We start from the raw sequence: 144,179 nt of genomic DNA, 5'->3' as shown, positions 1-144,179 counted from the left end.
TATGGGAATTATTCTCACTCAAACCACCACACACACCTTTATAAACAAGAAATGATGGGTGGGTGCTGTTTCTGTTGCCTTCTAATAGTCATTTGGCTCTTTGTAGTAAATTTCATGGCCCATTTCCTTTTATTTACTATTATGATAAGATCTCCCACATTTAGGTATAAAATAGTAAGGTTTGGAACTAAGTTGTTTTACCATATGATCTTATTTCTGGAATGTTAATTTTGGTAGATATTTTAGGCATTTAGTTAAAACTGAAATAATTAAAGCCACCACCTACACTCTACTACAGTTATATTTTTACTTAATGTTGGTGCTTTAAATTGACTAGACATTATTTTAACAAAATTTTATTTTTCTCTTATCCTATTGTTTCTTCATTGAATTAATTTCTGAAATTGGTATTAAAAAATCAGTTCTTGGATAGTGAGCCCAGCAGCTGAGCCTGTTTTAACTACAGGGGAGAAAATGAATATCAAGATAGGAGGTCAAACCTCACGTTTTATAAAGGCATCATTCAGTAGGCATGCATTTCAGACTATTCAGCTGTCTGCCAATTAGTGTCATGGTCATTGGTGTGAAGAGAAAGTTAAAAAAAAAACCCACATATTACAGTTCATGTGCATACTAGGCATAATTTTAACTTTGCAGACTGAATTTTTTTTTGCATTGAAATTATCCTCTCCTTTTGATAGGGAAATAGAGTTCACTAAAAATTATGATCATTGTGGGCTGAAAAGATGGCTCCGAGGTTAATAAGATGTAACATTTTTTTCAAAAGACACAAGTTCAATTCCGAGCACCCATGACTGGCAGTTTACCATTACCTGCAACTCTAGCTCCAGGGAATTCCAATGCCTCTGGCCTCTACAGGCACCTACATGACACACAATCAAGAATAAAACAAAACATCTAGAGAGTTTGGGGCTAGAGAGATGGGGCCATGGTTCAGAGCACTTGTTATTCTTGAGAACCAGATCTGGTTCTCAGCACCCATATGGCAGCTCACCTTAGTCATCTGAAACTCCAGTTCCAGAGGATACGATCTTCTGATCTTCTGATCATCTTTGCCAATACTGCATGCATGTAGTACCAAGATATACATTCAGGTCGTACATCCACAAAAACAAACAAACAAATTTATTTAAGTAAATACATATTTGAAAGTATGTGGTGAGTTGTGTATTAGAGAAAAGCTATATCTGAGAATTTAGGGAAAAATTTTTTTCTCACAAAATACAAAAACATTGTACTGGATAGTTTCACACAAACACAAGCTAAAGTCATTTGAGGAGAGGGAATCTCAATTAAGAAAATGCCTCCAGAGACCACCCACAAGACAGCCCCAAGCCAGGTACCACATGGCCTGGACTTGCAGAGCAAGTATAAGACAGCCCCCAGACAGGTGGCATGCAGGCCCAGGCAGGCAGACCATGCCCGAGACAACCCCGACCCTGTGCCACATGACACAGCTGGAAATATCATTCCTGAGACACTTCCTAAATGACCCCAGACACCCAGAGGCCTCAGGTGCTACCAAGATGAGCAAGTAAATAGTGGAGAGATGGAAGAGAAATTGAAGTTGGGCAGAACTGGAAACTCGTGGGTAATAAGGAACAGCCTGATGTGAGTAGCCAGAAATGCCACCTAAAGCCATGGTGATGTCCTGGCCCATGCTGCCACAGAGGTCCATATCTGGGTCCGTGGCTCTCCAGCAGAGGGTGTCTGTTACCACCAAAAGACAAGTGGGTGGCCCTGGTCCGGGCTGCCATCTAGGGCCATGTTGATGAGGGCTGTGCAGAGCTGGCCTCATCCCTTGCCTGGGCATCATGAGAGACCTGTCCCCAAGGACATGAGATGAAGAACAGGTGTCCCTGTCACTCATGTGCTGGGCAGTGAAATGGGCAAGGGAGAGATGCCTTCCACTCCCCTTTCCCCTTGCTACCTTTGGCAGGTGGGGCAGCTGGCCCTGGGGTCATGATTGCAGGATAGACAGCCCTATCTCTCACCAGCTGCAGCAATTAGAAGATCAGGCCCTGCACATGGCCTGACAGCACAGTAGAGCCGGCCCTGGTCTCGGGGTTTGTGGGTGAGCTATCCGCAAAGGTGTGAGAGTGGAAGAGCTGGCCCACCCACTCTCCTGCTGCAGTGCAGTACTCAGGACAGTGGGCTCTGCTTGCCCAAGGCAAGTGCCCTTGCGTGGGCAGTACAACAGAGCTGACCATGGTGGCAGGGGCACAGGTGAACCAGCCTGAGGACATGAGAGCAGGAGAGCTGGCCCTGCCCCTTGCTGATGCAGCGTTGGGTAAGCTAGCTGGGGCAGGACTAGAGAGTTCACCCTAGTGGTGTGAATTCGGGAGAGCTGGCAAGTTGATCAGATCAGATACCACCGGGCCCAGATAGGCTCTGAGATGTCCCACCCTAACATCTACCCATTGATGAACTGCTGAAACATGAGAAGGGGCCAGTCCTACAGATCCAAAGCTGCAGGATCTCCATGACACAGAGCAACAACAGGATATCTGAGAGGAGTCCTAGTGAGGATCCAGTATTGAAAGTGTAGCAGAAGCCAGAGGCCTTGAACCAGACCAGTGACTCATTGCAGTGAACATTTGCAAGTAACTAAATGTGAACGAAAGGGCAAACTGTGGGACACATTGTGACACACTACAGCTTCTACAACAAGATTTTTTTTCTTTTGTGGGGGAGGTTGCAAGGGTGGAGAGCAGGTATGAAGGGGCAGGAGATGAGTGGGACTAGGGTGCATGATGTGAAATTCCCAAAGAATAGATAAAAAGTTAAATAAGAAAAAAAGAAATGTGTCCATAAGATTGGACTGCGGGCAAGGCTATAGGACAATTTCTTAATTAGTGATCCATGGGGGAGGACCCAGTCCATTGTGGGTGGAGTCACCCCTGGGCTGGTGCTCCTGGGTTCTATAAGAAAGCATGCTGAGCAAGCCAAGGGGAGCAAACCATAAGGAACACTCCTCCATGGCCTCTGCAACAGCTTCTGCTTTCAGGTCTTTCCCCATTGGAGTTCCTGCCCTGGCTTCTTTCAGTGGTAAACTGCAATGCAGAAGTGTAAGCCAAATAAACTCTTTCCTCCCCAAGTTGCTTTTGGTCGAGGTGTTTCATCACAGCAACAGTAACCCTAAGATGGATATGTACACCATATTTTTTTTCATAAGCCTTCCTATACATATTTCGGTATGCTTCCCCTCTGTCATCTGTGTGGGAAATCACTTACAATAAAGGATATTGCAGCCTCACATCCCCATTGGCACATGCCATCCACAGAAGCACACCTCTCACATAAGTGATGCGACTTTCACAGTTTGGGTGCCATTTTCCCTTCCTTAAATATGTATGTGCAAATGAGAATTTTAGTGTGATGATATCATGGGAAGTTTAAATTTACAACAGTCAGGAAATACCCAACGTAGATAAAGAGCCTCTAAACATCACATGTGCACAAGACCGCTAAGTATTAAAAATAGTAGTTGGTTCTAACCCTTGATTTTCCTTGTCTTCAAAGGCATCTAAGTCACCTCACAAATTAAACTGGATCCTTTTCGTGTTGACTCTTCTAATTTTAATTATTTAGGACCAAAACATTCTAAAATGCAATAAACAAGGTAAATATAACATTTTGAGAAGAATTCAACATGGATCCTAACCACAAGAGAAAAATATAAGGCAGAAGATAAAGGATAAACAGGAATAGAAGATGGCATAGCCATCTGTCAGCCTCCCAGAGGACATGTTGGTTTTCATGTCAGTGTTTGCTTTCTTTTTCAGTGCTTTACTGGGCAGCATGTTGCGCAGATAGATAGCATCATTCAGGTACAGGATTAGGACATCAACTGATAATAGTTATGTGCCTTTAGACATCTCTTTTATATAACGTCTCTCATCTACTAACAGATTTTTGAACAGTGTTTTTTAAAGCATGGGTGTTACAATGGGAATCTTAACATAATGAAATATAGATGTTTTCCTTTTATAATGTTTACTGTTCAGAAGCCAGGTAAAAGCTTCTGCAGGCCATGGCCCTAGAGGGAGGAAAAAAACCTTTTGGTTCTAGCAGGCAACATACAGGATGGCTTTTAACTTGTCCACGGTAAATTACCAGATAATCCACATCAAATAGAGCAAGATGCACTCTTTAATAGAGTTGATGGCAGTCCCTTTGAGAGATGGCAATCTGCAGGTGCTGGAAATAAAGGAGGGAACTGAGAACCTGCGAAGTGTGGACTACAAGAGAAGCTGTTCTTGAAAAAGTTACCCAGCGCAGTAACTTAAGCCCCTGAGTGGCCTTCTTCCTTTGGTTTTGACTTGACACTCTGCAAGTTTTTATTCAGAATAACAAATCTGATGTGTGTAGAACTTACACATTTAATTTAATGAGTTTCCAAATAATGCAGGTAAAACTTATATGTCATGGGCGCAAGAATTTTCAGTGATGACGTTAGGGCTGTTGTTGAAATTATAGTCATTGGGGAAGACGGGATGTCAATAGAGAAAAATGTCTCCATCAGCTTGGGCTTGAGTGAGCAAGCCTGTGGGGTATTATTATTATTATTATTATTATTATTATTGAGTGATATGTGAGAGCCCAGTCCACTGTGGCAGTGCCACCCCTGTGCAGGTGATCCTGGGTTGTATGAGAAAGCAGGCTGAGTGAGGCATGGGGAGCAAGCCAACAAATAGTGTTCCTTTAACATCTTTTACTTCCTGCCTTGGCTTCCTCTGATAACAGACTGTACCATATAAGTCAAATAAACCCATTCCACCACATGTTGCTTTCGGTCATGGTTTTTAATCATAGCAACAAAAATCTAAGACAGATGGTCTACATAAGAAAATAGATGGGAAAGTTTGTAAGTTCTAGAAACTTAGTTCTCACAGTCCTGGAGAAAATGCAAGATCAAGCTTATACCCAATAGGCTCATTGTCTGGGGAGGCATCAGTCTCTGCTCTATAAATGATGTCTTTTTCTGCACCCTCCCAGCTAGGATGTTCATTCTGAGTCTTTCGAAAGAACATTAAACATAAGTATGAGGGTGGAACCTTCGTCACCTCCCACTGGCCTTAACTTTGGAAGCACACCATTATTCAGGGAATAGTAGAGAAGGAAGTTCTGCATTCAGCTCTGACTAGGCCTAAAAGCATTTGTTAATTTTGGGAAAGTTTAAAGATAGTAGTGAAGTTTTTTGTTTGTTTGTTTGTTTGTTTTTTAAATGAGAACCCAGAATCAAGAAAAAAAAAAAAACTGGTACCAGCTTCACTTTCTGCTTCATTACAAACTATCAGTAACCCATCATTGGTTGGATGAGTGATAGTAGTTATATTGGTTTCATCTTCATGGTGCAAATCATCACTGCCTTTTGTGCTTAAGTCTCATTTCTTTTTTTTCCTCCAGGCATCAAGATTTGGTCTGTTGGCATGTATTTATTTAAATGCTATCTTCAAACACCACATTTTGCTTGCTAGCAGCTTTCTTTATATCTGGGGATGTCATAGACTTCATCCCACTCTCCTGAAACAAAGAGATGAAGAGACTTGAACTTCCATTTTCTTTGTAAAATTCTTTGTCCTAAAATAATTTCTTTGCAATAAGTTGCGGTTTTTCTTCCACAACTTCTATTTAATTGATTTATTTTCAAAGCTGTGTGATTTATCACAGATGGTAGGAAACAGAGGCATGCTGTGAAAGGAAACAAAGAGATGGTTTTTCTCTTATATTCTAGAAATGACATTTCTTTTACTTTCCAAATATGAGAATGTATGAATGAATGAATGAATGAATGAGCAAATAAAAACAAATTAGCCATCTGAGAAAAGCTATGGTACCCAAGCATCATGTTCCTGTCTTCAAGAGTTTGATGTTTGGCTGAGTGTGAGTGTTTGGGGATCAATAGATGACACAGTTTTATGGTTACCACTAAAGCTCACCGTGAGCTTGCATCTCTTCTGAGGAGTCAAAGTTCAGGTGTAATTTCTTTTATTGTATTGGGGAGTGAAACCAAGGCATTATACATACCAGGCAAGGGGCCTACCACTGAGTTATATTCACAGCCAGCATCAAGTGTGGCATTTCAAGGCGATTAATGAGTGTTCTCTTATTGTATGGGTTCATCTGTTTGTGGATGATCAGTTAGTTGATTTAGGAGTAAATGAGGTAACCCATAAGAAGCAGAAAGACACACATGGTATATACTCACCCATAAATTGGTATTAGCCATATAAGATGGGACAAACATACTAAAATCTGTACTCCTAAAGAACCCTAAACGACAACGAAGACCCTAGGGAAGATGCTTAATCCCTGTTCAGAAGAACAAACATGATAGACATCAGAAGCAGGAGAAGACAGGGAACAGGACAGAAGCCTACCACAGATGGCCTCTGAAAGATTCAACTGATCAAGGTATTGAAGCAGATGCTGAGACTCATAGCCAAACTTTGGGCAGAGAGCAGAGAATCTTAGGAAAGAAAGGGGAGAAAGACCTGGAGGGGACAGGAGCTCCAAAAGGAGACCAACAGAGCCATAAAAACTGAGCCATGGGGGTCCTTAAGAAAATGACACCCCAACCACAGACCATGCATGGAGAGGACCTAAAACCACAGCTCAGATGTAACCCATAGACTCAGTCTCCAAGTGAGCTCCCTAGTAAGGAGAGCAGGGACTCTCTCTTTCATGAACTCAGTGGCTAGCTCTCTGATCACCTCCCCCTGGGGGGAAGCAGCCTTGCCAGGCCACAGAGGAAGACAATGCATCCAGTCCTGATGAGACCTGATAGGATAGGGTCCAATAGAAGGGATCTCCTCCATGAGTGAACTAGGGGAGGAGCATAGGGGGAGGAGGATGGGATTGGGAAGAGATGAGGGAGGGGGCCATAGCCAGGATATAAATAGAATAAATTGCAATAAATGATAATAATTCAAAAATTTTTTAAATGCAAAAAAGGGAGGAAATGAGTTACTCTAAGATTGGGATTGCTATAAAATCCAGTTTGTGTCCATCTCTTGCGTATGATGCCTCATTCCAATTTCAGAATCTACAGAGTTCTCACCAGCAAGAAGACCCTCACCAAACACCTCAGATTTCTCAGCCTCAAGACTGCAAGACAATTGCATTCTGTGGTGTCATTCAGTTACAGCAACAGAAAATTGTCCAAGACACTAGGAGCCAAGTGAGGTCAACCCTGAGCAACATATAACGCTGCAGACAACACCCAGCAGGTGCTCTGAAACAGGAATGTAATGGGTTATCTGCCCCTGAAGAGGTGTTAACTGGGGTCTCGTTAAGCATCTAAGACTTGGAGAAAAGAAAGGTGAGAAGGGCCAGAGCAGGGAGATGGAAAAGATGCAAAGCACCAAGGAAGTCTTGATCTGCTCCTGTAGCAGGGATCTGATCAGGCCTGTGTCTACCTCCCTCCTGAGAAGACCAGAGACCTCATCCAAAGAGCCTCCCTGCAGCCCTCCACTCTCCAGTCATGGAATTCCAGACTAGTGTTGTCTTCCAGGGCACTGCCACGGCAGCTAAGTTTGTTGATGCTGGGGCCTCCTCAATTGCTGCGGCTAGATCAGGGGCTGGCACTGCAGTGGGTGCTTGGTGGCTTGATTATCAGCTATGCCAGGAGCTAGTCTCACAAACAGCATCTTTTCTATGCCATTTTGGGCTTTGCCCTGTCTGAGGCCATGGGCTCTTCTGTCTGATGGTTACCCTCCTTGTTTTCTTTACCATTAGACACTGTAAGGTCACCCAGCCATGCCTGCTTCTTCAGCTCTGTGCCAGTCTCAGTGCTGGCATGTGCAAGGATTTATCATCAAACATAATATTTTTCTATAAACAAAAACCAACCAACTGAAACAAAACAAGACAAAAAGAAATGCTGGTGAAAACATTTTGGGAAGCGGGCCACCACCCCAAGCAGGACGCCTCAGGTTTTGAGCTTTTGGTCAGTCCTCTCCACATCTAAATGTCTTTTCCATGTGGGTACAACCTGCTCTTCTCTCAGTGGTCAAATATTGGTTGTATAAGTTAGCCTTCAGGGGCTTCAAGGAGGGTTAGTCACAGCGGCTTAGGGCTGAAAGAGCTCTTAAAGGTCTGTGTTGAGACAGGGAATAGCAGTGCATTTCAAAGTCAGCATCTGTCATAGCCAGGTAGGTCTATGTAAGTTCGAGGCCAGTCAGGATTACATAGGGAGACCTTGTCTCATTAACAACAAATGCAAAAAAAAAAAAAAGTCTGGTTCAAGCCAAGTCTGCTGGGATAAGACTTTGTCATTTTTACTCTAAAATCCCACTGGACACCTATTCTGCAATACATATGAAAAAAGAAAAGATTTCATTCGGAAGGGGGAAGAGACGAGAAATAGCGGGTTGTCCCATTTTGGAATGGATGAGCACAGCTTCATGAGGGAGAATAGGGTGACTGAAGACAAAGAGGGGCTTGGGTTAGCTCTGGGGTGGGCAGTGAGAAGCTGAAAACCCTATGCTTGGGGTGTACGCAGAGTACTGGTGACAACTAGTAGATTGGAACCCCCCCAAAAGAGTCTGGGTCACAAAGCAGAAGTAGGAGAGGCCTTTGAGTAGTCAGAACCCCGCAAGCACCACCTTAATAGGAGGCAGCCGCTGTGCAGACGCACGCGGTTCATCTTGGCTGGTGGCAGTCACATCTGAGCCATGAGTCAGCACTGGGCAGTCATTCATCCTTTTCTGATGCCAAGTCTCTAGTCATTTCTCAAACCATCAAGAAGGAGGAACTGGGTTTTCTCCCCCTTTAGAACTCGTGTGGACGAACCCGTTATTTGTGTCATTAATGCAGCAGCCACATTCTCAGTGCACTGTGGGCGGGGTGTGCTCATTTACTTAACAAGTGTTGCCCTGTCAGTGCTGTGGTCACCAGTGAGGGCAGAGGGCAGCTATGGCTCCCCTGGTGGCGATGTCAGCATCCTCTGCCCACTGAAAATCCGTTCTCAGAAGCCAAGTGAGCGTGTTCGTGTATCTAAGACGCCAGAGGAAGCCACCTCACCCACCAAGCATGCCTGTGACAGAGAAACATGCTTCTAGGTCACGTGTTGTCACAGGAGTCCCCTTTCCACACTCCTAGAGCTGACATGTGGCTCTTGTACAAAATTATACACACCAGTCACCATGTCCAGTCTACACCTTTCAGGGAATGATCACAATGTGGGAACCATTCCCAGTGTGAGCTCTGTGCTCAACCATCCTGTTCTAAGGCTAGCTCTGCTGTTTGTTGGTTATGGTTATTGTGTAATTAAACCCTGACATGTTTCATCACACTTAAACTTTGTCATTTGTATGACAGGTGTCATCACAGGGTCATGAGACTCTTGTGAAAATCAACTGTGATCATCTGTGTGAGACACAGGCCACAGTATGCAAGAATGCAGAAGAGGTTAGTAAATAGCATCCCTATCACCACCATGTCCACCACCACTACCATCATTTCATCCACCACTCCCATCACCATAACATACATGATCATCATCATCGCCATCATCATTTCTGGTCTTTCCTCACTCAAAATATACCTATTTGACGTATTCTTCGTTCCAGATACTGTTCTCGAGTACTGGTCTGCAAATTGTTCCGCTCACAAGCAGATTTGGATATTGTCAGGGCTAAAAAGAAATATCCAGCCCTTTGAGGACATTTCGAATTTCAACAAACTAACATAAGGACAGTACATATGGATTCCACAGTTGTTTGGTCCCAATGCAAGGTATGATGTAGGACAAGGAAATGTTGAATTTTGTTTGTAATATTTATTTCTTTTCTTTTCTTTTTGACAAATAAAGGGTTTATAGAACTTTTCTGATTGGAAAACCAAGCCATATACTTCTTCTTCATATAAGGTGGTTTCTAATCTGTTTGAATCATGAAACAGGACAGCTACTCTAGTGTTGAATTATTTCATTCTAGTGCAGAGACAAGAACATCCAGCTACCCATAGAACCCTGTGGTGATGCTAACATCTAGACATGGATATGAGTGTGTGTGTAGGGGGAGAGCTTGCTTCACACCAATTGATTCTCACATCTGAACATACATAGTCTTTAGAGCAATACCAGAATTTTTTTTTATGCTGGTTGTACAGAAGAGGAAGCTAAATCATTAACTTAGTCATTGTTCTATTGCTAAGAAGAGACACCATGATCAAGGCAATTCTTTAACTGAGGGCTTGTCTACAGTTTCAGAGCTTTAGTGCATTTTCCTCTTCAGAACACAGTTCAGGAATGGAGTCCTGAACTGAGAATTCTGAGTGCTTGTGAAAAACTTCTGGGAAAACAAGATGAAAGTCTTGTGATCTCAGTTTTTTTTCAAAACCACAGAATTGTTCTTGAAATATGCTTTCATGCCCCTCGCAGGTGTCACGGATAGGAAAGAGCTCACTTTAGATTGTTCATTACACCTGGATCTTGTTATTTGTTTATATGCCTCTATGGAAAAACATGTTTTTGCCACGTGTGGTTTGTCTTTACTCGTCTGATTCTTTTTTTACCCTCAGGGTATAAATTGGCTGATACTCTGAATAAAGTTGGTTATTGCATGAGATTTTAGTGTGTCTTATTTTTAGGCCCCATTCTCCCAGAGTTATATCACCAGCTACAGCATTAAACAATTATCCTGGTGGAGGGCATGGGAGTATGCAGGCAGACACTGTAATAGTAGCTGCATCCTGATCCAAACACAGAGAGAGTAAGGTGCTGGGCCTGGTGCTGCCTTTTGAAACCTTAAACCCCACCTCCAATAACACACTTCCTCTGACAAGGTCACATCTCCTAATCCTTCTAATCCAGTGTTTTTTAACCTTCCTCATGTTGTAGTAAACCCCGACCATAAAATTATTCTATTGCTACTTCCTAACTCTAAGTTTGCTACTGTCATGAGTCATAATGTAAACATATGATAGGCAGGCTATATAACATGTGACCCCTGTGAAGGGTCGTTTGACCCCCACAAGGGTCATGGCCAGTAGGTTGAGAACTGCTGTTCTAATTCTTCTCAAATAGTGCCACTTCCTGATGACTAAGAATTCAAATATCTGAGGTGATCAGGACAACTCTTATTCAAAGAACACCGCAAGCAGTACTGCTAAACCAAAGGTCACTTCCCCAGGTAGGTGAATGGCTTTAGCTTCTTGTCATTTGACCTGATCAAAAAAAACTTAATCAAAAAAAAAAAAAAAAAAAAAAAAAAAGAAAGAAAGAAGGAAAGAGAGAGAACTTAATCCACACATAGTGGCTGAGGCTAAGAGAGGTGGAGTTGTGAGAGACTATTCCTGGGAGAGCTGAACAAACATCCACCCACTCCAGGTAGGGAACTGACACCACACCAAAGTCAGGATCCCACCAGTCCAAGTTGGTGAAGCAATGCATTTTACTGTCACTACATTAAAGGAATGTGGATAAAAAGTTATAACTCGTGGAAGCAGAAATGACTCAAAGACAGATGCACGAGCCAATGCTCATCCCAGCATGGGTGACAGCTTATGAAAGCTGGGAACCTGAAACACATCGCACAGCCTTCAGGCAACTAACTCAACAGGTTTCAGAATATCCTTACTGGCATTTCAGCTTGTCTGAGACTCTCCTTTATACTTATAAGGCCTAGTTAATCTGGTCAGTTTCAGGTACTTCCTGAAGTAATTGAGTTGTTTGCTGGATTTAGCTAACTTCCTTGCAGGATGGAATGGATTTTGCCTTAGAGCAGTGATTCTGTGGGTTGCAAGTCCTTTTACAGTTATGAAGTAGCAACGAAAACAACTTTATGGATGGGAGCCACCACAACATGAAGACCTGAATTAAAGGGTCACAGTATTAGGAAGGTTGAGAACCACTGCCTGAGAAAAATCTTGTTTCTTAACTCTATTGTGGGAAGCTTTTAATCTGGAGGAAACAGTAACATAACAGATGTCCATGAGAAACACAGTGAAGCAATGACAGAATTTGTGAGGCAAGAGGTGATGGTAGTGTCACAGAACTGAAGCTGACCTTGTAGGTTAAGGAATTTTCCAGGCCAGCAGAAACATTTTTTTTTTTTTTTTTAGCAAGAAAAGCCACATGTGAGCACACCACTACTTGTATTGGGAGAACATGGATAAAATGGCTCATGACAGACTATAAGCAATTAAGGTGGGGCCAGCAGCGTTCAGCTCTACTCCAGCATCACGTCTCAGCACCAGGGCCACCATCACCTCATTCATAGTCCTTGGTGTGTAGGACACTGCTTTCCCCTCCCTGACATCATGTTCTGTCTGGTTTCGCTCTGACATGATGCCACTTGACATTTTGCGTTGCCTACTGGGACCAACTCTTGGCACTTTTCCTGGTCCTCAATGATGCCTGCACAGTCTGTCCCTGAACCTAGGAACAATCAGCTCATTCAGCCTTGCTTGAGACCTAGGGCACTGTCCATGTGTTAAGCAACATAGTCCCAGAATGGCAGTGGACTTTTGTCTCTAGGTTATGCGTCCTTGGCTAAGAAAACAAGCATGGATAGATCCTACTGAACCATCAGCGTTCTCATGGGAATAGCACTGCTGACTTTTTAAAATAAAATGAATCTTTCATGGTATATTCTCTAGAAGAGAGTTAGGGCTTTCCTGAAAGGTTAACGTGTTGTCTAACCGTGTATGTAACACTAGCAGCGTGCAGACACTTACATTTTCTGTACTTAAATTCAAGTTTGCTCTTGCAGTCTCACCAGCCACATTTCGGATGCGCGTGTGGACATGGGGTGGCACACAGAGAACATTTGCATCTTTGCCAGGTTTTCCTGAGTACGAGTGCTGGACAGTGAGAGTCACTGAGCATTCTCTAGAGAAGAATGATACAGTCGGACACGTGATTTAAAAGACTGACTCCTGTAGTAAAGCAGAGGGCAGTCCCAGGGAAGGAAGCATGTTGAGCCAGCTGATCTTTGGGGAATACCAAAAAAGTCATGAGTTTGATAAACAACTCGGAACATTCAGAGAAAGACTAGACTATGGGATATTGTCAGGAAAAAATAAATAAATAAATAAATAAATAAATGACACCTCTCAGCTTGCGTATTTGTCCAGTTCTCTGGCCTCCTCTCCGGCTGCTATTTCCTAGATTCCCTTGGACACCCTGTGACGGGTCTTGAATCAGAACGTCTGTACTGCCGCCCCCTCCCAGCATATTCTTCTTTTCCCTCCTTTAGTGCTTGCTCCTTCCCTCAGCAGCACAGGCAACTGATCAGGAGATGGGACAGTGACTAACAGAAGCCAGTGTCGAGGGCATGCTTGTGCTGAATAGCTTCAGGCACCTGTTACTGGTGATAAAATGGGTGTGGTGCTAAATAATGTTTATTATTATTTGCCCTCTAATTATTATGGTGGCATTATTTAAGCCACTACCACAATCAAATAAGACACAGACACCTGTTAGATTTTATAATTGCCTTATTTACCTTGGGCTGGGCAGATACTCTACCTATGCTGTCTCAATAACCTTACCATCCATCTCCCAGCCCGCCTCCAATGCCATCCATCATAGCTATTCATATCTGGGCTACCTTCCATCCATAAGCCCAAGATAGTTGCTTATATTTTTTATCTTGGTATTTTCTCCATTCATACCATCCTCAGAGTCCTTCCTCCCAGCCCACACGATTCCTTCTCCACACCAACCCATCATGGTGTCCTCCTGCCTCTCTTCCCATCTTTCTGTTTCCCACGACTCTTTTGAACACAAAGCCCGGGAACCTTAGACACACTGACCCTAATGTTTATCCAGGAAGTAACCAGATCTTGACGGCCAGTAGTTACCATCAGATACAAGCATCAGACCAACCCCCAACAGTCACCTCAACATAAACTAGACCTGGGAAGAAGGAATCTCAGCGGAGAAGTTGCTTCCAGTCAGAGTGACTTGTGGGCAGCTCTGTTAGGATGTTTTCTTGATTGCTAACTGATGGAGAAGGGCCCAGGACACAGCAGGCAAGGCTACTTCCAGGCAGGTGGACCTGAACTATTTAAGACAGATGGCTGGATATGAGCTTGGAAGCAGCAGTGAGGACCATTTCTCTGTGGTCTCCTTCAGTTCCTACCTTGGCTTCCCTTCGTGATGGAAGGGAAACAAACAAACACTCTCCAGGTTGCTTTTGGTCAGTGTTTTATCACAGCAATAGAAAACTAAACGAAAATGATGCCATCGGTTGACTCTCTAGCGGTAAGTTTTTACATCATCTACTATGAGTTGAGAGGTCTGCTGTATTGCTCCAGCTCCCAATAACTAATAATCTTAGGAGGTGACCAGAGTGATCAAGGAAATTCTTGGTGACTGGATCTAAGTTACTCAGAAAATTAAGTAGATGGAACATCTTGTCCTTTCACCCTCTGGTTTGTAATCGTAATGCTACTGTATAATGTGAAAATTCTCAAATAGAACTAAACCAAGGTCTATAAATACACACAATTAAGACTTCAAACATAGCACTGCTTTCTTTTCATGGGGGCTATTTCTGTGTGGTGATTGCCTGGCTGATCTGCAATTTCTGAATACAAATGGCTTTTCTCTATAACTAATGGGGAAGCTGGCAGGGCGCTGCACACCCAGGCCCCCTCTGAGAGGAAGTCTGTTAAACCATGCCGAGTTCTCGAGTTCTCCTCTGAATTGTATAAGCAGAGTGGACCAGAGACACCGGTGAGACCGCACATCCCATTAGGATGAAATAGTGTCTGTTTGGTTAGTTTCTGGTTCTAGAAGGATAATGGCCCTTCTGGTCATAAATCACACAATGGTCAGCCACAAAGCATGAGCCCGGGGCCTATTGCATTCTAAATTAAATACACTGCAGTGTAAATTAGGAATAAATGCCAACAGAGATCTCTCTGATTTTAGATTCACAAGCACTTTAAGATACAGTTTAAATAAGAATGATGTAGCTTCTTTTGTAACTACAGTGCTGAAAACATAAACGGAATGGCTTCAATGGAACCATTGACACTATGAGCCTGTAATGGCTGTTGACAACCGTGGTATAAGGCAGTTAACACCAGAAGCTTTAAGTAGGGGCTACAAAGATAAAAGATGAGGGTTGCTTTTTAATGATTCATTTCATATGTTAGATCGCCTGGAGCTGGAGTTACAGGTGGCTGTGAGCTCACCAGCTTGGGTGCTAAGAACCAAATCTGGGTTCTCTGAAAGAGTAAGTACTCTTAACTGCTGAGTCGTCTCTCAAGACTCCAAATTTTAATTTTTTAAAACCAATAATTTATTCTGTTTTACTTCTTTGGGCGTGGAGGCTAGAGAGCTTTTGGCAGTTGGTTCTCTCCTTCGACCATGAAGGTCTTGGGTGGTCCAGGTAGTCAGGCTTGGCAGCAAGTGCCTTCATCCTCTGAGCCAGCTCATTGGCTCTCACAGCTGAAGTTTGAAGCTGTCACAATTCTCAGGAGTTGTAGAGCTGAAATGTTAGGGTGCGTAAAAGCGTGAATCTATGAGCCCAGCCTCAGCATGTTTTCTTCTAGTTGCTACTGATTAAATATGAGACAAAGATTTAGAGATTCAGCGGATAAAGAATGAAAAGGGAAAGAGGGGTTCTGGCCGTGCCATAATGTGACAGAGACCGACCACGTTCAACTTTCCAAGGGGCTCTGGTTCAAGGCCTTAGTTAAGTTCAAGGCACTAATCTGTGAGCTTGAGGGGGCTGCAGCTCAGGAAGGAGGTTGCACGAAGGCTAAAGTGGCCTTCTCCAAGACTGTGAGCCAGCCTAAGCTGCTCAGCCTTGGGCAGAAGGAAAGAGAAAAGGGTTCACTTATGTTTCCACATACTGAAAAAATAGAATGGACAGAGTAGAAACACTGACAGGATGTCCAGATTCCCGAAATGCCAAGATAATTTGTGAAAATAGCTGACAAGGTAAGAGTTTCATCCAAGAATTAAAGTTTGAAAAAGAAAAGGAAAGAAAGAAACAACAACAAAAACCAGAATGGTAGTTACGGAGAAAGAAGAACTACACCACATAGAATATGTGTGTACCAGGATAGGGTACCAGTGTGTGTAAGATAAGCAGGTGAAGATGAGCAGCCAGCCAAGGCAGACTGAATCTATAAGGAGCAATGGAAAACTGAAAGACAACTTTTCCAAAGAGTGACAGAGATAAGGGATAAGAAATTGTTCAGAATTCTAGACACAGTAAAAACACCTTTCAAAGTCAAAGTCAAAATAAAGGCATCTCCAGAAAAAAAACAAAACCAGACAGCACCAGGAGTATGCTTGTACTGACAGAAATAATGAAAGGATTTAATTCCTCATATAGGAAGAAAATTATCTCAACCAGGAGCACAGAAAGTATAGGAAGAAAAGAAGAACAAGGAACGTGGCAAATTCATGCTAGGGAAATGAATATTAATTCAGAAGACAATAATAACATTACACTTTACTTACAAGATGGAGAGCTTCTACAGCAATTTTTGTAGGGATAAATTTACATGAAGAGTAAGGAAGGTGGGACCAAAATAGTCAGGGTCACAAGAACTTAGCATTATCTGAGAATGGAATGGGGTTAATTCTTCAGGTCAGAGTAAGTCCAGAATGCCTGTGGTAGTCTTTGGGATAACTAAAAGTGAGGTAAGGAAATGGGGAAAATGAAAAAGTATTTTGTGTATACAACGGGATCAAGAAAGAGAACAACCAGGGAACAATGAAATATTGAAAATATCTAAATATAGTAAATTATTTACAGTTACTTGACCTAACCTATTTGAAATATAAGCACTGTCTGATTACACAGACTGCTTGCAGGAGAAAATAAAAACAAACTTAAACATAAGATTTTCTCTTACAAGGAGAAGAGAAAAGCTATGCCAGTGAGAATCTAAGCAAGAGAAAACTGGTAGTTATATTGGCATATAGCAGAGTACAGTCGGAGGCAAGAAACACTGCAAGAGTTAAGTCCATTTCCTGATTATAAAGCCTTTCTAATCTCGAAGGATTTATAATTAAAAATCTGTATGCATGCATAACAACATACCCTCAAAATAGGGATAGCAAAAAAATGACAAAATTATGATGAGAAATAGGTACCCTCATGACCAAAGAGGACCTTTGTATGCTTGCACTACCAACTCCCCAATGTGTGTTTGTGTGCATGTGTGTGTGTGTGCGTGTGTGACAGAAGGCTGCTCTCCACCCAGGCAATTCTCAAGAGGGCTGTATTTGCAGCAGGAAACCTGGAGGGATGAGAAAATGCCTCCCTCTGGGACAGAGAGCAGACAGACTTGCTGCTGTGCTGTAAGAGGAAAGAGATTTCCCCGTTTCTCACGATCCACTGTCTTCATTACTGCGGGATTAGGGAGTGAGAACTGACTCAAGCACTGATGTCACACTGCTGTGCTGTCAATGACACAGATAACTTTGCTGGTCACTTGGGAGTCTTCAGCCTTCTGCCAGAAACCCACTGTTTATTAGCTTAATAAGGGTAAAAAAAATCACTCCCCATGCTCAACAATATGCTATGCATGACAGAAGAAACCCCAAGAAAAGGCCATTGGAGGTCTATCAAGAGAGTAGGGGCAAAGCAAACATGGTGTGAACTTATAAATATATGACCTTAAGGCAAGAAACACTGTTTAAATTAAGGGCAGAGTACAAAATAGCAAAAGGAGCCTATCCATTAGGATGATACGATAATTTTATAGTTATGCGCCTTCTCTCTCTCTCTTTTCCAAGAAAGGGTCTCTCTGTGTAGCTCTGTAGCTCTGGACTCACTTTGCAGACCAGGCTGGCCTCGAACTCACAGAGATCCTTCTGCCTCTGCCTCCTAAGTGCTGGGACTACAGGCATGAGCCACCATACCCGGCTTAGTTCTATGCTTTCAATAAGAGCTTTAAAATGCTCAACATGAAATCTTGTAGGACTGAAATCATTGGTGAACAAATCTATAATCATCCTGGGATTTTAAAATATATACATACTTTTTAGGAAAGGGAGATGGCTCAGTTGGTAAATACCCTGCAGCATGAGGAACTGAGTGACTTTAAAAGCTGCGCTTGACAGCATAACCCTGTAATCCCAGCATTAGAGACTGAGACAGGAGGATCGAGTGGCTTGCTCACAAACCAGTTTAGCCTAACTGGCAGGCTCCAGATTCCGTAAGAAACCAAAGTGAATACAGAGGAGGCCTAGAGAGATGGCTCAGTGGTTAAGAGCACTTGCCATTCTCCCAAAAGATCTGAGTTCAGTTCCCAGCATGTCAGGTGGCTCCCAACTACCTGCAACTCCAGCTCTCAGGGACCTGACACACCCTCTTCTGGACTCTGTGGGCACTTGTACACATGTGGCATACACACACACACACACACACACAGATAAAAATAAATCCTATAAATAGGAGGTAAGAGTGGTGGAAGATACCTTGATGTTGACGTCTGGCCACCTGTATGAACACCCGAGCATACATGTGCACACACATGCATATATGCTAATAGAACAAGTAGATAACAGAAGACGTAAGAGGTTTGAACACAGCTACACAAAAATACTACGGAGCACACAATCTTCACATGCACGGAAAACACAAAAACCATCATAAATTCCGAGAGACTATCACTATTCAGAACATGCCCTCTGTGATGAAGGGAGGCAGAAGGGAGTAATAAAATGCCAAGACACCTTAAATTGAATCACAGTAAAACTTCTTAAAACAGTAAAGATGTTTGAAGGAAAACCTACATAACACAAAACTAACCATCTGAAAGGGGCTTGTGCACAGCTGACTTGGGGGCTGGGAGACAGCTTGGCTGGTAAAATGTTTGCTGCAGAGGCTGGAGGTACTGAGCTTGATCCACAGCACCCACGTCAACAGCTGGGAGGGTTGGCATGTGCCTGCAACCTTAGCTGTGGGAACTGGGAACAGGAGAACTCCTGAGAGCAGCTGGTCAGCCCGTCTAGCTGAACTTGGGACCCTCTCCCACCACGTTCAGTAAAAGACCCTGTTTCAGAAAATTAGAAGTGGGGAGGGGTAGAGGAAAGATATCAAACACCAACCTCTGGCCTCTAGTCTTAGTTACTTTTTGAGGTCTGTCAAGAAGACACCATGACAAAGGCAACTTATAGCAGAAAGAGATATTATGGGCTTAGGGTTTCAGAAGCTGGGGATCACCATGTGGGGGAGCATGGCAGCCGGTGGGAGAATAGCTGAGAGCTTACATGTTGAGACAACAGCCATGAGGCAGAAAGAGCTTGCTGGGAACAGTGTGGACTTTTGACACCTCAAGGCTCAGCGTCACTGACGTACCTCCTCCAACAGGGCCACAAACCATCAGCCTTCCCAAACTGTTCCATAAACTGTGGTACCTAGCCTTCAAACATATGAGCCTGAGGGCCATTATCCCTCAAACCATTACAGCACTACAGGCACGAATATACATGAACATTCCCCCATGAATATGTACACATACACACACGCACACACACATCTTAAAGCGTTACCCATAAACCATTTGCTGCAATTGCTGGAATTGATACATAGGAGTTTTATCTGTTATGTATTTCTTATATGCACAGTGACACATGAAAATCATTACATTGAAATGTAAAGGACAGTGTCTAGAATTTTCAATTTTCTTCTGAATTCTTTAAAAAAAATACATGTATTATTTTTATGTATGTGTGTGTGACTGTATGAGTTCATGTGCAGATGTACATGCAGGAGCCCCTGGACGCCAGAAGAGGGCATCAGATGCCCTGTAGCTGAAGTTCTAGGAACTTGTGAGCTGCCATGTGATCTGCAAGAGCAGGAAGCACTCTTAACTGCTGAGCCATCTCTGCAGCTCCTGAATTCTTTTTAAATGAGTTTATTTTGACCATCTATTTTCAGCACTCAAAGTCAGAATTTGGTCCTTTTCCTTCGAGAAATGATCCAAAAACTACAGAGAAAACAGAAGACGAAAACACAGATGCCATTTTCAGCAACACCAGGGAAGAGCTAACATCTGTAGACTCCAAAATAGGCAAGAGGAGCTGTCGGAAGCTGGGATCTAGCACAGGGCAGCAGGCACTGTAAGTCAGGAGACAGGGTTAGGACACAGAGACAAGATGTCAAGGTGCTCATGGAGTCAAACATCAGAAGAGCCAGCAAACACACGCTTGCTGCAAATGTGGGCTGCCTACCAGGTGTGTAGCCACGTCCCTCTTCAGGGATGCCGAAAACTAAACGGAGCCACACAGGAGTAAGTCATGTGTTCAGGAAATTGTGGTCACAAAGGTCTTTATCTAGTGTCTTCTACAGTTACCCTCCAGGAACTATCTAGGAAGAGCCAATCTCCTCCAAGGTTGAGATTCAAAAAGAAAGACATTGGGTTGGAGACAGATTGTCCACAGAAACCTCAGAACTTCTTTCTGTAGATGAGGAAGATCATCTTGCTATAAACTGTTTTAAAAACAGACTCAGGCTCCTGGGAACTTGAAGGCACACAGACACGCTTTTCAGCTAGCACACACAGGAGCTGGGTTCAAGACTGAACCAGTAAATGTAAAGGTAATTTAAACACTAGATCTTGGTAAACCACTCTCTGCCTCCTTCCTCGAACTCACATTCTGTTTGTTTTTAACCTGCTCTGCCACTATTTAAATAGAACATGACTTTTTCATAATTAATTAGCACTTTGGGAGCACAGAGGACTGCTTAGTAGGGTTTCTGCCTGTGACGTGCTTCTCATGTCTGTTTTAAACCAAAACAAACAGTAATTTGGCTTTCACCTATTCATATAAACACTATTAATATCAGACCATCTTTTCTACAGACAATTTATTTCATTCTTTCTTTGTAGCCCAGGCTCCTCTGGTGTGCTAACTGTGACAGCAAATCTTTAGTCTTTGTCTCCTCAGGTGCAAAGCTTGGGTACTGCTCTTTCTAAATGAACTGTCTCAAGCAAGGGCATGCACAGTGGGGCATTTGCCTAGGTCTCTGTTCAATTAATTGTGGTGTCCTAAACAAACCACTCAAGGCCTTGGAGTTCTTATTTACAAACCACTGGGGTTGCTTCTGGCACTGTTGCCTGACACACTCAGGCAGCTCCCAAAGAGAAACTCCTACCATATTAGCTTAGACCGCAAGACAAAGGAAGTATGGAACAAGTTAAGCCAGACGGAGAGGGAGAGGATCATTGGAACAGTTATCAACCAGGAGACTTCAACACGCCGTGCTGTATGAAGCGAAATTATAGTCATCTCCCTTAATTTTCTTAAGGCTAACCCCTACTATTTGAGTAATTAATTCTTTTCTTTTTGGAATTTTAACATTTTTAGGATAAAGCAATGAAGTTGGCAATGTGAGCTCTTACTGTACAGTGGGAATGAGGAGGAAAGAGTTGGTGTGAAAATTTGGAGCTCCAAATTAAAATGTAAACAGACTGCTCAGTGACCTTCTCTTGGAAGACTCACATGAAGGAATGTCATGGTACATTGGCCAATTCTTCATTACATTTGCATATTCAGTATGTTGCTAGTAATGCCGCATGACACTCAATGATACTAGATAACATTTTATACAAACCATTTCACCTCAAGCTTCCTCATTGAGAAAGAAATTTGGGCTTTATTATCTAATGGGAGAGTACAAGTTCTTACTGCTGTGGAGATGATGGCTCCCAAACCATAGACTGAGGAAACAGCTAAAATAAGGCAGTTTATTAAACAAACAAAAGCAAAAGTCCTTTGAAATGCTAGGTTAGAAGAAGTTAAATATGATTCTTTATAGCAGGCCTTTTCTGAACCTATAATTGGCTACTACTACTGTGATTCTGTAAAAGGAGAATTTTGATGCCCACGTGAATTTGACCATGGAACACACTGTACACAGTATTTTGTAAGGGTAGCCTGTAACATATGCTGAGAAATAGTGGACTCGGGTATCGGATATATGGGCAAAACTGTTTAAATCGCCACAGAAGTAAGCATAGCTACACAGTAGCGAGCAAAGTGAGTAAAGCTGACACCCCAGTGGCTGTCACCACGTGTGATCTGAGGCATGTTCTGGGGGACTGAACTAGGGTTTGCTCTGAGGGAGGAAAACTAGAACATCCAAAGCTCCTGGATCCCATTTAATTAAAACCCTTCTGGGATGCTAACGAGCACCAGTGGATGAAGAGAAAAGTCTCACATGTCTTCATTTCCATCCTCGGCTCAGCACAGCTCCAGTTCCATTATCCTTAAACATCTATTAACATGATTGCTTCATAATTACCAAGGCTAACCGCCAAGCACTTTGCCAGGAAGCAAGACACTGCTTATCTTCAAGTGCTCTTCTGGCTTGTGTATTATTATTTTTTTTAAATCTTTTGTATGCTCTTAATTGAAGAAACATCTCTAAAAATACTATCTGGATGACTACAAGATAAGAAGAAAATAGCATGTGAAAGGCACAAATCAAAGCAGATGAAAAATAAATCTGCTCTAAGGGTGGATAGTGGACTCAGAACCTACAGGATTAACCAGACCAGAAGTTCCATGTATCAGAAGCATGGTGGGACCTACTGACTTCTTTCCGGTCACCACACTGTGCTGCTAGAATTTTAATTCCAGTACAGTCTATCCTGCATGTTATGATGGACTCACATAGTGGCATTTAGTCAGCAGACTCGTCTCTGATAAGGCTCCGAGGGTAGCTATTGCCACGTGTCCGCCTTACCATCCATCCTAGTGCTATGCTCTGTGGACTCGTTTAAGTGCTGCAGTCTGGGCTTACGGAATAAACCCCCACTTTCCAAGCATGTACGGTAGCAGATATTTTCATATTCAGTACATAAAGACGAACAGAAACTCCTAAAAACCTATTCATGGTTTTGTAGATAAAGAAAATCAGGGCCTAGAGAGATTATATTTGCCTAAGGTCAGGTCAATGTCTAATAAGCAATTATGTAAAATCTGTGTCTGTTCTCAGTGAGTCCAGTCTGTCTTACACTTACTTACCTATGCTTGCTCTAATCATAAACTACCTGCTTTTCATAGATCAGAAATGAGCCATTTATAGTTTTTCAGTATCGAGTGAAACATCTCAACTTTTATCATCACACTGACTTAGAAGTCCTGGTAATATTTAGATCTTTTCAGCTATCTGACCAAATCCATGTAGGCTTTTATTCTCTGCTGTTGTAAGGAATTTTCATAACCCAGCATTTGGAGAGGAAAAAAAACCCTACTACATTAACTGTCTCATTTCATGCTCACTCTCTGGGCACACATATTTCTGGTCTCTTTTTAAAAAACAGATTTCCCAGCTATGACATATTCAAATATGAAAAGCAGTTTGGACAGCTGGGGAAACACTGATCTTTTGGCTTCAGCACCTGTCTCCCAAACTCCAAACCAAATGGGAAACTCCAGAGTTCATTCAGTTTAGAACACAAGCAAAACACATCCTTACAACTTTGAATTTGGATCTTATGCACTCCCTCCACGTTAGCCACCACTCTATTCTGTTTCCTCATTATTAGAGAGATAAAGATTGGGGCGGAGACAAATTTCTTTCAATTGTTGTTAAAGTTCCCAGTGAGCATCTGTTAGAATTCTCACTGGCCTTCACAGTGAATGAATAATTAAAAATTTAAACCCCAGTATCATCATCATTTTTTATTTCCTTTGACTAAATACTTAGCCAGTGTCCACTTTAATTTGGTTTTAGCGTCACAGAAAAAGCCAGCCAACAAACAAGCCAACAAATGGCAGTCGCCTAGGCAGGCAGTGACACACAATCCAGACGAAGCTTGCTTTCGTGGCTGGCATCTTTATTCCTATGTACTAACAGGTGGAGGAGAACAATCTTTTCCAGGAAACACCGTAATGCAGCAAAGCTGCTTTCCCTACTGCATAGCCTGCTACTGTATATTCAAAATGAAAATAATTCCAGGAGTGCTGTTCCCAACACACATGCCCACAACACCTGTTTTCAAACTCTTGTTTCAGAGAAATTATGTAACTGACTTTCTGGCTTGACCCTTACTCTGATAACAAAATAGGTCAGGATGTTTTTTTTTTTTTCTAGGTATTTCCATCCCTTCATCCTCTCCTCACATTCATCCCCTTGCCTCACTCAACATTTACACAAGTGTTCCAGAGCAATAGCACACTGGAAGCTGTGAGTGTGGATCATGTAGCCTGGTAGTTGAACACACACTTGTCACTCAAACTTGTAATTGACTTGACTTTCTGGGTTATTTCTCAGCATTTCTTTGCACTGCCAGGGTTAGAGGGATGGCAGTGGTTCTTTCTTTACAGGTTCCTTGAATACGGTCAAATATTTAGGGAGGGTAGAGGGGAGCCACTATGTAAGCGTTCCCCTTGGTAATGCTAGCAGATCAAGATGGAGAAAAGAGAACCAGTGCTTCTCATGTACACACCTGCAGCCCCATCTTCTGCTCCCGCCACCAAGCCCAGCGTCCTTATCGGAAGAGGTCACTTGTCACAATACATTAGTTCCATTCATTGTTAATACAAGCACCACAGCTTCATTCACAAGGACAGACAGTAATTTGTGCAGCGCGCCTCTCAAGCCACAAAGCACACAGAGTCACCAGGGGCCCTGGCTGAAATGCAGATTTTGATGAACAGAGAGCCTGAACATCTACATCTGTAACCAACCTCAGCACACCACCACCACAGCTGGCCGGAGGACCACACTTCGGTAACAAAGTCATACCAAGCCTGCCCAGGCCCCATTCGGAGTACATCTGACCAAGAATGTTCAACAGGATACAGACCTCAGAGCTGCTGCAGCAGGAGGACTACACTCTGCACACAGGCTAAGTTTGCACTCTTACTGCCCAGCCTCGGGTCCTGCAGCAGTCCTCCTCTTCTGCTGGATGATGAACCCTGGCTCTGCTGTACTAGTTTTATCTGATGCCACTGTGGTATGGAAAACCTGCCCTGTGTCTAAGGTTCCAATTCTGAAGTAGGGTCTAAACTAGGCCCATTAAAAAAACTCCAGCGGACAACCAGGCATGTCCAACTTTTGACACCGCACCAGGTTCATGCTTAAGAACAGCACAATTGGGCTGGAGAGATGGCCTGGGGATTACGGGTTCTGGTGACCGGAGCTCAGCCCCCAGCACCTCCATCCGTAACTCCAGTTCCAGGGAATCTGATACCTGCTTCTGACTACCATGCACATAGTATACACAGACATAAATGCAATCAAAACACCCATATACATACAAAATAAAAATAAATTAAAAAAAATCACATAATTTCTAAAATACTATGAAACACTTGAAAGTTTTAAGTAGGTTTATGATTTTTGCATTGAGCTGCATCAATAGCTCTCTTTGGCTTTATGCTGATCTTGGGCCACACGGACTTGGGTAATTCTAAATAATTTTCAGATCCAGGGAAGAACATATAGGCACGTTCTGTGATAGATTACAAAGACTTTTGCCCCGTGGCTGTTTACATCCTTACAGAAAGAAGGGTGAGAGAAAAGGCCACTCAGCTCTGACGGTGTGGCCAGAGAATTGCCGTGCTCCCCACCTGGACTCTGTACACAGCGCCGAAGTTTGAGAGAAGTTTACTAAACATGTGAGGTATAGGCTGGACGGGGCCTAGCTGATAGGGTGCTGCTCTAGCATCTACAGGGCCCTGGGTTTGATCTGCAGCAGGGCATACAATAAAGTTTAGCAGCGTGCACTCAATCCCAGCCCTAGGGAGGCAGGAGCAGGAGGACCAGGAGCTTGAGGTCATTCTGAGCTGCACAGAGAGTTAAGGCCAGTCTGAGCAACATGAGACCCTGAACGATGCCTTACATACTATACAGAAAATTATTTTAATGTATTACCAGATACATTCAGCAATCAAATTATTTTTTCTTCTGAACTAACAAGTGAAACTAGAGTTGTTTATGTATTTACAAATAAAAAAATATACAAAACAAGGAACCAGCTAAAGTAAGGATTGGTGTCATTAATGTCACATAGCAAGTAAGAAATTCAAAAAGGTAACTTTACTTAGACTTTAAAAATGGAATGTCCCAGCTCAGCTGCAGATAGGCTATTTGGTCTCTGCAGGGACAGAAGCAGCTTCTTGTGGGGTGACAGCTTCTGCGGCTGCAGCAACAGGCTTGGCTGCCATAGCAACATCACACAGGGCAGAGATGTCCTCCATCTCAATGGAGGCAGCCTCAGGCTGACTGGAACTCTCAGGCTGAGACCCTGGGGTCTCTTGAATCATGGTGGCATCTGTTGGACTAGGTACGAGGTTAGCTTGAGCAGATGTGGCTTCGTCTTCTGTTTCCATTTCTGTTTCTTGACCCTGAACTTCCTCACCTTCCTCTACCATGGCAGGTGGTAGTTGTAAGAAAGTCTAATAAAAAAAAAAAATACCATATGAATTTGAGTGTCAAGAACACTGGCTTATAAAGCTGAGCAAGGTCTCATATTAAACCACTTCTTAGTACACTGCTCCTGGGACAACTCTTCAAACATGGCTAGCCATTTGATATGAAGAATCTGACACCTTTCAAACAATGTCTTTGGTTCTGCTAATGCCCAAGAATATGCCTACACGTCATAAATCAATAAAAACCAACATGAAAAGTTATGAGAGGTTTAACCAAAGGGAGTTCTAATAATGCTTCTAAGAAAGCGCAGTGGTTGATTAGGACTAACTGCCACACTGACTCAAGGGTCACATCACTCAAGGTGCCTGTGAGGAGAGCCAAGCCAAGCCAAGGACAAGGTGGGGAGCAAGGGGTAGAGCTCAAGCCTCTAGTTTCATTCCTCTGGCAGGGCCCAACAGCCATCCATGCCTAGCCTTTTCTCAATGCCTTGGCAGCCTGGAGCGAAGCCATAGCTTCTTTCCTTCTAGATTTTGTTAGTCAGAAATTTGAAAACATTTTAAAAGTATTACTCAGAATTGCAATGGGCACTTAGAGTAGAACTAAGAGAGGAGAGACAGACTTGAAACAATTTCACTCCTGGAGACATTCTATTTCAATTACAGTGGGCTTTTTTAAGACTAGAAACTTGGCCAGCTGAGTCTAGGTAGAATAGGTCATTTTTAAAAAGGAATGGAACTTAAACATTCATTTCCTTTAATTTTAAGACCTCTTTATTCTAAGCTACTGTAATCCAGGCAGCATGGTGATGGTGAGGGGATGACAGGTACACTGAATAGTAGAAGAAAGTGGAGTCCAGACAGAATGTTTATGTAGACAGTCAATGGTTTTTTGTTTGTTTGTTTGTTTTTGTTTTGACTAAGGTCACAAATAGTCAAAAGAGAACAAAATACTCTACTGAGGAAATGGCAGTAAAACTACAGAATATCCACATCTAGATGAATAAATAAAATGCTGCATGGAACCTTACCAGAAATGAACTCAAAATCTCTTTTAAAACTGTAACTGGTAGAGGGCAGTCTTTGTCAACTGTGCTAAAGTGTTTTGAGAACATACAAAAATGAAATATAGGAATGTAATCTTATATATCAGACAGTAAAATTCAAAATTCTATTAAAAGCTGCTTTAAAAAGAAAAAAAAACATAATTTTCAATCTAGGAAGAAAAATTTGTAAAACACGCTTGATAAATGACTTATGGCCGGAATACAGAAAACCTCTCAGAGCTCATTAGAGTAACAGGCATGAATAGATTCTTACCCAAAGAGGATATAAGGGAGGCAAGAACAGTACAAAATGGTGTTCAAGTGAGGAAAAATGAACTCAAAGCAACCACCACCACGAAAGTAAGCCATACTGAGCTCACTACATTCCTGTAGTCCCTGCTAAGATAAAAATGCTTACTGAGTCAAGTGCGGGTCAGGGTGCAGTGACCACACTCCCATAGTCCTGAAGAGAATAAGTTCTACTTGAAAAACTATTTGAAAAACTGGCGCCCACTTTAAAAAGTTAAGCCTGCATGTAACAGATCAGCCAGCCACTCTCCTCAGAGGTAAAAGTGCAGACTTTCCCAACAGTTACTTTGTAATATATCTCAATAGAAACAATCAAAATGTCTACCAACAGGTGAAAGTAAAAAGGAAGGGACCACTCCTAGCATGCAACAACACGAATGGCTTAAAAAAAAAGTGCATATTGTGTGCTTGTACTGGTGTAAATAAGCAGAGCCCAGTCTGTGACGGCAGAAATCACACTCTCGTGGTCTTAGAGAGTGTCAAGTACAAGTGACACAAGAAAACTGGGGACAATGACTACATTCATTATCCAGACTAATGTGATAGTTTTCAGAGTACATACATACATGATAAACACAGAATGCATCAAACTGCATATTTTGAGTAGGTGTACTGGGTGGGTGCTGGATGACAATTTGTATCTCTGAAAAGGCATTAAATATGAATGCTACATGAATAATAATATCTTACTGTAGACTCTCCAAAACAAATTAGTGTTAAAACTCACTCTATAAAGGACGCTCTTCCCGCAGCTAGTCAGTCTGAGCAAACTCACCTGATGATAATGATGGGTAGTCTGTATCAAATGCATGTACATGTTGTACACAAAGTTCGCCATCTGGGGCATATTCTTTATTACCTGGACTTCATGAGGTGGTCTTTCTCCATTCTACATGAAATTAAAAAACAAAAAACAAAAAACAGAGTGAAGTATCTAGTGAGAAAACCTAGAAAACCTCATTTCAAGTAAGTCCGTTTCTGAATCCGTAAACACCACTAGGACATGAAACTCCAATGACAGTCTAGAAAGTATTTCCTGAGATTCAGAAAAATCAAAGAGAACACATATCAGTCATTACGTTTTAATACAACTTTGAGCTGGTAAGTAAAATAAGAATTTTAGTTTGTGAACTAACATAAAAAATTAATAAGATAAAACCTCATAAGCATAGGAAATAAATCAGCATGTTCTAAGGCAATAATTTTCATCACTGTCTGGAATAGAGAGAGTCTACAGTTGTTTCAGAATGAAAATACAAGAGCTATTTTTCCTATTTATGTTTTTCTGAAGCCTAAGATGTTAACAGTCATTATTGTTAACATGTAGCTATCATCCAGGGAAGTAATAGCCAAATTCCCACGTTAAGCTCTACAGCATCTGTAGGGCTCTGCTCAGACGCCGTGGCTGTGTAGACCCTTCACCTGCAGTACCCTGAGAGCGGGAGGCTGCAGGTCTGCGGCAGCATGAAGCGACTTCACGGCAGTTTCTAAGATCTCTCTAGCCGTAAAGCAGTGAAGCAACTGAAATAAACACAGATTGCTCCTCCTTCAGCCTCCTCAGAAGACTGATGACTTTCCTACTGTACTCTGATCACATGCAAAGCCTTACCCTTTCTTACTGTGGGGATCAATGTAGACATCTATCAATGTAAAAACAAGTTTTCCAGGACAGAAGGATCCTGTCTTATGGCAGGGAGCACATGATAGGGAGTATAAAAGAGCCAGTGTAGAGCAGCAGGGAGGCTATCTAAGCGGCATCAGGGCATTCCCCGCAACCCTCCCACCCTTCCCTGTTTTCTCATGGCAGCATTTCATAAAAACAAAATAAAGGAGCAGAAATATCTTTAAAGACTAGGTAAAATTGCCATTAAACAAACACATGAAACTTACTTTTTTGTCCTAGAGGAGCAAAAAGTAAGCTTTCTGAGTATATTTAAAGTACTTTTCTTTAAAATTTAATAGACTGCTGGGATATATTTCATCAAGTGAAAAAACCAAAGCCCTACAGTCTGCAGCATGCTGTAAGAGTATAAAAAGTATAATCAAGTGTCTATGCCTTTGTATGAGACAATATAAGAATAAACTGCATTATAGTTGATCCTACAGAGAGGAGTGAAAGGAAGAGCAGCCAAGGAGGGAAGAGCTGGCAAGAGGAAGAGTGGTGAGCATGAGGAACAGGGGCGACAGTGAGCGCCACATCTGAGTGGGTAAGTTGTATGTGCTTCCCCGGCTCTGCAGAATGCAAGCTTTGCGAGAAAGAACTGAACTAGATTACTCTGTTAAGTTACAAGGCGACAGGTGAGAGGAGGTGCTGTGGGTGATCAGAACATGGACTCTGACTCAGACTGCTTGCTTTCAAATTCTGTCTCCTCCACCTACCTACCTGATGTATGGCAAATTATTTAACTTCTCTTACCCACAGAAAGCCTCCTGAACTAGCTGCTGCTGAGATGAAATGAGACACTGAATGTGTGGAGTTGATTGCTGAGATGTAGTACGTTTTAGAAAGCGTTAGCAGGTACTATTTCTATGTAAGTCAGTTCTTTGGTGTAATGGACATTTCATATCCATGACTGGGTAGTCTCACTACAGCTGTCAACTATAAGAATACCCACTGGCCCACTCGGGGCATAGCGCTCTACACAGTCATCAAAGGCCTACCTTTCTGGAGGTTGGGAAGGGTTCTGTAGGAATGATATGCAAATGCAGTGGGCGAGCAGTGAGCTGGCTAAAAGCAGGAGTCAGCTCAAAACAATTTTGGAAGAGGGATACTCTAGCGAAGATATAAAGGCCAAGTCTGGCTCTCGACATGGCTACCACCAAGCGACGGACATCTCTATAGGAAACAAAATAATTAGCATTGTTTGAAATTAATAATGTACATATGCAGCCCCCTTTTCTTGTTTTACATGATCCACTGAACAGTCTCATTCAGCTATTGCAGTAACATCCTTAAGGATTTAACAAGCACAAAGCAAATCAATGTATGTGATCAAATAAGCAAGTGAGTTGTTCATTGCTGATATCTTGTTAGTCATTGTGTGTGCATGCACACATATGAGGCAATGCACTGCCCAAGTAGCCCTCCCAGAATCACTGCAGTTCAGGCGACAGTCACCAATTACTGTATTATCATCACTATGACAATCACCTTCTTTCACTTTTCTGCCTAGCAAATTCCCAGGCTCTATCAAGATAAAGCTTTCTTTCCTAGAAAATTTCGTTCTGGATTAGAGTAGTAATTTCTTTTGCTCCTCTTCATATTCCTAACATAGAGTTTCAAAGATCCAAACTGGCAGTGTGCTAGCTTCTGGATATATAGGAATATGTGTGTGTGTTCCTATATATATTACTAGCTCATAACTGCCAGGACTCCTTAGCATGAGTTCTTTCAAAGAAACAGAAAAGAAAATGCAAACAATGCTGTCTAGGGAGAAATGGAGTGTTGGAGGAAGAGGCTTACGTTAAGCAGCTTTTGAGGAATCACTGTTCTACTGTGTTTGGTTTCCTTGTCACATCCCAGAGCCTCCAGCCCTGGGTATAAGCAAATACACAGCGCTGCCCTGGTCCTTCTGGGAAAACACAGTCTTAGGTACTGTAGCAGCTAAGAGGCTTTTACAAGTGTCATCTCCATAGCACGTGAGAAGAATGGAGTTGAAATTTTGGGCATATTCAAGTAAAGGCAGCTTCCCAAGTTATCTGAATGGGTCCCACTATGCGCTCCAAACTCTCCAAGGGTGGAGAAGATCATGGAAGCTAAATCTATTCCTATATATCCAGAAGCTAGCACACTGCCAAATAACAGAAGGATAAAGGTGTTTATAATTAGAAAATCTAGAGAGATGCATGGAAATGCTGAAATCATCTTCTTAATCACCCGCCATTCATAACCATTTTTGGTTTTCAGAAAATTAGATAGAGATCACTAGAGAACTCATTACTAAACGAAAAGAAAAAGGATTATTTCTATTGTATGTGTATGGGTGCTTTGTTTGAATGTATCTAAGTGTAGGCCTGGAAATTGCAGAAGGGGGCATAGCATTCATACATTCACACTTGAAGCTGAGGGGTCTTAGGTCAAAATGATGGCCATTGAGACAGTAGTTATGTCAGTTAGGAAAATAAACTGTTTTTAGAAAAGAACTAACACTATGCTTGACATTTCAAGAAGCAAAAATAAGCTAAGTTTAATGCTATCATTTTGTAACAATTTTTTAAAACACTGTTGCCTTTGCTTACTTTTACATAAAGTCTATTAGAATCTGACCCAAGCTCCAAAGAGATGTGGACTTAAGGACAATTTATGGGAGCTTGGAGAACTTTCTCTTTATACTCATTGAATAAATTAAGACAATGAACTCTAGCTCTCCCGAGTTTTGCTAGTAAGTCACATGAGATAAAGATTTACATAAAACCAAACGGCTGCTCTGTAGTAAGAAGATATTAGTCCCATAAATCTCTAGTACATAAATACATCACAAAAATGATAAAAATAGGTTACTGTTTGTTTGGACCATACTTAATCCTGGGGAACAAATGGCTCCTTTATCCTCTCATGAAGCTGAAAGACAGTAGGGAGAGAAAAACCAGAAGCCTTATGAACTGGAAAAAAAAAAAAAAAAAAAAGCCTCGGGGGTGGCTTGATTCCTGACACTGTTTCTAACAGATCCAAGACTATTAAGATCCTATGGTAAAAAAAGTTCTCTCCGTGTGTCACTGAATGGTGAAGCCACAGCATTATGAGTTAAAACATTCAGTAGTAACAGCACTGATCAACTACACAGGGATCTAACATTATTCTGACAAAAACCACTACAAGCTGCCATAATAATTAATTACAGCAATTAACTGAACAAATCAAGAACTGCTTTGTCACTGAAGCTCACAACTGAAATAGACAGTAACCTTTAGTAAGAGTGTAACTGTACCCCACGCACCTCAAATGGCCCACAGCCCTGGTCCGCACTAGAGAAAGGAGGATGTAATCATTCTGCTGACCTTGGAATCTATCAACAGTTGTCACCTAGGAAGAAAAGGTGGGCAATGTGGCATATTTTCAAAAGCACAGTAAGGCATTATCTATACAAAGTGCTAGAAACAAGCTTCTTACCTTTAAAACGATCTCAGAAGAAATGTAATCATACCAATTCTAACGAGTCAGTGAGCGCCACTAAAGCACGGTAAGCACCCTGGACCGCATCCTCCAGCTACTCATACGCCTGTCTACAGCACTTGCCTACAATTAAATTGTTAGCACTTGCTAACAATTAAAGAACTGTCCATGGGATGTACAGCCTTCCTTCACTGGGCTGCCAAGCTTCAGAAGGCAGGCTATGTTCAGCTTATTAAGTGGAGTCCCAAATACTAAAAAATACAGCTGCGTATACTCACTTATTATTCAACGTTTGCTCCTAGCATTTGTCCATAGCATTCTCATAAAAAAAAAAAAAAAAAAAGCTCATAATACCTTTACTCAGTTGGATATGAATAGGAAAGGCAGGTTTATCAAGATTCTAGCCACTAATTTTAACTCTGAGGCTTTCATCCCTGCTCTACGCATCCAAAGCTTACTGCTTCCCATACATAAATCACCATTTATAGTCCCTCTGATTTTAGGAAGTCTGTAAAATATTTCTTTGTAAGTAGACTTCACAGAGGCATAATTTATGTACAATGAGTTTTGACAACATTTACTCTCACACAACCACCACTACCACCACCAAGCCCAGTACCTCCCCGCCCCCCCAACACACACACACTATAGACAAACAGGCAACTTCCCAGCTCCTGGCAGTGCCTGATCTACTCTTATTTTCTGCAGTCTCTGGACAAGCAGAACCATGAAGTCTTAAACCCAGTGTCTATCAACAGCAAAAGGCCTCTGTGGCTTTTCCTTGTATGCAGAGATGCTCATTCTGTCTTGCTGCTGAGCAGCCACCCTCCCATTAATGAATGGGCCTGCTAATGGACACTAATTTTCCTTTTACTCTAGGGCTATTTAAAATAAAGCTGCATTGAATATTCAAATATTTTTGGTGGACATATTTTCATTGCAGGAAGCAGAACTTCAGGGCTATGTTAAGTGTAAGCGTAACTTCATAAACTGTCAAACTACTTTCCAAAGCTTCTGAATCAATTTATACACTCAACAGTGATGTCCCAGGCCCCAAATTCCAGCTCTATCACTATCAACTTTTACAATTTTACCTATTCTATTGATGTGTGAAGTATAATATTGTTTTTTTTTTAAATTTAATTTTATTCAGGGTCTCATGTAGCTCAAGCTGCATCAAACTTAATATATACCTGGGGATGGTCTTGAACTTCTGATCCTCTTGCCTCTACCTGACCAGAGTTCGGATCACAGCCATGCACTGCACTGCTGAATTTATGTGGTGCTGAGGATGGAACCCAGGGCTTCAAGAATGTGAAGCAAAAAGAGACTGAACTGCACTCTCTGCTCCCTCACTGTGTTTTTATTTATATCTTCTGACAGCTAATAATGGCTAAAGACAACTAATTACAGAGAAGGGATGCCTTATTGACTTCTTGTGTGTCATGAATGAAATGCATCTGGTTCACTTGCCCATTTTATATGAGTCTGTCTCATTTAAAATAACTCTTAAAAACCTGACATTCTGAAGTCTTTGTTCTCATGTGTAGACACTACATGTGAAAATTCTGCCACCATCCCGACCTTCTAGAAAGTTCGTCTGTGAGACAAAGTGGAGCAATATAAACAATTTTAATAAATGCAAACCTTCCCTTGACAAACAGACGACTACTACATTGATAAAACTACCTTGTTTGGCCTTCCAATCAATGGGTTATTCCCACAGCGTCTGTTGATGATGTCCCGAATCAGGTGCTTCTGTCCATTGTAGGTTGTTAGAATACTGATCTTGTCCGCAGGGTAACCAAGCAAGCACATGTACATGAAGAGTGCCACTACATACTCCGCCTCTCCAAGGTTCTGTAATGCAAGCACAGCCACATCATACATTAATGTCCCCTTGTTTCTACTTCACCTACTTATTTTGAGCACATCTTAAGTGGAAAGTTAACTGCGTGGAGAGATAAGTGGATATTTTTCATAAGTTGAAGGACAGCCTTATTCAGGGGTTAATGATGATAAAACCTTGATGTTTGTAATGTATCTGTAACACAGGACAGAGAGTCATCAACTTAGAAGTTAATATTCCTGGTGGCACAATAATCATGATGTATAGTCTGTACAATGTGCTATAACTGCAGCTGTGAAAACAAACATTAACATAAAGGGGTAGATTATCCGAGAAGCCTGTACAATATCCAGTCTAAGTGGGTGGACATCTATCTAGCAGTTACAGCTGACTGCACTGTATAGTGCTCTCCTAGCCTCTCATGATTCCTGGTGCTTCCTGGAGTTTGTTTCTACTGTCTTCCTGTTGCCGCCCGAACTGCTCATCTAGTGAGAAGACATGCTCTCAGACTAGTAGTCTAGCTAACTGTTAAATTAGAGATTCTCCTTAAAGATGGGTGACATAAAGTTAAAAGCAAGGGCTTTAGTGAACTTCAAAGTGAGAAACCTGATCTAGAGCTATTTAATCCAGTTCAGTAAAGACTAAGTTCAAGCATGATGAGAAAGTAAAGCAAGAACATAAGCATGTCATGATAAGTAAAATACAAAGATAAGAAGCTAGATTCCATGCACAGGCAAGAGGAAAATTACTGGAAGAACTTCAGAGACACCATTTATATCCAGGTTCCTGGTGACAGACAGTCTCAATTATCTCTTTCATTTAAATTCTCCAGTTCTTTGGAAGACAGGAGACAAAAGAAGCCACATGACTGTGTAAATCTCCATTTTCTATATTGGTAGCAAAACACATTTATCTAAGGATCAGCTCCAATATAGATAAAAGAACAAACCAGGGACCATGAAAATGACCTTATGTAATAAATGCTAAGGCTGAATTAAATCCAGTTTTGAGGATTCAGGTATTTCTGGCAAGATTAATGCACTGAGTTCTCAGCAAACATAACCTAATTCTTTACTTATGTGAGCAATGAAGACTGCTTAATTCAAAGCTCTGCCTGAGTCAGATGTGAAGTTTAACAGGAAAACAAGTATATTTTGATAAACATAAAGGTTGCTTTAACTTCAGGTTTTTTATTCATTTCCATCTGTTTTCCTCTCAGACACTAATTTTTAAAAATGTATTGTTTAAATGCACACTGATCATATTTGGGGGATAAGATACTTCAGAAATACACTTAGTACTAACAATCATCGTTTGATAACACCCTTATTTCTTGATATACAGAAAACTCACCCCAAGACACCATTAACAAGTAAGGAAACAGATGAGTAATTGGGATAATGTTTTAGATCAATACCATCACATGGCTCAGACTAGGACTCAGAAACATTGTGTAATGAAGCCATCAGGAGACACCAAACAGCTCCCCAACCACCTTCAAAGGCAGATATCAGGAAGCAGGTTTCTATTGTGAATAAGGCTCTAAGTGAGTTATCATTTAAAGGTCACATTTGTTCCTAGGCTGTAAGTAGATGAGAGTAACTTTAGTCTTTCATGTAGAACAGGAAAAATTTAATCTGGTAGCTATTTAAATTATTTATTTACAAAGTAATTTGTGGTGAAAACATTTCTGTATGCTGTCTTTATAAAGTCATCCAACTTCTTGTTTAGAATTATTATGAGTGAGGATAGTGCTTTTAATAATATGACAATTCATGTACCAAATTATTTTCCTACTAGAACTACAAGAGTCCAGGAGTCTATACTCCCCATGTCTGCTCCAGCATCAAGTACTGGATGACTCAGTCATTTATTACTGTTAGGAATTTACTCATTTTTCCCTAGGTGAAATACTTTCCTTTATTGCATTTTTCTGCTGGGGTAATAGTTTTAATTTACATTTAAAGGTTCATTTTGTTTATATGTACTGTGTGTGTGTATTTAAACACAGAGGCCAGAAGCAGGCACCAAATCCCCTGGCACTGGCGTGATGGGCCACTGTTAAGCTGCCCTCTGGGTGACCTGGTACTCTGCAAGATTAGCAAGTGCCTCTAATGGCTGAGCCATCTCTCCAGTTTCTTGACTATTCTTTTACTTTCTTTTCTTTTTTTTTTTTAAGCAACTGAGTTCTTTATATAGATTTTAGTCACAATTTTCAATATATTGTTTTTATTTACATTCTTTTTCTCCAATTAAGATTTTATTTTGATTTGTTAACAAAAAAGCCATTTCTTAACACATCATTGTACCATACTTGTCAATATTTGCTTTTTGTACTTTCTACTGTGTTTACAGTTATTCTTTGTGCATCTTTGACCCATCTAAAATTGACTGCTTTTGTGCCTTAGGAAAGGCTGCAACCTCTCTTTTACTCAGCATAGCTCAGTGTTGCTGAATTTCACAGTATGTTAGCCAGGTGAATGCAAGATGAACTCCAAAGTCACATGCTCTGTCTTACGTGACCAAAGTCAGGGTCAGACAGACTGCAAAGGCTCGCTGACTTACCTGGTAGAAGTACGGGTTTGGCTCTGACTCCCCCACCCCCTGAAAGTCTTCCACGTTGATGAGCTGGAAGTCGTACAGCAGGCCAGCATTGGCTGTGCTGAACTCTGGCAGGAGCTGCACGTGGGGCAAGTTTCCTAGGTTCTTGTAACGCCAGTTGTAGAGGTTACACAAGCTGTCCCGAGACAAAGCCCCACCGAACACAAAAGATTAGCAAGGTGGGACCTTGCAGCACACAAAAGCACATTCTAAGCACATTTTTCTAGTTTTTGTAACTGAGTTTGCTCATCTTTTTAGCAACACTACTTTGGCAATTTTTAGACTCCTTGTTCCAAGTAACCAAGAGTGAGGGGATTGAAGATGTTACAAAGATGGCAGCTCTCCTGTGTAAACTTACTGTGGTTACATCATAAACCATAAGCCAGGGAAGGCCTGTAAGCTGGGGCACTAGGAGAACCTGTGAAGTAGCTGGCATTCCTTATGAAGTAAAGAACCAGTGTTTTCCTCTTGTTCACCTTTGCTTAGGATTTATAATTACATGAAGGTCATATCTTTGGCAGACAAGATGAAGTGAAGCCTTTTTAGTCACTATCAATTTAATGAAGAAAACAACTCCTTTGGTCAATATGCATCTTAAATAAGAGGCAGTAAACATGGTTTCAGATTTGGAGAGGGCAGGTCCTAGATCCTAAAGGAAGCTAAAATTTTACGTATAAGATCTTTCAGGGAACTCGTATCCTTAACTCAAAGTGAATTTTCACCTTGCTCTGGCTCTCCCTTGAGCATCGAGGTCCACAGTAGGAACTCCAATTCGGACAAAGCGTGTGAAAAGAGACTGCTCCATATTGGAATACTTCTGAAAGGCCATGTTCTTAATGACTGGAGGTAACTGGTGATGATCACCAATCATGATCCATCGTTTCAATCGGCTGAATCCATCCTGAGGATTCTAGAAATGCAAAGTAAAGAAACACCAAAAAAAAAAAAAAAAAAAAAAAAAGTCAACATATTACTACAGATTTCTGGCTTACCACATACAAGATGACTTCATTAACTTAAAAATTCTCAACCTTCACCAGCTCTATAAAGGAACCCAGAGATTTACAAATGAGTTGGCACCGAAGCAATAATGTTAGGTAGTACTTTTGACTGAAGTAAGCAAGATGGGTGAAGGTCTGAGAAGGCCTTTAACAGGATAATCAGAAGACATCTTGAAGGTTAAGGTCAGCATTAAACAAAATGTCAGTAAGAAAAAACATGCCCAGGAAAGAAGTGGAAAGATGTCAAAGTGAACACCAGGGTCAGAAGTACACCAAGAAGTTCTTAAGGCCTCAAGAGTAAAAACCATTCCATTAACAGCTTCATAGTCTCAATTTCTGACTCTACATGTCCCTCTGTTCCTGGAAATATATCCTATACTGCATTGGATACATTGAACATTAGGTTTTATTTAATAGCATATAAAAGCAATTTTGATAACTGAATTTATCTGTAAATTAAGTTGTCTCTAGTCTTTTTGTTTTCTGGGACAGAGTTTTTCTCTGTAGCCTTCCTTGGCTGTCATGGGCTTGTCATGGGCTGGCCTGGAACTCACAGAGATCCTCGCTGAGTGCTGGGATTACAGGCCTGCACCACTGCACCCGGCAGGCTCTCGTCTTCTACAGGTAGTTCCACATTTTGTTTGTCATGCCTCATTAGTAAAGAATATTGTATAAGAAGAAACACTCTTAAAATAACTCTACTTGGCTTTAAAATTAAGGCACACAATTAAGAAAAGCAACATATGCAGGGAACATCAGAAGCAATTGTAGAAACAACTCTAACAAAAAGATGAAATAACTCATCTTCCCCCCCCAAATTATGTAATAATATAATTTTCTTGATTAAAATTCATCTTTTAAAGCTATGTTGTAAATACAAACCATGGATATCTTTTATTTTTGTTTTTGAGACAAGGTATCACTATGTAGTTCTGATCACTCTGGAACTCACTCTGCAGACCAAGCCGCCTTTAACTCAGAGATCCACCTACTTCTGTCTCCTGAGTGCTGGGATTAAAGCCACTATGCTTGACTTATTCCACAGACTTTTAAATAGTTCTCCCAGAGAAAATACAAAGCAATGGATAGATTAGAGGAAGAGTTTACAGGCTGCAAACAGAACAGTGAAGAGTGCAATCAGGGAGAGCACGGTACTGTGACAATCAGTACCCTACCTGCAGCTAGGATATCCATGAATTCTTATCTGTCTATGACCTTTATTTCTTACCTGTAGAAGAAGCGGTATAAAGGTTTCTATCTCCAGAATCTGAGCAGCCTCTTCCATTAAAATGTTGTCATACTAAAAAAAGAAAATCTTGTCAAAAAGTAGCTGAAAAGCCAATTACCACCATAAGCATAACAATGGTCAAAGATCCTTAGTAACTGCATATTAAAACAGCAACACATAAACTATGCAATCAAGTTGAAGCCTGATTAATCTCCAATCATGTCCTTAATTTCAGAAGTCCCAAGATGTCTATGCTCAGAGGAGGAGGACATGAGGGTGAGACTGGGAGGAGAGAAGGGAGGGAGCTCCAATCAGGCTGTAAAGTGATTAAATAAATTAACGGAGAAAAATTTGATAAGCAATATTTTTAGATCTCATACAAAGCTATACAGAAAATAAAATAAAAATTCTAGTATTGACTGTACTGCCACCCTTTGTTATTAAACTTATGTAATTTAATATCAAATTTTATATACACAGATATATAGTAGTCCCAAGAAGAAAACACTGAAGTGAAAAATCCTCACAAATATTTTGCAAAAGACCAAGTTTACACCACCTGTTAGTAAGGTATTGTATTTGCCCTGCCCTTTCCTCTAAGACAACAATTCTATCACTTCGAGCTTACTATCTTTCAGTGATGTCACATATCTTAAAATTGTTAGCTTCTGTCCTCAACAAGTGAACTACTGCCATTGCATTCAAACCTGTACACAACTCTCCCAAACAACAGACTACCAGTACAGGAGGGTTAAAGGTCTGTATTCAAGTGAGAGTTTTGGTTAGTACTGGCCAGTAGCGACAAAGACTCTGAAAATTCAAATTTATTACTCAATTGCTATGTTCCACTTTAATCGAGTCATAAACATCAATCCTCTTCGTCAGACAGTAGTTATTTTAATAGCTCACTTGATGGTATAGATGAAATCATTCTACTACGGACAGACAATGAAGCCTGGATGCATGTTTATTACGTGAATAATGTTTATAGATAACTGTCTTGAGTGAAAAGGATGGCAAAATACTACTTTCATAGCTCTTATATCTGCTTAAACTTTTTTTTTTTAAACAAATGATACTCAGTAAAAATGAAACCTTAACTATGGCGATCTGGTTAGACAAATGACTGATGTTAATTGGTAGACATATCACTAAAAAAATTAAATCATACTTAACTTCATTAATCATATAAATGTTCTATTATCACCTACTTTTAAGAGACCTTTAAAGCAATTATAAATGAGACCTTTCACAATAAGTGAACCAATTTTCAAGGAGAAAGCCCAGATCATTACAAAAAGAAAGAAAAGAGAAACCCAGTGAGAAGATGAAATAATTTGTCTTTACCTTGAAACCCAACTTGACCAAGTCATGTCGTTTCAAGGCGGCATGAGTACATGTCATAGCAATGATTTTGGCTTCTTTCACCAAGAGGTATTTAGATCTGTCCAGCCCACTGCGAAGCAGTTCCGACGCTCTGAATTCCTATGGAGATAGCACGAGCAAGACAACTTTAGGATAGTAACGGCTCATGTGTATATAGCCACAATCCATGCAGTCAGACAATTCTTGAGACGTTATTAATATAGTACAGAAATATGTTAAAACCAAGCTTAATGAACCATAACAATCAATAAGCCTAATGACTTATAATTCTTTTTGTTTTTTTGGTTGCCATCTGAGTTCAAATAAGAGCCAATACTCAAGCTATAATCTGGATCTTTTGTGTATGTGTGTATAAACTATTTACATTATGAAAAAGTACTGAGTAAAATACCAACTACCAATGTACTTACACTATGCAAATTCCCTCTAAGAAAATAAAATTTACTTAATGTATTCCTATCAAATAGCAAAGAACTGGTCATACAAATGACAGAGGATGAAAAAACCAGGCAGGGGAATGAATCAGTGTACACTGGCAACAGGAACTCTCTGTCACCTGTACACAAGGAAGGCGTAAAAAGGAGAAGCGGTGCTGTCAGAGCGCACCAGCTGGAACTGCGGTGGGCCAGTCTAACTACAGCTGGAGTAATAGAGGCGATAAAGCAACACCTCTCTCAGGGTATGCTGAACCTAGCTAGGAGCCAGCGGACACAGAATACAGGGTCATTAAAGCTGCAGGGCTCAGTCTGCAGCTCAGCTGTGGGAGAGGGCGGGCAGGTGCAGCAGGGCCAGCTTTCCCCACACTCCAACACTACACACACCTTCTTCCATTTCTTTTAGCATCTGCTTTGTTTTCAAATAATTCAAGCATTACTGATGCAGGTGAGACACTGCATTCCCCAAGAAGGCAGGTGCTACTGCGCATTGAGTCTATCTTTAGATTTCCAAGTTTAATTTTCGTGTATAAATAACCACTATGCTATATATTTAATACTTACTAAACAACAACTATGCGGCAGATACTAAGAAATGGGAGGGAGGCATATTCAGAAGACAGAAAAGACACAAAGTCCCTCTTCTTTGCACCTGGAGTCACACCTTCTACATGTTCTTACTAAGGAACCAAGCCTGAAGATGACCGTTGCCCTGGGGCTCCCTCCTGGGTCTCAGGCAGAGTCTTCCCTATCTCTGTGTATAGTGATGGTCCTTACTTCATTTTCATATCAGGATCAAGCATCCTGGCTAATACAGAAACCTTATTTTGTGTCTCATGATCAAGAAGCAAGAGGAACTAAGAAATGCTATGCCTCAAATTTCCATTCAGAAAACTATTGCTGTCTTCTCATAGAGGGCTGGTGATGTCGATGAGCTGGCACAGTGCTTGCTGACGGTGCACAAAGCCTGGGGATTTGAGCCTTATTGTGATATGAACTAGGTCTGGTTGTGCACATCTGCAATTCCATTACTGAAGAGGTAAAGGAGTGCAGGAGCTTAAGGTCATGCTCAGCTACACAGTGAATTTGAGATAAAAAAGAAAAAGAAATTCTGATGGAATCATTACTTTCTTAAATACTAGTATCTTAAGACTAAAAAAGGCAGATCATAGAGATAGAATTCATTTTAATTCTTGCTTATTTCTTAAGTAAAATCTATCTGGCTGAGTGTGGTGGTGCATGCAGAAGCAGGAAGATTTCTTTTAATTTAAGCTTGCCGGGCTTTACATAGAAAGTTCCATGCCAGCCAGGGCCAACACAGTGACACTATGCATTCTGTCTGTCTGTCCGTCCGTCTGCCTGCCTGTCTCACACATCCATACAGTAAATGTTTTCAAAACTTTTTCTAATACTAACAATTTGATTTGTAATATCTGACTAATTTACCTCATTAAAAAGATTAGCCACAAACTCTTAAAGAAACATTAAGACAAGTTGAGTAAGCGCACCTCCAGCTGAGTGAAAATTTTCTTAATATGTCTGAAGCACCCTTCAGCAATTTCCATGTCTTCTTCATAAGACCTGCCCTTGAAGATGGGTTGAGGAGCATTGGCAAAGTACTCATGGAACGGGAAGAGTGTGGCCACCTCTGCAGCGTCTGGGGAGGTGCTCCCTGTGGCTTTCACTCTGCTGATGTATTCTTCCCAACGGGACATTACCTGTAGGAAAACCCAAGTTGTACTTTGTTGGCTGGGTTATGCTTTAAAGAAAGCTAGAGGGAATCTAGTGAAAATGAACTGCATAGTCTGAATCTAAAGCAGACTACTTTGCAAGACAGCGAGTATCCTGTTTGCTCCACAAAACCTGTAAGATCTCACTTTGAATACATTCAAGCGGTTTGTGCAGCCACTGATAAGTCTATTCTCTCATATATATTAAAACTTCCATTGTTAGATCATGTCTCAAAAACACAAACAGCATTATTACAATGAGAAAAAAATTACATAAAGTCTGCACTATTTGATTTTATTTTAATTCACTTGTAATTATTAGTAATGCAAAGGACTTACTGTTTATTCATTTATGAGGTTTCATATTTCTCAATGGTTTTTATGCTCAGAAAATTAATTTTAACAAAGTCACAGCCTTAAATTGAAATCAGTTAATTCTAAGAGATACTTTATTTCTGGGTACAGAAATAGAAAGAACACTACACTTTCTCTTGTTAGTTAATAAATGACATAATATAATTAGGTCTTTGTACTTAGTTACACTTTTATAATAAAGCAGAGAGAGAGAATGAAATAGCAAGAAAAATATTACTTTAAAGGTGGCAATGCATCAGCTTTAATTCAGAGTTGTTTATAAAGAAAACTGAACCATAAAACAAAAACACAGGGCCTGGTAAGATGGCTCAGGGTAAAAATGCTTTCCACCAAACCTATGACCTTAGCTTGATCTGTGGAGCCCACAGTGTGAAAGGAGAGATCCAACTTCACAAAACAAACAATTAAATGCTAAAAACTGAAGTAACAAGAAAAACATAGTATTCATAATAGTTTTGGAAATGCCATATATCCTGAAGTGCTAAGACAAAATAACCTTTCAAGAGCAATTTCTAGAACAAGTACTATGAAGTCTGACTTGACAGCCCTCCAGTTTACCTGATACAAGAAGAAATAGCCTGCAGTTTCACAGGTATATGAAGCATCTCCTGGAACCCCCAGACTCTTCTGTAATCGCTTGACTTCTTCTAAAAGTTCTATTCTTCGAGCCAGGACATAATTCACTCTTCCATACCTAGAATTGTCATACAGGTAAGAAAACAAAACCCACTGAAATGAAGAACTTTGATGAAATCTACCAAGGGAATTCAAGAAAACATACTAGAAACTATAAATGATCAGAGAAAGAAAAAAGTAGAAAGCTCAATCTAGTTTATACTTAATTATGAGTAGTTGATAAATTAAACTATAACTGGTGTATCTTGGGCTGTACCACAAGGACGTTATTTACAGTGTAATGGACGGGCTAGGGCTTATACACAAACCTGTTAACGTTCTGAGTGGAGAGAACATCAATCAAGCAAGCTATCTTTTTTTGTACCTGTAAAACTTCCCCATGTGTCACCATGTAATCTGGAGCAGAGCAATAGGCTAGGAGCACACAGTGGACAGACTGGGAACTTTGAACAGCTATGTGCTACTTCAGTAACAGAAAAGTACAAGGTTCCAGAGGCTTTGGAACAAATGTGAACATGCATTCTATGTCATCTGCATTTTCTAGTGTATATTTTAGCATTCAGACCTAGCAGAATCATAAATAGCGCTGAAAGAGTGAGAACGGAAGTTTGGGAGTACCTTGTCCAAAAACTAGTGAAAGCAGAATTAGACCAAGTCTGAACACACCCTTTTCCTAAGAGTGACGTCTGCCATAACACCTCCATGAGTGTGCAGTCCGATCAGGGCTACGGACATGCTGACGGGCTGGACTAAGAAACAGTCCCGCTTCTGAATGTCTAGGTCCTCCTGTGCAGAGGCTCACCAAAGCAGCAGGGAACAGGAACTGGTCTGTATTTGTATTTCCCTTTCCTTTTTCCTCCCTCTTCTCCCCCAAGAGTGTTTTAGTCCAGGATGGGTAGAAATCTCTTCTTATCTTTCTATGCCTCTCCAGCGTTCCATCATTATATCAAGCAAGACAGGGTGTGTGCTCTGAGTAACTTTTCAATCATTATGACAGATAATGTTTTTCTATTTGCCTGTCTATATAGTTTAAAATTTTTCTATAATAGATACTTTGGTCATTACAAGGAAGGAAGGAGGGAGGGAGGGAGGGAGGAAGGGAGGGAGGGAGGGTGGGAAGAAGGAAAGAAAGAGAAAAAAAAGGAATGGCTTTCTTTAAAATTGTAAATTCCACTGGATTGCAATTTTGAGCATTTTATTAGCATTTTTATGGTCACTAAACACTAGATTTAGCGTTTAACTCATTTTCATTCATAAACTTATCGTTATTACTATTGTGTGTGTGCACAGGTGACTTCATGTACATGTGCATAAGGCAAAGGGCAACTCTTATGGAACCCTTTCTCCTTCTACCAACATGTGGCCCCTGGGGATCTAACTCAGGCTTGCACCTGCAGGTAGGAGTCACCTTACGTGACATCTGAACTGCTCCTACTCTGTTTGCATCAGTGGCCTTAACAGGAGAAAATACCTACGAGAAGATTTCACAAGTACCAGCTGATCTAACCCAAGAAGCTAGAGCCTCACTGGCTTACACTGTGCTGCTCTCTCTGTAACAAACTACCATTTTATACACTAAGTATTTGGCGATCTCTGTAGTGAACTCTGAATAAACATAACACAGTGATAGAACATTCTTCTGATGTCTATTACCACTTTAGTCAATGGTCACAGTCATCAAACAAACAAAAAAAAATTACGTTAAGTATGTCCACTATTAATTGTCCTTATTACCAGAATTTCTACAGAAATGAAATGTTGTTATAATTTTGAAGAACTATGAATGGTATGAGAAATAGGTTTGTACACTTTTATGCCAGTTACAACACGCAGTGTTGAACACAGGGGTAACCACATAGAAGTGAGGTTAAAGTGCTCTGTACCTATATTCTCAGTTCACAGATTAAGTAGGTGACACTAGACTCTTTAAAATTAAATTTGATGTTCCATACCTGTGCTCTTGGTATTCTTTTTTTTAAATAAGAGGTAAAAGGTTAAAAATTCTTTTGTGTGTCTTTCATTCTCCATCCCCATCATCTCACCTGCTAAAATCTTTCTCTGTCTCTAGCTCTTCTTCTCCATGACCCAGACGGAGGAGGTGGCGTTCATCAATGTCTAAAGCCATGATTTTCTCAAACAACTGGTTCAAAGCCTGGTCAGTAAGGCAAATGGATGGAAGTGAGTTTAAAAGACTTGTTAAGTTTTTTGAAGTAAAACCAAGACTAGTTACTAGAAGGGTAGAGCAATGTATAGTTATACAGGAATCGAAATTCAAACTAAAGGAAGTAGATTAAATATTAGTTCATTTAGAAACTTTAACAAGATTACATTTCATACTGAATATGCATTATGTACATTGGCGAAATGACTAACTGGAAACTCTAAAAACCACCTATAGCTTAAACCTATTTATGAAAAGAGAATGCAGGGCATTAGTTCAAGGGTTAGTTTTTATGAGTGGTGACGGTTCCTAGAATAATAAACCACACTGAGTTTCATTTCACCTGACAGTATTCCAGTGGTTAGAGAGAATGGAAAATAACTCAGCAATTGGAAATGGGCAATGAGATGGCAGAGTATAGAATGCACGAGGGTAGATCCACCAAGACAGACAAAGAGAAAGTGCTTCACTCAACTGTCAGGCCAAACACCCAGTTCTCGCTATACAATCAGCAGAGAGCACTTGCTGCCACAAACAGCTCTGATGAAAACCATTTAGAATTCACTTCTTTCTACCTTTGAAATGTTCAGATTAAGGGTTCTCTCAAGTCCTAACACTTATTTTCCAACCTCTGTGGTTAGGAAAAAGCTTTGTAGAAAGGCTACAATTTTGAAGAAAGGTAAAAGTCTCAATTTGGGAAGATCCACTAAATGAAGGCATCATTTATAATACTGGCCACTGGTCAGCATCCACTCTCACTTATCACTAGTCTAACCCTGCCCCTCCAGCTAACATCCATACTCAGACTCCATGTCACATGACTCCTTTGCTGCCAAAATTACATTTTTTAAATTTAAATTTCTCATTCTTTTTTTTTTATATTCATTCATTCACTCATTTATCTATTATTTATTTATTTATTTATTTATTTATTTATTTATTACAGTTTATTCAGTTTTTTTTCCCTCTGCAGTCCCCTCCCTTGTCTCCTCCCAGTCCTACCCACCTTCCCTCTTCTCCCCCTATGCTCTTTCCCTAGTCCCCTGAAAGGGGAGGACCTCTTCCCCTTCCATCTGACCCTAGCCTATCAGGTCTCATCAGGACTGGCTGCAGTTTTCCTCTGTGGCCTGGCAAGGCTGCACCCCTAGTGGGAGGTGACCACTGAGTTCATGTCAGAGACAGCCCCTGTACCACTGACTAGGGAACCCACTTAGAGACTGAGTTGCCATGGGCTACATCTGTGCAGGGTGTCTAGGTCATCTCCATGCATGGTCCTTGGTTGGAGTATTGGTATCTGCAGGGCCCCCTGGGCCCAGGTATTTTGGTTCTGCTGTTCTCCTTGTGGAATTCCTGTCCCCTCCAGGTCTTTCAACCTCCCTCTTCTTCCCATTCATTAGCTTTTCATACTATTCAAAACTTAGGATGCAATCACTCAAACTACACAGTATTATTTACTATCTGTACTAAAGATGAGACAAAAAAATCACCCACTATAAAATCAGAAAAATGTTAAGATTTTCTGTTGAGATAGAAAGCATGCTTCAACGAGACAGTAAAGTGAAGACTGGCAAACAGAGGAGTTGACAAGTCAAAATGAGAATCAGCTATCTGACAGACAATCAAGGGTGATCTGAATTTCAAAGGACACCACAGGCAGCAAGGCCTTCAATGCTATTTCTGCAATAGAGCTTCTCTAGGACTGCGACCCAAGCCCATCCTAAGTGACATGCACTGAACAGGTTCTATCACAGCATGAGACCAAACTCAGATACCATGGTGAGGTAACACATGGCTTACTGTTTGTACAGTAAACTTTCTTAAACAGAAAGAAGAAAAAGTCCCAGCACTTTATTTTATTGTATTTATTCAGAGAAAGAAAACATTAATTCTTTCTTCTCAAATCAACAGGTCACCAAAAAACTGACAAGCTACCACTATTTTTAATTCTAAAACTGTTGCAGATGAATAAACTGTAGTATTATAATAAAAACCATAAATAAAACAAACAGCAGAAAGACAAATAATCCAAAAAGTGTAGTTTGTTGTAACCCAAAATTTCTTTTAAAAAAATTTATAATTTATATAATTTATTACAATTTATTCACTTTGTATCCTGGCTATGGCCCCCTCCCTCCTCTCCTTCTTCTCCTCCTAATGCCCTCTCCTAGTCTAAAGATACATCAAACTGTAGTCATTGCTGGACCCTGAGAATAAGTTTCTCTAGGTTTAGAGGAAAGCGCTTTGACCACAGGTTGGGGTGTTCTGAGTGTTCTTGGTCACATTTTGTACCAGAGCTAGTAAAGTATACTCTTTCTTCAGTGTTTCTGACACCCTCAGAAGGGTGAACAGAGCACATAATGATCCTTTATGTAATAGGCTCACAGGCACCCTCACTGGTGTTTACACTCAACTGACTACTCTGTGTATGAGGAGCACCCCTTTCTACTAAATAAAGGCAGACACTACCTTAGTTAATGCTTCAATCTCAAAATAAAAAGTCCTGAGTATGGTCATGTACACATATACACTGGCAGACAGACAGTCAAACAAACAGACACACAGATAGTCAATTACCTGATTGGAATGAGTAACAATTAAAGTCCTCTGTTCTGGAAAATTGTGGTAAATGTTGGATATGATCTGGACTGCAACATCTGTTTTTCCTGTACCAGGTGGGCCCACAACCTATAAAATGACAAACACATATCAAACCGTAAGTTATTATGTTATTAGAAAATAGAAATAAAAATTAAAAAAAATAAAAAACTTCAGTGGGTGGCTCAATAATATAATGAACAGGACCCAACCTCAGAAACTTATACATCTACAGAAGAAAACAAAAAGTCATGCCACTGACCTGCTAGGACAAAAAAAAATGTATACAGAAAAAAGTGTTTGGTTAATGGCTAAAACCGGTAAGTCCAAAAAATCCTGTTCAGAAAATACTCACTTCAAACAAAGTAAAACCAAACCAAACCAAACCAAAAACAAAAGAAAACAAACAAACAAACAAAAACCAAGCAGAAGTGAAATGGCGAAAAGGAAGTATCACATCAACACACATACTCTAGGATTAAAACAGATTTAGACTAAAAGACAACAAGTGAAAGCTAAGAGAAAAATTTGTACATAGTTGGAAATTTAACATAGTCAGTGCAGACCTTTCTCTGTAAAGGGATAGAAGTAAACATTATAGGCTGGCCAAAAATCTGCTGCAAATACTTGTGCGACACAACAGAGATAGCCATATCCCAGCAAGTGAGTCTGTGAACACTGAGACAAGCAACAACATCTCCTCACGCACACGAGATGCACGCACACGTAGGAACCCTGTCAAAATCAGCAGGTTTTGCTCACCATAGTCAGCCCAGGCTGCATTCCAGCCCGGATGGCCTCTATCTGTGTATGAGTGAACTGGATTGTATTACTGCAAATAGACGAGTAAATACAAGATGATTAGAAATGCAGTGAACGGTGTTTGGTGCCCACTCACATAACCATGACCAGAGGCTCAAACATCTACTTGTCCTTGTTCCCTGACCTGTTACTCCCATCCACACCTCAAACACAGAGTAAGTCTTCCGGATAGAGCAGCTATTCTGGCTTATTCTAGGCCTCATCTGGCCGGCAGAACTCTTCCAAATGCACTGCCCCTGCAGTCCCAACACATACTCCCAGAGGCCACTGTCACCCAGGAGGTCCACACTCACGTGCCAGTGGCTGTGTAATGCTGACTTTTCAGTACCAGGCAACATTTCCTTTTGAAACGCAACTACATAATGATCTAAAATTTCCCTGTTATTCAGACAATTGATGGAACTGAAGGGAAAAAGCCCTAACATTGGAAACAAAAGTATCCCAAGGCTTTAAAAGGCTAAGAATTTAAAAACAAGTTTGTAACAAGGGAGGCAGTCAAATTACCGTTTGGGCTGGTTGTAAGGATAAGGACCTCTATTGGGAATAACATGAGGCTCCACAATTAAGGTCTTTGCTTCTTCCGTGTCATCTTCTTCTCCATCTGTATCTTTCCTTTTCTTCCCTTTGGCACTTCTTACTGGGAAAGTTATTCTACAAAAGCAAAACCCCCATTCACTTAAAATAAAAAATGTGCAAGCCAGGTGGGGTTCCAGACTGAGATAAGGAGTGGACATGAGCCCCCATCCCTAACCCAGAAGCTATGTTCAACTGTCAGCCATATGAAAAGGAAAAATTAGTTTTTTCCAATGGAATCTCACCAGGTACACAAACCTCACTAAAGGGCAGGGCTCATGCCCAGCACTAGATGGCCTCCACTAGATAAATTCAATGATCTTTCTAGTTTTTCTCATAATGCTTTATTTGGGCTTAAAAAAAGTATTTGTCTTTTGCTTTTATATATGGTTTCTGACTTTGTTTTTATGTGGGTTTTTACACACATGTGTCTGCATGTGTGTTTTTCATGCTTCTTCATTGTTTGTTTTTCTGGTTTTAGTCTTTTTTGCCTTTTGTCTGTTTTTTTTCCAAAACTGGGGAGGGGACACTGGAGTTGGAAGGTAAGGAGGCAAGAATGTTTTGGGAGGACATGAGGGATCAGAATATATTGCATAAATTTATTTTTAACAAAAAAGAAGTAACTACTATCTCATGCATGACATTCCATGGAAAATAAACAAAAGTACAGGAAAGACTTGTGATTTCTACATAAACTTTGAAATAAAAGAAGATCTACAATTACTAAAATGAGTGTTAAGTCTTCCATTTGGGGAAAAAGTCATCCAATTAATGGAAAATCAAAGAGGCATTAACTATCTGTCATATGCACTGTAAAGGACTTCATTCATGTTCATTTATTCAGACAACTTAAAGAGACTGGTTTCAAAGAACACAGACTCTCAGAGACTTACAGCCAGAAAAGAGATTTCCCTAAAGAAAGAAGGACCAGCAGAGGCCAATACAAATAGCCAAGCTTTGCCAGAGCACAGAGAACAGCAGAGAAAAGGAAGACAGACAACCTGGAGTCTTATGTGGCACCTCTGGAACACCAGGCTTTAGGCAAGAGGTTCTTAGTCTTGGGTGAGAAGCCAATGCTTTTAATTGAACCAAAAAAAATTTAATCCTTTATGTATGTACATATGTATGTATGTACTTTTTCTAAGCTTTCTATTTCTTAAAGTACAGAGAGTCAAAAGTTGTCTAGAACTTAAGTAGCAAAGAAATTACCTTACTGACAGGAGGAAGCACTCACTTCTCAAGTAAGGGAGTGAATGGCTCTATCTAGCAAAAGGCATCTAAGAGTTCAAGAGAGAAAGGATGGAAGTATTACATCATGCACATCTAAGGGCCTAGAGAAGCAGAAGTTGGGAGGCAAGGGACAGAGACTGTTCTTAACACAGAGTCTACGCTTCAGCAAGAGCTATGAGAATATACAGGTAAATAAATAAAAACCCGGGGACAAGAACGTTTTTTGTAATAAACAAAATTTAGGGACAAAAGGAGGAAGCCTAGGTATCACTATTATGAAAGACATGTTGTACATATGCTGGTTACTGTATTTATGTTTAATAGGTATGTGGAAGTTGTGTGCACTGGTTTCCAGCTAAAGAAGCAGGATCTGAATACTACCAAAGGGCATCTTGGTATACAGCTTCTGATGTTTATGAACAAACTTGGGCAACAACCAATGGCTCCACACACCTCAGTCTATTCCTACTCAAGAGCTAAAGCCACTTGACATTAACATAACTCCATTTTGAGTACATATTTAATATCCATGAAAACATGAAATGGAATATGCTCCAGAATTGTAAACATTTGGGGTACTCAGACAAAACTCACAACGTTTTGAATTTTGGAACATTTTGGCTTTTGGACTTTCAGATTAGGAAGGTCCAATTGGTGATATCTATGAAAATATTTCAAAATCTAAAAAGGTCCCAAACCCAAAATATATCTGGCTACAAATACTTCAAATAAAGGACACTCTACCTGTACTTAAAAGCTGCAAAAGGCAGGCAGAGTTGAAAGAAAACTTTAGCTTCTTAAAGTTAAATGAAATTCAGCATCACAGGAGTTAGGGGGACACACGAGGCTACTTGTGAGAGGTACACAGACTTCTTCAGTCAGCTACTATATTCACATAGTTCTTTTCAAATCACAGACACTTACTGATCTCTTTTAGACATGAAGCTACTTTTAATGTCCTCTTAAAATAGCGTCTGTACTAAGGGTCAGGAATAGATTCAAATAGAACAGTCTTATCCCAGTGATTATTACAGCAAAGGTAAGGACTGCCAAAACGAAAGCCAGACACAATGCTCAAAACTCACTTAGTCACCAGTGCTGATGCTAGGGCAGACACACTGCAGAATCACTGCTAAGAGCATAGCCATTGGACTTTACCTGAAAGGAGGTATTTGTAGAGCTGGGTCATTCACAGTCACTTTGACATTATGACCAGGAAAGCTGGCTTTTAGATGGTCAATGGAGAGAAAAGTATCATTGAAATCCAGGGTAGCAATCTGATTGGGCATTTTTGAATAATGGGCACTACTTGGGTCCCCATAACCTAAAATGATGTCATGCAGCCAGTCTGGTACCACACAGTCGGTATTCATCAGATTCCGAATAGTCTCCAACACAGCCTGTCAGTAAAGGGACAGAAAAGTAACATGTCAGTTGACATCTCAAACATTTGCACTTCACTGGAATGCAGAGCTGACGGCACCGATCCGGAATGCCCATGTGTTTCAAGGCAAGAAGCTATTTTCTGCTGACAGGTGCTTGGCAAGACTGAATCAACAGCTATATTTTCAGCTGATACCATACACTGAGTCAAACAAAAGAACTAAGTTAGCATGAACAGTTTATCCACCAAGAATTCGTTTAGACAGAATGACATAAATGAGCTTGCCACTTAACTCCTATTGAGTGGGATGAAAATAAGATTCATGTCAATCCCATACCAAAAAAAAAAAAGGTACAGAAAACTACAGAACAAGCCTTTAAAAACAAGTGCTTCCTTATGAACTTGACTTTTCCCCTCTTGATAGTGCAAAGACCTTCAGTGAAATGCACCCCAATTTGTATACACTAAAATTAGCACTGGAAGAAATAACTACAAAAGCAAACATAACAGAAATGTCACAAACCATGAAGAATTAAAGAACCTGGGCTACAATAAAAGGGTATTAGAGCACTTAGCATATATTCATCAAGAGGAGTTAATAGAGCCAAGAACATTTTTAGCCTATTCAAACCCATTCTGATAAAGTAACATATCCCAATATGTAAATCAGGAGGCAAGGCCTAATTTCAAAGGACACAGCAAGTAAACCAACTATTTTTTTTTTTTTTTTTTTAATTCAGGGACATAGCACAGTTTCAATAAGGGACAGTTAAGTGATGGACAGGCAAATGAGTAATTCATGCAACACTGCCATCTAAGGAAATTCTAAATCTAATAGAGATGAAGGAAGACAGGGACCATGACAAAGAGCAGTGGATCTGACAATCAGTAAAGGATTGTACAAAATACAAAGGAACGCACCACAGCAGATGAAAGAACTCAAGAAGTTAAACAGCAATAAACCAAATAATCCAATTAAAAAATGGGGTACAGAGCTAAACAGAGAATTCTCTATAGAATATCGAATGGCAGAGAAACACTTAAAGAAATGCTCAACATCCTTAGTCATCAGGGAAATGAAAATCAAAACGACTCTGAGATTTTACCTTTCATCCATCAGAATGGTTAAGATCAAAAACTCAAGTGACAACACATTTTGTAGAGGATGTGGAGAAAGGGGAACCCTCCTCCAGTGCTGGTGGTAATGTAAACTTGTACAACCATTTTGGATATCAATCTGGCACTTTCTCAGACAATTAGGAATAGCGCTTCCTCAAGATCCAGCTATACCACTCCTAGGCATGTATCCATAACATGCTCAAGTACACAACAAGGACATTTGCTCAATCAACCGTGTTCATAGCAGCTTTATTTGTAATAGCCAGAAGCTGGAAACAACCCATATGTCCTTCAACTGAGGAATGGATACAGAAATTGTGGTACATTTACACAATGAAATATTACTCAGCAATTAAAAACAAGGAAATCGTGAAATTAGCAGGAAAATGGTGGGAACTAGAAAAGATCATCCCAGAAGCAGAAGAACACATATGGTATGTACTCACTGATAAGTGGATATTAGACATATAATATAGGATAATCATACTAAAATCTGTACACCTAAAGAAGCTAAGCAAGAAGGAGGACCCTGGGTAAGACGATCAATCCTCATCCAGAAAGGCAAACAGGATGGACACTGGAAGACGCAGAAAACAGGAAACAGGGCAGAAGCCTACCACAGAGGGCCTCTGAAAGACTCTACCCAGCAGGGTATTAAAACAGATACTGAGACTCATAGCCAAACTTTGGGCAGAGTGCAGGGAATCTTATGAAAGAAGGGAGAGATTAGAAAGACCTGAAGGGAAGAGAAGCTCTATAAGGAGAGCAACAGAACCAAAATATCTGGTCACAGGGGTGTTTTCTGAGACTGATACTTGAACCAAGAACCATTCATGGAGATAACCTAGAACCCCTCTACAGATGTCATGGTGGTTCAGATTCCAAGTTAGGTCCCTAATAAGGGGAAAGGGGCTGTCTCTGACATGAACTCAGTGGCTGGCTCTTTGATCACCTCCCCCTGAATTGGGGCAGCCTTACCAGACCATAGAGGAAGACAATGAAGACAATCCTGAGGAGACTAGAGTCAGATGGAAGGGGAGGAGGACCTCCCCTATCAGTGGACCAGGAGAGGGGGCATGGGAGAAGAGGAAGGGAAGGCAGGATTGGGAGGGGACGAGGGAAGGGGTTAAAGCTGGGATACAAATTGAATAAATTGTAATAAATTTTAAAAAGATATTAAAATAAACAAAAGAAAGAAAGAAGGAAAGAAAGGAAGGAAGGAAGGAAGGAAGGAAGGAAGGAAGGAAGGAAGAAAGAAAGAAGGAAAGAAAGAAAGAGATCTATCTAGTAAATGGATGAACAATGAATGAACAGTTTTCCTCACCTCATTCTGGGCATAAACAGCACCTCCTTTAAAAAGCCAGAAGGAAACTGACCTTCAGAGCAAAACCTGAATTCATCTATAAATTTCCAATTTCTCCAAAAGCCAGAACAGATTTAGCAGACGGATTTCCTTAAATGTCATATTTAATTAATATGCTATGAATTTAAGACTGAAGTTAATATCTGCTTGAAGCCCTCTACCCAACATGTATGTGTTCCTATCTTTAGATTACATTACTAGGATGTAAGGACTTTTAGCTACAGAACTGACATTACCTTAAAGTTATTCTCTTTTGGTTTCCTCCTCATTATGACATTGAAAGTGTCATACACATCTTCTGCTCCATTTTGTATAGTATTGGTCATATCCTGTTGATACTGGTTTGGATCCAAAAACACTCGAAATGTCCTTGACTCCCCTCTAAGATTGGGTCTGGGTTCAGGTCCTAGATATTTTTAAGAATGTTAAATGAAATATGTGTTTCTTTTATAGAAATAATAAGCCACCAAACAAACTTGCAATATCCACCTCCGTGACCAATTACACATTTCAGATTTACAGTTAAAAGTATACTCCCCCTTTCCTAAGCTCTTGTCATTTCTTACAACTCTTATCATATGCTGATGAAATTCCATGGAATGTAACTTTGTGAAGATAATCCTAACTAAAACAGGAGAGCTTAGAGGTCATAGATCTTTGGTAATAGTCCTCACCTATTAGGGACTCACATGGGAGCTCAGATCAAGTATTTTCAGAATAAGTACACACACAGTTAGATGCCTTCAGATTTGTGTGTGTTAGATTTTAGGAATTAAGAAATAGCCTTTCTATTTTTTAATTTGACCGTAGGTTTACTACTTTTCTCAACTTTCCACATTCTACCTAATATCACCATTTGGAAAGAAATTTACATACATATTTCATATTTCATAGATATATGAAAAATGAATATTTGAAAGCGCAGAGGCTTCTGCCTGGGCCTCGGCTTCCTCTCTTTTTCTGGGGCCTAACTTTGGTCTCAGTTTGTGGCACAATATCCTACCTACATTTCATTCCCTTCTGTCTCCTTTAAGTCTAGAATTGGATAGCCTAAGCATCAGAAATCTAACAGTAGCCTGATCTCAGAATTACAGGTCAGGTGAATTCAAGGTTTGAGGAAGGTTAGCTACCAAACTGTGAAGGATACATGGCCACCCATAGAGCTGTAACTTAGTAGTGTGTACTCTGGAAAGGAGTCTGGACAACATCAAGAATTTCAGACATCACAAGTAATACCCAAGAGGAGCAAACTGACCCCATGAAACAGCTTTTAAAGCTACTCATTTGTTTGTGTGTTGTACTGTTTTCATATTTGTGTGCATGCCTGTATGTGTGTGTAGAGGCCAGAGCGATTACAAATGTGTGCTACTATACCTGGCATGCTTAGAAATATTAAAAATCTTATATTTTCCATTATCTATTAGAGAAATTTTTGAAAAGCACAAAGTAGTTGTACATACTTATAAAGTACATTGGAAAATTCAATACATCTAACTGTTTTTTTTTTTTTCCTCACAGTGCTGCGGATCAAACCTAGGGCATACACAGCACATGCTAAGCAAGTGCCCTCTCACCAGAAATTACCTATCTAAAGTTGTGAAGTAAGTACTAAGTACTTTACACAGTCTTTTGTGTTTACTAGATAAAACAACTAAATTTTACCAAGAAGGATAGGTCAGAAATGTATCATTCTCTCTCTCACACTCAGATGACCATACCGTCTTCGATGACTCGCCCTTTGTCATCCAGCATGCCCTGGATTTCACAGCCTCTGACGTATACCAGGCCAACTTGCTCAATAAAAGGTCTCCTCCTGTCAAACTTAGTGCCATAAGGTTTTGTGGGACGCACAGTAATTAAAAAGCACACGTCGTGTTTGCGAAGACCTAATAAAACAGAAAGGCACTTTTACTTTATTAGAATTAGATTGCTTTTGGTCTTTCATTGGTGAATTCTTAACCTTTTTAAAAGAGAGGAGATTTTAAAATATTAAAAATAAAAGGGATGACCAATAATGTATTTCATAATATAACACAAATATGTTTCTTATAGTTTTTAATATTCAATATTTCATAACAGTAATTAAGAGGAAGATCTTTTAAGAATTAAAATTAGAAATGTCTGTGTCATGAATTAATTACAGAGTAAGACTTCCAAGTCAGGTTACAGATCCAAAATTGGACATTCATCACCATTTTTATTTTTAATTCTTATTAAGTAACTGAAAATATGGCTAGCATATAATTCATAGACATCAAGTTTCTACCGTCAGCTTTAGTGATCCATCAGTGTCATTCCAACAGCATAAGTGAACCACCCTAAAACAGGTTAACTCAAGAATAACTTGTCCAGGATAACTGACCCAGGAGTGCCAGCCACAGAATATGGTTCAAAGTACATTTCAGTCAGCACACAGGGCAATCTTTTCATGTAAATGTCAAGAGACAAGAGATTGGTGTCAAAGTCCAACGCTTCCCTCTGGTTTCCAGGCTGCATCAATGACGCCAACACGGGAAGAACAGGGGCACAAAGTGTTACACCTTGCCATGGAATGTCATCACTCCATCTTTGTTTCTTTCAGATCTATTAGTTTTAGCCATTAATGAGAGGAATGAAAAGTTACCTGCTTGTAAGTGTCTGCTTATAACTGTGGGAAGAGGACACTTGGCTACAATGTGACTGTGGCTCATAGGCCTTTTGTAGTGTTTGAGTATAAGAAAGCCAAAAGTAACTCAAATCTGAAGAACAAAAGTAGATGAAAGGGCAGAATGGGCAATGAGAACCATGAAGAATGACACCCTGCCAAGTTGTGTTGCCATACAACTTCCAGTCTTTACAACTCAATTGTCTACACTTTACAGACAAAGAAGAGGTCCTGAGAAGACCCCATTAATGCAGGAGACTTTTTGAAACCAATATGGATGGCTGCCTGCACAGCCCTCCAAGATCAGACGATTACACAGGGGACACCTTAGGTCTACACTTAAGAAGGCTGCACTATGAACTAAACGTGGTGGCACACACCTGTGATCCCAGCACTCAGGGAGGCAGAGGCAAGGACATCTCTGTGAGTTTGAGGGCAGCTTGTGTACAAAGTGAGTCCAGTACAGCCAGGGCTACACAGAGAAACCCTGTCTCAAAAAACAAAAAGTCTGTACTACAATGAGCTTGCCTTTCTTCTCAGCATTTGTAACCATCTACCTTCTTTGTGTGTGTGTGTGTTTGTTTTAGGTGTTTTTAGAAGCAAAATCCAATGTTGTTTCCACATATGGTTATAATAAAGATAAGGATCCAAGCTTCAAGTTTGGAGGGAACGAAGAATTCTGTAATTTTTAGTTGAAACATTTCAAAGCCATTGTGTTTGAAAGACAACATTCGTTATTATTTACAGTCCTCCTCTCACTGTCTGCTATAGTCTCTAATCAACAGAGGGCTCAACTTGGACCGTGCCTTTCAGAAGAGCACTTCGCTTTTAATATGTGCCAGACTATAAGTCATTGAACCCCAAGTACTCACAGCACCCTGTCTTGTCCATCAAATTCTAATCATTCTACTTTTCATTCTGTCTGAGGCCTATGACAACAGAGGGAGGGAGAGGAAGAAAAGGAATGTAAAAGGGTCCAGGGATAGGGACAAAGGGAAAGAAAGCAATTAAGAAATATATTTAAAAAAAAAAATCTCCCTCAGGTATTTCAAGTAGCAATCCTCAGGACAATGGAGGGAGAGTGTCTTCTCTCCCCTTAACCTTATAAGGAAGACCTGTCATCTCCTGTAAAACATCTTTAAAAATCTCCAACCATTACTATTTCAGAGAGTGCCAATAAATTAGTTCATTTTATTGTCCCATATGTAAAATAGTGCTAGATAACTCATTAAATTTCAAGGGGTAATAAATACAAGACTATCTCTTGTAACTAATGATTCCTCAAGGCCCAGAATTCACAAAGGAGCACAATGTTCTACACCTATAATGCAACAGACTGGAGCTCACAGAAAGATGAAAGACTCCAAACAATCCATTACAAAAGATACCCACCAAAGCAGCCATTTGTCAAACATTTGGCCAACTTCATTGCTGTGTTCCTTTAGAATTCCTTTTTAAGTCTAACATATGCTCCTCACAATTACTGCTATGCTGGGAGCTATAATTTCTGAAAACCAATCCATTATAGGGCTATCCCTTTCCTTCTGGCATCTGAACAAGGTAGCAGGAGACTAAATCTCCTGGCTGCTATCTCTCACCACAGGGCAAGTGGGAGCTGCTAGACAGCTGGGTATGTGTGTATGTGAGTGTGTGTGCAGTGATACAAAAGTGCCCTCTTCCGTCAGTTCAGGAGCCACTGCTTACACGGGTGTTTAAGAAAGTTTGAACTCGTTTTACTTAGTGTTTTGGAAGATAGCTCTCAAAAAGCTAATGATGTACAACTAGCACTGCTAAAACATTAGGTAGTAAGAAAAAATAAAATAAATAACTAGTTTACTTTCTTGTCAGTTATCACACAGCCTCAAGTAAACCTAGCATCACTGATCCTATCCATCTTTCTTCTTCTGGTAAAATAAACCATTTTCTTCTGACCTGCCTCATTCCACGTCTCCTCCCCAGATTCCTCTCCTGATCTCGTCGTTCTCAGTAAGGTACGCATCTCTTTTCTGTTCCGGCTGCTTTCATCTTTTCAAAATATTCCTATCTCTGCTTACACTGCAAATGTGTATAGTTATATGCGTCTCCTTTTTAGGACACACCAGTGCCTTTATATCCACTCTACAGCAAACACTGTACTAAATTTACAGTTTCTGCTCAGCTTCTTTATAGACTGCAATCTTTAGAATACTCTGACAGCTATATTTTGTTATTAAAATATTGAAATACTAAAAATACTCTTGTATGACTCTTCATATTTTACTACTAATTACAAAGACAACTACAATGGTTTAAATCAAATTTTAAGAATAAAACTGAATCAAAGTATAAAAGGCAACATTAGTAAAAAATACTCTACCAATGTTTAAATGAAAAGGTATACACCAAAGAGACAAAAGATAGAGTCACTTGTTAAAGTGCCAAGTTACCTTCCCATTCATCCTTGATGTGGTCTCTGACATTCAGATTGATGGTGACATCTGCGCGAACTCGGGTTGGCCAGTTCTCGCCAATGTTAGGTTTGGCAACCTCGACTACAGTGAAAGCCACAATGGGCTGAGCCATTCGAGCCCAACCACCAAACACCACACCACCATACTCAGATTGCCTGAAAATCCAAAGCAGTGGTTGATTACACAAACAAGAACTTTACAACTTTACACGAGTACAGTGTGGAAGAATGCACGTTTACTCGTAGTTAATTGGTAGCTAGCTCTGGTTACTTATGGTAAGGGCCCTTTCTTCTTAAAGGCTGAATAGTATGCTAGATTGTGTAAGTGGATACACACTGCCTTTACTTGTTTATTTCTACACAGACACAGATTGTTTCCTTGTCTTGACTGTTGACAATGGTGCTGCAATGAGCATGAAGTACAGGTATCTCTTCAAGACAGTGATTTTATTTCCTATTAACATATGTCCACAAGTAGGAATATTCCATCATATGGTTCCATTTTAATTTGGAGAAATGTCTGTACTGTATAACAGCTGTACAATTATATACCCAACACCAATGCATAAGGCTTTCATTTTCTTTCTCTCTCTTCTTTTTTCCTTTCCTTTCCCCTCTCCTCCCCTCTCCTCTTCTCTCCTTTCCTTTTCTTTCTTTCTCTACACCAGGATGGCCTCGAACTCAGAGATCCATCTGTTTCTGCCTGCCTGAGTTCTGGGATTACAGGCGTGTACCACTGCATCGCATCCACATGGCTTTCATTTTCTTAATAACCTAGACAACAGTTATCTTCCTTCTTAACAAGATGAGTGACTATCCAGTGGCTGGATCTTCATTTCCCTGATGATTACAGGCCTGAGCACCACTTGTTTATAGCTGCTGGCTAACTTTACATCTTCATTGTAAGCATGTTCATTTAGGATTTTTGACATTCTTTCTGTTTTATAAAATTAACTTTTTGTGTTGAGTTTTTTATGTTCCTTACACTTCTGACATTAATCCATAATTAGATAAGAGCTGCAAGTATTTCCTCGAATTCCGTAGGTTTCCCTCTCATTGCCCCTTTGTTGTACAGAGGCTCTTTTGTTGGATGCACTCTACTCACTGTTGTTACATTTTTGCTTTTGCTTCTCCTTATTTTGGTGTAATACCCAAAGACAAAAACCAAAGCAAAACAAAAAATGTTAAGTGCAATGTTATGGAAACCTTTTCTCTGTTTTCTTCCAGGAAGTGCACGTTCTTAAGACTTAATTTTAACCTATTGGAATTCATGTGCTACTATAAGGCAGTGATTTGTTTTTTTCTGCTTGTTTTTTTTTTTCATGCAGATCTAGTTTTCTCTATTGAAAAACACTTACTTCACTGTATATTCTCAATACAAGTGTTTTATATATGTAATATGTATTTATACATATATAAATTACATATATAAATAGGTGTAAATATATATGTAAACAGGTATAAATATATAAAATGTTATATATACACACAAACAAGAATATATATATTCATTCTTGGGCTTTCTACTGCTGTCTATTTGTGTAAGTCCTAAGGTTTTTCGTTTTTTTTGTTTGTTTGTTTGTTTGTTTTGAAGACAGAGTTCTTTGTGTAGCCTTGGCTGTTCTAGAACACACTCTGTAGTAGACCAGGCTGGCCTTGACCTCAGAGAACCAAGTGACTCTGCCTCCCAAGGCTGGGATTAAAGGTGTATACCTCCACTGCTATATGTTTCGAAGGGTTTGCTCATATGGCATCTCCTTTCTTTCAAAGGACAGTTTTACTTAGATTTACTTTACCCTTTTCCTCTCTGAAAATAATTTCAATTATTCACATTTTATCTTTTGTTCTTTACGTTCTCATACAATGCTTAAAATACACTTTTAGAACAAACTATTACTTAAAAACTTAAAAACATCCAAGAATCTTCGTTGGGATATACTACCTTAAATCTCTTAAAGTATCTAATCACCTACAAAAGATCACAGGGGGAAATTGTTATCAGCTAGCAGCAGTGATACCCAAATATTCATTCCTAGGTATATTACTTTAACTTTCATTAAAAATTAACTTAAATTTTTATATTAAATGGTGTATTTGGAACAGACTAAGGTAACACTTTGAAACAAAGTTAATCCCAAAAATGACATTCCAAAAAATTTAAATTACAGCTACTATGAAGATTCTGTGCTGTAACAAACACTATACAACCTCATAACATCAAAGAGAAACTAAGAATAAAAGTTCTGCAATGGAGGACATGTCAGCACCGGGACAGCTTCTTGGGGGCACAAGTGGGCTTAAACCCTTGTAAGAGTCCCTGCCACTTCCTCCGCTTTTCAGCACTTTACCCCAGGACAGTCAGCACCGTCTTGTAGAACTCATCACCGTAAATGTACAATTTCGGAGTTTTAGTAAATATACCAATGCAACTACTACCACAATCCAGCTTTAGAGCATTTGTATTGTCCCTGAAGAACGATTCTTTTGTCCAAAAGCAGTCAACCTCCATCTACCCCAGGCAACCTCTTATCTGTTCCTTAATTCTTTGTTTTTTTTCACTTACAGAACTGAAACACAAAACATTAAGGACAGACTTCTACCAGTTGGAAGCATATATCTTTTACTGCTGGCCCAGTGGCTTTAGCTGTGTGCAAATACAACCTGAAACATGTAATATGTAAGAGGGCCTGGGCTTCTTTCTCACCCTTGCGGTGCAGACCAGCTCCTGCAGCAATCCCTTCATGGGCATCAGTAGCAAAACTTTAGAAGCATTTATTATTTCAAATGTGAAGAAATTAACTCCAAAAGTTAGTATTTTCTTTCATCTACCAAAAAAGTAATTTTTAAAAATCCTCTATTAATAGAGAATAAAAACCATGAGTAATTGTTTGTTTTCTTTGTGTGTGTCTGACATTTAAATTAAATATACAAGTGAATTCTATTTACTTAAGTGCTAGTTAATAAATTCCTATTTTGCAAAATGGCCAAAATTAGGCTCTAAATCTTGGCAAATAAATGCAAGGTACCCATAAATTGTAAAGAAATTTCTGGACCAACTGTTCCCACAGGGTCTGAACAATGGGCAATAATTTCAGCAAAGCTGTGGGCAGGGATGAGCAGCCAATGGATATACAAATCTCATAAAACTAGCCTACTTACTGACTCAACTGATTATTAAGTCAAAAATACTTTGTGTTGGATTTTATAGTCTCATCCAGAATAACTTCTCACATAATAATTAAAAAAGTAGAACTGTGTATAAAATAAAATATGGAAGTAAAAAATAGATAATAATCGCAGTGCCTGGCAGTTGCTCTCTATGGTTAGGAAAGACTGGAAGATACCTAAGGAGGTTCCCACTCCAGAAATTGTTGGGCTTTTCATACAAAGTCAACATCACTGTGTGTGTATAGCTGCTACGCTATTGCTTATTTGCAATCACTTGTAATGTACATAACCATTTACATAGAGTGAATGAAAAGGATTTACCCCAAATCACTCATAGGTAAAATCCCAAAATGAACCTCTATAAATCTCATGATGCAACTGTCTACCATAGCTAGAACAAAAGTCTTTTGTTAAAGAAACTCTCAAGGTAAAGCCAGAAGGTGGAGAGTCAAGTTTAAAGAGAAGAAGCCCTCAAGTAACTAGAGCTGTAAATGAATCCTGCCAATCTAGCTGAGTTCCATTGTGCTACTCAGAATGTTCTGCAACTCCCTCAGCCCTAGACAGTCCTCTGGGCACCAACTCACATTTTTAGTTACAGTCAAGGGAGCAACTGTGGTAGAGGAGCACTCCTTCATTATAAGTGTCACCCAAGACTAACAGAGCCTACTCTGGCCTACTACAGGACCACTGGCCAGCCCATGCCCTCCCCTCTTTACCCTGTTATTAATGTCTAAGCTAATCTCTACATTTCTCCCCGTCCCTGCCTAAAATGACCTCTTCTCCCTTCTCTTCAGCCCCTAGCCACACTCCCAAGATGCTGATATTGATTTTATATTTCAGCACTTCTGAAGTAAGTCCACATTATAAAAATTCTCAAATAGTGGCTATCTTTGGCAGAAATCTGATTTTCCTACGATGGTCTATCGGTTACTACACACACATTTCAAATGGCGTCACTTTACTGACCATGGCTTCATTCTGCTGACACTGTCCTCGATGTCCTGTCTAATCTCGTAGGTCGACTCTAAGCGGAAGAGATTAAAGTTCCTCAGAAGGTAGTCATGCAGAGTTAAAAACTGCAGATTCAACTTGGGGAGAGCAAGACAGCCTGGAAAGAACCAGCATTGATGATTGCATTATTCTTTTAATCAACCATCTGGTCTATAGACAGAAACCATACCAGCAACTGGAGAAGCAGCTACTGATGTTTGTGGAACAGACACATCCCCACATTTACATTTGCACACACAGTGAAGCCAGACTAGCACAGGCTGTCTTCGAGAACTGAGGGTAAAGACACAACTATTCATTCAAGTAATCTACATATCAGCATTTTACATGCAAATAGGGCTTCTTAAATGTTTCCATAGATACTTAACACTAGTACAGACTTTAGTAGCTTAAAAACTCCTTCCTCTTCACCCAGTTCAAGCCATCCAAATCCTGAAGTGCATAACATTAGCATAAACTCACCCTTCGACAAAACTTAACTCACAGGTGTAACTATAATGATGTTACTTTGGCTAATGTGACCTCCAAACATGCCTTTGGCTAGACTTAGGGTCATAGCGTTGTCTCGATGTTGTGTTAGCCCTTCTCTTATGTTACTGAACAAAGTCTTACCATTCTTTAGAGATCAAGCACTCACAGCATCATCAAAGCCCAATACATTCAACTAAAAAATCACATTAAAAAATATATCGATAGTACCACAGCAGTAATAAGAGAACTTAAAAGACAAAAAAAAAAAAAAAAAAAAAGATATGCAAGATACTCATGTTGCTTTTATTCGTAGACACTGACTTGTAATGATTCAGTGTCTCTCAGGCATAGCCTGAAGGAAAAGTGTGTCATTTTCATTAAAACAAAACAAAACAAAAAACCCAAAAAACACTATGAGCTGGAGAGATGGCTCAGGAGTTAAGAACACTGTCTGCTCTTCCATATGTCTTGAGTTCAATCCTCACCAACCACATGGTGGCTCACAACTATCTATAATGTGATCTGATACCCTCTTCTGGCATATAGGTGTACATGCAGACAGAGGACTCATTTACATAAGATAAATAAATCTTAAACAACAACAAACAACTAAATAAAAACCTGTTTGTTTGCACCTTGCAACCCTCCCTGTATGACTACAGAGAGAGGCAGAGGTCCCTCATGGGATCTTTGTGGGTGTGTGTGACAGCTTGTTTTCATTTGGTGCTCTCCCTTTGTCTTCCCAGTAGTTCTTCCTGGATCCACTGGTTTTCCTTCCCTAGTTAGTCCAGCCTCTGCTTTATTACATGGATTCCATTACTCTGTTTCTCACCTTCCCTAAAATCTCTTCCCCCTCTCATGATCTCTGTTCTCCTGTCTTGTCCTATACACAAAGATATACCCACACATAGATGCATACACAATGTACATACACACACATCTACGTATAATTTCATTTTCATGTTCTACTTATACGAAAGAACAAGCCTTGCTTGTCTTTCTGATTCTGGCTCATGTTGTTTAACATAATCATTTCAATTGAACACAATTTCTGAGGGAGGATTTCAGCAGAAATTCCAGGAAATCTTTGGAAGAGTAGTCGTCAAAATAATTGTGACTACTTTAAAGATGTCTCTAATACCATACTATGGTGCATTTAGGCCAAGTTGTCATCCTCAGGGGATTAACAGGAAAATTTATATTAAATAGTATATATTCTTGGGAGGTGGAGGCAGGAGTTCAAGGCCAGCCTCAGCTACACCAAGAACATTTCAGGTTAGTCTGGACAGCATGAAACCTTGGCTCAAAACAATGAGAACATAAGTAAAAAATAAACTCCCAAGCAATTGCCACCAACTGCTACTGATGTCTTTTTTGGTTGCCATTACTTGGCTTCATAAAGAGCTTTAAAAAGGCTCTAACAGAGCTTTTGAAGGGCATGTCTATCCAACAGCCTATCGTAGTCATCAATGAAAGCTGTACTGTCTACACTCTTAAGCCTCCTCAAAAACAACATGTGGTTTAATAATCATATTTTATAAAGGGCAACACATTCTAGGATATACTTAATTTAATATAAATCCTTTGGCTAAGCATTCAAAATCCTCACTCTTTTCTAGCTCTAAAATTAATTTCGGAACACACAGGAGTATCCTACTGGATAGAGAAGACAGGCATGCATTTCAGCTATAGATATGATTAACTTAAGTTCACATCACATGTAAGCTCTGTGTGGCCTGACCTACCTTCCCCAGAATAGTATTCAGTAGGGACAATGTTTTCATCCCATATAATTTTCTCAGTTGGATACAAAGGCATCTGATTCAGCTGCTGAATTTGAGAGATGCGACGTTCATGGCGAGATACCTAAAGGAAGGAAACATGTTCACGTATAACATGAGTGACACTAATTTACTTAGAGCAAACAAGAGAGAAGCTCACCATTATGCATAGAATAAAAAACTCCTGGGCTTTCAGGCCCTTTGGCACATTAATGAGACTTGATTTTTCCCCTTCCTGTTTTTCCTCATAAATCATAGAAGAACAAGGTATCAATCAAGTGTTCTAGAGCCAAAGCCAAGCTCCTCTACTTAGAAGAAAGTTACATTAAGGTTCTTATCTTGGCTTTCTTTTCAATAAAACAGGTAAAGTGTCACTTTCTAGCCAGGGCTTACAATGAGATGGAATATTGTAAAATTGTATCAAACTTCCTGGCACATGTCAAGAGTTTAAGAACTGTAGCATCTATGTAAAGGAACCAAACAACTTCCCCAAACAGAAGTTCTAAGTCCTGGATTTAGTTTTCATGTTCCTACTAAGAATCTCATATGATCTGAGAAAGCTTATTAATCCCCTGGTCTGAATCTTCTCCACAGTAAAATGAGAGATGGGGTAAGCTGGACTTGCCTCTTATTAATGAGCTCTACATATGCTTATTATCATAGTAGTACATTTCAACGTAACAGTCTGTTTTCTAATTAACAGTGCCAAAGCGACACATAGTTTTTCTATGAGAAAAGGTCTGTATTTCTTTTGTTCATAAAAGCTTAGCATTGGTACCAACAGCCAGATTCAAAAGGGACTTTATTGTCAGAATAGAGCTCAGAGAATTTTTAGGAAGCATTTTCAGTTACAGACAGTGACAAGTGACTTGTAGGAGAACAGGCAAAGATGGCAATGTAAGACATACACTTCACAGAGTAAACACGCAAGTACTTTCCACACTGGAACTAATTTAAAATACTCCCCAAGGCTTTCTCCCCAAATGACACTCAAACACCTGTCACTAAGCTTTAAACACCTGTTACAAATAGTTTGTCTCTGTTCTCCAAATTTAGCATATCATCATCTTTCCTACAGAGGGATTATGCTTTTCGTCATGTATTAAAAATACAAGGTTGCATAGAATGGTATGTCTATTATGGTTCCACATGTATAAGAAAAAAAATCAATATATACATATGCCTATTTGTTTTACTTAGGCACAAAAAAGTCTGAAATAGATGAAAAGCTACTTAATCTTATAACAGCCAAGAAAAATATTTTAAGTGCTTTTTTTTTTCTGGAAAAAATAGAAAGAAGGTTGGCAAAATCCGAGGCTGGTGAGAAGGCAGAGCTGTACTCATTAGACCGTTGGTTTTGGAGCTTGACCGGGCAGCCTCTCTTCTGTGTGGAGAAGCACAGACATCAAATAACCGGTACCTGGTTCTGGTTAAATGTTCACATGTGGTACACACACAGACACACACACACTTACACGCACTCTGAACCATTATCTATAAAGGTGAAAACTGCCAACAACTTAAGAAGCTATTAGTTGGCGACATGGTTAAGTGCACGATATAGGTAAATATTCATCTGTTTCAGAAAATGTTGTACTAAAGGGAGAAGGTATTCCTACACTACACAACAGGTGAAATCCCCAAACAAGGGGAACTAAAAACAGTATTAAAATTTTTTTAAGTTGTAGAATGACCTGAATCTTTGTTCCTGCGGTGGTGGGGAATCAATGTACAGTAGTGACTATATCATATAGGCAAGCATGCTATCACTAAGCTACTTTCCTAATTCTGACCTAGACAGTTCTAAATTATTAGCAATAAAATGTGCTCATTAATAGCCACACAGTTAAATCCGGTAGAGAAGAAAAATCTGCTGAAGGCTCTAGAAGGGTGTAAGCGGTTTACAGTGTTCACTTGCGCACAACAGGAGAAGCCCAAGTGGATGAGCTCTTCGCTCCTAAGCTTTAAGGACTGCGCCGTTCTTCACTCCTAACGTTCTACGGTTTCTTTATGAAGTAAACCAAACCTATCCCCAAAACCCAAACAAGGATGACAGCAGCAGCAGTAAAAAATCTCCACTCCCACGAAAACTCCTTTTCTATAAAGCAACAACAACAAAACTACAAAAAGTACTAGTTTAGAAAATAACATCTCTCATCACCAAAACTGACTGAGAAATTAAGCAATTTCTTAGGGATAATTTACTGCATTTCTAATTTACTGAATTTACAGTATCAAGACTACAGCCTAACACTAAACACAGTCTGTCTGAATGATCGCCTTTCAAACAACCACATGACCCTGATTATTCAAACGCTCTGTGTCTAACTGTGGTCTCCTTCAAGAAAGGAATGGTCAAGTTGGCATCCCCAGAGCACGCGTCCACTAAGACAGTGGCTGCTTGGTGACATAATAAATTCCTGCCATATGGGAGCGTAAACGGATGAAAGATGCAAGAAAATAAATTGAAGAAATAAAAAACAAGCCTGACTCCAACCTCCAACAACAACAAAAAAACCAAATAATTCTAAAAACAAGAGGTAAATTACTGAATCTGTACTCTAGAAGTCAATACTGTTTATATTGTTACAAATGATTCAAAAAGGTAGGAAAATCCACAGGAGAAATTGTGAGAACATTAGTATTTACCAGCAATTCCAGAAGAAATTCTTTATCAAAAGTTGTGTCTTCATTTTCAGGCAGAGTTGGCAAGAGGCAGAGGTATGATGCCACCCGGTGGAGTGTGTTTGAACTACAGAATGGAAAATATTTTATTCAGCTCGATCAATTTACTTAAAAAGGAAACATAACCCTATGGCATGGGCAGCAAAACAAACCAAAAACCCCACCACCAACAGACACTGAAAACTGGAATGAAAAGCTCTGAAGGGTTTTCTGATAGCTTCTAATGGTGCCTGACTCCACCGAGGGACTGGGCAACACTGTTTCCTGCTCTGTGAACTGAAGGGAGCAGACGGCGCCGAGTAAAACTGCAGACTCAGGCCTTGGCCCAGCAGTGCGAGCTGTAGCTCCTTCCCACTCCCACATGCAGGACTAGCCAAAGCCAGTTTCTCTTAAGAACAACTATGATCAAACAGAAAATGTTTCTACTGAAAAAGTTGCCCCTACCCCCACTTTGTTTCGAGACAGGGTTTCTCTGTGTAGCCTCGGTGGTCCTGGACTTGCTTTGTAGACCAGGCTGGCCTCCAACTCACAGAGATCCGCCTGCCTCTGCCTCCTGAGTGCTGGAATTAAAGGCGTTTGCCACCACGTCCAGCAACACTGGACTCTTAAGAGACATTTTGAGAACATATATGACAAAATGCAAAGTATGCATTTTCCATATAATTTTTTACTTGAAGAAAATAATAAACTATGCTTATTTTGTCTTTTATTAGTAGCATTTTTTTTTATGAATCAAAAATTTTTTCTCACGTCATTTTATATCAATCCTCCCTTTTCCACTCCAACCCCCAGAACTACTAATCTATTTTCAATCTTTGTTTTTTCCAGGTCAAATAAATATTCTAGAACACGTAACAGCTTTCTACATTGCCTGTGTCATACACTGAAAATACAATAGAAAAGTAATAAAAAAGCAGCACAAGGAGTATCAAGATCTATGATATTTTCCTAGGTCATAGCTCTACTATCAAACATGAAGCTTTACTGGTTTCTGTTATATGTTGTTTATGGCTAGTGAAATGCGGCCAGCTTAACCTTGTGCTCAAGGAATAACAGTCTAACTTATTAAAAATGTTGTCACCCCTTCCCAAGGAAAAGATGGGTAGTTTAAGCAGTTGTGAGGTTAAAAAAGGACCGCCACACATCCTACAGTGCTAGGAAAGAAACAAAGAAAATTCCAACAAGATCCTAAGAGATAATGCTGTTCTTTTCATGTCACCTTACCTGAGAGGCCCAAAAAACTTGACCAAGGAATCTCGGGTGTCTACTTCTGCCACATTGGAAAGGGCAAAGTCATAGAGTTCAGGAAAATGTGCAAAAGCAGCTCTCTAAAAAGCAAAACTGTTAACAGTTAATGCCTGTGCATCAATACGACCCTCCTTAACTCCTAGGCCACACGTGGGAAATAGGTTTTTAATAGAATGTTGTTTAGTATCCCTGAGTTTGGGTACTTTCATTTCCTTTGCTGTTGATATCTAGCTTTATCCCACTGTGGTCAGGTAAAATACAGTTATTATTTCACGTTCATATATTTACTGAGGCTTGCTGTTTTTTTTAAATATGTGAAATATTTTGGAAAAAGTTCCATGAGCTGCTGAGACCAATGTGTGAGCTTTATTTAGTGCTTGAGAAGAATGCTTTATCGATATCTATTAAATCCATGTGATTTGTGACTTCAATAATAAGTAAAAACCGAATCAATATTCAATACCTCTTATTTTTATCTTCTATATGATCCCTGCCCCATTAAACTGAGTGTGCCATGCAGTAAAGAAGGCATAAATTGTTCGAGCAGGAAAGCAGCAACAGAATCTGTGTTAGTGTTCTGTTCCAGCCACTGCTGGGGCTTAAATCCCGGCCTTGTACACGCCAAGGAAGCACTCTACCAGATACATCACATCTTTCTGTGTCCCCCACAAAACTGACATGAAAATGGCATGCATGCTGGCTTAGTCTTTTTTATTCCTTAGCCAGTAAAAAAATATGCCAACATTTTATCATCACCAAAGAATACCAAAAGAAAGCTCCAAGGGACACTACTGGACATGTAACCATAGGAAAATGAAAAGATAGCATATACCTACACTACTTTTGATTGGATCTCTGGGAAGATAAGACCTGGCAAGTGGCATCCCACCAACCCAGTAAACAACAAGTCAGCCACACTGAATACAGGGACCCCAGGCCCTCTACATAAAGTAACATTGCTGTTAACTCAGATTTTAGAGAATCAAATTCCAACATATAGATTCATAGGTTTCAAATGGACCATGAAAATCATATAGATTCATCAAAATGAAAAACATCTAAAAATTTGAGGATGAAACAATATTAATACCATTTTATTGACATATTACAAAACCTAAGTTAGAGGATGACTCAACAAGAAGGAGCACAAGGAAAGGCAGACAGTCATCTACCTGGAGAGATGTAATTCTGTCATAATGAATTGTGGTCATCTCATTCTCTGTCAGGGCATTTCCTGTCTGGTCGTTAATTTCAAAGCCAGTGTAGAACTTCAGCATGTCTAAAAGCTGAGGGGATTTATAGATTAATAATGTGAACATGAAACCAAGAAAGTATAAACACTGTTTATTAAAAATAATTTTTAAAATCTTTGTTTCCTAGGGGTTGAAAATTTCCTAGGGGGTTGAAAATTCTTGAGAACATATCCAAACATATTTAACTTATGTGAAAATCAAATATGCATTCTATTAGTAAGTTGTTAAGCCTACTTCATAAACATAGTCCACTGCTATGGACTTTCAGAGAATGTGAACTGTGATCTCAATACAACAGAGAAATTTCCCACATTAGATTGCCCTGTGGCCAGGTCTGTGGGGGACTGCCCTGGCTGATCACTGATGTGGGAGGTCCCAGCTAACTATAGGTGACAACATTCTAAGTAGATGGGTCTGGGCTGTGTGAAAAAGCTAAACACGAGCCAAAAGCAAGCCACCAAGTAGTTTCCCCATGGTTCTACTCTCATCTCCTGATAAGCTCTTGCCCTTATGGTGCATGGACAGTGACTTGAAAGCTTAAACCAAACAGACACTCTCTATTTCAAGCTGCTTTTCATCAGAATGTAACACAGAAGCGGTAAAGCAAAGTACTATTCGTCCCTCTTATGACTCTCCAAAGCCACCAAACCTCTCTTTAGCTTAGCTCATGCATGAAGAGGCCTTGCTTTCTGCATATGGAAGCAAATCCAGGGAACATTCTGGCCGCAGTCACTCAAATATTTATTATTTTTAGTTCTAACCTGTGACACATTATAGTTAATCACTAAGAGTTTAATATATATGATAAATCACTAGCAGAATTTTTTTCTCAATGAAAACATAAAAAAAAAGTGCTTAGTAAGACATGAGATAAGCGGTATGTAACACACACAAAACCTGCATCTCTAATTTACTCCTACTGGAAAAACATAATTACTCATTTGCTAGACATTTTCTTTCACTTGACGCTACAGGAAATCTGAAATGTCAACACGTTCCCTTGTTCCCTTCCTACCTAAAACAGTAGGCCACAGCACAATTGACTTCTGATCTTCCACAAGATCAACTGCCTGTCAGTGTTGTCACAGGCAGAGCGAGCCATGGTATAATGCATACGCAGTCAATGCTTATTACCTGCTACATCCCCCAGTGGTTATTCACATAAAATTAAACCATGGGAACACATAGAACTACAGTTTCAAAGTCATGATTTAGCTCAGTGATAAAAGAACATGAAGTCACAGAATTACTAGAGCTGTATAGGTCCGTCCAAGTACGCGTTCAGTTTATGCGTTCTCCCTTTACTTTAAGATGACAGGGAATTACAAGTCAGTATTTAAGACTTTTACTGTGGTGTGACAGCAGCATGGCAAAGCGAAGATCAGCGTAAGGAGGTTACAACATTAAACGTGTCAGATCCGCTAGGGCTCACTTGGGAAAAGAGATGTCCATCCTCTTCTCTGCGAACAAGACTGGAAAGGTAACAGTGAACCAAGAGATGGGAATCATCCAGGATGGTATTAAACCAGCGCCTCGTGGGGAGCAGAGCCTGGGAAGGACAGACACCAGAGCATTCATTCTGCATGTATTCTCTGCAGCTAGACATAAAGTCCACTATTATTTCACACAAAGTGGACATCACACAATACCCCCCCCCCCCGGCCTGCCCCAAATCACATGGTATGTGACTCCCCAGCGCTGGGAGTGAAGGCCTGCGCCAGCGCCAGGCTTTGTCTACTAGTTTTTACACAAAATCTACGTGAAATTCCAGAACTCAATGAGTATGTCTGTGAAAGAAAATCTCCTTCCCATTTCCTGTCTTTACTTCCCCGATGACAGGAAGAAAGACAGTGACGAGAAACTGTGACTGACAGTTTGACAACTACTTATCTAATCAAGAACAGCCTTTAAGAGACAGAGTGACTCAGGTCTGACACAGTGAGAGGATATAAATTAGTCATTAGGAGAGTTAATATATGAATAAAATTCTCATGAATGATTGTTAGTCTAATAGTTTAAACACTCATGTCAAATCAAGGGACAGATTTTCTTTCAATTTCCTACGTTAGGGAAGAAAAAGAAATGGATTACTCTGAACTACATCAAATCTGTATTTGAACTTTCCATAAAAATCCTTTAAATCGTAATTTTAAAAGGCAACAGCATTCCATTCCAAAACCTCAAGGAATCAAACCCTGAGCCTTCCTTGTCTACCTAATCCTTGAAATAGGAACAGACCATTTTAAGTAACTATTTCAGATGCAGTCGCAGCTTGATCTTAGACTGTTGAGGAATATATAGGAAGTGACTGCATATATTTCTTACCTCAAGATCAATCATGAGTTCAATGAATCTTTCACAGTAATGAACTTTGTCCATAGTGACAGGCTCTAGACATGAGAGAAACATGTCAGAATTTTACCAAGACATTTTGTGTGCTATTTCTTAAAACTGGCAGCTATTTAACAATTTAAACAAAATCATTTATCTGTTTGTAACTGAACAATGATTCAAAATAAAAATGTCCTATTTTTTTCAAAGGCAGGCCATCATTATTTAGTTTTACTAAGAAAAGAAAATGAAATATCTAGATTGGGTCAGAAGTGTATTTTTATTAATCTGATATGCAGATAACGATGAATAAATTACTTTATAAGTTTAAATTTATTTGACGTGTATGACTGTTTGCCTGCATGAACGTATGTGTACCATGGCCTGCACGTGACAGAAAGCACTAGACCCTCTAGAACTGGGGTAATATAAGATGAACCGCCGAGTATGTGCTGGGAGCTGCGCCTGGGTCCTTTGCCAAGAGCAGCTCTAATGGGCCGCCCCTTCAATTGTAATAAATACAGCGCTTTTAAAAATCAAATGTAGTTTTCTTTTCTATTTTTTTTGGTTTATTGAGATACGGTTTTATTGTAGATATAAACATGTTTTTGTTTTGGTCCCAGGTGTGGGATGTGGGATTGATTCAGATGGTCCACAGAAGCAGACCATTTGTCTAATGCCAGCTATGAATAACACATGTACATGTCTGGATATAACTGTGCTTACTCATGATACACATACATTTATTTATACATACACACACACACACACACACACACACACACATATGTGATGTATATACCTAACTTTGAAGGAGCATATATATAGAGAGACAAAAGAAAAGAAAATTTTATCATTGTTCATCTATAAATTTTTGTAATTTTAAAAGGAGATTGTATTGGCTTAGAAAGAGTGATTTAACTTTGACATGAAATTATCAAAGATACATAGAAAAATATAAATATAAATCCTTAAAGAATCCTAACACCGATTTATGGTATTCATGACAAAATGTACTATTTTTTTAAATTCATTTTTAAATAATTACAGCCTTGTGAAATAAAATATTTTCTAGACATAAGTTTTTGTTTTTTCTCAATACCAGGAAGTGGCCAACCACTTACCCTCTAAAACCATGGTGTCAACATTGTTTCAATTGACATACAGATAATTTATACATTGCTTAGCTAGAACTCTAAGCAGTGACTCACTCAGCAGAACACCTATAAAAACAACCCTAAAATGCATTTATTTATTTGTAATATGCAGGAAAAGTCAAATGTTATAGAAATTTGAAAGTTTCTACCTCCTACATGAAAATGTTAACTGTAGTTTTCCCCCAGAACTTTTTTAGTTAGCATCTACCTGTTATCCAGATGCTAAAACAACAGACTTTAACATCTAGAGGAGACATTAAATATCTTCTCTTCATTTTCCAAATGATAAACTGAGGAAATGAGAATGCAAACTGCTGAGGATGGAGAACTAGAACCTGGTTTTCTGACCTAATCCCAGGCCACAGGGCTGTTAAGAATGAAGCCAGGTAGGTCAGCTCATACAATCTCAGCACTCTGGGTGATACAGCAAGAGCAGCACAAGTTCAGGGCCATCCTGGCCTAGACAGTGAGTTCCAGGCCACTATGTTCTGCACAGCAAGATCTAACCTAAAATAAATAAATAAACACCCCAACAAACATACAAAATGAAGCCCCATGCATGTGTCCTGCTGACATGGTGCGGGCTATGTTAAGGACTCCCATGCCTCAGCTTCATGGGTGTGGCAAAGTCTTCCCTGGTGAGGCTTAGAAGGATGGCAAAGCTTTCCTTGGCTCTTTATTTCCCTTATCTGCCGGATGTTTAAGGCCTACAGATTGCAACCCAGCTGTGAAGGATCCTACCGAGATTAGTTAAACCTGCCTCCTTGATTCAATTATATACCAAAAACCCTGCCTGCTTGGTCAACTGTACGTAAAAAAACACGCTGAACTTCCAGGTACTGAGGCTTTTCTATCAGAGAGCATAGTCCACCCAAACCCAGCTTTTCTATGTGTCCATGTGTTTGTTTTTTTCTTCATTCCCTTACTATACCAGTCAGGTTAGTCTCTAGAGCCAGGCTGGACATGGCACCAAATAAACAAATAAATAAACAAACTACTTAGAGGTACAGCCTCTATGGAACTCAGTATGGAGGCTTTTCAAAACCACAAACAGAATGACCGTAATCCAGTCATGCCATTCCTGGATACATACAAAGGTGCAAATACAATTCAGAGACATAAATGGATATTATTGCTGCACTGTTCATAACAGCTAAGAAATGCAGCCAATAATACCCATCAACAGATGAATGGATACAGAAAATGTAATAAATGTGCACAAAAGAACCGTATTCAGGCTTAAAGAAACATTAAATCACAACATATACAAGAAAATGGATGAAACTGGAAGTTGTGAAATAACCCAGATGCAAAAAGACAAAAAAGACAAATACCATGTTTTCTGTCATATGCAGAACCTAAGTTTAAACATACAAGTATATGTGTGTGTGTGTGTATGCGTGTACGTGAGCATGTGTCTTGTGTGTGCATAGGTCATGAGACTAAAAAGGTAACTTTGAGAAGGGAAAAGGTCTTTGGAGGGGTGAGGCCAATTGAATACCTATGACATAAAATTTGAAGGGAAGGTATTTGTGAGGTGGAAGATAGATAGGCATGGCAAGAATAAGGGAGGGAAGTGAGGGAAGGAAGATGAAGGAGAATGAAGTATAAATGAAAATTCCATGATGAAACCCATTACTTTGTATGCTAACTTAAAAACACTATATAAAAAGAAATATGGGTAAAGATGAACTTGGCCTATTTTATGTTGTAGCTTATTATCTCAAAACCACTCCTTATCCCCCCACCAAAATCATACCACTTGAAAACACTGTTCAGTTCTGTATTATTAAAAAGCAAACGAGGTCTATAAACACCTCATTCACTACTATCCCCAGGATCCTGTAGAAAACTTGGACCTGGCAAGCGAACACATTTACTAACTAAACAAACATTTCATGTTGATGCTTTAATAACCCTTCAAGGCAGAATTAACTCTCGGGCTGGCAATATACAGGAAATGGGAAGGACACACGCTTGTTATTAGAATTTTAAATTGCCCTAAGAACAGTGTTTAGAGCAGAAGAAAGTAAATTTCAGGAGGGCAACTACTAATAACACATAGCAAGGTGAGTAAAGGCGGCCAGTTACCAGAAAGTGGGATGGATTTCAGCACAGAGATGAACTTCTGGATGAGCTGGGACAGAAACCTTCTTTCCTGGTAGGCCCTAAAAATCAAACAATAACCCAATTACTGAAATAAGTTATTAATAAGCAAATGTAAACACAGCTGTTCAAATGCTCTGTCTTTGATACTGAGCACACAATATCTTCGTTGTAAATACACAGGAAGAAAGGAATGGCCTCATCACGGGCCTGATTTGCCTACTAAGTACCTCCTCCAGTTATTGTAGGTTTCCACTTAAGTTCCGGCGTCAGGACTGCATAGGACATTTCACAATTTTATCTGTACTGTTACTCGTCTTAATGTCTAATGTTTAGTGGCTGGAGTGATGGCTTAGAAGTTAAGCACACTTGCTGTTCTTGCAGGAGACCAACATTCAGTTCCTAGAACCTACATGGTGGTTCACAACCATCTGTAACTAGCTCCAAGAGATCTGATGCCCTCTTCTGCTCTCAAAGGTAATGCATGCATGTGGGACACAAATACATGCAGGCAAAATACTCACATAACAGTTAAGACTCTACCCAGAAGGAGATGGAAGCAGATGATGAGATTCATAGCCAAACTTTGGGGCAGAGTGCAGGGAGTCTTATGGAAGAATGGGAGGAAAGAAGGACCAGAAGGGAGGGAACAGGATCTCCACAAGAAGACCAACAGGGCCAACAAATCTGGACAGGGGTTGGGTGGGGTGGGGGAGCTGTGCAGACTGATGCACCAACCAAAAAACCATGCAAGCAGAGGACCTAGGTCCCCTGCTCAGATGGAGCTTATGGGCAGCTCAATCTTCATGTGGGTTCCTAGTAAGGGGAGCAGGGGCTGTCTCTGACATGGACTCTGGTGCATGCTCCTCCATCACTTCTCCCAGGCAGGGCAGCCTTGCCAGGCCAAACAGGAAGAGGTAGCAGAAAGTCCTGAAGAGACTTGATGATCTGTGGCCAGTTGGTAAGAGAGGAGGATTCCCCCTTTCTGAGAACTAAGGAGGGGGGGTGGTGGGACTAAGAGGAGACGAGGGAGGGGGCTATGATCAGGACGTAAAATGAATAAATTAAAAAAAAATAATCCCATGTTTAGCCAGGCATAGTGGCATGTGCCTTTAATCTCTGTACTTGGGAGGTAGAAGCAGAAGGATCTCTGTCAGCTCAGGGCCAGTCTACATAGGGAGACTACCTTACAAACAAAACCAAAACCAAACATGCATGTGGGACACTTAAATACACACAGGCAAAACACTCACACATAACATTTAAAAACAGTCCCATGTTTAGCCAGGCATGGTAGAATATGCCTTTAATCTCTGTGAGTTCAAGGTCAGCCTGGTCTACATAGTGAGACACTCTTAAAAACAAAAACAAACAAAAGCCTAATATAGTAAGAGTATGACAGTGGCTAAAGCTTCATAATTAGTTTAAAAGTACAGATTCTACTGCTTCCTGAAATAACCATTAACCAACAAACACATAAGACACTGGGTAACTGCAAATGATCATGTAGACCCTGCTGTAAATACAAAGTAAGGGGAGTGATCAAATCTGCTTGGGGGCTGGAGAGAAGCATCCACGGGTAAAGGAGTGCATGCACAACAAGCTTGGCAACCTGAGTCTGGGTCCCTAGCCCCCATGTCAACAGCCGGGCAGAGTGCTGTGCATCTGCAATCCCAGTGCTGTGGGGCACTGGGGGACCCAGGGGGCGGGGCCTACACATTCAGAAGAGATCTACTCAGAAAACAGAAAGGGAGCACCAGAGAAAGACACTGAACATCAGTCTCTGGCCTCTACACAAACATTTCAGATCTCTGTAAAAATTCTCATATTAATCTAAATGAAAGCATTTACTAATAACTAATTTGGATTCAGCACTTTATAAAAGGAAGCAATAAATCTGTGTCACGAGCCAAAGCCTCATGTGGAAGAAAAATTCGCCCACATACTGCTTTCTTGCTTCTGGGTCCATCTTTTCATCATTCTTTTTAATTAAGTTCCAGAATTTTCTTAGCTTTGGTGTCTTTTTTAATTCTAATTCCAAACGGGCCTGAAAGAGAAGTATGATACACAACAGTCAGTAACAATAACACTTATGATGATACTTAGATTGAACATTAGCTAGTCACTTAATATGTGACATATGATAAACTGAAAATAATAAGACAAAGAATAAAAACTAAGGAATGCATTGCATTCTAAACACATTATGCCATTCTATATTTTAATGAAAATAAGGTTGAGAAAATATTAATGATAATTATTATAAGCTAATAATTTATTTCTAAAATTAAGAATTTAAGGCTAAAAAATATAAACATGGATGTTTATAAGCACTATTACTGAAATAAAAAAAATAATCTAGGTCTCCAACAATAAAAACTAAAATAACTGTAAGGCTGGGAATGTAGCTTGGTGATATATACTCTGCTAAGCATGCCGAATTTCTGGGTTCAACCCCCAATCCTGAGGTGAGAGGTGGGAGGAAGAAACCTCTGCCAAAAGAAAATAAGGAGTAGGAGCAGCTGTTTGAGCAAGGTGTGTGCCCGTGTGTTCAGTACTGATGACATGAATGCAAGTTCTAGGCTGGTCTAGACGACACAGACCCCATCTCATCAAACACACAGAAGAACAAAAAGTGGCCACATGAGCACACCTTCTCTTCGGGTGCTTGGCATGATTTTGCGTAGCTTTGTTCATATGTGTCTGCCAACCTGCGCCCATGACCGGTCTGCACACCCGGGTGTGTGCAAGAAACATGAGCAGGAAACAGAATCCTGCATAAAGCACGGCATTGACATGTGGTAGTTTTTAGCTGACACAACAAATAAGTTAATCAATAAAGTTAATGAAAAAGCAGAAGCGGCTAATATTAAATATGATCCAGACCTTCTATAGCCCGATAGACACCCTAAGCCAGGAAAATAAACAAAATCCAAGATTGCATTTGGCCTCATCTAAATACATGCATAAGGATAACAATCACACTTTGCTAAATTATCTCCTTTCTCTTCAAGTTCAATACCTCCTCATTTCACCTTACAATATAAAATTAGATGGAGCATACCTCAGAATACATGCAACAATCCTTAAAACCATAAAAGCTCCATTGAAAGTAAGTTAATAAATACTCAGTAAATTCCTGAGGAGGAAAGCACACTTTAGCTGACACACTTCTGTGCGCATGTTAAAGCCACTCAGTCGGTAGCCACATCTCTAACGGGGAACAGACACATGGGGACAGTCTGAAGTAGGTACTTACAGGCCGCAAGCCCATCCACATGGGAAGAGAGATAAGCTGCTGCACTTGACTCCTTATCAAGTCTACTTCCTGTTTAAAGCACAAAGAAAGCAAGTTTTTTATAAATACATTTTTACTTAAGTTCCCACATACATAGTTTATTTCCTTGTGAAGCACAGGGAGGAAAATATGACATCGATATTTTAAAGTTGGGGATATGTCACCATTCAGAAGTTCAACAAGGGATTAGAGATGGGCCAGTGGTAACAATGGTTAAGAGCATTTGCTTCTTTTAGAGAGGATCAGGGTTTGGTTCCAAGTGTGGACCTTGAAAAGATCACAACAGTGTGTAACTCCAGCTCCGGGAGTGGGGGTAGTAGGGTAGGGGGGTCGGGGATGACATCCTTTTCCAGCCTCTGTTGGTACCCACATATACATGGAACACTCACACGCACACATCAACCTTTTAAAAGTTTTCACATTTAAAACAGCAGCTTTCGCTGGGCATGGTGGCACACACCTTTAATCCCAGCACTGTGGGAGGTAGAGGCAGGAGAATGTCTGAGCTCAAGGCTAACCAGATCTATAAAGTGAGCCTAGAACAGTCAAGGATACACAGAAAACCACCGTCTCAAAACACAAAAACAAAACCCCCAAAATAGCAGTTTTCATTATTTTTAGATTTCATATTTAAAAATTCCCTTATTCACAAAAATGTACGTGTAATCCCCAAATTGATAGTCCCTGCAGTAATCACAGAGAGCACAAAACATGAGAAGCTTTAAGCTGCCCCAGGTAATGTCTCCCCTGAGGCCGAGTTAGCTCTCTGCTTCAGTTTCAGCTATCACATGCCAGCAAGTGTCCTTTCTGAGATAGGGCATTATGTTTTTATTATCCTGTTGATTTCACCCTTTTCATATGAATGTCCAATACAAAGCTCAAGTTCACGGATATAATAAACTCAATACATTGTCCTGTGTGTTCTTTTAGGGCACAGGTGTGCATGAGCATGTATCTGACAATGCCAGAAGAGGACATAAAATCCCCTAGACCTGGAGTTACAGATAATTAATTGTCAGTTGCTCTACATGGGTACTGGGAATAGAACTTGGGTAATCTGAAGAGCAGAGGACTTAACCACTCAGTCATCTCTAGCCCATGCCATGTGTCTTACACAGAAAATGTGTTAGATAAATTGCAGATAATAACAGTGCTGCTGATGGACTCAAAGATAATCAAATTACATATTAAGTAAGATGTCTTTAAACAGAAATAAACATAATAAAGGTTCTGACCTAAGCAAGGTGCCATACACCTGTAATATCCCAGCACTCAGGAGGCTAAGGCAGAAGTATGAGTTCAAGGCTGATGTGGAGTACACTGAAAAATATCATTTACAAAAAGTTATGTATTGACAATTTGACAAAAATATTGTGATCAAACCTAGACATCTAGCTCAGAGATTCAGAATTTACCTAACATGAGACCTTATGTTCAATTCCCAGGACAAAATAAAATAACAACTAGGGGTTTGCAGGAATGTATTTCCTCATGAAGCAGGGTTTACATAGCTCTGTGGCAGAATGGCCTAACTGGTTCAAAGAAGATTGAGAAAACAAACAAACAAACAAATAAATAAATAAGGTATTTTAATAATAAACTAGGTTTTAAGTTTGTGAAATATATTAACTATTAATACTAACTAAACTTTGTCATTATTCAATGTCTGATAAAGAATTATATATTCTTTTCTGTTCAGTTTTATAACTGTTAATGAGATAATAGTGGTACCAACTGAAAGCACCATAGAGTTTTTTGTGTGTCTTTAGAAGACCCAAGCCATCATGTAGGATATAGAAACCTAATAACCACCCATCTGGCAGAATTTGCTCTTCAGTCTAAGAACAGACTCTGCAAATTTTCTTGCACAGGTCTAAGGGCACAATTACTTCAGAAGTGTATATCTTTAAACAAGTATATATTTTCAGATAAGCATAGGGAGGAAGCTAAAGTGAAATGTTAGTTACTGAAAATATATTATTTTTTACAAGGTGATTTCACAAAGAGTAAAACTATATCACAACAAAACAAGACAGTTTCAAAGACCATTCATAATGGCCTTTGTCAGTCAACTTACAAGACAGCTCTCCTGTGCACAAGCTGACCTGCGCAGGAGTCACAACATGAAATAATGACCATATTTTAGCACGAAGACTATGCAGACTTCACTGTTCAGTGCATTTATTAACCAGACTCTTTGCTCCTCCTCACCTTCATGCTATCCCTTTTACCTTTCATTTTTTCCTCTACGTTTAGAGAAGAGAGAAGGAAATCAAGTCAAAATTACTGAAAGGGAACAAGGCTTCTAAAATGGTCTGAGTGGTGCTGAAATGAAGCTTTCTAAAATGGTCTGAAAGATGCTGAAACGAAGCTTCCAGCATCATCTTTACTCCCTACTTCTATGCAAAGTGACAGCCATCAGGTACTCATCTAAACTCACTCTGAAAGAATAAGGAAACCTGAAGATTTGAACAGAAAGCAAAATTACCAAGCTATTGAAGCAATGATCCAGGAAAAGCAGGAGGACGGTCTGCTCATGGAGGGAGAACTCGCCATCAGTCTCAGCTAATGCCGCTTTCAAGATGCACTTAAAAAAGAATGGGAAGTGGTCTGGTTTCTTCTTAAAGCTCTGAAAAGAATAAAATTTCACTTTGAGCCAGGCAGTGGTGCTGGTGGTGGCACATACCTTTAATCCCAGCACTGGAAAGGTAGAGGCAGACAGATCACTGAGTTTGAGGCCAGCCTAGTTTATAAACTGAGTTCTAGGACAGCCATAGCTACATCCTGTCTATAAAACAAAAACAAACAAGCAACAAAAAATGCACTTTGAGCTCTTAATTGTAGTTTTCTTTCTTACAGAAATTCTGGTGGGGTTTTAGGGATGGATTAACAAAATCAAACAATTACATGAGTATTTGTATATGTGATAAGAGAAGCAATGGCATATTAATGTCAGGAAGTCAAATACAGTTTCCTGACAGGACTATCACAGTCATAAAGCTAACACAATAATGGATTTAATTCTCTAACTTGTTCTTATGTTCATTTTTGATGGTATTTAGATAAAGCTTTATTTTCTTACTAAGATTTGAGTATCTTAATTTCTTTTATTTAAACAAAACAACTACATCTTCAGCAAAAACTATAGTTTTCATGCTGTAATCAATCTCAGGGCAGCTTCTCCTGCTCAATTCCAGCTCTTTAAACTGTCATCTAACATAAATACATTAAGGCCCTGCTACATACTGCCACACATAAATGCATGGTTATTCTACTTGTTTCCATTCATTTCTCAAACCCAAGCTACACCAACACATTCCCATGACACTAATGGCAGTCAAGTCTAAAGGACCCTTATTCCCCCCATTTCTTCCTCTTTCCAGGGCCTTGTGTGCTAAGAAAGTGCTCCAACACTGAGCTACATCCTAGACCCTGAGTTTGTTATTGTAGTCACTTCCTTGTTACTTAAAAAGCAGTTTGTACCTAAGGTTCTAGACCATGGAAAGTTCTTCCCCAGTTCATATTACCCTGTACTACTGACTATAAAGATACATCTTCAGTCTACTATGTCACTGGGCAATTTAAAGGGAAAATTCTAGAAAGAAACAATTCAGAAATCACACTTGCCTTGGCCTGGGATATCAATCACACCTTACATAAACTTTTTGCCCACTAGACACTTCACTTTCCAGCATGTAGACTGATTTCATTTAATCCTTATTTTCCATAATAATCACTTCATAATACAAGAAAAGTGATCCTGACAATTTTAGACCAGTATCATCTAATTCTATTTCATTATTAGTCACTGTTGATTCTCTTACATTACCCACTTTAGATAGAACTTTATCCTAAATACTCCATAGAAAAGGCACTGCTCATATTAGTCTGTCTGAAAATGAAGTCATCAATGTCTATGCTTAGGAATATTAAAGGCACTAAGTAGCCACACTGCAAACAATTAATTTCTGAGATTTGTAGATGTAATAATAGATATATTTTAATGTGAATCACTTGCACTCCAGATACAGACAGTAAAGTTGAGCCATGTGTGAACCACTTGACAGATACAATGAGATTTATTTGAATGATATGAAATTAACTTTTTCCAAGGGAAAATAAGACCGTCTTTGCTATGTATTCGAATGGCCTTTCATAAATGTTAATTATGTATATTAATGCTTGACATGATAAATGAGAAAAAATAAATAGAAGTGGTCTTAGGATGTTTTTAAAAAACAAAAAAACGATGTTTGGAAGGAACCTCTCAGTGAGCTGGCCATTTATATGGTGGGTACTACATTCTTAGTCAGACTGTATAGCCATAAAGAAACATTTGGTTCATGAGAAATTTCCAAATGGCAAGAGGTCCAAAATTGGACGGGCGGGGGAGATTAAGCTGAAGTATAGTACAAACAACCGTCAACTTTCACACACTACCTCCTATAGTTACCAATACAATTTGTACTTTGCCAGCTCCAAATGTAAGCAATTATAGTCCACATCTTTCCCTGTTTTAAGCACAACATAGGAAAAAACCTTCTAATTTATATTACTAAGTCCTAGAAAATCAGTTGAAGTACTACAATCAGAAAAAAACTAACATTCCCTTTCGCACATCCCTACTTTGTCTTTCAGGAGTGAATACTGGGTAAACTTCCCTGCCAACAGGACACATGCAATCAGAAAAGATTTTGTTACTCTGTAGTGGCTTAAGTGGAGGCAGAGTGAGAGCTATGAAGCAGTTTAGTCTTTTTACCTCCCACGCCGGGACATTTTCTCTGAACTTCTCATTCACCATACAGCAGATGGACATTAAATAGGCCTTGCTGGAAACTTCTGGAGAGTAATTCATCCAGAGATAATTTTCAAGATATTGGCTGTAAAGAGTTTTAAAAATAGGCATAGAATGGTTCGTTAGTTATCATCAGACATTGTTCTGTATCACTCACCTGAAAAACAGGAGTATTTCTAGTTTTCTGAAAACATTTTGAAAATCCTATTTCCAGCTTGTGTATCTTTCACACATTTGCCTGTACTGTGAGTCAGTGCTGTGGCCTTACATGTAGAAACCATGGCTCCAGAGAAGGACAGAAATAACACTTCTAAGAACAAGAAATCAGAGGAGGGTTATGGTTGAATCTGGATTGGTCACTTCACTGGATTTAATCACCAAGAGACATACCTCTGGGCGTGTCTGTGAGAACACATTTGTAGAAATACTTAAATGAGGAAGACCAACCCTGAATGTAGACATCTGGGAGTGACTGAAAAAGGGGGAAGTACACCGTGATCTGAGCCCAGCCCTCACTTCCTCTGCTTCCTGACAGTGGAGGCCATGCGTGCAGTCACCTTGGGTTCCTATGGTCAGAATTCCAGCTGCTTTTAAAGTCTCCTTTACCAAATGTGGACAACTGCACCTTCAGCTGTGAGCGCAAACAAATCCTTCCTTCCTTAAATGGCATGTCAAGTACTTTGTCGCAGAAACAAGAGAAGCAACAAGCCAATCCACTAACACACAAAAGCATTTACCTCTGCATATTCCTTAAGAAATAAGAAAGCAGTGCTGAGCACTCCATGAGAAGCAAGCCCGTAAGCAGTGCTTGTCCATGGCTTCTGCTTCAGTGTTTGCCTCCATGTTCCTTCCCTGTCCGAGTTCCTGCCCTGACTTCCTTCAGTGAGGATACGGAAGTGTAAGCAAAATAAGCTCTTTCCAACCCAACATGCTTTTGGTCATGGTTTTTCATCACAGCAGTAGTAACCCTAACTAATACCTAAGTTGATGTCAGGAGCAGGGTATTATCATGAAGGACCTGACCAGATTCGGGGGTGGATTGTGGAAGGACTTTGGAACTTCCTATAAAACCACTGAGTGTTCAAAGCTTGGTGAGCTGTTGTGAGAATTTGGAAGACTAAAGGATAATGCTGAGAGGTATGAAGATGGTGGAGAACTGGCTTGTGGAGTTTTAGAGGGAAGCAAAGAATCTACTGGGGCCGTTAATGTTTTTAATTAAGAATCTGTGGTTCTAATAAGATTGGGCAGAAGAATCAGCTGTGATTAGCAAGAGACTGAAGTAAAATATTTGCTTTCTTGAGATAACAGATGCTGGTTAGCTAGAGCCAAGACAGCAGCTGTAAGAAGAAATCAGCATCACTGAGGTGAAATCGTGGAAATGTTTGCTCAGGCTCTGCACACAGAACCTGTAGTCAAGAAGCAGCCAAGGCTGTACCTTGTGTGCACAGCCTAACTTGGTAGTGTAGGAGTTACCCTATGGTAACTGTTTTGAAGGCATGAAGGGGCGTGAAGAGCAGCTGAAGCTTGGCACTGTCAGATGCCAGGATAATAGGGAATAAGATATTAACACACAGGCTCTCACCTCTCTCTGAGGTAGACCAGAATTAGGAAGTACAAAAAGGTAGAAAAGCTATGGCATCAAACACGCTACCATCTTAACTGAACCATCTTGAAAAAATTATTTAACGACTATGATTTTTGTTTGTTCCAGTAATTAGAGAGGACAATGCCTTTATTTCAGAGTGGCAATAAGTGCTGTGTATAAAAAACATTTAGCTTAGCTTCTTTAGGTGTACATATTTTAGTATGTTTACCCTATATTATATGTCTATTATATGTCTAATATCCACTTATAAGTGAGTAGATACCATGTGTGTCTTTTTGCTTCTGGGATACCTCACTCAGGATGATCTTTTCTAGTTCCCACCATTTGCTTGCAAATTTCATGACTTCCTTGTTTTTAATTGCTGAGTAGTATTCCATTGTGTAAATGTACCACAACTTCTGTATCCATTCCTCAGTTGAGGGACATCTGGGTTATTTGAAGATTCTGGCTATTATGAATAAAGCTGCTATGAACACGGTTGAGCAAATGTCCTTGTCGTATACTTGGATATATGCCTAGGACTGGTATAGCTGGATCTTGAGGTAAGATGCTCAATCTTCATTCAAAAAGGCAAACGGGATAGACATCGGAAGAAGGAGAAAACAGGGAACAGGACAGGAGCCTACCACAAAGGGCCTCTGAAAGACTCTACTCAGCAGTGTATTGAAGCAGATGCGGAGACTCACCACTGAAGCAGATGCGGAGACTCACCACCAAACTTTAGTCAGGGATCTTATGAAAGAAGGGGGAAATAGAAAGACCTGGAGCAGACAAGAGCTCCACAAGGAGAGCAACAGAACCAAGAAATCTGGGCACAGGGGTCTTTGCTGAGACTGATACTCCAGCCAAGGACCATGCATGGAGATAACCTAGAACCCTTGCCCAGATGTAGACCATGGCAGCTCAGTCTCCAAGTTGGTTTCCTAATAAGGGCGAAAAGGACTATCTCTGAAAGGTAATCAGTGGCTGGCTCTTTGATCACCTCCCCCTGAGGCAGGGGAGGGGGGTAGCTTTACCAGGCCACAGAGGAAGAAAATGCAGATGAGACCTGATAGGCTAGGGTCAGATGGAAGGGGAGGACTACCTCCCCTGTCAGTGGATTGGGTAAGGGGTATGGGAGGAGAGGAAGGAGGGAGGGTGGAAATGGGAGCGGATGAGGGAGGAGGCTACAGCTGGAAAACAAAGTGAATAAATTGTAGTAAATAAAAAAATAAAAGTTGGTCTATGTTGAACATCTTTTATTTTTATATGCTGCACAAACTTGGATGTAGCATGGTCTCTTATACCTTTATAATTAAAAATTGTAATTATATATAGGGCAAGCTGGCATATACCTTTAATCCCAGCACTAAGGAACAGAGGCAGGTGTATCTCTGAGTTCCTGGTCAGCTGAGTCAATATAGTGAGTTCCAGGCCAGCCAAAGCAGCAGAGACAAACCTTTTCTCAAAACAAACAAATAAATAAACAAACAATAACAAAAGCCAAACACCAACAAACCAACCAACGAATGAACAACAGCAAAAACCCTTTTTTTGGCTAGAGAAACAGGGCAGAAGTATGGCATATGCCTAACATGTGTAATGTTTAGGACTTGGGGAAAATATTACATTTTCTTCTCTTTGAAACATTTAGGTTGTAAGTAGTTGGTTGGAACAATGGTGTCTTAGTAATAAAATTTTATCTAAGAAGGAAGAAAAGTATATGCCTTGTAGAGTATACCCTGATTTATTCACATAGGCCACTTATAACTAGTGAAAAACAACTCAAAATATAAGTTACCCTGATGAGGTTACCTTTCAAAACAAAGGAAATATCAAATAAGACAATCACAAAAATATAAGTAGTCATGAATTTAGATTTTATTTGCTGTTGGAAGTCAATCCATGGCCTTGTACATGCTAAATGAAATTTAGCTATGAGCTATTCCTGAAGCCTATAAAAATATTTTCTTTATCAAACTAACACTTTACTCACACAGTCATTTTCATCCACCATCCATGCAATGCCTTTTTACTCACCTAAATTCCAACAGCATTATTTTTCTGATGGCAAACCTAAAACATAAAAAGAAACATTATTAACTTTGAAACAGAACACAGAACCATTTCAGAGATCTTAATTCTCATTCATTTGGAATCTTTTGTAATCAAATTAAATGACACATCAGATTTTATAACATCAGATCACAACTGCCAAAAGCTAGTCTGGATCAACTTCAAAAGCACCGATGCTCTCATCTCATGCACACACCTACCAATGTCTCACATGCTTTTCAATCTTAGTTGTGGGGAATACTAAATATACTCTTTACCATACTGTTCTTTTATAGTAGAAATTTGTGGCTTTACATGAAAAAAGAAAGCTTTACTAACAAAGAATGGTTCCACAGACAGTTCAATTGTTTACTTTTCACTTAATTATTTTCTAACATTTGAAAAAAAGTAGCCAGACTAGAACACTGTCACTAGATGACAGTTTCCAGATTTGAAAATTAAATTTATAATCCCTCAGGAGACCACTGGCCTCTCAAAATCCTACTCCATTGCTTTCTGATCTCTCCAAGCACACAGTGTCACAGAACTTTAGCAAGGATAAAATGAATGAAAAAAAGCAGGAAGAACAATGACATAATCTTAGCTCCTGTAGTTCAGCATGGGTACAGAGTAGACAGGACACCTTGAATGACATTCTCTGGAGCAGCACCTTAAGACAGAAAAACCACCCTGGGCAACAGACAGGGATCAGAAGAGTTTTGGAGATATGAAAAGCTACAAACAATCACCACAAATACAAATACCTGGAAGTGGTTTGTATACTTTTCTAAGTTACCAATATTACAGACAACATGCATTAAGCAGAACGCTGCTCAAAAATAACAGATCTCATTAATCCATCCAGAGGTGGACAATTTTTGTCTAAAGAACCAGGTCTGCTGACTCTAACGGCAATCACATCACTACAGCGGATAAGCAAACAGGAGGCAAATGTGTAAACTGCTTTACTACCATACATCTTCCCAGGATGTAGCAAAAACACAGAGTATGGAGTTGTATGGCAGCCTGACAACCACACTGAAAACTATCTAGAGAAAAAACAGTTTCAAACGCTAAAAAGGGCTCTGTCATTTTGAGTGTGTGATACGTGTGGGCATACAGAGCATGGTGTGTGTGGAGGTCAGAAGACCCATTTCTGGACTTGGCTCAGGGACTGAGCTCAATCCTCCAGGTCTGTGTGTGGCAAGTGTCTACCTGGTAGGGCATCTGGCTGGCCCATTTCTTTATTCAAAGTTCAAAAATAAAAAGCAAGACTATAGTATTTATTTTTTCAACTCATCTCTTTTTCACTTATGAAATTAAGATATAGAGGAAGAAATAAACCCTGGCATCTAGAGTGCTGACAAAACGCCAGTTTTCTTTCCTTCTAACCAGGTAGAAGCATTGTACTCCATAAGGCACATGCACTATGCCCTTTCAGTGTCATGTTTCCTACTAAAATAGTCTGTACATTTCAAACAAACAAAAAGTGGCAAGAGAAAGTCGTTTATAAGTCACTGTTTTATTTTCAACCATAAATTCTGGTGGATTATTCATAACAGGATTAAGAATAATGCCCACGGGTAGAAATTAAGAGATCCTACAAGAAAATGGATGCCATTCCTCTTAAAGAACAAAGGAGTGGATTAGAGCCAAGGAAATAAGCCAGTGCCTCAACTACTGGGAAATGCCGTAATCAAGTTCCTCAGCCATATTCAGTAATAGTACCTCAAAGTTCTTGGGAAGGTGGTAAGTGGACTACTGTACATAAAGTGCTTAGAGCAAAGCCAGCTTACAGGGAACACTTAAACAGCAACAACTCCTGTGTTAAATGAAGTTGCATAAAAACACAGTAAGGGAAGCTTTCCAAAACTGACACTGCAAGAAATAGCAAAAATGAATGAACTGTGTAACATGCCAAACTAACCATGTGACTAGGCAAAAAAAAAAAGGCTTTTAAGAATTAATTTTGAGATTCTAGAAGTATTTTACACCATAAGAATTTAAGATCTCATTAATTTATGAATATTGTGATATTAAAAATATCTTAGGACTCTAAAACAGCCTATTAGGTAGTGTACTCTAACCAATTAATAAATATTAAGCCACACCCTAGATACTGAAGATGACACATTGCTTAGCAAAATAACTTCCTAAGGAACTAGTCTAAAACATTGTTCATTTAAAGCTTTAATGTTCTTTGCAATTTATGTTATAGAAATTCTTAGCAATCTCAAAAATGAACCATTAAACATTCACTCCCATATCTTGAAACTACCTTATTTTTGCTTTCAAATTATTTGATAAAATTTTCTTGAACACTTTAACACACAAAAGATACCAAGCAAAGATTCTACAAAATTTGAGCTTGCATGGTGGCATATATTTGTAATCCTAGCACAATGGAAATTAAAATAGTAGGCCTACAAGCTCAAGGCCACTTCTGAGCTCTACGAAAATTTATCTTAAAAATAACTACAAAATTCCAACATTTAAACAACTATCACTTAAAAATATTAACTGGGCATTCATATCTACAAGTAAATATATGAAGAGATGATCAATATACAGTTAATTTCTTTTAAAGGATCCCATGACAGAATGAAGGCTCTAAACCATTCTGTGTGAGGGGGAGAGGGAAGATAAAAACTCCATACAAAGATGAAGACACTGGTGACTGGAACAGAAAAAAAGGTTTTTTTTTTAAGTTACTACTTTATGTATATTATTTTAAAAAATAACTAATTATGTCTTGGTTTTATGCCCTATATATAATTTTGAATTTACATCTTAGTTTTATATTTTTAAGAGTGTTTTAGAAGATTTATCAGAAATAGAAAATCATTAGTGAACTTGAAATAAATCTATGCTCACCTAACTACTTATTTCTCTATCTCTCTGTCTCTGTATACCTTCCTCCCTCCCTTCCTGATCTCTATATTGGTCCTTCAAAAACCAAACAAACCATGTGGGTTTAATCCCTCTGACCTGACCCTGAACCTAGAAGACACAGGAATAATATGCAGTTAGTACCCGCAGAGCAACATTCATACATAGAAAATTAAAAGGTCCTTTGCAAGCTAAGAGCAGAAGCAGAACCAGATGTTCATACACATCCCACATGGTCTCCATAATACCAAGGTACCACAATTCAACTTACTCTTACCGAGATTTGACGATTTCTTTTTCATATATCTCTTCAATTACCTGTTGCCAAAAGGATAAAAATGTTTAATGCGTTAAATTACCTTGTTTTTCAATCTAAAATTAGTTTTCAATTACTGAGATTATATGAAATAGTTTGGTTTAAGAAAGATCAAATATTTAAATAATAAGTGACTTTTTATTAATGACATTATGTCTCACTTATAAAATAACAGAAAGTGTAGTAGTGGAAGTAATAAAATCCATCCACATAAAACCAGAGCTCCCCAATATTCCTTATAAGGATGTTTATAATATTTCTAGACAAGGAAACCTCATAAGTCATCTTTTCAAAACATAAGGTGATTTTAAATGCTATTAGAGGCTAAGAATCGTAAGAGCCTTCCAAAAGCCAGCTAGACAGTAAATTAAAGGTGTGAAGATATTATAGAAACACACGATAACTGCTACATCCAAATGAAATGATAACGTTATGCTTTCTGTTCATCGACCTAGGGCACAGGGCAACTGGGCTCTGGAGCTGGAAGACTGCTTCAAACCACCACCGTTGGAGGCTGTGATCCTACAAGTGCCTAACTTTTCTAATGTCAGTTTCTTCATTTAAGAAATGGAGTCTGCAGTCGTATGTGGTAGAACAGGCCTTTAATGTCAGTACTCAGGAGGCAGAGGCAGGCAGACTTCTTCAAGTTTGAGGCCAGACTGGTCTACAAAGAGAGATTCAGGACAACCAGGGCCACAGACAGCAATCCTGTCTTGAAAAACCAAAAAGAAATAATAAATAAATAAATAAATAAATAAATACAGAGAGACAGAGAGAGAAAGAGAGAGAGAAAGAAAAGAAAGAAAGAAAGAAAGAAAGAAAGAAAGAAAGGGAACTCAAATACAGACTACTACACAAGGTTGCCACGAATAAGATAGGGCATGTAAATGTCTCCTCCAACCCTGGAACATGGCAGAGTTTCAATAACAGTTACCACAGAAACATAGTACAGATGTTAAGAGTACGTTTTAATGCTACTGGTACTACTATGTATTGTGTTTACTCTTAATGCTTCTTAAATGCTCAGAGCATATTTGTCAAATGTTTATGGGCAAAGGAGGAGAGGTGATGAGGTAACTCCAACTTGGTTTAGATAGAATTTTCTATCATTGGTTTTCTTTTTATCAAAACTCAAATTAAACAATGTTTTAAATATAAACAAATAGTAAAATTATTTTCATGGACATATATAATTTCATCTAAAACTATCTTATATAAAGCAAAGTGGCTGAAATATGAAATGGATTTCAAGAAAAGCTTACTATAAGTGGGTCCAACTCAATCAATCTGGTAGTAACACCATGATATGTTATTAATGGAATATTATCTAAGGACTCCTGACCCTAACACACACAAATATAAAAATACACAAAGTTCACGTATCGAGAAAAGGCTACTTGGCTGATGATTAAAAATAATGCATGTGTGCTATATTCATGAATATCCTCCTGATGAATACAACATGACTTCTAGCAAAACAACAACAAAAAAACTTTTACAAATAAAATATTGAAGCCCAAATAACACAAAAAAGCTTTAGGTTAAATGCAGCTTTAACAAAGCTACCTAAAGCATTAAAACCCAAATTGACACTGGCAGAGAGTAAGATCTGAGTCTTCATCACTTGTTTAGTGTTTTGCAGTATCAACATTTATTCTACAGCAAGGCCTGGCATTTTAAGACATTTCTAGGAAGAACCCTCCATTTAGAAAGTCTGTCATCCATTTGTTTGACAATTGCTTTGATGAAACCATAAAACCACTGAATACTTCTTGCTTTAGCATGTATTCTACACAAAACCCTTCTATCCATGATGGGAAAATCATAACACACTCACTTTTTTTTTTTTTGCAAAGGATTAAAGGAAATAAAACAAAATGATAACATAAGTTATCTTTAGGTAATGATTCTTATCTTCTTATGTGTAACTTCTAAAGATTTCGATTTTTCTAACATAAGCAATTAGTTTGATAATGAAAAACAGTATTTTCAATTTTAAATTAGTATTGAAAGCTTTTGCTGACCTAATTCTTAAAACGATACCAAGAGTACAACTGTTTGTAAATCTGTTGTAAAACAAAACTACTTACTTTTATATCAAAAGGTGACTTCTTCTTGATGTGAGGAGCCCAGTATTTACATGCTAACTGCAAAGGCAAACGGTAGAAATATTAAGTCCCAGGTTCACAGACTGCATCCCTTAGACATGTCACTCAGTGTGACGCTGGTTCTTAACAAAGCAGATCTAGGAGTGGAGAACTGGGGTATTTTAAAGGTACCATACAGGCATGCAATTTAGTTATCCTTGGCCCCAATCCAATCAATACCAGTGACACTTTGCATGGTAACTAGTTATCATGATACTCAAACCACTAAAACATCCCATTTTTGAAATCCCTGGCAATCAGTATGGTTTGTTTATAATCAGAGTAAAATATTTTTGGTTCAGTCATAAGGAAATCCAAGCCTCAAGAGTTTTACTAAGCTGCCCATAATTAATTAGTCAGCAGCTGAGTAAGGATTAAAAACCAGTTTCAAAGTCTTCATGAATGTTGATATGTAAAGAAATAATCCTTTAAATGACTAGTATACCCAGACATATGAAGACAAAAATCTTTAAGAAACTGTAGTATAAAGGCTGGTTGTTACAAAGAAAATAGGGGTTGGTGTTTTATATTTTAGCGGGTTAAACTTCACTTAGAAATTGAAATGCACAAATAAAATATCTTCAGAAATTGAAGTGATTTTATAATTTTCAAGAAATGTGGAAAAGAGGTGGAGTAATGGCTCAGCAGTTATGAGCACTTGATCTTTCAGAGGACCTGACTCCATTCTTAGTACCACGCTTCCTCCCACTCCAGTTCAGGGATCTGAGGGCCTCTTCTGTTCCCCATAGGTACTGCACTCACAAGTACATACCAGCCTGCCCTAAACACATAATTGAAAATTAAAATGAAAATCAAAAAAACATTTCCTATTGACTTTTTAAAACCAAATAAAAATCTCTTAAAAATCCAGAAACTCTACCAAGCACAAAAAAAAAAAAAAAAAAATCAATACATTTATGAGTGCATAACTGCATGGTCTGCATTCTTAAATGTTTGTTTGATGTACAGATAGACAAATACACAGATGAAAGGATAAATGGACAAATGGAGTCACGCGTTACTCTTCCATGAAGCTCTTTCAACACTACCTGGCAACTGTCTCTTCCTTCTTGTCAGGTTGGGAATAATTTCAAAATATTCCTATCTTTCTGTATTATAATTACTTGATTGGTTATTCATCCTCATTGAATTGGAGCATATAAGATGGTACCTGTGTTCTTTGCAATTACAATTTAATCCTAACAATCATCATCGCTTAAGAGAACTTCTAAAATGTGAAAACATTATACTTCCTACCTACTTACATATCACTTTTCCCAATTATCAAACACATTCCAACCCAACAGAAAACCTCTCACTACTACCCTGTACTATCCCGTGATGCGCATACTTCCTCTTCCCACACAAGCTCAGGCTGCTTCTCAAATCATAAGAGAAATGAGCATAATCTTTTGGATGGATTCAGAACATGGAGATATGTGTGTGCGTGTGTATGTGTGTGTATGTATGTATATCAAATGAATGAGTGTAGATCTAGCAACATTAACACCATGTCTTTTTTCTTGAGTTTTACCTTTTCCTTGGAATTTAACCTCAAACAATCCCAGGCACTACCACCTTCATGTATGGCCTGTTAACCCTTTAACTCTCCTGCCTCATGTAGAATACAAGCTCTCTGTTCTCCACCTGGTAAAACTAGGACAGCACAAACTGCTCAGAATAAATTTCACTGAAAGGCAGAGGTGTAAAGCAAATACAGTGGCACACAAAAGTGCAGTCTCAGAGTCAGGACTTGGCTAACCTTTAATTTCTTGAGCATCTGTTCAGTAAGTGTGACATGGCCCCTTTCTGGGCAGGTGCCAGCTGCTCAGAAGTTAACAGAAGTCACAGAAGAGGTGACACCTCTAACCCCACACATCACTTACCCTTACCGATTTCCACACAGTCCTAAATATATCTCAAGGCACTTTCTCAGATCATTTCTTCAGCAAATTCTTTAGACAAATGCAAGCAATTTAAATTATGTCTTCAAATCACTTCCTTCACAGTTTTATTCTGGCATTTCGCTTATTAATCTTTAGGTTTCTTAAAGTCTTCTTCCAAAGATTATGGACTTAGTGAATGCAAGAATCACTTTTATTTGCAGACATGTCCAAATGGTATCAGGCAAATTCCACACATTAATTCTTGCTATCATCATCACCTGAGAACCTTCATTCTCCTCACCATATCCTAAAATCCTAGTCAATTTGTTCAAGGATTCACTCATTCAACAAATACATACTAATCATACTGTGTGTGCTAACACATACCAGGTGTTCAGGAGTGCATGGAGAATAAAACAGACCTGTTTTCTAAACTAACAAGACAGAATAAATATGATTATAAATGATTTTCTCAAGAAAACCCCATTTCATCCTACATTTTGGGTTAATACCAATATACTTTCTTGGCACATTCAAGGGCCTTTTCAGTACATTCAACTAAATGTTTATTACGTGTCTCATAATTAACATAGTCAAAAACATAACCAGTCTACTTCCTTTAATAGCCAGGGATCTCCATTCTCTCACTATAGACTAGCACTATCACTATCCCTATCACTACTTCTTGTCCCTTATCCCACCTAATTCCCGCATTTTACCAAGGTGATATTCTAACAATATCGTTCACCAGGTTACAATGCAAAAACATCATGTTTTGAAAAAAAAATCCCAATTTATTTGTCCTTTTAAATGCATATGATCTATTTCCTACATATTGCTTTATCCTCATCTCATCCTGACAACTATATGCCTTGTTTTTGTTTCTTTGTTTTGTTTGGGATGTTGTTCTTTAAAACAGGGTCTCATGTACCCTAGGCTGGCCTCAAACTTACTATGTTAGATAAGGCTAGCCTTGAACTCCCATTCCTCCTGTCTTCACATCCCACATACAGAGAATTGAACACATGTATTGTTCCTGGTCCATTTTCCCTCTCAGTTCATATGCTCTAGCCACTCTAGCTCTCTTTATATTCAAACTTTAAGGCATCGGTATCTGATATTGCCTGGACCATTTCCATGTTCTATAAAAGTACCTTTTATTCACTGTTTTATTCAATACTGCTTATTGCCTCTGTCTGCTAACCCAGGCCTAGTCCTAGAAGCAGCTACCCTCCGTACAATCTAACCTAGGCCTAGAATGTTTTTAGCCTCTGAGACTTACTGCTGAATAAGCTCACCCTTTCTTGGTTTTTACTGAGCTCTGGGCTCACTGGTTCAACTCAGCTGCTCTGGCTCAAACTCCTCTGCCAGCTGACTTACTCAATCTGGCTTCTCTCTTGGACAATGAATCGCTCTGCTTGGTCACAAACTAACTCTAGCAATCTGCTCTACTCTCCTGGCTACTCCTCATTCTCTGACTCATTCCTGCCTATTACTGTCCCGGTAAAACAGCCTCCCCCACCACACTGCCCCTTAAGTAGCTTCCCTTTCCTCTCTCTTCTAGTGAGAGTTGGGCAGATCCTATTCTATCAAATCTCTCTGATTCGTCAGTTTTTATGCCACTCAATTAAACATCCCCTTCAAACATGGGTGCTTCTAACAACAGACTAACTTTATCTTCATTGTTTGGGATTAAAGATCTGTACCAGCACACCTGGACCTAAGCTTACCTGAAACTTGCTCAATAACGAGCGAGCCTTGACCTCAGATCTGCTTGCCTCTGTCTCCTGGATTAAAGGCTTGTTTCTATTCCAGCCGGATCACACAGACCTAGAAGGTCTTTGGATGTGATCTCTTTGCCAGAACAGCCATGTTCTGAATTAACATTCCTCTACAGTGTTCTTTCCCAAATTGTCTGCGCATCTCCATTTAGCTTTAATGTAGTATAACAAATCAGGAATATCTTCTCTAATGTTGTGTAAAAGGATGAGAATAAAGGAAAACAGGTAAAGGTGGGACTCCACATAGTGGAAACAATGTCCAAAAAGTCAGATAAACGTTCTCAAGGCATAGTCAAGTAATTGCAGTGTATAGGGGTGACCGCACAAAGTTAGAACGGGAGAGCAGAAAGACACAGACACACACACGAGAGAGAGACAGAGAGACAAACCGAAGAGAAGAGCGGGCTGCAGAAGAACAGGAAGGCATCTGAGCGATCAGGAAACCTTATGGGGCAGGTAAAGTCAGGGTGAGAGAGGTCCAGAAATACAGACAAATTAGCATGTAGTCATGCAGGAGCTAAGCGAATGAAAATAGCACCCAAGCCTCTGCCCTGACAAATCTGCCGAGACCAGAGAAAAGTGGGAGGGCTTAAAACTTTTCTAACTTACAGTCTCAATAATTCTCAAAGAATCAGCAAGGACATGAAAGGTTGAAGGCCCAGGACTGGCTTTCCTGTCTACCAAATTAAGGCTTCGGAATGACAGAGAATTAACGCATCTACTTGTAGACGGAGTCTCGTGAGAGATTAATACAATTTTGTGCAGAAACAGGTTTGTAGCATCTTTTCTGACAACGCGGAGCGGCCTCTTTCAACTGTGGCCTTTCCAGTGTTTAGCTAGTAACTTGCACGTACACAAGATATCAAAGACAATCCCAACCCCGGGATTGGCTTCAGGGCCCCGGCATCCCTCCTCCCCGCCTCACACAAACGCACACGCCGGGGCTCACCTGGGTGACGAACTCCGCGTTGATCTGGGACACCGTGGGGGCCACGATTTTCTTGGGCTGCGCTGGGGCCGCCATGGCAGCGGTCGCCTCCGGCTCGGACGCAGACCAGAGGCCGGCGCTCACCGCGGCGACTCCCGGAGGCTCTCCAGCTGCGGCTGCAATGCCTAGCCGGGAGGAGCAAGAGCGCCGGGCCCGCTCACGCGCGGCACCCCGAGTTCCACCGGAGACCTGGGAAGGCGCCCCGGCCTTCACCCGGAAGCGGAACTAGTGGGCCCGAGAGTCAGGGCAAGAGTTAAGCCTGAGCTAGAAAGCTGTGACGTGTCTCTCGGTTGCCCCCTGGTGGAAGGAGGAAAGATAACACCCAGACAGGAAAGGAAGGAAGCTGACAGATGGTGCTGAATGTGGTTTAGTAAATGTGGGACTTGGAAGAGCAGGAGGATTTCTTTGAACGCTAATGAAAGAGGTAGTAACACACACACACACACACACACACACACACACACACACACACACACACACACACACACACACACACACACACATTGTGTGACCTTAAAAGCTGCCCGGAAGTGCTGATTGCCATACAATAAGCACACACATAGTGTAAAACTCGATATCAAGGCAGCACCAGAATCATGACAATGAGATTAACTACAGCCGTTAAAAGTTCCTGTGTGTCCTTGTGCATGCAACCTTTCATCACTTCTCACCCAGACACCTGCCGCCTTTGATCATCTTGGTTGCTGTTCATTAAAAATTACATATAAATTTTATGTAAAATTTTAGAGAAAAAGAGACTTTTAAGTAAATTTTGCAATATGCCTTTTCTTTGCTTAATGAATATTATTTTGAGATGCATCTGTGTTGCTGCTCATGTCAGTCACTGATTTAATTTTCTTGCTAAATAATAGTCAATTTTTTCAGACATAGCACAGTTCATTAATTTAGCAACCTGTTGATAAGCATTTAGATTGTTCCTAGCTCTTAATTACTACAAACAAATCCTCTACAAATGATTCTAATCATTATGTGGAGGTATATGTCCTCTGAAGTAACACATTAAATGGCTAGGTCATATGATAGGTGTATGTTTACAATTTTAAGGAACTTCTGTCTTTCCAAAAAAGCTGTACCTTAACATTTGAGACTTGTGGTATCTTTTTTTCTCTACTATCAATATTTTATATGGATAGTTTTTAAAGTTCTTTTTAGCCATTTTAATAGATATGCAGTACATCACATAATGTTTCACCAATGACTAATGGTGTTGAACATATTTTTGTGTGCTTTGTGCATATATCTTCACCAGGGAAATATCTGGTCAAAATGTTTGCCTGGTTTTTCTTTGGTCACTCATTTTATAACTCTTGGGTTTCCACACACCTCCCATTTAGAAAATCATACACAGATTAAAGGGCTATATCATTAAGTTCCCTCTGGAAGAATATGGGCAAGATACTGGCACACGATTGAGTCTCTTTTAATCTTAGGATATGTGGTGGCCTGCTAAAATGAGCAGTGTGAAAGAAAACAGCTGTAGGTGTGGAGATTAAGTACATAAATATAGTTTTGTTCCTCCAAGTTTTACTGTTTGTTTATAGAGGTATGGCTAAAAATTTGCTTAAAGTTTTAAATACAAATCATTCTGAATATACAACAACCACTGGCATCTTATTTCCAAAGGCAGCATCTATAAACAGCAGGGTGGGTTTTTAAGTGGCTTTGATGATGAATCTTGATCAGCTCAAACTGTTATTTTTATACTTCACTGTAGCTACCACAGAAAGCCTCAGAAGCAGATGATGGCAGAAGGATATTAGCAATAAGCACTGAGGTTTGAGTTATTGGAACTCTTAAAATCTAGGGGAAGACATTGTAAAGGCAGCATAGATCCACAGGTTGGACATTATTTCAGTCTGATGCCTTTTGAGTGATGTTAGAGAGAGGCTGGAGTAGGTAACATGGGTGTGGGGCTGTCTGCCAGAAGTACTGCAAATCAAAGGTTGAAAATAGCCCAGCGTGTGTTCTAGCAGGAATGATGTCATGAAAGAAACAAATGAGGAGATGCTGGGCAGACAGTACAAGCAGAGTTCTTCTTAGTTCAAAGATATACAGAACCACAAGTCACATAGAAAATACAGGGGTAGAGGGAGTTTTAAAGGGAAGAATAATTCCTTTATATATACAGCCAATCTGGGGTAGTAAGGAAAAAAGCAGGCGACATTTCCAATTTAGCTATTTGTTAAATTCACAGTTTATCTCATGATCAGGTGACCAGGACATTGAGCCAATGAGCTCAAGTCACATGTCGCTTTCTAGAGATCTGTTTTTAACACACAACAAATCTATGACAAAATGTTATTTCATAGTATCTTTTCCTGTCTCCCTCTTCTAAAAAATGTTTATATTTGTGTGAGTGTATGTATATAATAGAGTGTGTGTAGGTGCCTGTGGAAGCTAGAAGGGACCAGATGCCCTGGAGCTGGAGTTTCAGGTGATTGGAGAACATCTGAAATAGCGCTGGGACTCAGATCTTCTGGGAGAGCAGCCAGTGTTTTCGACTGCAGAGTCATCTTACAGCTCCCCTTGTCTAATCTCTGTAGCACTCGTTTTTACAACTCTACTTCATTTGGGGTGTTTAGGCCTCCACTTCCATCAACCCTAGGTAGGAGAGAAGGTTAGCGGGGAGAGGGAGCCCTGACCCCTTTGTTTCCCCTGCATCTTTAGGGTCGAGGGGTGTTTTTAGGGCTCTGTACCAATGTCCATCAACAGCACGCAGCCAGTAGTATCCTCCATGACACTGTGTCCCCCAAAAGTTTCTTTCCATCTGTCTTTCTGGTCTCTCTAAACTCCCACATGCCTGGCCAACCCCTCATGCCACACCACTCCTCCTTCTCAGCTCTCAGTTTATATCCTCCAAGTCCTATACCACACCCGTCTCTGTGCTACTCGTGGAAGACTGTTACCATCTGGCAGGAGGCCCGAATTACAGGAGAAAATTAAGAGGTGTGGAAAAACTATAGCCCAACTAAAACCCCACACTTGGGATTAAAACAAAAGCATATTTACATAACATGACCTGAGTTTTTAGAGAAACCAAAACTTCCATTACAAATCTCACTTGTCTAAATTTTGAAGATTTGAGATAGTATAAAATATAATGTGTAATAAATGTTTTGCAGATTTTCTATATTGTGTTCTTAAATAAAAGAGCACAGAGATCTTGGAGTGAGGAAGGAAGGATTTCAAAGGCAAAGATGTCAGTGGTGTGAAATGCTTCCGTGAAACAATAGAAGAATGTCACAAAGGTCATCAACTGGGCAATTAAAAGACTTCAATATTAGTTGGGATATTTTGTTGTAGGAAAAATAAAATTAAAATTGGCTTAAAACTTAAAACTAGCTGGGTGTGGTAGCACATACCTTTGATCCCAGTATTAGAGGAGGCAGAGGCAGAGCAAGGTAGATCACTGTGAGTTCAAGGCCAGTCTGGTCTAACAGCCAAAGCTACACAGAGAAACTTTCTCAAAAACCAAAACAACAACAAAGTCAGGACTATCTCAATTTAGCATTAGGCAGTTAGTTAATGAGTGTTCTGGTTCCATTTGTCTGTGACTCTTTGATTTGACTTTCTTGCAGTTTTTCTTAACTTAATGACCAATTATCGAACTTTAGTTCATGGGACTGAAGTAGAGAAGCTCTCTGTGTACTGGTTCCTTCTTTGTACTCTGATCATCTCCTTAGGTCAGTGTTTGTACCTCCGTCAATTTGTGTGATTCAAATGAGACAGAATACACTAGCAAGCTTGGAAAGATCATGCCTGACTCATGAGGTGTAACTAAACTCAGTCTGCCTCAGATCGCAGTGCAGGAGAGATGTCGCTATCACCAACACCTGTTCAATAGCTACTGAGAGGGCAGATCTCAAGGAATGTGGTGGGAATGGTGGACACCAGGCAACATAAGTGAAGGAGTGAAAAGGCAAAGGAGGCAGTAGGGATGTGGTGCTTGCCGCCAATTCTGACCATGAAGAATGAAGAGTAAAGTAGGACAGTAACCAGAATCACTAAGTCTTCATAACCCGCTTTCCTCCTTGTATGTTTTCATGTGTGGTACATACACTGTGTATGTGAGGGTGTGTGCTGTGACCACCCCGGTGCATATAGAGACTAAAAAGCATGCACAGCTTTTCTGGGCACTGGAGACGCTTGCTCAGCAAATCTTTTTATTCACTGAACTAATTCCCCATACCCCACACCTATTTTTAAGCTAGGTACAAGGATGGTATTGTCTACTTTTTCCCCCTCCAAACACACCTTCACATTTCACCTGTTTTCATGTCATTCTCATATACATAATGTAAGCACATATGGAGACAATCCTATCTCCTCAGTCCTTCTGAGTCTGAGATTGGTTCATGAATATGCCTGAAAGGCAGATGGCAGAGATGAGGCATGCTGAGATTCTGGCAGTTGTACTTGCCCTTGTGATTATGATCCTACCCTATTCTCCCTACCATGAAGAAAGGTCCATTAAAAAGCATTCTGAAAATACAAGAAAAATAGTCTGTCACCATGAAAGGCAGAGCAGATATAGAAGGAAGCTGAATTGATTCAAGTAGATGACTGGACAGCTCTGCAGTTGTATAGTCAGTGGCCTTCAGGTCATGGAAACCAGATAAGTCTTGTTAAGGCAGCTTGAGGCAGGTGACCTGTTACTCCAGCCAAAAACACTGGAACAAGGAAAACAAGGGCTTTTAAGAAGTCTGTTATTTAGAGGTAAAAGAATCACCAGAGAAGTACAAAACTAGACATATGGAAAAAAGGGGCAATTGAAGTTTCTAGAAGTGTGTAAGGAAGAAGGTTGTGAAACATTGAGAAAGATGATGAGAAAGAGGAATGATGAGATGAGAGATGTTTGTGAATGGAGTTGGAGGACATGCTGATTTGACTTTGATTTCAACACAATCAAAAGCAACACATCCTATGAGAGCATACAAAAAGATCTAAATGAGGCTACATATTTAAAAAGAATTTATCTCTAGATGGTTCAGTCAGATAAAGCACCTTCGTGCTGGTTGCAGCACATTACATACAGTCTCATCATGTGCCAAGCTGAAGTAGGTCCCAAGGGCTGGGGCAGCAGTGTAGAGGCTGGTGGGGGAACTGCCTGTATTCTGCCACTTTGCCCACCCTCTTCACACCACCCTATTCTGCCCAAAGACTGCCAACCCCACACACACACACACGGAACTGAGACCACAAAGGGAGGCAGTGTTCCCAGCTCCTTCTTCTTCAGTCTCCATCACTGGTTTCCTATGATGAACTCCACAGGTTTCCTTCACCATGAGCACACTCCTAGAAGATTTTACACACACACACACACACACACACACACACACACACTATATATATATATATATATGTACATATACATATATGTGTATATATATTTGAAGACACTATTATATATTGCAGGTAACTTTTTAGTAAAAAAAAACTATCTGGAGATTACTAAATATTTGTATCAAATTCTTCACTAACTCATTTCTTACACATTCAGGTCGCATTTGAGAAGGTGTTCTCCAGATACTGTATTAAGCATTAAAAAGAGGCATTTCAATTTTCTTCCTAGAAGCAAGCACTTCACCACTGTATTTCTATTTCTAAAAGACAGCAACAGTTAACCTATATAAACTTATCTTGGGTTCAATCTAATGAATTAGAAATCCTGATGCACAGTGTGGCCATCAGTATTTCTAACACAACCAATTCACATGAAAGTTGACTACTAACAGTAACAACAGTCTAGATCTGGAATATTCCCCTAAAGCCCAGGCGTTAACAGCAGGTCCCTGGCTTGGTGCTATTTGAAGATGACGGGAACCTTCAAGAGATGGGGCCTAGTGTGACATTCAAGGTCGAGCTGGGCCTTGGAACGAGATTGTAGGACTTGGTCTCCTGTGTTCATCCTCTTTACTTTGCAACTGCCACAGGGTGAGAAGTTTGTTCAACTACATACTTCCTATCATGATGTCTCACCTTCTCACAGGCCTAAATACATGCAGCCAACTGACCACAGATGATCTGGATAAAATCTCCAAGACTCTGGGCCACAATAAACCTTTCCTTCTTTGAAGGTTATTCTTTCAGGCATTTATTAAACAGCAACAGAGGTTTAACATGAGTTGTGAGCATAAAGCAGTGGAAGCACAGGGAACAGAATGCCTGAGTAAATCAGAAAATGCCCAAGAGATACTAAGCCAAACTCTGAAGACCAACAGAAGCTTGACAGTATGTAACCCACTTAAAACCATTGCTCCACTGTTCTTTCCAATTGTCTCCTTGTTTTCGCTAGTGTTAACAGAATTCTACTTAGTGCTGAAATGCTAAGCTCTTCTAATTGACAAAAAACAAAACAAAACAAAAAAACAAGACAGTGATTAACTGTTCACTCTCCTTGCAGCTTCTAGCAGTCAGACATCATTCAACACCATAAAACAGATCCTGTAAATACTATTTCTAACAAAGGATTCTTGTAAGATCCCTTGACTTCAAAGCCTAAAGTCAGTTGATCTGCCCTAAAAGATCTTTAATTCTGATGGGCTGTTTTACATAACACCTAATGGAATCTATGTTTTCTTGCATCAATCTTAAGGGCTTTTCTCCCAAAACTGTTAAGGAAATAAAAGAATAAAGCTTCAGCTATTTCTCTGAAGAGTGTGAATATGTGTCTAATTTAAGCTAACACTGGACAGACAAGACAAATGCAAAAAGAATTATGGTAATATATGGAAAAGGCAATTCTATTAATACAAATCTAGAAAGTCAGAGAAAGGTAGATAAACAGATTAGGTAGGTATGTCATATGACAAACAACAGAATTAACATTCTTTCAGAAGTGTTAAGGAGGTATTAAAAATAAATGATGTACATGAGAGATGGCTGAGTAGTTAAGACCATATACTGCTTTTGAAGAGGACACAAGGTCTGTTCACAGCCTCCATGTGGAACAGCTCACAACTGGAAATCCAGTTCCACAGGATCGGATGCCTTCTTCTGTCCTCCCATGTTTGCCTGCACTCATGAACACATAACCATATACAAATATATACATAATTAAAAGTAAATCTTTTTTTTTAAGTAATGAAGTAGTTTGGTACTGGCAGCTTACTTCAATATTATGTGATTTTTCTTTTTTTTTTTAAAAAAAAAAGCACAAACAATATAACTTGAAACTTTATTTTTAAATTATTCTGCAATTTGAGATTTTTCAAAAACATTAAGCATCATTTACTTTCTATCAGCATACAACATATATATTAAAATCATGGACATTGTTGCAGTATGAACCATGGAGCAGCAATTGTCCTAGCCCAGCTAATCAAACTCCTTCAGTAAATCATCATGCTAAAACCTGGAAACACCCAAACAAGAAATTCTAGTTCTCTTGAAAGATATTCATAAATTTTTTTTCCAGAAAATCAAAATAATTGACTTAACAAGTACAGTCCTAGCATGCAGCAAACCATCATTTAACATGTTTATTAACATAAATTCGTACTTTATTTTCACTCCTACTGATGTCATAAGAAGCTTGCAATGGTAATAACAGTAAGTATTTTGTTACAGGTACTTTAAATAGCACTACAGAACATCTCTTGACAAAATTTTTACAGTATTTCAACTTTCAATATGAAACAGCTTCGAAAGGCATAAGCCAAATTAAAAAAAAAAGTATCTTCTTATTACTCAGGCAAAGACTCATAGTCATACGAGCACAACATTCAGAACTCTCCCTGTTTAGGTGGGAAAGAAACATCTGAGACATTTCCCTTCAAATAAAACTATATAAATAACTTAGGGAAATGCCCAAATTCTTAACTTTGTATATTAAATAAACACGAACTATTTATGCTTTCTTTACGTGACACACACATCCATTAATAGTTCTGTGCAGATCAGTTCTGTGAGCCACAATGTGCTTGCACTGGAAACACCTACCTCTAATCTCAAAGAAACAGAAGTTATTCCTTGAAGCACACAGCTCTCCTCTTCAGACGAGCGTCTCTACTTAAAAATAGGCACATTTGTTTACGTTTGGGCACTCTTTTCATACCACATTTTATCTCTGTAAATTAAACCCAAGTTTCTTATGGTTCACTTGGGCTGAAAGCTTTCCATTTTCTCCCCCCACCCCTCACAAAGTACAGCTCTTATACAGTGATCAAACTTACAATTACTCCATTGCCCACACTTCCAACACAGGCCTTTTCACTATATATAAGTGTGATAAAACCTATTTCTTTTCACCTTAGAAAAAGAACAGTTAACCTTTTTATTGCTAGAAAAATGTTAGTCAAGCATTTTACATACTGCCACAAATGTGAAGGACAATCTGTGACTACGCCACTTCTCTCACAGAGTAGGATTAAATGTTTTTGTCAGATCATGACAATACTGATACTGTTTAGAAAAAAATGATGACTTCAACTCTGTAAGCACCTTATTCTTCCACAGGAACAATATCCTTACTAACCAAAGTAACAACTTAACAAAGGTTGAAATAATACTATAGCATTAAGTGTCTTTCACAAAGAGAGGAGCTAAGACTGAAACTACAGAACTATTGCCATTTGACTGAATTTAGCAGAACAGATTTAGTTAAGTCATAGGGCCACTCAAAGGTATTGAAACAAAGTTTTGTCCTTGGCCACTGCTGTCAACCAATAATGAGCAAATAGGTGCACTGCATTCAAGTGTCTAAAAAGATACACCTACAGATATTTAAGAAAAGCTCATGGCACTTGGAAAATACCATGTAAATGTAAACATTATTGGATGGTAAATACATATGGGTGCAACCCAGCTTCCTCCTGCTTTTAAATTCCTTAAAGAAACAATGGTAACCTACACAGGAAGGGGGACACTTGTCTACCAAGGTAAAATTATCACAGTTTTAAAAAGTAATCACTATAAAAAAGTAAAATGCTGTAATTTCCCCCACCCATTTCCGTATCTATTATCCTTTTATCTTCTAACTTGTAAGAACGTTTTGCAATAGAATTTAAGCTTCCATGAAAAAGAAAATATGGCAGGGTGGTTTGCTGCAGCCGAATTCCAATTCTGGCCTCATTTTGGGAGGTATGCATACATACAAAGACACACAATGTCTTAAGGAGTAATTCAACAAATGAGGCCAAATTGAATATGATGGATTCAAACTTACAACCAAGGTTTTATGTTGACAACCTTAGATACCTACTTATGGCATCAAACCATGCTATTACTTTTCAAGTTACTCTGCTGTTTCTAAAACACTGTGATTTTTATTTAACATATTCCTTATTTTGCAAGACAAGCAATTGCCTAAGAAGTAACCTACCTAATATAGGCCTTTGGCAAAAATGTCTTAAAGGGTATTATATTACCAGAGGTCGCATATCTATTAGTAGTTTTGTGTTACACAGATTAATTCAGAACCATTTTCTCTTGTGGTCGTTCTTTAAAGTGAGTAAGCTGGTGTCTCTTCCAGTGAGGTGCTTGTCTGAATGTTTTACCACAGACTGAGCACTCAAATGGTTTCTGTCCTGCATGAATTAAATAGTGTCTTTCCAGTTTGGATGGCGATCGGAAATTTTTACAACAAACACTGCACTGGTAAAGGAGCCCATCACTTCTTTCAGGACGGCCTAAGTAACTGTAACAATGATGGCTCTGCTCTGACTCCAAAAGCGTGTCAGCAAGGTAAGACTGCCTGTTCCTGCAGTGGGTACTGAGAATGAAATCCTCTGATTCTGCCTTGACTTCAATTTCTGATACCTGACTGGACTCTGAACTCTCATACTTTTGAAGACTAATCCCCTCACACTGTTGGGAAGCATTATAGCTGACATCATCACTTGGATGAATGAGAAGTTTGTTCACATTTCCAAAGTCCACCTGCCAAAAAGAACTATAGGGAACCTTTTCAATATGAGTAAGTTTATGTCGTTTTAAGTGAGCCGACTGTCTGAAAGACTTTCCACAAACATTACAGCCAAAAGGCCTCTGCCCAGTATGAATTAAATAGTGCCTTTGTAGTTTAGAGATAGAAGGAAACACTTTGTCACATTTATCACAGGGACACATTTTATGTCCAGTATGTACATTTTCACTCGAATCTGAAAAATCACACTGAAGCATGTCACAGTTATTAAAGTACTCCTCACCTGATGAACCATAGATTGACAAGTCTTTATTATTCACTGAGCCATCCATAGTTAATATGTTTCCCGTTGCAAAGACACCTTGCAAACTTTTACCCATATTTTGGCTCTGGAATTGCTTTTGCCAAGAAAATGGCAAAGTCAGTGTTTTCTTCTTTTTGCTAACTGTCTTGAATGATCCATGTCTGCCAAGTGAACCCACAAATGTTCTCTGACTCTGTTCCATGTGTTGCTTACCAGAAGTACGTTCGCAATTTTTCAAGCAGTTGCTTTTAAATGTTCTTTTCTCTGACTGAAGGTTATCTGATTTTTTACCCCCAGCACGTTTAAGTTTAGCCAAGAGCTTTTTAACAATGGTCTTATAGTTACAGCTTCTTTTGAGCCTGCTTGGAATTCTGCCACCTCTGGCAGGAAGACACTTGTGTCCATTGAGAATCTGCTCGGACTCAAAACATTCTTCGCACTCTGAACACTGAAAAGGGACGATATAAATAGAGTGGACATCAAGAGGATTATTCTCCTCAGATTCACCCATATCACCATTTTCAAAAGCATCCTGCTTTGCATGTAATTTATTAGGTAGGGGACATGATTCAGGACTCTTTACTTTTAAAGAAAGATTTTGAAAAGTCTTATTCCGAGTGTGAATTTGTTTATGCTTCAGAAGTTTGCTTTGAATCTTAAATCCTTTCTGGCAGAAACAACACTGAAAAGGCCTTTCTTCTGAATGTGTGAGTTGGTGGATTTTTAAGTGAGTTGACTGTCGGAAAGATTTACTGCACAGTACACATTTAAAAGGCCTCTGCCCAGTGTGAATAAGTGCATGCCTATCAAGTTTTGATTGTGATGGAAACATTTTGCCACAGATTGTACATGCATGAATATTCTTTCTTCTCTTCGTGGTGCTGTACGTGGGATCCGACTTAGAGCAGGGGTGCAGTGTCCGCCTCTCCTCTGCAGTAAAAGTATTATACACGCCACACACAGGCTTCTCCTGCTTGGGTGCAAGCAGTCTTCTGACTTTAACATCGTTCTGATAGGATTCACTGTGAAGCTGCTGATGTTTCACAAATGTCTTCAGATGTTTAAAGTGGCGTTGGCAGATACTACAACTAAAAGGCAGATTGTGAGTTAACTGGTGCCTCTCCAGATGAACTAGTTGTCTAAAGTTTTTGTGGCATACATCACATTCAAACGGCTTCTGACCGGTATGAATGAGATAATGCCTGGCTAATTTTGACGGCGTTTCAAAGTGCTTGAGGCAAATATTGCAAATATATGGCCTGTTCCTAGGTAGTTTGTTGGTTACACACTGCTGAATCTTGACCATTTTCAAGGTGTTTCCAGCCATCATATTCTTCAGTGGCATACTCTCACGAGCTCCATGGCATTTTTAAGCTTCACACATTTCTAAAAATTAAAAAAATAATAAGATTTTTACAAAAGCAAATAAATTACCTGCCTTAGGCTGAAGATGAAAAGTAAGGGAGACTTTGCACTTTTCTTGTGTTTTCAAGAACTTCAAACCATCTCAGATGGATTCTTTAGAATCATGGAACTAATTCTTTAGACGTTTAAGTGTTGAGAATATCTAAAATTCTCCATGTTTTAAAATGACTTTTCTATTTGATAAACTATATTTTAAAAGGACCAAACTTGATCTCTTAACAAATTTTTTCCTTTGTTATTAGCATGTCAATGAGTCGCTTTGTCATTAGAAAAAAAAATTACCTGTACTGTAGTGCACTTCCATAAAGCCTCCCATTATAAGCTAGGTACAGGAAGGACCATGAGTTTGAGGCCAAAATGGGCTATCCAGAAATTTTAGGCCAGCCTCAGCTAGTGAGAACATGTCCTAATAATAAATAAATATTTTAAAATAGATTAAAAAGTAAAACTTCAAAATATCAAGAACAAGCTGTATTATCATTGAATTATAGCAATATTGCAGACATGCTCTGAGCAAAGAACAGTTAATTTAATTATATTTAGATGGTTGAACAACAACATTAAAACTATTTATTCTCAATGGGTTTGATGGCACATGCCTTTAATCCCAGCACTTGAATCTCTGTGAGTTCAAGACCAGCCTAGTTTACATAGTGAGAGTTCCAGGACAGCAAGAGCTACAAAATGAAAGCCTGTCTCCAAAAAACAAATCCTCCTCCATCTTGCCTTCTGGCTCTCCTCTCAATTATTTAGGATCAACAAGGAGAATATTCACAGAGGACTTGAGTTTTATTCCTAGATTTGTCACTGTATAATTTGTATATCAGGATAAAAGAAATTCGAAATTCTTTACACTGGGAGCAATGTCTTCTCCCACATCAAGCTGCTGTGCAAGTCAATGGCAACAATGTATGTGCATATGTCAGAAAACTTAAGCAACACAGAAATGTGAGATGCTACTGAGCTCAACATTGACCAAATTTTATGTTGTGACTCTTATCTCTGTAATAATATTTTAGGTTCCTGAGATAAACACACAAAATTTAGTTCATTTCTCCCTTCTGCTTTGTTCAAGACTTCCTGATAAAAACAAGTACAAAAGAATGAGGTTGACAAATTGCACACTTACATATGTATTTATGAATAAAAAACAGAATGTTGGATGTGTTTCCTTTGTCAGGCAATATTCAAAATAGGTCATTCTGGTCTAAGACGTACTCACTACAGATGTCTCTGAGACAGACTAAAACTTCACAAACATTTCACAATTCTCACATATCATCATCCAGAAAAGACACTTTTCTTCTCCATTATGATTCTATTAGCAGTAACTAAGCCAACAATTAAAGCTAAAGTTAAACAAAGTTATGGCAGTTCTTTCATTGTAGTATATAAGAATTTATAACCATACAAGAAACTCAGAATTTGTTTTTCTACCAACTTGGCAAAGAGTCAACCAATAGGTTGCATATTATCTCTCCCAGAAGACACCTTAAACACAAAGTCAAATTCACTGTGCAATCGAATAAGAAACAAACAAAAATTGAGAGAACATTTTGTGCCAGTTGCTTAAAAAACAGTGTTTTCCAACGTACAGGTCCATACACATTATTGGACTGTGAAGTCAACTTAGTCAATCATGATCAGCCCAATTTGTTTACGAGTAAAAAGTTCCAGAATATACACCATGTGGCAAATATAGTTTTCTGAAACCTCAAGTGGAAAAAGTTAAAAGGTATGTGAGAGCTGTTCCTTACATAGCTTTTCACAATATTAAACAGGGAATCTCCAATCAATCAATCAATCACCATGTTCAAGGACAAGTAATCTATTAGGGGGACAGGATCAGGTGCCTCAGACAAGAGTACTAAGAAAAACAACAGTCTTATTTTCTTCCTGTGGGTCATATTATTTTAAAAGATGCATGAAAAATTATCTTATTAGTGGTTAAATAAATTCCTTTAAATAATGGAAATAAAACAATCAGACCATAAAGCACACTACTAACTAATAAAATACATCATATAACCCAGTAATAAGCAGCTGATGGGGTTCTGGATATTTTTTTACTTCGCTCATCTAAAAAACAAACAAAAAAATCTAAAAGTGAATAATATGTAAAAATTCCTAAACTTGTTGGCATAGAGTTAAGATCTATGAGGATTAAATGATCATAAACCCAGCAGACTACAAAGAACTCAGCAATTTATTTAATTTTCAGGCAATTCACTAAATTCCTGGTGAGCAACAAAAGTCAAGATGGTCAATCAGGACAATGAGCCAAGCTTAAATAATCAAACCTTTATTCACTTGCTACAAGAGTGTAAGTGGGACAAAAGGAGCTGGTTCCCCAGTGGTCCCTTCAACAGAAAGACACCAAGTGAGAGCTAAATGGAAACAGTGCGCAGGAGGAAAGCTTCTAACAAAGGGCTCCTTACTCCTATGGGCTAATGCGGGAGAAGAGGGCTGGGAGGAGAAATAAACTGCACTGCACTTTGTATTAAGTCTGGTATGGATAGGTGGCTTCTCCTAATGAAGCAGGCAGACAAAACCTTGTAATTGCCTAAGGTCAAGCTATCGGCTTTGGGCTTGCAGCCAGGAATTATCCATTCTTTCTGCATGCTTTTCCCATCACCTTCTCACTGTTTCTGAAGAACACCACTCTCTCTCAAAACAAAGTCCCACACTAAAATCACACAGGGCAACTATCTGATTATAAATAATGGGAATTGGCAGTCTACAGCTCCTGTGCCCAAAAGGATCTGTGGTCAAGCAGCCATCACTAGTATTAAGACTGGATAGTCCTGTCACTTGCTTTGGGAAAGCACTTACTGAGAACCCTACTTTGTCAGAATCATTTGTGGCAAGTGGTGATCTCACTTCCTATTTATAAGTAAAAGGTCAGGGATTTCCATACTCCAAGCACAATCCCCCTGTGCACTTAAGAGGCTTAAATCCCACTTCAACCGATTTTCTTTTCTCTCTATTGAATTTCTAAACACTTTAAAAAAATACACTAAAGCTAATTTTCATGTTAAAGTGAAACAATACAAACCAATGGATGTGCTCAATGACTCAATCCAGATCATGACAGGAGCTCAAACAACATGAAGCCAAGAAACTATAAGATCTGCCATCAATAAAATCCAATGTTGTCTCACGGTCGAAAGCACCACTGTTTTAGCAAATACCACTGAAAAGACATCTCAAAAAGTAACACAAAAGTAAATGAACAAGAAAGAAAACACCTGAGAAAAACGTAGGCTTCCAGTTGGAAATCTCTGGTGACATTTACAACAGTCTGGGCCTCTTTCTATCTTTTTCTGCCCATGGCCTACTCTCTTGACCTTTCCCTAAACGTGAACTATGTTTTCAAGCTTAATCTCCTGTATCTAAAGGGGTCAAGCCTTTGCTTGTAACGGGACTGTAAAATCCCGTGCCTGGAAAGGCAAGGCAAGGATGAAAGCTCCAGATTGAAGCCAGATGGGGTGCTGAGTCAAAAGTGGGACATAAGTGATTCGACCCAAGGAAGACAGGCGCAGGGCTCAGCTCTTTTGAGTTTACCGCTCCGACGAAGCACTCACAAGGGGCTGAGGTCATGGTACCCTGTTCAGATCCCCGGGAACCTGGGCGGGACTGAGGCAGGCCTGACCCTCCCTGGGGTTCGTTCCACCTCGCACACAGGCTCTTGAGGTCCTCCACACGCACCTGGAGCTGACAAGGGCCCGGAGACGTCGCATCTCAGACCCAAGAATTCGCAAGCGCACGTCTGCAGGGTCCGCGCGGCAACTGGCGGCGTGCGCAGGCGCAGCGCTCCTGAGCGCTCTGAATGCGGTCCGGCTGGAAACCGCCTCTCGCAATCTATGGGTCTGGGCTCGCCTCTTAGAGGTCCGCGCGCCTGGCTATTTGCAGTAGAGCTATTTGCAAGGAGAGAAGACGGAAGACTCAAACAGGTGCGCTTTTTACGTACTGTTGCCAACCAACCCACCTTCATTGTGGAAATCCCAGACAAGACTGTAAATCTCCAGCTCTTATTGGAGTCAATGGTCAGAGTTCAAAGCTCACTCATCTTTTGTAAGGTCGGGACTGTTTTTAAAACTCGCCGTACTATCTGGGTCAGGACTGTTGTCAGCACTTCGTATAATTATATAAATATGTCGAAGAGGTGAAAGCACACAGAAGCAGGCTCCTCTCCATTGGCCTGCCAGAGGCTGATCTTGCTGATCTCACTGGTTCTATGTATTTTGGACGTTTAAAATGTACAAAATTAGCATTTTGGCTCTTTGACAATTAGATAAGATGCATATGCACAACATGCATATAAAGTACTCAACATAAATGTTATTTTTATACTAGGTTCAAATGCTTTATGGTTCGGATCCTTTTTTTAGATGAAGAAAGAGGGACTTAGAGACATTAAGGAGCTTACTGGCAGACACCTGATAAATGTCGGAGGTGAGATTTGTACTCCAGGAGTTTAAAACCACGCCTGCGCTTTCAATGCACTACTTCTCCCCAAATCATAGATATTTCAGTATCTTTTGTGGACACAAATAAGGACCAATTGTTAGGGTCCTCTGGATGTGGTAACATGGGAAAATGCCTAGAGGAAACAAACTTTTGCTTCTCATCTGGAAACTTTAAAGGGTTGAAGTTGCTTCTTCCAACAGAAGAATACATGGAGAAGGCAAGGGAAAAGCTTTAGATGTCCCGAGTGCTAGTCCGAAGGTGGGCATGCTGTAAATTCCGATAATTTGTGGAGATTTGCTCCATTTTTTAGGTTCTTCCAGAAAACGTAGCCTGTTCAAATCATATAGACTAAGGCATCCATCACTAGTCACACAAATCCTTAGGAGAGATAGCAAAAGTCCTGAGAGAATGCTTCCTGAAATTGCAAACCAATGGACGGTGGGATCAGTTCCTTATTCAATATTGGAAAGCCTGACTATATAGTGAAGTGTGAAGTGCAGTTAGAAATTAGATAAACCATTCTCCAAGGCCATACACGCCTTGTGATATCCTTCTCCATTTACTCTGAGAGCTATCTTGGGATGTTTCTGTAGAATAGGGAGAAATTAGTGTAAATAGTAGTCACCAAGGAAAAGTTCATGGAATAAGATTCAACTTGCTCTTTATGGGGGGGTGGGGATGGATGATGATAAATAGAAACCAGGAAACAGGAAAGAATTTGGAAGGTAAGAGGTAAGGATGAAAAAAGTCATGTGACAGAGAGAGAGAGAATGCATTTAGTTTTAGTAACAGTTTGTTTAGTAACTTTTCTTTGCAACTTACTAGTGTTCTTAGAAGATATTTAACCTCTCTTAACTTCAGTTTCCTGGGGCTGGAGAGATGGCTTAGTTTGAAAAATGCTCGAATGAGGACCTGAATTTGGATCTCCAAGACCCTTATAAAAAAACCAGACACAGGAATCCATACCAGTAATCCCAGAACTAGGGAGGCAGAGAAAGGAGGATCCCTAAGGATTACCTGACAGCCACTATTAAAAACTGGTAAGCTTCAGGTTTAGTGAGAGACCCTGTCTCAAAAGAAAAATAAGTTGGACACAATTGAGGAAAATTGTTGTTGAATCTAGCCTCCACATACATGCGCACACACAAACTAACATGTACACACATGCAAACCTGAACTTCATTTCTGCATCTGTAAAATGGAGACATTATCATTTGTCCAATGATGTAGAACATGAAAAACATTAAGGATTCACTTTTGAATATATAAATATGAAACAGACCTTTAATAACAGAGAGACAAGTATAATATGATAATAGATCATATGTACTGTGTGTATGGAAGATACAACATCTCAAGGCTTCAGGTACATGTGTTTGGGGGAGATGACTGTCTTGATGGTTAGTTAATGTCCATTGTGGGTGGCACCATTCCCTCAACAATATAATGGAGAAGAACACTAGTTTATAGTAAACAAGATTGCTTTTTACTGTGGATGTGTGTCATTAGCTGCTTGAGTACCTGGCTTGACTTTCTGGAAATAATGAACTGGAAATTAAAATTGTAAATAAAATAATCTTTTCCCCTTATGTTGTTTTTTGTTAGGGTTGTTGTCATAACAACACAAATGAAACTAGAACAAGAAGGACTTGACATCTTTTCTGTAACATTTTATTACTATTATTATTTATTACAGTTTAATCATTTTGTATCCTAGCGGTAGCCCCCTCCTTTCTTTCCTTCAAGTTCTTCTTCCCTCCCACTTCTCTCCATATGTCCCTCCCCTAGTTCATTGATAGGGAAGGTCCTCCCCTACTATCTGACCCTACCCTATCAAGTCTTATCAGGACTGGCTGCATTGTCTTCCTCTGTGGCCTGGCAAAGCTGTACTCCCTCCCCTCCACCAGAGAGGTGATCAAAGAGCCAGCTACTGAGTTCATGTCTGAGACAGCCCCTGTTCCCCTGAAGAGGACAGGAGCCTACCACAGAGGGTCTCTGAAATTCTCTACCCAGTAGGGTATTGAAGCAGATGCTAACACTCACAGCCAAACTTTGGGCAGAGTGCAGGAGATCTTATGGAAGAATAGGGAGATAGAAAGACCTGGAGGGGACAGAAGCTCCACAAGGAGACCAGCCAAGAAACTGGGCCCAGGGGGTCCTGCAGAGGCTGATGCTCCAACTAAGAACCATGCATGGTCAGGACCTAATATCCCTGCTCAGATATAGCCCATAGGCAGCTCTGTCTCCAAGTGGGTTTCCTAGTAAAGGGAGTAAGGAGTTGACATCTTAATAGGTAGTCAAATGGCCTTACTAAGAAGTTATGTGGTTTTCTTAAACTTAATAGAAATAAGAGATATCTAAGGCAAATAGAGGTAATATCACAATATAACAGAGTAAGAATTTCCTTCATAGGCAAGTAGGTAGAGAATGCACCCAGACAGTGTGAGAAACAGTGACAAATGGGAAACTCAGTAGATTGGAACTTCTCAAGTATAAAGTCCAGGAAGGAGAAGAGTGTAGAAGGAGAGAGGCTATTTAGCTAATAATTTAAATGAACTATTGCTTGTTAGGTTGTTTTCAAAAATCTGAAAAAAAAAAACCTTCTATACCAATACTTTCTTGTGTGTCATTATTCACATATGGTTTGAAAATTTCCAAAGGCAGTATCAGAAGCTTGAGTTCTAACGTTGTTGAGGTGACAGGCTTCCCAGGGAAGTCACCCCTCTTTCCATCTTGCTTCTTCCATTTTCTTTTCTGTTTCCTGTGGAACAACCAACAAAACCATCTGCTTGCCTCCTTCATGTACATAGCCTGCTAAAATTGGATTCCTCAAATAGAAGCTTCTATCCTTTAAGCAATTATCAAAGAAAAATTTTCCTTCCTCAGAGGGAATTTGTGAATAAAAGCTCTCCTCTCCAACATATTCTTCCTAGAAAAAAAAATTTCAAGCTCTTGTATATTTTGTCATATAATTTTTAAGGACCTTTGGGGTTAGCGAATGAGATGAAGAATAAAGGAGAGAAGAGAATTAATTAAATTCAGAAATTACAAAATAGGGATGTTGTGGTTTACCCCAGGCCACTGGACTACTTGAACTCAAACCTAGCTGAGGTCTCCTAATAAGTTATGGGCTATCTCTAAAGCTCTGTTCTTAATAAAACAATTGGATTTCTGGATCTAGTTAAGCAATTGCATCATTCCATCGACACACCATTCAGTCTTCCATGTGTTGATTCACATCCCGTAGTGCTGAGGATCCAGAGTTATATAGAAAGAAGACAGACTTGGTAATTTGAGCTTTCTTTTATGTATGTATGCATGTTTATCTGTATGTGGGTGGATGTGTGTGCAGGGCTGCATGCGCAGGGTTTGAAACTCGATTGCTCTCCACCTTATATATTGAGGTTGGATCTCTGGCTGAACCCAGAGTCACTATTTCAGCTGGGCCAGCTACACAGCTTGCTCTTGGGATTCTCTCTGTACCATTCTTAGGTCCTTGAGATGAATCTTACTGATCACAGTGAATATTTTTGTTGATGTGCTTTTGGACTCCTTCACTAGTATTTTGTTGAGGATTTTGTTTTGATGTCCATCAAAAATAGTTGTCTTGTAGGTTGTGATGTGTATGTACACATCCCTTTCTGATTTGAGTATCAAGGGTATTCTAGCCATGTAAGCAGAGTTTGAAAAATTCCTTACTCTTCAAATTTTGGAATAATTTAATCATTTTTGTTAACTCTTCTTTAAATATTTGAATTCAGCAGTGAGTCCATTTGTTGTTGATAGGCTATTTTATTAGTTATTTTATATTATCAATTCAATGTTATTACTCATTGACTGGACTATTTCTTCATGATTCAGTCTCAGGAAGGTCTTAGTTGTCTTAGTTTGTTTTCTGTTGCTGTTATTAAAATCATGATCAAAAGTCAGTTGGAAGGAAAGCATTATATTTGATTTTAAATATCACTCGTAGACTTCTAGATCCTATGATTATGATTCCCAACTGGGAAGCCATGTTTTTCTGTTTAAAACCCCAGGTCCTTGTTGGTTATTTGTATTTACCTAAGGAAAGGAATTCATTTGTACCATGGGCTGGGAAACTTGGGTAATATGTTAACTATTTTTGTATCACTGTGATAAAAGTATCTGTAATAAATAATCTAAAGGATGAATAACTTATTTTGACCCATACTTTCATTGGTATTCAGCCATCATAGGTCATGGCAGAATAAAGTGTTTAACAGCATGACATCCAGGAAGCAAAGAAAAAGGAATACCAGAAAGAGTCAGGACAAGATACAGATGCCAAGGACAGACATACCTCCACTGACCTTCAAGGAGGCCTTACCTCATACCTTTTACCACCCCAAGCAATGCTACCAAGGAGTCAGTGTATTCAGACGATGCTCATCATGATCTTTTCTGGAAGCGCCACACAGAGACACTGAGACAGTGCTTCACTAATCTAGTAGGTGTGCCTTGATTTATCAAGCTGACAGACTGATGCCTTCACCTCTAACTCAGAACAGTTCTTTGAATAGCCACTTTGTCCATGAATAACTTATTTTTTAAAACTGGACATATTATCTCAACTCTTCCTAAGAGCTTCTGAGTGTCTCCTCTACACTTGCTTTTAAATTGCTCACATAGCAGCTTATTCAACAAGCCTAATTTTTTCCAAACCTCTCTCCTAACAGTGATATAGAATGATTTGCTGCTAAATCCTTTTAATATTAAATTAAATGCAAATGTAAAAATCACTTGTCCAACCAGTTATCAATAACCAATACTACCCAAAACCTGCCATTCACACCCAGAAAATTTAGAACACTCCTTGGAATATTAGGAGTTCATCTACTCCCAAGGGAAGTATTTGTTATCTTAGAGATAAATAAATTTTTAATTCTGTACTTTGGGAATGATTATGCCCATATTCCAACTGTTACTTCTTTAATATTTGGGTGGAATGTAGAAATTCTCCATTCACTAATAGCTACTAATGTCCTTATAGTATTTCTTGTGGCATGTAGCATTCACTCATGGTTATAATAGTCCTAAGATGAGAGTCTAATCAGTAAGAGATATTATTGTACTAAGAGAAACAACAAGCTTTAATTAGCTCAGTAATGAGGTGAATTTTCAGATCATAATCCTGAGCAGATGTGAATATGACATCATGCTGAAAATAGACTTTGCAGATACATCAAGGAATTTCAATATGGGTTCATAGTCAATCTTAAATGGAATGATGTGTTCTTGAAATATCAAGAAAGAAAAACAACTAAAAAATGAGTATGTAGAGATGGTCATCTGAACTCAAAAGAAGAGATGGTAATTTTGCTGCCACCAAAAACAATAATCCTGGAAGCTGAAAAGGGAGAACTCATGGGGCCTATTGAACCACATCCTTTATGTTACCTCATGTATTAGTTACTTTTCTGTTGCTGTGATACCACAAATATGACGGCTGAGGCAACTAATAGAAGGAAGATTTATTTGGTCTCATAGTTCCAAAAGGAAGAGAGTCCATCGTGGTGGGGCATCATCGCAGCAGGCAAGCATGGCAGGAAGAACAGGCAGCTGAGACCTCACATCTTCAAACAAGCATGAAGCAGAAAGAGAGAACGGAAAGTGGGGTGAAGCAAGTTGCCCCCTCCCATGACATACTTCTTCTAGCAAGCCCATACTTTGTAAAGCTAATCAACAGTGCCGCCAATTAGGCATCAAGTATTCAAATACATGCAGCTATGGGAGACATTTCTCATCCAAACCACATCTTGTAATAGCTGAACAGAGCCCTAGTGAAAATCCAAGTGTATTTTTATTATCTTGACAAAGCCCTAGGCTCTGACTCCAAATATATTTTGTTAATCAATTTATAAATTCAGAACTCTATAGTAAATTCATATAAACATGAATTTACATATATGTAACATTTATACAAATATGTTTGTTCTATATTTTATACGAATCTTTTATAAATAAAATACATAATATCTATTTAAATTTATGTATAAAATATGATTCTTACATATTTGTCATATATATTTACATAGAAATTAATGAAGAAGCCTTAAGATCTGCTACTGGCTGAAACCACGGCAGCAGTTGTGGTTTAGCTCTGACCTCTGTAGCTCTAGGTCTGCCAGCTAAGTCCATGTTCCAGTTCCAAATTTCCATATCCTCCCCAAACAGCATCTCTTAACTGGGCACTGTCGTAACCTGCTTAATCTGCTTAAACTCTATAGGTTCTCCGTTGAGGCCTACTTTAGTTCTTGGCATAACTGTAGCTGCTCTGATAGTACCTTCTGTTCCCTATAGCGCATCAGAAGCCATTTGGCCTCCAAGTCTCCATTTTGATTATAAGGTGAACTTAAGTTCAAGTTCTCGGTTCTCGGGCCCTGTGTGCCTGAGACCAGGATCCAATTGAATAGTCTAATATTTGCTGCTTAGAACAAAACAATAGATGATAAATGCATGTTCTGCTTGAGTTCAAGATAAATATATGTTCTGTTAGAATTAAGACTGCAACATCCTGCTATGTTTCTTACTCCCAGAAAGCTGGAAAGCCTGAGAGCTCCCCTATCGAAACTCCCAGCCAATCAGCTTAAAGTGCTTTGTCTAGCTACAACACACTTAGAACAAAATCGATTATGTTTAGCTAGTCAAAATGATGTAATGCCTCCCACCCTGCTTCTAGTCAAAATGATGTAATGCTCTCTCCCGCTGCTTCCTACACCTGGCTACCTGGTTGTTACCTGGTAACCTAAGTCCAGATTAGGTCACTGACTAGCTAGTTTTTGTTCAGTGTTCAATAATCTTCTATCAGTCTGAGTCTGGTGGTAGAGTGGTCAGTGTGGTCAGTGTGTTCCTGAACCAAAACAGGCACTAAGTGTTCAAATACAAGGCTATGAGGGGCGTCTCAGATTCAAACCATAGCAACTGGCTACCAATAGAAGTGATAAAAGTGATTTTCTGGACATAGCCTTAAAGAAAAGGGAAACATGATTATTCCTCTCTTTCTCCAGTCCCCTAGATACTAGGTACAAATGGACTACAATCACAAGAGTATGCAGAAAATGATCCTAGTCTTTCACATTGTGGAAAGAGGCTAGTTCTGTGCTCCTTCCCTCTAGGCTTTTAGAAGACAGGTAAATACTATCATATTTACACGCAAATTTAATTATATGTAATATGATATCCCACAACTAACACCTTCTAAACACACCAAGATAACTGTGTGCTAGAAGCAAGGATCTAATTGGTACAACTGTTAATGTTATGGAGAATTTAGTTTTCACACCTCCCCCAAATTCCCACCTCTTCAAAGCTTCATTTGTTTTTTTCTAACTTCTGAAAGAATTATAGGCCATTTATTAGTATCTATTATTAAAAACACTGTACTTTCCCTAGGGAAGCAAGAATTAATCCCCATTTTTCTCACAGCAGCTCACATTTCAGAAACTGTTGTGTAAAATTAAATCATACCATTAAACAATATCCAAATTCTTTTTTAAAGCTATAAAATACAAGCTGTATTATGAGAGACTAAAACCGTGAGTTTATAGAATATATAATATAATGCCAGATAGGTGGCCAAAACCTATTCAGTGTTGGTGAAGACAGCCCCAACTCCCAGATTGCAAACTGCTCTGGTTTCTGTCTTATCACACATCCTATGACTCTAGCCAGATGTCATCCAACCTTAGGACAAAATTTCTGTCCCTGGTCAAGAGTGCAAGTCACTATAACAGGGAGAAACAATATAAAATGTATAACTAGTGAAATGAACTAAACCAAAGTGTGTTTTCAATTTAGTTAACATTTTGTATCTTCATTTGTAGGAGCATTTGAATATGTGTTTTAAAATCTGGTGTGTTCTATAAATGGCACAATCCATTCTGAGGTTATGACCAATTTTTCTTAAAGTTGTAGATAATAGAATAGACAAGGAATTTCCCAAGTACCTTATACAAGTTAAGGGTAAATTTTCTTTTTAAGGGTCATATTTTGTTTGTGTACTTGGAGTGAGGAGTTAACCAAAAGTATTTAGAGGGGTTAGAGAAATAGCCCAACATCCACAAGGTAGGTTACAACCTGCCATAAACTCCAGTCCAAGGGAGCCAAAGCCCATTTCTGGCTTAAGCAAGCACTACATGCATCTGTTATACTTACATATAGAGGAATTTTAATTCAGAACATGGCTTCTCTGGCAAGAGATCACATCCAAAGACATTTTATGTCTGTGTGATACGGCTGGAGTGCAGACACACTTTTAATCTCAGGAGACAGAGACAAGCAGATGTGTGAGTTCAAGGCCAGCCTGGTATAGAGCAAGTTTCAGGTAAAGAAAAGCTTAGGTCTAGGTGTGGTGGTACATGGCTTTAATCCCCAAAATGAAGGTAAAGTTAGTTTTTGGAAGGAAGCACCCATGTTTGAAAGTGCTCTCTAATTGAATGGCATAAAAGGTGACAAATCAGGTTACGACCACCTCTCAGAAGAGAGGAAAGGGAAGCTACTTAAGGTGAGAAAGAGAGAGGGAGAGAGAGAGATCAGTTTTGCCAGGAGAGTTTTACAGAGAGCCATTGAATGAGAGAACAACTAGACACAGGTGAAGACAGAAGGAGCCAGGAAATGAGAAGGAGCCAGAAGATTAGAAAAGATTGCTTGAGTTCGTTTAAGGTCAAGCAGAGCAATTCAGAGGCTGAGAGAAAAGCCAGACTGAATAAGTCAGCTGGGAGAGGAGTTTGAGCCGGAGCAGCTGAAATGAATCAACCAGCCCAGGACTTAGTAAGAACAAGAATGGGTGAGCTTATTCAGCAGTAAGTCTCAGGCTGAAGACATTCTAGGCCTAGGTTAGACTGCGTGGAGACTGGAAGCTTCCAGGACTAGATCTAGGTTGGCAGATAGAGGTAATAAGCCTCTGAGACAATAACTCAAACAGGCAAATAAAAGTTCATTTTATAATTACATGCAGGGAAAACATTCAAGTGTGTGTGTGTGTATGTGTGTGTGTGTGTGTGTGTGTGTGTGTGTGTGTGTGAAACATTTAATCAGGCGTGGTGGTGTGCACTTCTAAACCCTGCAACTTGGAGGCAGAAGTAGGAGGATCTCTGTGAGTCCAAGGCCAGCATGGTCTATAGTGAGATCCAGGCTAGCCTGAGACACATTGTGAGGACTGCCTAAAAAGAATTCTGATGTATACTGATAGTTATTTATATTTGTCTCTAAGCAGTTTTTAGTTTCTGTGTTAACCACTACTCACAGCAAAAAAGAAGCTTGTTTGATAAAAGTCGAAAACAACACAAATCCGTGGTTATATACATCAGTATTATAATGTAGTTTGACAGCATGAACATTTGGCAAAGCAACACAGTAGGTTCTCCACTAGGGCCTATTGTCTCCCCAGTAATGAGCTTTTGGCCAAGGTTCACAATACCATGCACGAATTCCAGATGGAGCAGACCCCATCTCAAACCCAAAGTAGTTGGATACCTTCATATCACCATCATGTCATTGCACAGTGGTCACTTCTTGCCAGCAATGCAGTGTTGTAGCTTTCAGGGTCCAGTGCTGGGTAAGACAGTGATGTCTTTTCTCCTTAGGCTGACTCTATAACACCTCCCAGCACTTTGTATCAGGTAGAATGTTTTCTGGTGATTTCTAGGTGGCTTTCACAATGCCCCGTATCTATAGTGAGTGATGTCTTCAGAAGCAGGGTTTTGTTGTCTAGTTATGGTGGGAAGCCAAGAGCAATGAAAATAGCCTGTGCTATTTTAGGTGCCTCTGGGGTGTCTCTAATCAATAACCTTTAAGGAAGTGTTTATAATACGCTCAGCATTGAGAGTTTTATTGCATAACCCATATTTTCGGGGAGCAGCATTGTCCATGCATGCAGAGTATTTGTGCTCAAGTTCTCTTTTAAAAAGTATTTTCATATTTTTCAATTAGCTTGTGAACTATTGGATTTCCATGAGGCTTCTTCATGTATCTGTAGTTTGGGATAACCTACCCCTTATCTTCTACTTTCTCCATACTTCCTATTCTTTCTTAAACCATTAACTCCCGATATTCCTTCTTTTCCCTTTTATGCCACCTGTGTTCTAATCTGATTTTGGGGGTTGTTGGAAGGTTACACTTTTCTATATAGCGTATTCATGTACCATTCATTTTGGTTAGGCATTTAGTTAACACTCCATTTCCTATTTCATATCCTCCTGCATACTTGAGTCCTTCTGCCCTCAGTAGCCCCTTCTCTATTTTCATTTTACTTGTGTTTTACTCTCTACCATTCATCAAGGCATCCACTCCCCAGTGACCTATTTTTAGTGTCCTGACTTTTACATGCACTCCAGGTTAAGCATACAAATATTTTATTTTAACAGCATGAGATACGGGTACAGTGTATGTGTATATGTATTTCTAAAATGGATAAGTAAGAATAACCATACACTATTATTAACTTGTCAGTCTTTGGAAGACAGTTTCCTCTCTTTCTTAAGACCTAATGAATGTTAAGCCTCCAAATCTACAGCATTAGCAAAACAGAAGTCTGGTAAAATGAACAACAGTAATTTATGCATAGTTAGGGTTGAATTGGTGAATAAACTGATATGTAATATGCCTCATGAGTCAGATTGTCAAAGTAATACACAGCTTATTTATAGTTGATTATTCCTCAGTTTCTGTTCAATTGTTTAATAGTTTCCATATGTTTGCCTGTGCTTTGGTGAATCTTACCTACCAAAATCAAGTTGAAGGCTGTAAAGTAAAACTTTATTTCCTTTTCATCACCCCTGCATTCAGCACATTCTCCGACACACATTCTAAGTGGTTTGTAGACTTTCTCTGTTTGAGTCTGAACATGCCTGAATGTTATACATACACAAAATAAAGTGATCTTCCCATAAGACTGTAATAATTGCTTACACACACACACCATGTATCTTTTTATGTAAATACAGATGGATGGTGTACCTTATTCTTTTTAATGATCACTTTGTGTTCAATTGCATGAGCACTCTGTTTTCTGGTTGGTAAATAGATTGCTTTAAATATTTTGTCATGACAAATAAGCTTCATCCCAAGTATGCAGAGGTGGTTCAATATAGGAAATACATCACTATAATCCACCATATAAACAAACTGAAAAAAGAAATATGACAATCTCTTTAGATGCTTAAAAAACGTGACAAAATCCAACACCCATTCATGTTTAAAGTCTTGGAGAGTTCAGGGATACAAAGCACATACCTAAACATAGTAAAGGCGATATACAGCAAGCTTATAGCCAACATCAAACTAAATGGAGAGAGACTTAAATCAATCCCACTGAAATCAGGGACAAGGTAAGGCTGCCCACTCTCTCCATATCTCTTCAACATAGTTCTTGAAGTCCTTACTAGATCAATAAGACAATTAAAGGAGATCAAGGGGATACAAATTGGAAAGGAAGAAGTGAAAGTATCACTATTTGCAGATGATATGGTAGTATACCTGAGTGACCCCAAAAATTCTACCAGGGAACTTCTACAGTTGATTAACACCTTCAGCAAAGTGGCTGGATACAAAATTAACTAAAAAAAAAAAAAAATCAGTGGCCCTCCTGTATACAAAAGACAAATGGGCTGAGAAAGAAATTAGGAAAACAACACCTTTCACAATAGCCACAAAGGACATAAAGTACCTTGGTGTGACTCTAATCAAGAAAATAAGTCTTGTATGAAAAAAAAAACTTCCAGTTTCTGAAGAAAGAAATAGAAGATATCAGAAGATGGAAAGATCTCCCATGCTCATGGCTTGGCATGATTAACAGTAAAAATGGCCATCTTACCAAAAGCAAGCTACAGATTCAATGCAATTCCCATCAAATTACCAACGCAATTCTCTACAGACCTTGAAAGAAAAATTTTCAACTTCATATGGAATAACAAGAATCGCTAAAACAATAATCCCTGATCTCAAGCTGTACCATAGAGCAACAGTAGTAAAAACTGCATGGTACTGGCATAGAAACCGGCTGGTGGATCAATGGAATCGAATAAAAGACCCAAAAATAAACCCACACACTATGGACACCTGATTTTTTACAAAGATGTCAAAACCATACAATGGAAAAAAGATAGCATCATCAACAAATGGTGCTGATCTAACTGGATGTCTACATGTAGAAAAATGAAAATAGATCCATACTTATCACCCTGCATAAAAGTCCAAGTGGATCAAAGACCTCAATATAAAACCAGACACAAAATTTCTTTTTTAAAAAAAAATGCTTCTGTTACATTTATCTATTCTCTCTCTCTCTCTCTCTCTCTCTCTCTCTCTCTCTCTTTCTCCGTGTGTGTGTGTGTGTGTATGTGTGTGTGTGTGTGTGTGTGTGTGTGTGTGAATGTATGCACTATGGTGCATGTGTGGAAATGAGAGGACAACTTCCTGGAGTCTGTTCTCTCCTTCCACCAAGTGGATGTCAGTGATTGAACTTGGCTGGTCAGACTTGGCAGCAAGTCCCTTTGTCTGCTGAGCCATCCTAGTGACCCTAAGCAAATTTCCTTATATTTCTTCTTTGGAGTGCTTAGATGACACCTTCTAACATCCTTAGGCAAAATGTTTATAGGAATGGATATCTTTTATTCTTTAGAGCCAGTGAGAACCCACCCACACCAGTCTACAAACACAAAACCAAAGATGGTTTTATACAAATGATAAATGTGGTTAGGAGCTCAGATCCAATTTAAAAAATAAAAACTCTTAACATCTTGTCATTTTCTCCTAAATTTAGATCAGCAATCTCAACTTGTCAAGAAAAGTTATTCTGGAGATTATCCTTAAAATTCTTTCATGTTAATTTTATCATATCTTCTAAGATATTCTAATATATTTGGGAGGAGAGGTATAACCTGGGAAACGATCACCAGGTTCCATCACTAAAGATGGAAGCTGCCAGAAGGTAAGAGTGGGGCTTTCAAAGTGGAGAAGTGATATGCTGAGGTCATCCAGAGCGTTTGATATCCTAACTCTCTCCCTAAATAATAAATAATCCCAGAGGAGCAGGCACCTTGCACTCTGCTGCTTAGGAGGTGTGGGCTTTAAACGAGTATTTTATTCCCCTCTACATCAGTTTCTTGAAGTGATCATGATAATATTGTCTATTTTGTGAGGTTCTTATGAAAAACAAAGTACTAACATTTATAAATCACTTATAGGATCTGGCACAAAAGCTCTTCACTCTGTAGGTGTTGGATAAATACAATGCCAAAGCATGTGTAAGCATGGTGGATATCCTGCCTTATCTTCTGAAGAAGAAGGCCTTCCTGAAAGATAGGTGAAACTGCCTTTATGGTACAGAAAATGCTTCCTCCTCCTCCTCCTCCTCCTCCTCCTCCTCCTCCTCCTTCTTCTCCCCCTCCTCCTCCTCATCTTCCTCACCAGCCCTCTGGTTATAGACACTTTTCTATTTGGTGCTTGCAAAAGCCCTTCATGTCAGTGGTATGTTACAATCAGAAATGATGTTTTCCTGAGGTTACAAATGAAATGGCTTGAAATTGTGTATCCATTTCTCAGTTAGTTGCTTGTGCATTCTTTGTGTTCAACAAACTGACTTAGCAGAGAAGATTTGTAAAATATATAACAGATTGAGTGAAAATTCAGGAAATAAGTATGATATATAATGCACTTAACATTTTAATGTTACAGTTATTGAGCTTCCTTTATTCAGAGGAGGCTTACCAGAGCTTCACCACCACCTCTGCAATTTTCTGCATTTTGATTAGTTGCAAAGGATTTAGATTCATATATGAAGCTTGTGTTTTTTCTCTTTTTTTCCTGAAAAGGTTTCCAAGATACATTTTACCCTTCCTGACTTAGTCTTTAGCAGAGAGGTGAATGCCTAATGTGGCCTTGGACACGGTGACAGAATATTTGGGGTAACTATATTATGATTTAGTCTAATAATGAACTCAAATGTCTCAATTTCTCATATTATCACTAATAGAATTTGTGGGAGTTGACACCAGCTTTCAAGCTCTGCTTAAGCATAGAATCACACTCATAGGACTTCATGAGGATGTGCTAAAATGAATGTCTGTGCTCCTTCAAATTCCTGTGCTGGTATCCTGATCTCCATGGTGATAGCATTAGGACATCTGTATGGCAGAGACACAGAAGATCTTTACTCCTTCCTCTGGTGAATACAAAAGAATTGTGTGTATGTTTGTGTATCATTTTGTTCTAGAAAGGGCTTTAGGGCTCCTTTTCCAGTACAGCAATTAGGAAAATATGACATTTTAGTTTTTTTTCTTTATTCTGCAATATTGCAAAAGACCATGTTTAACTTTCTTTTCAGGCTTAAGCTGCTCACGGAACTCCACTTTGCTTCCTAATTTGGCCCTGTTTTCTGATAAATAGTCATTTCACTTCTTTGCTAAGTCCTAAAGGTCCTCGTGTTTCTCTGTTAAATAACCCTAGGCAAAACTGATCATAAAATTAGAGATAACAAGAAAACCTTAGATTGGGAAGGAAACATAGAGAATATAATTTTATTGTTTTCCTTTTTATTAATATTTTTTATTTATTACAATTTATTCACTTTGTATCCAAGCTGTAGCACCCTCCCTCAACCCCTCCCATTTTTATCCTCCCTCCCTCTTCTCCTCCCATGCCCCTCACCAAGTCCACTGATAGGGAAGGTCCTCTGACCCTAGCCTATCAGGACTCATCAGGACTGGCTGCATTGTCTTCCTCTGAGGCCTGGTAAGGCTGCTCCCCCCTTAGGGGGAGGTGATCAAAGAGCCAGCCCATCCCCTTACTAGGGAACCCACGTGGAGACTGAGCTGCCATGGGCTACATCTGTGCAGGGGTTCTAGGTTATCTCCATGCATGGTCCTTGGTTGGAGCATCAGTCTCAGCAAAGACCTCTGGGCCCAGAATTTTTGGTTCTGTTGCTATCCTTGTGGAGCTCCTGTCCCCTCAAGATCTATCTCCTCCTTCATTCATTAGAGTCCCTGAACTCTGCTCAAAGTTTGGCTATGAGTCTCAGCATCTGCTTTGATACCCTGCTGGGTAGAGTCTTTCAGAGGCCCTCTGTGATAGGCTCCTGTCCTGCTCAACCATATTCGTAGCAGCTTTATTCGTAATAGCCAGAATTTGGAAACAACCCAGATGTCCCTCAACTGAGATACAGAAATTATGGTATATTTACACAATGGAATACTATTTAGCAATTAAGAATAAGGAAATCATGAAATTTGCAGGCAACTAGGTGGCAACTAGAAAATATCATCCTGAGTGAGGTACCTCAGAAACAGAAAGACACACATGGTATATACTCACTTATAAGTGGATATTAGAAATATAATGTAGGATAAACATACTAACCAGGACCCTGGGTAAGATGCTCAATCCTTATTTAGAAAGGCAAATGGGATAGACATATGAAGAGGGAGAATACAGGGAGAATATCATTTTAATAGCTAAATTCACTAGGAAATTCATTGTCCAATGAATTTCAATGCCATTCAGTTAATTTGTATACTTGGTCAAGGTTTCCAGGTTTGTTTGTTTGCCCAAAACTATACCTAAAACTGTTTTAAAAAGCATATACAGATTCTTCTTTGTCTGATTGAATTATCACACTATTACCATCAACAGAACTAAATTTGGAAGCTATTACTTCTAAACCTGAAAACATTATAATATGAAAAACAGTGAAATGAGTTGTATGATTTACAGATTCTGGTCTCAGAATTTCTACTTCATTCAGGGTTGGCTAATTCAGTCTAAAGAGATTGCTTTGCTTTTCTTAATGACTTTTTCTACAGAGTTAAAGGAAAATAGACCAATATAAACAGAAAACATGTGAATAGAAGAATCAGATCAGGTGTAATAATATATTGTCATAATTAATTTCTGTTACTATAATATCTAACATTTCATGCCCACTCATGTGGCAATTTAAAGCTTTGACAAGAGATTGTAAATTATCCTTGGATCCAGAATCTGCATCTAGTTGGAATCAACTGTGAAAGTCTGTGGCTTCCTTATTCTATCTCTGTCGTCCTCTCATTCCTCCTATGTGGCCACAGTAGGTTTTTTTTTTTTCATAAAGCCATTTTTTTTCTACTGCTGTATTTTTTTAAAATAATATTGTAATACCTCACACAGTAACAGGACCCTTTACACATTTCTGGATGTAGAGAGACTGTACAAATGGATATCTCTCAGTATCTTCCAAAAGACTGTCCACCTTATGTTCACACTTAGTTGAAAGAGACTTAAGTAGAACTGTGTACAACCCATTACACACATATAAGCTTTATCTACAACTCCAAATACATATTTGTGGCTCAGAAATTCCTTGAACATGCATTTAGGTGGTAGTGAGGTGAGGAAAGATTTTGGAAGAGTTGGAGAAAGTGAAAGAATACGATAAAAATATATTGTATGAGGTTCTCAAAGAACAAAAATATTATTAAAAAATATCCCATACACACAGAAAAGGAGAGACAGAGAAACACACAGGGTAAAAGAAAAAAGAGAGGGAGAATGTGATTATAGTGACAAGCAACTTGCCCAAAGTCAGACTTGAAGTTGGTAATGGAGTTTAGAACACAAACCTGGTACTTGGCCTTCCACCTTTTAAGCCTGGCTGCTTTCTGTAAATTAGTGTTGATTTTATTTATTCTATATATAGCATGGAAGAAGGATGAGCACAGGATGGCTCTTGGCTTTTTGTTTGTTTTGTTTTGTTTTTTCACTTGTATTACTCAGCAGAACTGCAAATACAACATTTTATACTGAAAATCAAAGGCTAGTCAGAGAAAGACGTAGAGAAATAGATACAGAGTGGAGAGGTACATTCACAGAGACATTTATGGGGAGGGAAGGGGTTGGGAATGAGATAAAAAGAGAGGAGGAACTGAGATGTAAAACAAAGCAGACACCATCTTAGTATCCAGAGTATGAAAGCTTTATTTATATATGGATCACACAAGGAAGTGATGTCATCAGTAACAAGTTCTCCAGTTGGTATCATGAGAAGCAGTAAAAATGAAGAGGGGTGTTACTTCCTCACTCCCATTTACCTCAAGTTCGAGACAATATATTAACCCCATTCATATCCTCCAATGCTGTCTGTAGTGTTTGATTTTAAAACGAAGATGAGAAAAATCCAATGTACTGAAGTAACAAATGTGGTGTTGGCATCGATCCATGGTGCTACAGCAAAGCAGCATTTGTGATTTATGAAAAGGAGATTAGCAGAAGCTTTAGAGTCTTCTTTTCAGTTTTAGCCCTGCAGCCAGCATTTAACCCAAACCAGGTTTCCCTGTGGTCAAGTATAAATAATAACATTAGCTCTTAATACTTACAAAAGCAAAAATAGTGTAAAAATTCTGAAAGTCCAAGAACAGGGTAATAAATTATGTAATATTGATACAGTAGAAAACAGTTAACATTTAAAATTATAGCTTTTGAGAACTGTTAGCAGTGGTTCAGAAACTTGCAAGATAAGTGAAAAAGCGTGATTCAGAAATTATGTCTGTTGAGTTATATCAGTTTTATTAAAGATGTTTACATTCATATAAAACACTTGCAAAAAGCAATCAACTGTTAATGGCTCCTCAGTTGAGGATGGTGGTGGCTTGTGAGCTCCTCACTCCTCCCAGCTGCAATGTTCACTGGCTTGATCTTCTGCAGGTCTTGTGCAGGCAACCAGAGCATACAGGTCCTGTCGTGTCCAGAAGATACAGTGTCACTCTGGTCATCTGTGAGTCCTGGCTCTTATCCTCTTTCTTCCCCCTCTTCCACATTGGTTCCCAAGCCTTGGGTTGGGGAAGGAGTAGTAGCCTCAAAATTCCGTTTGTGGCATAGCACACCACAGATATCTATCTCTGTACTTTGACCAGTTGTGTGTGTCCATATCAGCCTCTAATCACTATACAAGGAAATTTGATGAGGTCTGAGAGGGGAGCTAAGGTACAGGTATAGAGATATGAATCTAGAGAACTATTTGATAATGTGTTCTTTTAGTAAATGAATAGTAATAGGTTCACCCTTGGGGCCTGTGAGCTCCTCACATGATAGCTTCTTAGAGAGGGAAATGTAGGGTTTGTTGCTTGCTTGCTTGTTTTTAGTGTATAACCCACAGTAGGTCAATCATATTCCGGTGGATGCCCCTATATCCATGTGTATATGATCAGCACAAATTGGAATTGGTTGGTTATAAAAAAAATTAAAACAGTTCATGGAATTGGGATGTGTTGGAGAAGTGTAGAGTGGATCTGGAAGGGGTTAGAGGGAGAACTAGGAGAGTGAATATAATCAAAATACTTCATATGAAATATTCATATGAAATAACTGAAATATTCAAAGAATTAATATTATACTTGAAAAATGCCCAAAAGAAATGCATCAAAATGTTATTTTTATTATCTCCAGATAGTGATTAGAAATGGCTTTAATTTTTTCTTTATGCAGTATTTTTCTAAATTATGTTTAATAAACATTAATTTACTATTAGAAAAATATAATTGAGAACATATAGTCCAGCCTGGGCAACATGGTGAGATTCTATCTCAAAAACAAAAACAAAATGAAACAAAAAGTAGACAAACAAACAAAAAAACACAAAACCAAGAAACCAACTAGCACAGCTCAGCTCTGAGAAACATGTTCTAAATATGTACTTACATTAAATGAAAAGGTTGGCACATGTTTCCATGCTAACTTTTGCTTCAGTAATGAATGGGTATGCCACGAACAACTGTCCATCATCAGAGGGTTCAGCATAATGCTACTGTCACTTCAAATGTGCTGATCCAAGTGTCCATCCAAGTCAAATCTGTATTGACCATCACACACTGTCTTCACCCAGCTGTCAAAGGATGGCTTTTGGAATGTTTCTGTGCCATCAACAGGACTGAGAAAATACATATAGAATCTTTTACTCCATGGTATCAGTTCTGCCTTTTTTCTGAAGACAACCTTTACTATGGGAGATACTGGCAAAACTGGAGAATGTTAGAAAGGTTATTTGGGAATAAAAGCAGACTGTAAATACAGCTGCTTCGGTCCTACTCTCAGAACCAAGCTTGGGATCTGGGCAGGAATGCATGCTGAATGACTGCTGCTCTGACTCCTGTGGCGAGGGAGGGTTCTTCATGACTTCATTGAATCCTGTAATATCATAAGTTCTGCTGTTTCTTTTTCTCTGCTCCCATTTATCTTTTTTCCTTCACTTGTTAATTGGAATATGGAATCCCAGGAGGACAACAAACCAGTTCACCCCACTCTCTAAGAGCTGGGTCTGAAGTTTGAATTCAGTGTCTGATTCTGAAATGTGCTTTTGTCAATCGAAGCCAGTGGCTGTCAGAATTGTTTAACACAAGTGTTACTCAAGGAGAATTTTGAAATTATAAATTCCTAGGTCTCATCTCTTGAAATTATAAATTTTGTAGCTCAGAGTGGGACCAAAGGATCAGGGTCATGAGACTCACCATTGTTAAACTTCACCTTCTCAGATCAGTTCTAAGTAACAAAGTGTAGGAAATGACCTTAGCTGGAGATGCGGATGAGATGCGGTTGGGATTAAGGGACCACATTCTGGTTCCCATTCCTCCCACCTCGTGCATAGTCAGTAGAGTGGAGCCCCTCATCAGCCCCACTCACCACCCCCATCATCCAGCTGATTAACGCAGCGGGTGCACGTTTCCAGGGGAGTGGCGGGGGAGAGGATCTAGTGGCAGTGCTTGTTGGTGGAGGAATGTGGTCGACCTGCCAGAAACACTTTCCAGAGTCTGCATTCTCCGAGGGATAATTATTCTACTGGTATTTTGAGATCAGAGAATTAAATACCTGCACCAGAACTGCCATCTCCAAGGTGTCAACGCTAGAAGTCATACTCAGCTTCCTAACCGACAAGGTTTTAATATTAGCTGCTTTAATAAAGTACCCTCCAAGTAACATTTCAGAACAAGCGGACAAATAGCTATAAAGAAGGACAAACAATCTAGTACAAAAACAAGAGAAAGATTAGCAAGTAAAAATACTTGGGACATACACTAAAACATTCACTTTATACCTGAAATTTATATTTAATGTCCTGTCTTCTTTTTTAATCTAAAAGCCACTCTGGAAGGCTCCTTTTCTCCCCTTAGTTTTGTTCTAATTATTCTACGGTGGTGAGAAAACTTGTCTAGAAATATTGAATCCATACCATCATTCCGCAAATAGATTACAATTATCACCCAGTTTCTCTAAAAATTCCATTTTTTGAGGTAGACATAAAATATTCAGACAAAGCTGTCTATTGGCACTGGGAAAGTCAGGTATGGGATAAAGAAGAGAAACTGAAGAAATGCTTCAAGGGACAAAAGACTGACTCTTTATAGAACAAATGCAGCTGAAGCCAGATAGCTTTAAAAAAAAGATTTTTTGGTGGGGGGGGAGAGTCAAGAACTTAAAACTTAATCTAGACTTTAGCTCAATCTGTTCTCTAGAAGTTAGACAGGTTTACATCTACATGAGCCACAGAGTCTCCTTTGGGGCATGGGTTCACTAGAGAATAGTTTCTCAGTGTACTTTCCAGCCCCAGGAATCCGTATTTAAGTAGGGATAGCTCTAACACTTTTGCATTGAATATCAGAATAAATAGGTAGTAGCATAGTTATATAAGTTGCTTTTATGTCATTTAGGCTGCTGGAGGGCCACAGCAAGTTGCTCTGACACCTTTTCAGTAAGTATACAAAGCTAAGCACCAGTGACAACAAGGTCCTGGTTTATTTTATTTTATTTTGTTTTCTCCCCATTGGCGCTGAGGCTCCAACTGTCACTGAGAGAGAAAGGTGTTTTGGCTCAATCTCCTGAAGCCATATAAACATGGCAAATGTGAACTTGACTTTGCCTTACTCTAGCTACTTATTTTTCCTAAGCAGAATAAAAGGGAGAAAGGCACAGTAGTCTTTGAATGTAAAATATGGACAGGAACTAGACCCGTGAAGAAAACAACGAAATACACTTCTAATTGGTGACTCTTACCATCCCTTGTAAAGACAGTTTCAATCAACAATGACGAGTAATAGTAATATAAGGACTGCTGAACACCGAACACTGTTCTAAATATTGTGTTAGGCATAACTTAGTGCTCACAACTTCACAATCATGGCTGCAGTGGTCATTTCTGTTTTGCGGAAGCAGGAAATGGAAGAGAGGTCCCATGGTCACACAGCGAGCATCAGGTATCCTGTTAAGCTGCCTCTAATGAAATCCTGATTTCCTGACTTCATTTGAGTTTGTTCAATACTATGTTTCTAGGGAGGACTTAATCAGTTTTTTGAGAAAACATGGCATTCAGTCCAATTTCAAATTAGGAAGAATCTTTGGCTCAATTTCTCTAGTCTCTAAAAGTCCCTCAGCGCCCTTTCTTGGATAATTAGTTGTGAACAATATCAATTATATCTAAGTGGGCAAATTGAATTACTACAGATGAGCGATTGATTTTTTTAAATTATCATTGATTGCTCAGTGGTTATCTCAGTGGAAAGATTTGTACATTCTGAATCTTTAATTTAATTGGTATATTAGGGAGTGCACAGGCTGGTACCACAGTGACAGTGACATTTCCCTCTGATCCCTTTCCACCTCAGTGATGTGGCAAAAGCCTAAGACACTCACCAAAAAAGGCAACAGTAAGAGATCATATGTACCTTAAATTTTCTTCTCCTTTTAGAGGATGTGTGGGTTTCACAGTTTATTGAATATTTTTGGGGAGGGGTTGGACTCGCCACAGTCACTCTCTTAATCTCTTATTAAATATTGATAATTTTCACCCTTAAGTCAAGTTTATAGCAAATCAAATTAACATATAGTAATTAGGAACCAATGTGAATTTAAGGACTCTACTCTTTAAATCTGTCTTGCCCTTATATTTTTCAACAGTAATGACTAAGTGTGGTTCTCCCATCCTACACCCCTCCCTTCTACCCTCATACCCCACAGACCTGGGCCTTGGCTGCAAACAGACCAGCCATGGGCTTTCGCCCGCACCTCTGTCGTGCTCAGCACAGCAGCTTAACCAAGAGCCATAACACTTTGGTATCGCCATAGGCTTTGGATCCCCCGAACTTGCTTTGCCACGGGTGATCTCATGCTAAAAGAGCTAATCTGTAACACGCTGTGGAAAACCTTTCCCTCACCCCAGCCTAGCACATGGGCCACACCATAAATCACGCTAGCAAGCCGTTTCAGGAAGCAGAGTTCCAGGCCCCTGCCGAAATCCAGAACAAATGGTAACAGAAGGAGAACAATGAGAACAAATGACAACACAAAGACAGTAAGCAAGTTCTCTATATAGTTTTCTCGAGTCTGTGTTACTCTCAGCTGTTCGGGGCTGAACTTCCTGGCATCAGCTGGTGGGTGGGCTGGGAGGTAGCTGGTCTAGGATGGCTCCAGCTGGGACAACTTGGCTCTTGCATATGGTCCTCATTCTTAAGCAGCTAGCTCCAAGTTTTCCTTTAGCAAAGAAAGAATGTTCCCAACACCTTGTGAGACTTAGGCTATGAACACACCCTGCTGTAACCACACAACTCCAACCTCCAAGGACAGGCTCCCAGACAGCTCAGTTAAGCATGCAGGGCAAGAAGTCTGATGCCTTGAACAGAGGAACTGCATGAATACATTGCAAGGGTAGGAAAATCATAGCCTTCTTTTCCCACTTGTTTACCATTATAATTGAGTAACTTTCATGAATTTAAACCCGTGAGTCTTTTCTAGGTAAATAGATATGAAAATTTAATTTACATGTTGTTGTGTTATTTATGATTTTATATATGGATATAAAACATTTGCCTATATTTACATTTTTTTTGTGATTAGCAATCACTTGGAAAATCTATTAGATATATTCCTACTTATTAAGTCTTATTTGCCATGAACATTTCCACAGGGAACTAATCATAAGCCATGTTCACAGGAGTTGTTGGATTTCTGAGGACCATTCATGCCATTGATGTCTCTGTGGCACTGGAATTGTTCATGCTCCATGACTTATCCTCTCAACCTTTTGGTGGCAACCTCCTTGGGGGCAAAAAGACCTTTTCACAGGGGTTACCTAAGACCATCCTGCATATGAGATATTTACATTACAATTTATAACAGTGGCAAAATGACAGTTGTGAAATAGCAACAAAAAATAATTTTCATGGTTGTGGTCACCACAACATGAGGAAATATATTAAAGAGTTGCAGTGTTAGGAAGGTTGAGAACCACTGCTCTAAAGACTCAAAGTCTTTAGAAAGACTGAGACAGTAGGAATAGAAAACCCAGGTCTTCTACCCTATCCTGCAAAATGAAGGGGAAGTTGTGGCTTTGCGTGATTTTTTTTTTTGGTTCCACGCAGGAGGTTTATTAGGTAGAGGGGGGGTTACAGAGAGGGAGGTAGATAGAGATAGAGGAGAGAGAGAGAAGAAGAAGCGAGAGAGAGGAAGAGAAAGAGAAGAAGGAGCGAGAAGAGAGAGTTGCGTGATGTTTTAGCTGGAATCAACTCACCTGGATGGCAACATTAATTTCTGTGACACTATCACTCATGATTTTGTTTGGATTTAGGCATTTGACTGTATAATGAGAAGCATCTGAATACTTTTCCCTCAGAACTACCAAATATACATCTGTGTGTAAGAACAGTATGATTTCTGCACGTAGTTGGCATCTTCACAGATGCTCTGTAACCAGGTGAGCTACACCATCTGGGTAATTCCAGTGGTTTGGTTGTAAAGTGTATATTTCGGGTTAGGATTTAGAGATAAGCTATGAATTACACATACTCACTTGGCAACACCCTTAGATTTCAACATCCCTTCTCTCTGTTGGATCAAATTCATGAACAATTAAAATATATTTTCACAACATTTCCTAAATGACTATATTGTAATTCAATGTTATATTTGGCAAACACAACCTAGAACACAATAGCTAATGGTGGAAATTCATTTTATTTGCATACCATTGTTAACCACTGTCGCATAGTACTTACCCAATGTGTCAGATCATTATGATCTATTTAATGACTTAATGGATGAGATACATTGTTCTTAAATTCAATTATATCCTTTGCACCTTTGGAATCAAGGTCATGTCAGCATTTCTATTATGTAAGTGTCTGGGTTTAGCAGTTTTAAACTAAGCAATAAAAGATAGCTTCCAAATCAAATTATTGTAATAAAGGTCAGTGCCTGAGGGAACCATATTTAATATATACTGTGTATGTATACACTGTATATATAATATATATGTATGTATAATTTTGTGCATCCCCTGCTCCCTATAATATCTTTAGGAAAAAAATCTCCTATAGTCCATGCACAGCGGATGGAAAAGCTTTAATTTCCCATTTACTTTATAATGCTAGGCTTTCCTGCCCTGTTGAATGACAGCCATTTCTCAGACCATCTGGCTTTTAATCTACACTCTAATATTTACTAAATGCATCACCTGAGGCAGTTACTTAGTCACTTTATATCTCACCTATTAAATGGACTATAAACAGCACCTACTTCTTAGAATTATGGTAAAGATTAATTAAGATGCTCTGAGTATGTATTTGAGATCCTATGTATGATTTGTACCACACGTGTTAAGTATTTTCATGATTAGATAAGAGATTTCATATGAGTCCATTGAACATCGAGAAACATCTGGAAATCCTAGGCTCCAGAGGTGAGACTCAGCATTCACTGAAAGGTACGAAAGAGGCTATAACTTGAAGATAATCACCACAGACATCAGTACCTCTTCTTCAGATATTAAAATTTCTATTATTTATGAAACATTGAAATGATAATGGATCTTCTTAGGAAGAAATGAAATTTCCAGAAGCTGTTGTAGGTGAGTGTTTAGCCCTAGTTAATACATTACTGTGGTATTGTTGGTGAAACATTAGAAAGCTCCCATCAGCTGAGAATTAATGGTGGGGGCAAAGCTACTTCTTTACTGTTTTTCTAAGTTAATTGACAGATTTTTTTTTTTTTTGCATTGATCATGTGCTTAATTTGTTCCTAAAAAGCACACAGATAAATTCTCCTCTAGGAAGTTGGAAAATGGCTGATTCATTGATAGGTGAGTGTGTTTTCCCATGTATGCACAGAAGAATCATCACCCCTAGCTGTCACAACTACATGCTTCTGCAGGGACAGATGGCTGTGGGAGGGATCCCACACTGAAGCATGACAAGTGTGACATACATGACTGCACAGATGCTTCAAAACCTTCCGAAAGTGAGTACATGTGTCGGATGTCACAAGCCCTTAGAATTACTAATATATATATATATAATATATTTATATATATATGTATATATATAAATCTTTCACGTCAACACATACTCTCAAACCTTGTAAATTATAAATCTTACCTCAATTACTTGAATTTCACCTCACTTTAAATTCTTCCCTTCTGTTCAGGTTGATTTTGATCATGTTTTCCCTTCTCTGATATGATGACACTCATACAACTACAATCTGTTGTTTATACCCTGCCCATTTTACAAATAGATTCCTACAGTTAGCAAGTCCTGCAGAACTCAGTTTTACAAGTGAGTTTCAAATATATAAATGACTGTGTTCGCACAAATTCTTTTTGCTAGAGAGAAAATTATCTGTAACCTATGCTGGGCAAAAATAGGCAGAGAATATGATATCTACAGACATATCAAAGGTAAAAGAAACTAATGATATGGAGAAGATGCAGAATAAAGTCTTGTAAACTTGTAGAGAGTTGCTTGTTTGTCAAGCTGCTTTGTTATGGAGTATTCAGCAGGATGTATTCAAACTTGTTGTGTGACCTTGGACCTTGGGAAGTGGTTTAAGAAAACAAGTTTGGTAGTTCCATGAACTTATTTCTTGTATTAATGTGACTTGTTTTTTCTTTGCCTATAAAAAGGAATTGTGGAATAAACTCACAGCTGAATTCTTACTGACAGCCCCCTTGAGCTAATCTCATGTGACTTGTCTTATTTATTTCAATCCTCAGTCCCCACTAGGGTACTGTTTGACTCTTCCTGTGGGCTCTGGTATAAACTGAAGTGAGATTATATAGAAGATTATATAGATTATATATATATATATATATATATAGATTATATAGAAACTTCTCAATATGGCTATCACTTATTTGATTCATCTATATGTTTATTAAGACTTTATTTTGCTTTTACTTACTCCTATAAGTGTGTGTCTGTGTGTGGGCATGTTCACATGTGAGTGAAGAGGCCTGCAGAGTTTAGAAGAGGGCATTGGATCCTCAGAGCTAGAGTTACAGGCAGTTGTGAGCCACCTGGTGTGTGTGCTAAGAACTAAACTTAGGTCCTCAGCCATTTCTCCAGTCTGGGATTCAAATATATTTCTAAAACTTGAAAATGATCTACTGTACCTATGAGTAAAGAATACACAAAGTGGATGCCATTAGGAATTCTGTATAAGCACTCTACCTACCCAGTCTTCTCCTCATCTCTTCAACAACAGACCAGCAAATGATTTCAATACTCTTAAGTTCCTCCATTTGGGTTTATTTAAATTGGTCTAGTGGCACTGATTAATAGAAGTCCACACCCCAGTATATTCAGTTATTGATACATTTTACAAATATACACCACTATATTCTATACATTATAGGCAGCAATAGGCAGTACTAAGCATCTAAATTTTAAAAAATGAGTAACATTTCATTTTTTTAATTTATCAATGTTTTTAAAATATTTTTCTCCACCTAAGGCAATAAAATAGAAATTAGATAAAAAAAAAAAGAATTCTGTATAAAGGATCTTTTCTGACACTTTCCTAAAAGTCCCTATTGCTATTTTATAAAATTCATTTAGCTTTATTCACTGAAGAAATGGTCAGCATAAGGAATCATGTTTTCTCTTAAAATTGAACTGCAGTTATAATTCAGCTGGAAAGAAAACTGCAGTCGTTAGAATTGTACAGTGGAACTAGGAAGTGGTGTGTCTAATAGACTGTACAAAGGATTTACTGGGAGTCGGGCTTCTTGATACTGCCAGCTCACTGATATATTAATGAAGGACCTAATAACTAATGTTAATTTTACTGATCAAGAGTGAATCATTACCAAACCTTGCAGGAGTAGCCGTAGAAGAAGATCAGTAGTTTTCTCAAAAAAAAAAAAAAAAAATGAGAATGCATTTATAGAGGAGTGATGACTGACTGTAATATGAAGATGTCTTTAAAGTTATGGTAAGATCACCTAATATTGTGGGGATGCAGACTATTATCTGAAGAAAAAGATCTAATTATGAAGCAAAAGCCAGAGTGAACTATAATCCTAAATTTCCCAAACTTTTCAACTGATTTGGATTTCTGTGGTGGCCCTTGGTTGCAGACAGATACATACTTCTAACATTGTACATTTTCCATTATATTTTAGTAATGTGTATATGTGTTAGTTTCTGTGTTTGTTAACACAGTGGGAGTTTCTGTACCTGATTTATTTTATAACATTGAGTACGGAGCTGTTTATAACAGTGCACAGTGCTTGCATGTGCTTGGTCAGTATATAAGTAGAGGACATAATCATGATGCTATGATTCTTCTAATTCCAGAGAGGACTAAGATAAAAGGCAAAACAAATGTCACAGGACTGATTTGTATTTATCAAAAACATCACTTGATGGGCCAAATTAGTTGACTATCCTCCAAAGGAAAAAACCCTAAGAAATATCAGAAAGAATCGTCCATGGCAGCTTCAAATGGTGTTTAATAGAGAAGCACCAGTAACTAATTTTAAAATTAAAAAAATAAATTTTCTGTGTGCATGTTTATGTATATGCATCTTAGTGTGTGTGGGGGGAACACAAGCATGTGGGCGTGCATGTGTGTGTGCCTGTGTCTGCAGGTGAACATGCAAGTGTGGGCACAAGTGTGATGGCTACATGTATGTCTGAGATGTATGATGGGCTGTGTGGTGTGGCGTGGTGTGTGTATGTGTGTAAAAAGCTTAGACTGTCTACAGCAAAAAGTTAATGGCAATCTGTAGGTAGCACAATTATCAATGCCTTAATATCTTCTTTGTAATTTTTTAGGTTTAATAATTTTTACAATGACCATATTTTACTTATATAACCTGGAACAAATGTAATTAAATAAAAGCTAAAACACAGTCCATCTCCAAAGCAACCAGCAATGAACTCTGAAGTATTTCAGTTATAAACACTTAAGTAATTGGAAATTGGGGTGTATCATAAAAAGTAGTCACCGGGGGCTTCACTTCAAATAAAAATCCCTAGGAGCTTGTTTCAAATTGAGTCGACTTTCATGTTCCTAATATAATTAAAGCAAGTAAATCAGGTGGGCAATATGCCAGTCACCCTTCACACGCACGTCACAACTGTCTGCATGTTCACTATCTTCACCTTGCTCAATTTTTACAGTTTTAATATGAATATCAATTCTCTTTTTCATAAACCTGGACTATAAATGCCACAGCCTCCTGGAGGGGGTTTCCCCAGGCTTTATTTTAAGCTCCACAAGAAAGGATGTAAAAGAGACTTTTCTTTTGTAAAGTGATTCTATAATTCTGTCCAAGATCCATCATTTTCAAGGCCAAGTAATCATATTTAATAGATCCTAAATTACATTCTGCCAGGCAAGGATTCCCTTGACGATATTAACCAGAGTGGATGGCTGACAGTCAGAGGCCTAAAAGTATGACATTGTTCTATGGAGGGCTTACACACTTTCCTTTGCAGGAGCTGACCCTG

The 144,179-nt window shown here is 39.3% G+C and overlaps 2 protein-coding genes and 2 pseudogenes across 2 annotated transcripts; 1 reads left to right on the top strand and 3 right to left on the bottom strand.

Annotated features, from left to right (window-relative positions):
* The window catches only part of LOC110555966 (large ribosomal subunit protein eL28-like), a 4,774-nt pseudogene extending 2,789 nt beyond the window's left edge, over positions 1 to 1,985 (bottom strand).
* A 5,392-nt stretch (positions 1,986 to 7,377) lies between these two features.
* Positions 7,378 to 9,086, top strand: LOC110555965 (ATP synthase F(0) complex subunit C1, mitochondrial-like; annotated as a pseudogene).
* A 16,718-nt stretch (positions 9,087 to 25,804) lies between these two features.
* Positions 25,805 to 99,551, bottom strand: Aqr (aquarius intron-binding spliceosomal factor). Its single transcript, XM_021649474.2, has 35 exons — positions 99,293 to 99,551; positions 94,620 to 94,676; positions 92,491 to 92,531; positions 89,310 to 89,345; positions 85,649 to 85,769; positions 83,378 to 83,518; positions 80,851 to 80,919; positions 79,538 to 79,638; positions 77,577 to 77,653; positions 74,323 to 74,387; positions 73,430 to 73,546; positions 71,917 to 72,030; positions 70,721 to 70,824; positions 69,461 to 69,563; positions 66,776 to 66,896; positions 64,515 to 64,656; positions 60,358 to 60,536; positions 57,006 to 57,173; positions 55,524 to 55,693; positions 52,580 to 52,821; positions 50,123 to 50,269; positions 49,559 to 49,628; positions 48,776 to 48,886; positions 46,083 to 46,192; positions 43,963 to 44,098; positions 42,808 to 43,017; positions 40,827 to 40,964; positions 39,480 to 39,551; positions 37,973 to 38,160; positions 37,215 to 37,386; positions 34,490 to 34,660; positions 32,625 to 32,710; positions 30,349 to 30,523; positions 28,463 to 28,576; positions 25,805 to 26,359 (listed from the first exon to the last, which is right to left on the bottom strand). The coding sequence occupies exons 1-35, from the start codon at positions 99,365 to 99,367 to the stop codon at positions 26,048 to 26,050; spliced, it is 4,455 nt and encodes a 1,484-aa protein (XP_021505149.1). The 5' UTR covers positions 99,368 to 99,551; the 3' UTR covers positions 25,805 to 26,047.
* A 6,964-nt stretch (positions 99,552 to 106,515) lies between these two features.
* Znf770 (zinc finger protein 770) lies at positions 106,516 to 114,768 on the bottom strand. The gene is made up of 2 exons (XM_021649480.2): positions 114,655 to 114,768; positions 106,516 to 110,907 (listed from the first exon to the last, which is right to left on the bottom strand). The coding sequence occupies exon 2, from the start codon at positions 110,864 to 110,866 to the stop codon at positions 108,761 to 108,763; it is 2,106 nt and encodes a 701-aa protein (XP_021505155.1). The 5' UTR covers positions 110,867 to 110,907; positions 114,655 to 114,768; the 3' UTR covers positions 106,516 to 108,760.
* Between the last annotated feature and the right edge of the window lie 29,411 nt (positions 114,769 to 144,179).

Source organism: Meriones unguiculatus, chromosome 18 (genome assembly GCF_030254825.1).
Source record: "Meriones unguiculatus strain TT.TT164.6M chromosome 18, Bangor_MerUng_6.1, whole genome shotgun sequence".
Classification (NCBI taxonomy): Eukaryota; Metazoa; Chordata; class Mammalia; order Rodentia; family Muridae; genus Meriones; species Meriones unguiculatus.
Note: the sequence above shows the minus strand (reverse complement) of the source record. Positions and strands in the feature narration are given on the sequence as shown.

Coding starts and splice junctions, on each gene's coding strand:
- Aqr (XM_021649474.2), bottom strand. CDS start 99,367: ATGGCGGCCCCAGCGCAGCCCAAGAAAATCGTGGCCCCCACGGTGTCC. Junction 89,346..92,490: donor AAAGAAATCGTCAAATCTCG/GTAAGAGTAAGT, acceptor TTTATGTTTTAG/GTTTGCCATCAGAAAAATAA. Junction 64,657..66,775: donor TGAATACTATTCTGGGGAAG/GTAGGTCAGGCC, acceptor GGTTCTTTCCAG/GCTGTCTTGCTCTCCCCAAG.
- Znf770 (XM_021649480.2), bottom strand. CDS start 110,866: ATGCCACTGAAGAATATGATGGCTGGAAACACCTTGAAAATGGTCAAG.